Source organism: Ursus arctos, unplaced genomic scaffold (assembly GCF_023065955.2).
Source record: "Ursus arctos isolate Adak ecotype North America unplaced genomic scaffold, UrsArc2.0 scaffold_1, whole genome shotgun sequence".
Taxonomy (NCBI): Eukaryota; Metazoa; Chordata; class Mammalia; order Carnivora; family Ursidae; genus Ursus; species Ursus arctos.
In genome coordinates this window covers 75,925,276-76,033,868 of record NW_026622763.1, presented here as the reverse complement: position 1 = coordinate 76,033,868, position 108,593 = coordinate 75,925,276, and the positions used below count along the sequence as shown (strand labels likewise).

Sequence of the window (108,593 nt, the reverse complement as noted above, 5' to 3'; positions counted from 1 at the left end):
CCAGACACTCCAACTTGCCAGTACCTACCATGTTGGCTTTGCACTCACCTCACTCTGGATTACCTACCTCCTCCTGTACACCTGAATTTCGGTATCCAATTTTCATTACCATCCTGCTAAAGCTCAGCAGGGCATCTAACATGCATTTACAATTTGCTGACAGGTTCTTTTCCTACTTTGGTCCCTTGTCATAGCGATCCTAACCACAGAACATACGATCTTGGATTTTAACCTTGTCTAAGTTGCTTCTAAATACTTACCTAATTCACAGGACTTTGTGCTTGCAACACCCCGTTTTTCAGATCCTCAACTTCAGTATTCTGATTAAACACAGGAAGTATCATTGTGCCTGTTCTTTCTTCACTTACCTAATATTTAATGCTTGCTACCTGACAAGTACCGTTGGATGCTAAACATATGGGGTCAATAAGAGAAAAAGGCTGAAGCTAAAGAATCAATCATACAGGTCACTCCTGGCAAAAAGGTCTTCAGTTGTTTTACCTGCATTCAAAGACGACACTAGCTGTTAAGAGATGCTGGTGGGCTGAATTAGAGTGGTGGCACTGGAGTTGGGAGTTGAAATGGACAGAACTTGGGGCACCTGGGTGGCTCAGTTGTTAAGCGTCTGCCTTCGGCTCAGGGCGTGATCCTGACGTTATGGGATCGAGCCCCACATCAGGCTCCTCTGCTATGAGCCTGCTTCTTCCTCTCCCACTCCCCCTGCTTGTGTTCCCTCTCTCGTTGGCTCTCCTCTCTCTGTCAAATAAATAAAATCTTAAAAAAAAAAAGAAAGAAAAGAAAAGAAATGGACAGAACTTGATCCATTAGATGGGAGGGCTGAAAGGAAAGTAAGCTGAAACTTCCCAGGGAGGGTAGATGGCACTAGTATTTTATGAAGTGAAACACATATTTTTTGACTGTTTGAATGAGTCTGAAGTGTATCGGAGCCAAACAAAAAGCAAAAGCGGCCTGAAGAAAAAGATCTCTGGAGGCGCAGGCCTTTTGATGGTCTTTAAAACACCGAGGGAGAACTGAAAGGACCAGGACAAGGACTGGAGCCGTAAGCAACTGCAGCGCTTAAAGGTTATTAGCACACACCAACCAACGCAACAACAGTCATTGCTTCTCTATGTTAACAAGGAGTCTCGTGAAATTTTATTCAATTTCAAGGGTACAGACAAGCAGCAGATTTCACAGTTAACACAGAAATAATGCAGCAATGTAATTACTGGTTTGGATGGCTGTACTTGACATGGTTCTGAGTGCCAACAACTATCTGGAATATCAGCTATCCAGTTTTCTCCATTCTTCAACTGTTTGCCATGCTGGGGTCCATTACTCCTAACTAGAATGGAAATGAGGTGTATTTACAGAGAAAATATGCTTAAGATGCCAGAGAACATAGAACATCTTTTTGAAGTACTAGAGGCTTCAGTCTATAATGGGTCACTTATTTCCCTAACAGGTTAACCTCTAAGTCAACTGCTTAAGCACAGCCTTCGGCATTTCAGCTTTAAAAAATAGTTTAAACTATTTTGTCCTTAGATATTGTCAAGCAGTTACACTGACTGGAAACTCCTGAAATGGGATAGCTCAATTATATTTAATAACTTTGTCACACCCCAAATTCACTGTATACACTTAATGCATAGTTCCCAAGCCTGCACGAAACAGCCATCAATCAACATTCTAATTATGTCATAGTTTGAACAAGGTATTATTGGTCCCTCCAGATCGTCTATAAAACAAAAGACTCAGCATTTTTTTCACCAGTGTTTCCTCTATGGCGCTACAGTGGGCACCACAAGCAGCCGAGCTTTTCATTTAAATTATTTAAAATTACTAAGTTGACAGTGATTGAGTGCATTTCTAAAGTATCCTCATCCTTTTTTCAATTCATTAAGAGGTGAGACTATACTCCTAGAATAAGAAAAAATTCTTTTAAGTGCATGGAAAATAAAAAGATTGGATTTAATAAGTCAATCAGAGAAAGACAATTATATTATCTCACTCATATGTGGAATTGAAGAAAGAAAGCAGAGGATCATAGGGGAAGAGAGGGGAAAAACAAGACGAAACCAGAGAGGGAGACAAACCATTAAGAGACTCTTAACCAGAGGAAACACACTGAGGGTTGTTGAAATGGGGTAACTGGGTGATGGTCATAAAGGAGGGCATGTGATGTAACCAGCACTGGGTATTATGTAAGACTGATGAATCACTGACCTCTACGTCTGAAACCAATGCATTATGCTAATTGAATTTAAATTAAAAAAAGAGATTAAAAAAAAAGGATTGAAACTGATATGGCTGTTCACTGCCAGTTAAACAGGGAGAAAAAGTTGGGAAGGAACAGGGAGTTGGGAAGCCTTTCTAATCCACACCATGTCATGCAATTATGCATGATTCGGTTTAGACACAAAACCACTGCAATTCATTTTTAAACAAAAGCCAATTATAGATTCACTATTTGGAAGTCAAAAGTACTTATATCTTCTGAAGTCCACTTAAAATAAAGCCTACTGAAAAACTTATTAAATATATTTTAAACCTTTAGGCCTCAGTAGGCTGGTGAATAGAAACACCTTCAATCAATACTAATGGACTAATACTTCACATTAAAAAAATCATAGCAAGGCAATTTACCAGAATTCTCATATAAATGCTTAACCTATTTGACATGACACCTGTAAATAGCATCTGAGGAAAATTTTCACAAAGGTAATTCAGTAGTCCAAGTGATAATGCACACTAAAATTTTGGCATCTGTTACACTTAAAGCCAACCAGTATGTCAGTTCCCAATCTCCTGTCAAGTTTCATCAGTAAAATTTCAATACCATTATACACATGTTATGCCTAACAACTGTAATTAAACCATTCACCTAGGATTTTAATTGATTTTTATAGATTAGAAGGACCCCAAATGATTCTATTTATGATGCATTTACAATCAAGTAAGAATCTGTTAAGACCTTCAAAGCCAATGGGGAATGGTATGTCTTTTGTCTATGGTGGGCTGGGGTGTAAAGCCCAACTGTTAAGATTGGCAAAAAAAAAAAAAAAAAAAAATACTGTCTCAGGATATGGATACACATAAAGATATGTCTGCCAATGCAAATGTCTATTATTAGGTCCCCTCCCCTTTAAAAAAAACAGTCATGCATTTGCAATAGGGGTGATGTCACTGTCAAGTGGGACCAAAAACAAAAATTAAAAAAAATCATTCTCACTCTTTTTCATGTATAAAGCAGATGCATTTCCTCTCACCACCATCACTATGCTATGTCAAAATATCCTGTGACATTTTTGGTATTTGGAATTTTTCTAAGAACAGAATAGTTAGGTACCTCTAGGACAATACTCCCAGAATAATTAAGATTAAGAAACTTATGGTCAGCTCTAAACACACATTTAATTACGGCACCTAAGGAGACATCCTTAGAAACCAACACCAAGTTTGGAAAATCAACTAACACTTATCCAATCATAATTACAATTTTAACATCTAGATTAAGCATTACATATTTGAGGGCATAGATGGGCATTGGCAGCTCAGTTCCAAAATTAACACTTAAAATTCAAAATAAAAATCTACAGTCTTTAGGAAGCATTCCCTTTCTTTACACTATACTGTCACAGGTGACTTACCCATTTACTATAATACTGTAGTAAATACTACTTTGTCATTATGAAGGAAAAAAAACTATGATCAGACAAAGATCATAACGTAGTTCCGGAAGACTACACACTCTTTCACTATACACAGTATATAATAAAATAGGGTACACTTTGTACAACAGTAACATGCAATGGTTTGGCTGTAGAAATAGTAAATGTAGTTTCCGCTACATCAGAATTCTGGGTGGGTGTTTACAGTTTGGGAATCATAAGAATGAGGACAATTATTCAATGCTTACACAGTAGAGACGTCTGAATGCATAACATACAGCTACTCCTTAGGCATTAACATGGAATATATAAAAAAAAATTAAAGAAGACTGACCTATAACCTAAGTGTAAGGATGGACTTTATTTTTTAAAAAAAGTCTTTTGAGGACTACAAATTACAAAGTAAAAGCAGATCACTACGTAGAAACCTAGTGAATACATTTTGCCTGTGCATGAAAACTTTATCAAAATTATTCATTTAACAATTTCACCCCATTCACAATGGTATCAGTTATAATGTTCTTCTTAAGGTTATATATTACACGTTATTCCCTCAAGATGAACTTTTAAACACCAAATTCTTGGCTCATAGAATGGCACCTTTGAGAGGGGCAATTACCATTCAGTCTCTGGTGGCATTATTCCAAGTTAGTTTCTTTCATCGAGAAAAAAAAAAAACTGTCAAAATGTTCACTTTTAACATGAAGTCTCTCCATCAAAGTGGTCGTATTTTGTTTTCTAATGACTACATATATATATATATATATAAAATATATATATGGGTAGCAGCAAGAAAAGATAAATGGAAATTAAAAGGCAGCCATTAAAATAAATGGATCAATCATATAGAAGAGATATTTGGCTCATGGCAATTTAAAAAGATGGCAACTCGGGTATGTTAATAGCCAGATGCTTGAGCTGTGAGTATGTTAAGAGAATGAAGCTGACCCAGTATGATCAAGTGGGAATATATTACCATTGCACTTCATTCTTTACAACAAATACTCAAAGCCAAGAGGAAATGAGTTACATTTAGAGTCTCAATTAGAACACGCTGACCGCTTAACATTTAACAACTTACTGGGTTTAGTAGAGTCATTTCCTTTACTCACACTATTTTTATTTATTTTTTAAAAAGTAATCTCTACACCCAATGTGGGGCTCGAACTCATGACCCCGAAACCAAGAGTCAAATGCTTTACTGACTGAGCCAGCTAGGCGCCCCTAACTCACATTAGAGTCCTTTCCTTTTAATCGAAGTGCATGACAAATGTTAAAATACTTTAAATGACAAGATTTTTCTAACGTACATTTGAAAATGGTTGTAATGAGAAGAATATCCACCTGTTTTGCGTGGAAAGATACAAACTGAATACAAAAGTTTCTGTATGGGAAAAAGCTCAACTTTCTTCTTCCCACCACCTCTGCCACATACAGTTTCCCAAAAACTCACTCTTAAGCTTGCTCTCTATGGCTTTACTAAAGAATGAAAACCAGAGAGCAAACAATTGAGCTCAATGACATCCAGGGTTAAAAATGCAAGAAAATATCAACATGCAAGCAATGGTCCAAATACTCAAGATTCACGTTAATGAATTCAATTACTGTATATGAGATTTTCATTGCTGAGCAGGGCTTTGGGCATACCAAGTTATCACACAAATCATTGCCTTTTGAGACTTTGGATACTTTTACAGTTTAATTTGCAAACAGAATTTTTATAACAAATTATTTTAACCAAATCATATCTTGAAAACTGTTTATATAGAAAACCCAGGGAATAAAGTGAACTGTTCATTGTGGAAGGCCTTAAATTACATTATTACAGTAGAAAATACAGGAGGTAGAAGATAACTGAAAAGACTAATGCAATATTAGATTCAAATCTATAGCTCCTGTAGCTACTTAAAACATGGTTTTAGAAACTAAACCCAACATTTCCAGTAACCATAGAAATAGTTAAAATAAAATTTGCCATGAAAGCCCTTATATCATGCTTGATATAGGGAGGTAGGAAGATGTAAGAACCAGGACACATGAGACATGACATTTTATCTACAACTCCTGTTTGCTTTACTGAGGGTGCAGTTTCAAAATTCAGTCACCTTCTTCAGCTTCAGACTCAGATTCTAGAAAAGGGGAAAAAAATGCAGTCAAGCATTATATAAATATCAGAAAGCAAAAGTTCCCATTTATAATTTTGAAGCTCTTTAATTACAATTAAGTAATTTTATTAATAACCCTGTACTTATGAGGGGGATATTCAAAAGCCTTCATTTGTAAATCTAATATTTATTAAATAGTCTCAAATTTTTCAATTTCCCTCGTAAGTATGTTAGTATATTCGCCAAGTGATCAAAATACTTTAGTATTTAAAGTCAAGTTCTCCCCATGTGCCCTAAAGCAAATGACTATTTGTAGGTCTGTCACAAATGAACAAAAATCTGTACTTCAGGTACAAAATGGTTATCTCAATGAAAAAAGGTAGCACATTCTATGGCCGCATTAAAATTAGTTCTCAGGCTTTACCAAACTGCACCAAGGAAAAGACTTACCTTCTTCAGCATTTTTGAGCCACTCTACAAACTTTTTCATTTGCTCAAGGAAGACACTTTTCCCCTTTGCAACATGTGCATCTTTATACCACTTCAGAATGGGCTCTTCACTCAGGACTTCAGCTATAAAGAGAGCAATCATTATATTCGGGAGTTTTCAGGCAGAGTCAGAAGCCACCTAAAGTGCAAATGCCTGCATGGCAAAAAGAGCCTACTGAAAAGTTAAGTATAAACAATCATTGTATTCAAAACGCTCAACTGGTTTCCTCAATTTTTAAAGGAGTGCCCTCTATTAAGAAATGCTTTATCGGGGGCGCCTGGGTGGCACAGCGGTTAAGCGTCTGCCTTCGGCTCAGGGCGTGATCCCGGCGTTATGGGATCAAACCCCACATCAGGCTCCTCCGCTATGAGCCTGCTTCTTCCTCTCCCACTCCCCCTGCTTGTGTTCCCTCTCTCGATGGCTGTCTCTATCTCTGTTGAATAAATTAATAAAATCTTTAAAAAAAGAAAGAAAGAAAGAAATGCTTTATCAGCTTGTTGCCAATGTATAACCTGCAACTAGGAAAAACACTTACTAAACCAGTGATTCTCTCAACTGAAGGCATTTACACCCCTCTTCGCTGGTACATCTGACAATGTTTAGACAATGTTTAGAGACATTCTTGGTTGTTACACTGGGGAGAGATGCTACTCAACACTCTTATAATGCACAGGATTGTTACCAACTAGAGTTAAAGGCCCAAAATACCAGTAGTACCAAGGTTGGGAAACCTTGTGATAAACAATCAGGGATATCTGATGGATTACATTAATTTTTTTACATGTGAAAATGGTACTGTGGTAAATAAAAGTCCATGTACTTTACAAACCCCATACTGAAAAGTTAATTAAATAAAGGTTTCTAGGATTTGTTTATAAATAATTAGAGTGGGAGGAGGATGTAAATGGGGGTATACTTTCAAGAAACCTAACTATAAGCTCTGTAATACAGAAACCTAACTATAACCAAAGCATGGAATACTTGGGAATTCATGACCCTATTCTTTTTTAAAAACAAAAAATTCTGGGGATGGGGATATAGACCTCTGTTCTAAGTTTAGAATACAGGAACCAACAAAATCATTTATGAAAACTAGGTCACAGAAACAATACATGTGCACACGAACTACACTTACTGGGGTCAAACTGGTCTGATTTATGCAGAATTGAAGAAAACATTATTAGCAACCATAGTAAACTAAATATTACAACAGACGCTCTCCCAACAAAGTCCTTATCTTTATTAACCACTTTAGAAGTTTTGAAACAGGATCACAGAAAAGGGAATAACAACTGAAATAGAAGGTTTTATAATAAGCATTTTGAACTGGTCTTGAAGGACAAGTAAAGGTTTACATTGGGTAATGGGGTAGGGTAAAGTCAATTTGTCATGGGCCAAAGACTAGAGAGATGTGAAAAGTGTGTCTGGGGAAGAGAAACTGGTAGAGAATGGGAGGTGAAGTTTAAGGCCATGTCAAGAAGATTTTAGGTTTTCAACTTAATAAGGTTTAGAGATGTTTTGATATTAATGGACTAAAAAGCACCCAATTCAATTAGAGACAATTTTGTCCTATGATTAAAATATTTTATGGAGCTGATGTTCAGACAACTACTCACTGGAATTGTTAGTAGTCTAGGATTTTGTTGTTGTTAAGATTTTATTTGGTGGTGATGGGGGGGAGACTCCGTGCTGAGTGTAGAGCTCCACAGGGGGCTCAATCCCAGGACCTCCTGAGATCACAACCTGAGCCGAAGTTAGACACTTAACTGACTAAGCCACCGAGGCAACCCCAGGATTTTTATCACCAAATTCAAAATTTAAATTACCTTTATAAAAAAGCACCACTATTTTCTGGAAGGCTTTCATGAAATGAATGTTGTCATAGCAATACTCCTGAATCTTCAGTAACAGAGTCAGCTCAGACTGACCTTGAGTAGTAAAGGCAGCAAGTAGAGGGCTGTATTGCTTTTAAAGGGAAAGGAGAAAAAGTTTTGTCATTTATTACAATGACCCCCCATTTCAAAATTCCTAAAACATAGAACAGATCTTTTAAAATCACTGTGAATTATACTCTATTTAGTGGAAACTAAAACAAGAACCAAATAAAGCAGAAGAATCTACTAAGAACCTAAGTCAAATAAGCAATACTGCACCAGGGATTGCAGACAACTGTCAATACAATGTTAATAATTTAGAGGATAAAAAAGGAGTCCTCTTTTTTTCCAGTATTCCCTCAAAAGCAAACACCAAATTGCAGGCATACGCTATTTTTAAACGTGTATTTGTTTTTAACCTGTGAACCAAAGAAAGGTCAAGTCAGACTTTTAAAAAGATTATCAAGAGTTTATAACCACCAGGAATAGTTACTTGTCTACTCACTGGTGGTTATCCCCAGGAACCACAAGATGTGATACATCCTTTAAGTACAGTAACAGCTCACTTATCCCCACTAAAAAGCAGAATAATGTTTGCAAAGGCAAAATTCTAATACCTTCAAGTGCTTGATGGCTTGCTCTGCTACAAGCTCTTCCTTTTTGTTCCATTCCACGGTGCTCATTACGCTGGACCAGACTATTCCAATGACAACGGGTTCTGGGATGTTGTTTTTTTTCATCTCCTCCTTGACATACAAAATTATCTGCAAAAAGAATCCAAAATTAGTAAAAGAAATCTATCTTGATATGTACACTCTACACAACAAACTCAGACCTTTTACAAAAACATAAAAACAACTCTCCATGCAACTGGCAATGACCACATGTGTACCACATGTGATCAGAGAACTTCTAGAACTAGAAGGGATGGACCTCTAGTGCAACCCATAATTTAATTTACACACAGGCAAACTGGCTAGGAACGGAAGGATATGGAAACAGATGATCCATCCATTGGCTTGCACCTTACAAAATCCCCAAGTGTTATAATTTCTGGGCACTAGTAAAGCACTAAATATGAAAAAGACTGACGAAAAGCCCCAGCAGAACATTCTACAGCTATTAATTAAAACCCACTCTAGTGAAATACTTTAAAGCTTCTCAAGTGAATAAACATTTTCTTTGCCAGAAAGAAATCAATAAGATGGTTTAAACGAAAGTATCTTACATCCTTAAATGGATCACCACGGGACATCTGTTCTTGAAGTTCTTTCTGGAGTTCCTTTCGAGCTCCTATGGTTTGCTGATTCCGAACATATTCTGAAAGTTCTTTCAAGCCTGCCTCAGTAAAATACTTCGTGAAGTGTTCAACGCTTTGTTTATTGGCAGGAAAAAGTTCCTGAAAGGAGAATTTAATCTGGTTAAATGGTCTTTAATCCTACTGAGAAAAACACCTCTTTTCACAGATTAGAAATGAGAAAATTCCCTTATTACACTTTTAAGTGTTGACAAGAATGGGAAGAACGTAACAAATTACAAACCATCAGTCTGTTATCCATGCTGACTTTCCGAAGACTTGCAGCTACTGCATTGATATCTTTTTCATTTATCCATGATTTAAAGAGCTTTACAGCAAAAGCTGCTGAAACCCCTGTAGAACAAAAGAGCTTACTTAACAGAAGTTAGGTGGATTTCAACACTCTATCTCCTCATTTCAACCACACAGAATTACTCACTTTACCTCTAAACTACCTTCTGCCACTAAGCTGCTTACCATTTCACTCCAATTTCTCTCTTCTATCATTTGCTAGTTACGTATTTTTAGTTGTTAAATTGGTTTTGAAACGTGTAAAATGACGGTAATAGTACTGACACTTGACAGGGTTGTTGTGGGAAATAAGGCACATTAAATACCTAGTACTCTAGTTTAAAAAAAGTTTCTGGGGCGCTTGGATGGCTCAGTCGGTTAAGCGTCTGCCTTCGGCTCAGGTCATCATCTCAGGGTCCTGGGACAGAGCCCTGCATTGGGCTCCCTGCTTGGTGGGAAGCCTGCTTCTCCCTCTCCCACTCCCTCTGCTTGTGATCTTGCTCTCGCTGTCAAATAAATAAATAAAATCTTTAAAAAAAATAAGTTTTTTAACTGCAGAGAATTATTTAACTATGAAAATGACAATAGGGACCTTATTTTCTTTTTAGCTCAACATTTCCCCCAACTGGAATTAATTTTTCTGGGTTTCCCTGGCATTTCTCATTATGCTATAACCACATTCTGTCTGAACTTTGGATATTTGCTGTATGCCTAAAGAGAGCCAAAGGTATACATGAAATATCTAATTAATTTTATTAAATTTAAGGATAATTAAGAAAACTAAGACTATTACACAAGTCATATCTACATAAACTATATCCTAGCTTTTGTATCAGTTCAGATCTTTCATGCTCTTATTTATCCCCACCTTCAGCCAACCAAAGACAATTCTTTACTAAAGGCTGATTACCTTCTTTAACCAAATTCTCATTATAAAGGCTATTAAGGATGGATGCATTAAGTGTTCCATTAGCCAGAAGAACACCAGTCAACATAGCCAGCTTGTTCCTCTCCGACTCTGAAAAACCCTTTAAGAACAGCAGCAGCTATAAAAGTAAATAATTAAAGGTTAAGAGAGCAATTATATAAAGAAAAGCAGTAAGACAAACTATACTGATTGAAAGTGTGGGCTCTGGGGTCTAACCATCCAAATTTTTATCTCAGTTTTAATACTAGCTGAGTGATCCTGGGCAAGTTACTTAACTCTGTGCCTCAGTTTCCTCATAAGTAAACGTGGATAATAAAACCTGCCTCACAGGGTTTTTTTGAGTATTAAATGAGTTAACAGTTACAGTTAACATTACTAGATTACTAGGTCTGCCTATATATAAAATACCTAAGACTCCAACAGCAAATACGTTAAATTTTTCTCAATATGCTTAGCTCTGATCCTCTACCCCCCGCCCCCCCATCTTGAACAGACCCCATTCTGATCTTTAGCCTTTTGTCACTTGTTTGGACACAAAGCTAAGAAACAGTGTATAACAAATTAAACTAAATGGTGTACCCCCAAACCACATTGCAGGCCTACGTAAATAGCTAATCATTTCAAATCTGTGGCAGAATTAAGATACAACGTCCTCCTCTTTGACCCCCATCTTTTGTTTCCATAAAGCATACTGTTCTTCATACCTTTTTTACTTCATCTTCAAAACCTTTCTCCAGGTATTTGTAGCGCCTGATTAACTTGTTAAAAACCTATGAAGAACAATGAAGGAATTTAATAATTTCGTAACTAAAGATGCCAGATTCCTAAAAGATCTGAGTATCTCATAGTATCTTTAGAACATCAAAGTAAACCTTCCACTGGATATAAGAGTTTACAAGCTGTTTAAGCCAGCTTAGGAAGAGTCTGTCAACTCCCAAACCCTATCCCAAACCCTACAATATACTGATCTGTTAACACTTAAGCCACCCCACAATAGATTTTTATTGCCAAATGTGAAAGTAAGGACTAATTATTGCTCAAATATAAGTCATTTACCCATTTGTAGGATATTAACAGAGTAAGATCACAGAATATAGTTCTTTCCTAATGACACAGACAGCAAATCTCTAGGCTAGATACGCTTGAATTCTTTGCTTACAATAACACAAACCTAACTATGTATGAAACCTTCAAATCAAACATTGATTGGTAAGCTAATCTGCCTATAACCCATTCATCTTTAAGAAGTTATATGCAGGGGCACCTGGGTGGCTCAGTCAGTTAAGTGTCTGACTTTGGCTCAGGTCACGATCTCAGGGTCCTGGGATCGAGGCCCTGCTTGTCCCTCTGCCCATCCCCTGTTCGTACTGTCTCTCAAATAAATAAAATCTTAAAAAAAAAAAAGTTATATGCAGAATAATTCTATGATGGAAATCATGACAAGGATATGATTTTCCTTTTCAGCTTGAGGTTTTTCTTAGAAATGGATTAATTCCAAAGCGACAAGTAGGAAAATAACTAATTCAATCTTTTCTGCTTTGTCTTAACACATTTCATTATATTGCTCCAAAAAAGTATCTCTAAATCTTCAAATTCCTCCAACCTCTTAAAAGCAGACTACTCCTATGTAGATGGATAGCAGCTAACTGAAATAAATACATAAAGTCTCATTTACCTGAGCAAATGCTTGCATGGTCTCTAGGTCTTCTTGTGCTGCGAACACACAGACATCTGTACGCATCATGTCATCTGCCAGTGTACCACCTGGGGCTAAGGTATATTTAACAAAAATTTGCAGTGACCTTCATTTAAATTAGTAATTGTTTCCATCTTAGTTTCTGAAAGGATTCCCATAATAAAATAAAATGATAAAAATGCTAGAAGATGAGCTGAAAGCAAAGTCAGTATCTCAGTAGGAACATGGCTAGTTGGTTCAGTATTTGTGAATAAAGTGAAACAATTTAGCAACCCCCTTTAGCAACCCAATTGAACTCACTGCATTAAGCATTCAACAGTATCGAATCTGTCACACAAGTGGAGATGTTCTGAGTTGGTTTTGATAATGTAGAGAAACAACCTTTCAAGTTGCTAGAGAGGCTGGGCCGTAAAAACCTACAAGTTAGAGTTATCTTTTATATACATTTGTACGTATTTATGGATAAAGTGATGTCAGATATATACTTTGAAATATGGGGAGGGGGATGAAGTCAGTGAGGATATAGCCAGATTAAGACTTAACAATTACTGAAGTTGGGTAATAGACAAAAAGTTTGTTTTACTATTTTCTCTAGGGTGTCTTCAAAAATTTCCTTAGTAAAGGTTTTAAAAAGAATTTTAAAAGCAGGCTTATTGATAGTACTATAAATAGAAAATGGGTATTTCTTACTATAAACTGGTAATGCAGTGGAAGAAATACTCACTGGACTAGGCATTAGAACATATGAACGTATGTTCCTTGGTTCTACCACTGAGTAATTATCTGACTGCAGGTAAGTCACTGAAACCTCTCTAAGCCTCCACCCTGCAGGCTTACAGAGTTCTGACTCTGTCAGCCTGGCTATGAGGGTCAAGAAGTTATCACTATGAAAACATTTTGAAATATCTTAAAGAGCTATGGAAATGAAATTGCCATCATCATTTGAAGACACACAGCTAAATGGCACATTCTCTTAAGATACCCTGAGCTGCTGAGGGCAGAGGCAGAAGTGAGGGCAGTGCCATGCAAGAGAAATATAATGTGGGCTACACAATGTAATTTCGCATCGTCTAGTAACTTCATTAAAAATAAAAAGTGTAGTTTATAATATACTCTAACCCAACATATCAAAAATATTGATTTTAACATTTCAGTATTCAAAATATTATTGAGAGGTCTTACATTCTTTTTTCTGTAAGTCTTTAAAATCCAATGTGTATTTGACACTTATTGCACCTCTCAATTTAGATTAGCCACATTCCACGTGATTGATAGCCACATGTGGGTAGTGGCTAATGCACTGAAGAGTGTAGGATTAGACCTCAGGCATAGGGAAATAGTATTTCATAAGACAGAAGAGGTAAGGGTTTCTTCATTAACAGAGTGTACAAACACAAGTTGGAAAAATTATTGATCGGGGATGTAGTAAGGACACAGGTATCAGAAAGTCATCCCCAAATATTATGGTTTTGTAACAGATTTCGACTATAAAGCTAAACAGGGCAAGACAATTTGCTAAGTTACTATGATCTCGGAGGGAAAAAAATGGAAAAATCCTAAGGAGGTAAAAAGCCAAAAACAGAGCCACCCCAATTTGACAGGACTGTCAAATAGTTCATATTCTGGATTCCATACAATTTCTATACATTACTCTCCCACAAAACCCACTTACCCAGCATTCCGCCGGCCACCAGAATGTCAAAGAGTGTTTCTGCATATCGGCGGTAATCGAGTTTTGCTCCAGAAGCATCAAGAAACTTTGCTACTGCTTCCAAATCAGTACCAGTTTCAGTTAAGCCTTGAATAATACAGTCTTGAAACTGAGTAGGGTCAAACCTCTCTTTTTCATCTGGGGGGAAAACCCCACAACATTTAGTTTTAAAAGGCTTACCAAAATGCCACAAAACCATCACCTTATGAAAGTGTAAGTACTGAATAAATTAACCACATGTAGCACAATCTCATTTATTTCAACAGCTGGAAAACACAAACACAAGAAAAGACCTAAACACACACTCTGCAAATCCAAGGCATGACTGCCTAGTCAAAGAACTGTGTGGCTTTTTTCCCCACTATTTTTTCACATAAGTCTCACAAATGATGAGTTAAGTGAGCTAGTGTGTTCCTACGGCCAGGAGACAATTTCTACCCTGAATGCTCTCCTATTGCCTCTGGGTTCTTCTGAAATTTAGGACATCCTCTAAATTTCAGGTAAATTTTGTTCTCGAGTGAAATTTTGTCCAAACACTGGAACTCTTCATTCTTTTAAATGCCCGTAACACTACGTGGTTATTGTTGTTTTAAATCATTCATTTGGTACTTACAGTGCCTTACACACATAACCAGCCTCTACTGAGCTGCTATCACACACTTTACGATGGCTTTGACCTCTCTATCTAGGTTAGATGCTATCTTTTCACACAACACTAGAGTGGACAACTCCTCCCTGTTTGCCCAGGACTTTCCTGTTTTAGCACTGAAAAGCCTATGTCCTGGGAACTGTGTTCAGTCCCAGACAAATTCGGATGATTGTTCATGCTACCCAGAACCCCATCAAGAACGAGGAGGGCGTGAGTGATCTCAATCTGGACCTGGGGAAGTGACAGCTCTTTCTGATGCCAAGAACAATAAAATTACTTGATAGTACCACATACTCAAGAGGATACAGACTTTCCCCCATCACTGCTAAACTGCTCTGGTTTCCAACTTCTGCTCCACACTTGAGAAAATTTACCAAGTTAAATCTAAAAAAATCTGCAAAGACTAGAATCGAATCCTCTTCAGTCTCCCCACTACAAGAGGACGGTCTATCATCAGGGATTACAAAAGATTCTGTAATACATATCTCAAAGTGTCTGTTACCCAGGGTAGAGAAACACAGTTTATAACCAATAGCTGACCCAGTTCTATTTCCTCAAAATTTCCTGTAAAATAAGGTCAATATCTGTTTTTGAGCAATAACATTGAAAGATTTTTGGGAAAGTATTAAGCCAAATACAAAATATACCTGAGACGACATCTCATTTAACTTTGTATCACTAGTATAGTGCCTTGCTACAGAATTAAATATTCACCTAACCACCCACTAATAGACAGAAGCAGTTAATATAATTCTAGTACTTTTCTTACTAGGTCTGTGAGAAATATTTAATTTCAAGACATCACAATGTGAACTCTGTTCCATAATTAACTTCCATGCATAAAGTCTGGTTTTTCTTTCACAAACCTTCACAAAGTTTGGGAGGAATTCAAAATCACATTAGGAGCTCTCCTTTCTTAACTTTTTCCCTCAAGCATAAGTCTGCCTGAAAAAAATTTAGCTAGTGAAAATGCACTCCATACTTAAAAAAAAAAAAAGAAAGAAAAAAAAAAAGAAAAAAATGTACTTTCTCCTCACAATAAAAAGACCATTCAGTAACCTGCTTAAAGATACATATGTTGATACTAAAAGCTAAAGGCTGAGAAAAACAGTAGAAATAGTATATATCTGAAATGACAGTCAACTAGAAATTCAAGTTCCTTTCTGGTATTTTCTCTTAAAGTTTACTATTAAGCAAGTGTCTGCCAGAGAAACCAAGATATAAAAGTTATTCTCGAAGTCTGAAGAGAGATATTAAAACAAATATTTACCTCTTTTTCTGGTTTTAAAACGCTGGCCTGATAGCGTTGGCTTTTGCTGCTTTTGATTATTCATAAAAGACACCCTAAGGAAAGAAAAATAAGGCCTTAAAAATATCAGTGCCACAACATTCATTTAAAAAACAAAGCATCAAACCTTGGTCTAGTCACATATTAAGTCAAATGTAACACACACTTCAGCCTGGCAATAGACCTGGGGGAAACGAAGAATTACCTCTGCCTGAATTAAATTCAACTTCAAAAGCTGCATTTCTCCCTACAAGAAACACTTTAAAGATGTGTTTTAAATGACTTTACAGCACCATAGTGACTGGTGGCAAATCACCCATCATAAACATTTGTTTGGTTTCCTCCTCGTTCCTCTTTAAATTCCCCTACATACTCCAGTACTTCTAAGCACCACAGAGGCTAAGAGTACCACCATAGTCAGTAGGTATCCAAAACGTGTACGTCAATTTTCAGACACCGTCAAAAGGCGAATCCTTTCTACAGAGGGGCTTATGAGCGGCACCACCCTACCAGTCGTGCCTGTGACTGCAGCGGCCGCTTGCACCACTCCAACCTGCAAAATGAACTGGGGGCCGGCCTCGCCTCCTTTGCCCCATTCCCCGCAATCCAAGTCTCCTCCCCGAGCACGTGTCTCCCCCTCCACACCCTTCCTGTGCTTGCGGGCCCGAACGCGATAACCCGCCCCCAACCAGGACCCCCTTGGCCACCGCGGGGCGCCGTAGGGGCTGCTCCTGGCCCGCAGCCCCTTCCCCACTGACCCCGTCGCCGGCGGTGGCGGCCGCCGCAACGAGCGGACCACAGGCGCCGAGGCGCTTCGCGCCGGGGGCCCCTCCGCCCCGTACATCCGCCCGCCCTCCAGCGAAAGCAGCGGCGGTGGAGGCGGCCGCAGAGGTGGTGGCGGCTCCTCCGCCCCGCCCGCCAGAACCCCCCACGCGTACATCACCCAACAGAGGCCGCAGCGGCTTTGTTACCCAGGCCGGGCAGGGCGGCGGGGGGGGGGGGGGCTGCCTCGGCCACTGCCTCGGTCTCTGATGCCGAAGCGCACACCCGAGCCCCACGTTCCGGCCCGGGCCGCAACCCCTCGACCTCCCTGCTGAGGCAGCGGCGGTGGCCCTCGAATCCAGGCCCCGGATCCGGCCTGGCTTCATGCGGCGGCCTCCGCCCGGGCCCATTCAAGCCGGGCCGCACCTGACCTGCCACCCGCCCGACCACCCGCCCCGTCCGACGACGAGGGGCCACAATCTTGGCCAGGGACAAGCGGGCGTCGCGCCTCACCGAATTTAAGGCGAAGAGAAAAGAGCCAGAAATTCCCGATGTGGCGGCAACTGCGGCGGTGTCTCCTCTGCGACCGGAACTAACGCGAGGAGGAGGGAAGAGGTGTCACCCCCGCCCCGGCCGGCCTCCTATCGCGAGATTTCTTCCTCTAGCGTCCTCCCCCGCGACCCGCCCCGTCGCGGCCTTGAGCCTCCGCCTTTTCCATTCCGTGGGGTTCGGGGTGGGAAAGTAGGAAAGGAGAGGGAGGAGAGTTTTCAAGGCTTCTTTGTTTCTTTATTGGGTTCCAGGTTTTCCGGAAACTTATCCTAGACCAGCCTTTTTTCCATCTCAGCTTCATCCGGCCTCGTAGCACATGGAGGGGTTAGAAGAGCCAATACCCCGCCCCCACCCCCTCCAGTCCTGAAGAAGTTGGACACGTCCTTCCCGGAGTCCCTCCTCGTAGATGCCCCCCGTCCCCTAGGGCAGGAAGTCGAAGCCCGAGGGCAGGTTGCGCTTGGGCCTTTCTGGGGCGGTGAATGAGTTTAGCCTAGGTGGTCCTCTGGTGTCCTCTGCTCCTGCCAGGGTTGGTAGAACTCGCCCAGGCTAAGTGCGAAGCGGGGTGACTGCTTTGCGGTACTGGCGATGTGGGTCGTGCACTGCCTCTCTTTGGAGAGAGGGCGATCCAGGTGGAGGATCAGAGAAAATTCTGCCCTCCTACTGTGGCCGCTACTTCTTGGAGTGGTCTTTGTCGTTTTTTCCTGAGCGTGGTGCTTGCGGGGTCCTGGAGATCATGAGAATCCCCTGAAGGATTTTTTAAAACACAGATTACTGGATCCCACCAACACAGATTATGTAGGTCTGTTGTGGGACTCAAAAATGTGCATTTCTGACAAGTTCCAGGTGATGCTGATGATACCTGTCTAGGGACTACACTTTGAGAACCACTGAAATAGAGGATGTATCATCAGAGAGCTGGGGGACAGGGTAATGGTGTGAAAAGCACTGTGGACATTATAAAACTGAGTAGCGATGCACAACGTCTCCCAGGATCTAGCCTGGCGTTTTTATTCCGTTTGTATTAGTGGTTTGCTTCTGCATTGTTACCTATCCTACCAAAACCAAGAAGCACCAAAACCCCCCAGAATCAGGGTTTGTTCTACAGTCACCTTCCCTGGACTCTGCTGCTCTCTCTTATCAAACATTTTGGGTAAATTAGTTTGTATTAGTTGACTTTAACTATCTGATCTCTGCCCCCTACCCCTCGCAACTTTTGGAAAATTACTTTCTCAGAGTTCTTTCCCAAAATTATTGCCAAATCCAGTGATCTTTCAGTCTGCACCCCTCCTTTCCTCCTCTGAGCATTTAGGGCATTATCCATCTCCTTAAAACTTTGTTTCAGTTGTCCTGGTTACCTCCCAGATACTCCTTTCTAATTGCTGCCTTTTTGTGCTCATACCTTTTATCTTCCATCATGCTTTCTTACATGACACTCTCGTACATTCCTAGGGATTTAACTTTTCAAAGAATGTCACATTCTTCTATTGAATCATTAAATAATTGTGAGTCTAGGCTCTATGCCCTTCCAGGCTGAGAGAATAGCAGTGGGCAAGTCCTGAGGTAGGAAAAACCTGGCCTGTTGGAGGAACTGTGACTGGATCTTGGTGGGAGATGGGAGGACTGTGGAGAGCACAGGTGATTTCTTAAGTCTAACCCTTTTCCCCAAGCCCCAAAGCCCCAAAGCCCCACTATCTGGTATCTCCACTAAATGCCAAACTAAACATTCTCAGTGCTATTGATTACACTCCCCCCACCCCAAAGTTTTTCTCACCTCTGAAGTTCTGTTAAAGACACAATGTTTTACTAATAAATATAATAGCTACTCTATGTGGCAGGTGTATGTGTTATGTATTCTTCTAAGCACTTCACCTTGTTTAATCCTCAAAACTACCTTATGATCTAGAAACTATTTTTAGCCCCATTTAATAGACTGGAAGACTGAGGCATGGAGGGGTCAAGTAACTTACCCAAGGTCATAGAACTAGTACATGGAAGAGCTTGATTTGAACCCAGGCAGTCTGGCTGTACCACTATAGCCACCAAGATCTTATTTATCCATTCAACAAATAGTTATGGAGCTAAAGACCACTAGATATTCAGAGGTGACAAGTTAGACCTCTGACCTCACAAAGCTTATCTTCCATATTTGTCACATTTCTCAATTCTATCATCTTTTTCCAGTATCATCTTCATTTAGGCCTCTATTTCCCCTAACTGGGACTTTTGCAATAACTTCCTAACTGCTATCCCTTTCTCCACACTTCCAGAGTAATCTTCCCAAATGCAGCCTGAATCATTTCTCTTCACTGTTTAAATGCCTTGGTTTGTATTCCAGATCACCCAGGGATAGTTCTGACCAATGTTTCTCACCTTTACTTCCCATCACATTGGTGGTTCTTAACCTGTTATTGCCCTCCATTGTGGGGCATATAGCAAGCAATTTTTGACTAAAAGCTATGTTAAATTTAGCAAGTGATTTCGTTTTTAAAAAAGATTTATTTATTTTTTGTGGGGAGGGGCAGCTGGAAGCGGGAAAGAGAGAAAATCCTCAAGCAGACTCCCTGCTGAGCGCGGAGTCGGATGTGGTGCCTGATCCCTGGACCCTGAGATCATGACCTGAGTAGAAATCAAGAGTCGAACATTCAACCTACTAAGCCACCCAGGTGCTCCAGCAAGTGATTTTCCTTAAAAATTAAAGCAGATTGAGGATTATCTATTATAAGATCATTCTCACTTATTTCCATTCTGATATATGGCCCTGGAAGGCAGAGAGGGATGGCGCCCCTGGGAATTGTATAGCCAGGCAGCCTATTTTATCTGTGCTTTCAGGTGTGTCCATGGGAGTAGGTGCGGTGGGCTCGAAAGGGAAATGTTTGTAAACTGTATCACAGCAGAAAAGGTTCCAAACCCCTGAACTCTGTGCTTTAGTCAGACTGAGATGTCCCTCTTCTTGAGATGTCCTTCCCTCATTTTTTACTGTCAAAATCCTATTTATCGTTTCAAGCCTTATCTCAAATACTTCCTTTAAGCCATGCCTAGTCCCTGCAGCTGATGTGAACACATTCCTTTTCTGAACTTCTTTGTACTTTCTTTCTGATATGTGATCTACTTTGTATTTGCGACTGTCTTATCTTTTATCCTATACTGATATTCTTTTTTTTTTTAAATTTAAAAAAGGTTTTATTTATTTATTTGACAGAGAAAGAGCACAAGCAGGGTGAGCGGCAGGCAGAGGGAGAGGGAAAGGGAGGCTCCCCGCTGAATAGAGAACCCAACACGGGGCTTGATCCCAGGACTCCACGACCATGCCCCAAGCCAAAGGCAGCCACTTAACCCACTGAGCCATCCACGTGCCACCTATACTGAAATTCTTGATGGCGATGGCAATTTCTTACTCATTTTAGTAAAGCCTCAGTGTATGGCAAGCAACATGGTTTAGAGAGTATGGGATGAGTTTGATAAAGCTAGTACTTTCCATGGAGGAGACTTGACCATGGGGGAGAAAGAAGGGTGACAAGAAAGGTCAAGGGGCTGGTTTCTTAGAGCAATGCTGGAAGATAGCTGTTTAAAGGATAATCTCGTCCCTGGCTGTTTTTGAGATTTTACATGAGTCACTTAACCTCTCTGTAAAATGTGAGTACAGATGCTTTACGTTGACAGCTAAGACCCTTCTAACGCTCATAACTGGGGTTTCATATCTTTTCGTAGACTTGTTACTGGTATCCTTAAACGGACTAGAGTTCCCAACAATATACTGCATGCCTACCTGATAACTGCTGTACTAGTGTAAGAGTTTAAGGAGCTTAAAGTGTTAATTTTAAGTTTAAGGAGCTTAAGGTTAATGAGCTTGAGAAGAGGGATAAATCAGGCCTTTGAGGAAATGCCTCATAAGACAAGGCCTGAGCCTGCCTTAAATTGTCTTTTTTTGTTAGTGCTATGCAGGACTTTGTTATTCAGACTTTCTGAGCTCAGTTAAGAATTCTGTAATGGCTAACCTTGTAAACTCCAGCATGTAAATAATAAAGTTTTTGGTAGAATATTAGCAACATTCAAGACAATGTCTTATGATAAAAGTATTTTGGAACTTTTTTCCATCATTGCTAGGCCAGATTGTGTTCCCTGTTTTGTTTGTTTTTTTAATCTATCAATCTACCTATCCATCCATCCATCCATCCATCTATTTATATGTAGGCTCCATACCCAACATGAGGCTTGAATTCATGACCCTGAGATCAAGTTGCATGTTCTACTGACGGAGCCAACCAAGGGTCCCTGGGATTCCCTACTTTAAATGAAGATTTATTTCATGAATGAAAATATTTCAGTAACCCTAGTAGTCTTCATAACATTTGTGTAGGATTGGGATTATTTCTTTTTCAAGTATTTGATAGAATTTATCAGTGAAGCCGTATGGGTTTGGGCTTTCCTTTGTGGGAAGATTTTTAATTAATAATTTAGTTCCTTTACTTGTTAGAGATCTGTTCAGATTTCCTATTTCTTCATGAATCTGCTTTGGTAATTTGTGTCTCTCTAGGAATTTGTTATTTTGTCTAAGTTTTCTAATTTGTTGGCATACAGTTGTTCATAAAATTCTCTTATAATCCTTTTAATATCTGTAAAGTTAGTTGTGATGTCTTTTGTTTCATTCCTCATTTGATAATTTGTGTCTTCTCTTTTCTGAGTCAGTGTCGCTAATGGTTTATCAGTTTGGTTGATGTTTTCAAAGAAACAAAATCATTTGGTTTTATTGATTTTTCTCTATCTTTTGGTTTTGTTTTATATTTCGTTGATTTTCACAGAATGCCACCAACCTCCTGCTCTTACTTGAAGTTTAACAGTTTTTCATGAATAGGCACGTGTCAATTTGTTGTTGGCCTTTGTTTGATTATTCTACGGTCTTGAAATGGTAGTTTTGGACTCTCCTGCCCAGTTTTATCATTAATTTTGGAGAGAGGATTTGCTGACATCTTCATTCTGCCATTACTGCAAGCTCCCCATAGCACTTTTGGATTTAAATTTTTGACCTACTTAGATGAAAGATGCTTGATGCAACTTGTGAATTTGATAGTACTTTTAACTTTGGTGGTGGAAATAGATAAGTGTTTCTTTTTCAAGGGCAAGTAACAATAGGTTTCTCTTCCAAAAACTAGGAAGATGCCAAGGCCCTGTTTCAAAAAGCGCATTGCTTCCCTTAAAAATGATCTGGGAAAAGTATTTATACCACTATGCTTTGGATAGAAGATTGTAGAACACTTTATGAACCTGGCTTAAATACTGTATCATATATACATGTTTCCCTATATATATGCATACTCATATGTACATACGAATGCATGTATGCATATGTACTCATACGTATATATGAATGTATGTATGTATGTGTGTGTGGAAGTATTTTCATAGGCTCCACAAGATTTTTACAATGAAAAAGTGTTGAGGTGCAGTGAGCTTTCAAATAATTTCATTTTAGATGAAAATGTATTATAGTTGCTACATATCTCATACATACCATTTAAAATTTTTTAAAAAATTTAAATAATCTCTAAACCCAAGGTGGGACTTGAAATCGTGACCCCAAGATTGAGTTGCATGTTCTACTGACTGAGCTAACTGTGCACCCCTCCTATATACCATTGCTTTCACTTGCTTTATAGAAGAGTTTGAGTAGTTATTTGACCATTAATATTTACTATTACTAATATTTGTTAAAATCAAGATTATGAAAAACAAAAAATAAGCATGCTAATTACCTGAACATTTTAATAAAATTGGTTAGTAAGTTATTCTTTTAAGACACTGATTTCTCCCCTTGAAACAGACTCTATTAATTACATTTTTTGAGGCTTAGCGATTCAAGAAACCTGGCATTTAATCTCTCTCTACATAGGAATGATGGTAGGTTAGGGTGAAAACTCTTTGCTCCTGTGAAGTGTTTATTTAGAACATAGTTTGAAGTAACTTGCTAAGTAATATTTTGGATGACCATAATAGCTACATTCTAAGTTATGTAACATTCAAGGCATTTATTTAAAGGAAAACAAACAACAAGGTTAACTGTGCTGGCATGTGGTATAACTGTTAGTTACAGGATTATTTAGGAAGGACTGTTTATTGCTTATTAATTCTTATTTCTTAATATATTAAAATTCCTTTAAAGAACAAGAAATCTTGATAACCTAGATCTAAAATGCTCTGTGTTAGAAAATGATCTCAATGTATGTTGAACTGTTGCCTGGCATATTTAGATGGCCATCTTTCCTTGCTCTCTTTTTATAAACCCAAATTTCACTTTTTAGGGGCCTATGTGTGATATAAAGTTATAAAGTTTAGTTAGCCTAAAATGAGAAAGCAACTAAACGGAATAGAAATTAGTTGGTGTTTTATTATAGTTGTTGGTAGTAGTAGTCATAGCAGCAGTAGCCACACTACTCTACTTGTAGTAAGTACTACTACTCTTACTGACTGGTACGTACTACCGCTGTTCGTAGTAATAGAGTGGTCGTTGTAGACCTTACATTTAGAGAGGATGTTATTGATTACAAAATATTTTCATATGCATTTTAGTGTTCTTCACAGAAACTCTATGAGGAAGTAGGGCTGTTTTACTTTCAAAGGAAGCTAAATATAATATCATTAATGATTATTATTCTTCCAGAAGAAGGTCATGGACTGTCTATGATGGAAATCTAATGCCAATTTATCTCATAAGAAAAGTACCCTTTTACTCATCATGCATTTCCGATTCTATGCTTAAAAGGCAGTATTAAAACTGTCTTGGAGGCTTTCCTAGGTCTTTCTGGAACAAAAATAATTTTCTTTTAAAATATGGCTTCATTTTTCAGAACCCAACTAAGTGTAGGTAGCTATGGCCTCAGAGGGCTTTATACAATAAGTATTGTCCCCAGCAGAGGTTCTCAGCATTAGGCAAATTGTCATAGGAAGTGCTAATGTGAAATTCTGCAGCAATTCTCTATTAATTTGAATGTAAGTCACATTTTAAAATGCACAAATTCCATGAGCTTTTAGAACCCAGGTTAAAAGTGTTATGAAATAACATTAAGAACTTTGGTGTTTTATGATGTTTTGAGAATAACTTGCCTAGGAAGAACAATATATAAGCAATGGATTTTTTCTTTGAACAAAGCATTTGCTAAGACAGTGAGGAAGGTCTCTGCTTTTCCTTGGCAGAAGAGGTAAAAAATGAAATGTTCTAGGACCTTCACTTCTGTTTTCTTCAAGACATATCTACTAAGTACCTACTATGTGCCTGGTGTGCTATAATAGATGTTGGAAGACAATACATTGTGGTTCTTATGACCTGCACTGTCCAGTGAGGGACACAGATGATAGTGACAAGCGCAGCACCGCTGTGAACGTACAGATGGAGAGGTCTGCTCTAGATGCCACTGGAACGTGGATGAGGGAGTGGCCAAATCTGCAGGGCTGGGAAGGAAGGGGCTCCCAGAGGATTCTGAAGAGGAGATAGCTGAAGTGTGACTTGAAGGAAGAGAAGAGGTTAGTCAGATGGAGAAGTAGGGGCAAGAGGCAGCATGTGGAAAGGCCTGAGAAGTGGTGATGACTGCCAACTTCTAAGAGCAGGGAGCAGCTTGGTGTGTCTAGTGTGGAGTGTGTGTGTACATACGTCTGTGTGTGTTGGGGGAGGGGCAGCAGAGATGAAGTGAGGGTTAGTCTGAGAAGAACCTAGGTGGATATGTTGAGGAGTTTGGTCTTAATTTGTGTTGTTTTTTGTGTAGTAACTTACTTTAAAATACTTTAGAAATTTAGTATAAATGATGTGATATATTTAAGCCACCAGAAGAGGCCAGGAAGGGTTCTTCCCTAGAATCCATGGCCCAACTAACACCTTGATTCTGGATTTCTAGCCTCCAGAACTGTGAGAGAATAAATATTTAAGCCATCCAGTTTGTGGGAATTTGTGATGGCAGCTCTAGGGGAGCTATCGGCTAGCTGACAGATGGAGGGCAGAACTGGGAAGCAGGCCTTGAGATGCACAGGGACAGGGGTGCCTCCGAGGATCTGGCAGCAGGGCTTGTGGACCTGCTCTCCACAGCTGGGCCTTCCAGGCAATCTGTTCCAGTGGCCTTTTAACCTCATGTACCTTACTCAAGAGTCTCACTCTCAGGAGAGATCTGACCCAGCTTATCCTGTGCCTTTCCCAGCAGCCCTCCTGGAACACATGGAGTGGAGGATGGGAAACTTCCCAAAGGAAAAGCCCCCAAGCAGATGGAAATAACTGGTGACTACCACACAAATTACGGTACGGTCCTTTTTGGAAGAAACTCTCCTGTTGAATGCTACTCTTTTACCCAGTGAGGGTAGGTGGTTACAGATGTTGAGAAAGATTATCTGGGCAGCTATGCACAGAATGGTTTGGAATAAGACCAGTTAGACAGCTGGTGACATCATCTAACTATGAAGTAAAGGGAGTGTGGGAATGTCTGTCCTGCTACGGTGGCTATGCCAAGGAGAGAACATTCTTGTTTTTACTCAGTGATATCTTAGTATCAACTAATTCAAGGTTGTGTAGGGAGACTGAGAAAATGCCTTTATTTTCTGTCTCCAACTATTTCTAATTTTTAAACTTCTTTTCTGCATCTTATGAATCAGAAGTTATATCTTATTGCTAGATGTCTACCCAGTTATACGAGACAGAGCTAATGCTAATTTTCGCTATTCTGGGAGTGGAGCTGGGAGCAGGCTGCTTCTCCTTTCATGCGAGAAAACCCACTCAGAGAGCCCAGGTTCAGAAGGCAAGAGTACACATGCCTTCTGTGTGCCTGACACCCACGGGGGAGAACAGGAGGATCCACAGAGCCACGATGAGCGTTAAGGGTTGTATTCCTCACTGTTGCAGGCACCAGGGTGCTGCTGACTTGGGGAAAGGGATAGAATTGTCTAGATGGAGAGGGGGCTTCAGCAGATGTAACAGGGGCAGGAACCAGCTGCTTATCCTGAAACCTTAGACTTCCCCACCACCCCGACATTTGGTCACTGTGTCCCATTCATGTGTGGCACCAACCGAGAGTAACTTCAGTCTTGACGAGAGTGGCTGGGCATTCTGGGACCAGCTATTCCTGAAGGGGGAAAAAAGTAGCTAACAAAAATGGTTGCGGCGCCTGGGTGGCTCAGCTGGTTGAGTGTCTGACTCTTGATTTCGGCTCAGGTTATGATCTCAGGGTTGTGGGATGGAGCCCTGCACCATCAGGGCTCTGCACTCAGCATGGAGTCTGCTTGGGATGCTTTCTCTCTCTCTCCCCCTCTGCCTCTGCCCTTTCCCCTGCACTCTCTCACTCTCTCAAATAAATAATAAATCTTTTTTGAAAAAAGGTGGTTATATTTTGTGCTTGTATGAGAATTGGCACTGATGATATTAGAGTAGGGCCTTGCAGTATATACCTTTTTATATATTTGAACTGTGTGAATTTATTACTAATTCAAAAAATTTAGTAAGTATCCTTTAACGATGCTTAAATAGAGCCCAAAGAACTGGTTTCAAGTATGTGGTTTCAAATGTGCCTTTTTGAAAAGGTATTTGATTGATATCCCTGCCATTCAGATTTCAGTGCATCACCTCACACAAGTAATTTTTATACAGATCCCTCTATTTTTGCTGCTTTATAATTCTCAACTGCAACAAATAGAAAATAAATGCCTTAGCCCCAACAGACCAGATTTTTACAAAATATGAATTATATTTACCACTGTTTAAAATGATACAGATGATAAAACAAAAAATTTTTAAAATATTTATTTATTTAACAGAGAGAGAGAGAAAGCACAAGCAGGGGGAGTGGCAGGGGGAGGGAGAAGCAGGCTCCGGACTGAGCAGGGAGCCCAATGCAGGGCTCAATCCAAGGACCCTGGGACCATGACCTGAGCTGAAGGCAGTTACCCAGGCCCCCAAAACAAATTTCTTATATTCACATTAGATTACACAGTGAAAGATTTTATTTTTGAGAGCCAAATCTTTTTTTTTTTAATTACTTTCAACTTATTTTACCCTGGCTACTCCCACTAAGTTCCCCAGCTCTTCTGCTCACTTGTGCAAAAATCTTGTGTAACTTTTTGTCCTGCCTATGAACCTTCTGTTCTGATCTCCTTTCTCTCTGTGCTCCAGTCCCACTTCTTCCCTTAGACTCCCGTGGCCTAGTGAAGCCTCCGAAGTCAGTGGACAGGCCTGTGCACAGCCGTATCCTAGTCCCTTCAACCAGATGTGCTCACTGCCTCCAGTGACCTACAGCCTCCTGTACTGCAAGCCAGATCTTTGCCTCCTCTCACGCGTCACCCGCGCTCTGAGATCAGCCCCTCCTCCCTCGCTTACTTCTGGAGTCACTGCAGATAGTGGCTAGGTGACTTTATCATGCAAATTCTGGCTGACAGAGTGTCAGTTTACCTCCCGACTTTCTGGTCAAATAAGGCCTAATTCATATTCTGGTTTCTCCTCCTCCGACGGCCTCCAAAACTCAGATCAATGGAATTTGGCGGATCCCATACGTGTTAAACCACAATGTCGGGATGATTACAATTTAGAACTCTTTTGTTCTGTGTTACTCCCTTCAATATAGGGGAAACTGAGTGGTGAAGTATTTCTGAAACTAATAGTATATCAGATGTTTTTTATAGACAAAAAAAAATTAAAGGGTTTTATGATAATACATTGAAAATGTTTTTACATTGCCTTTTATCTCCAAATTCCAAAAGAATGTTAACCAGTTGAAGAGCTGACCTAGATGAGTAAAATACCATTCCTTTGCTGTCAAATATACGCGCAGAGACCCATAGCTAATTCACAGTAGGAACAAAACAAAAACTTGCACAACTCTTGCGGTGTTCTTACCTGTTGCCACTGAATCAAACATATCCTTGAGAAAAGTAATCACCTTTGGCTACTCAATCGAACACATCCTTGGGAAAAGTAATCACATGTTTATTTACTGAGAAGTGTTTTTCCTTCTAGGTTTGTAACTTGCACTACTAGTCCAGCTAGATTGGATGGACACAGAAAAACAATTTGCTTTTAGAGAATATTTACGTGATATCTTCAGAAACAAATCAAACTTAAATTTGGCTACTGTGGATATTGCAGTTTGTCTGGTGCCCTCTAGCCTAGAAAGTCTAAGTAAATAATTTATAAATAATGATTCATCTTTAACCTAATCAGAGACTTGAATAATGTTTCTAAAATTCATGTCTTTTTTCCACAACAGTATAAGAATATCAGTTTGGATTCACAAACCATCTTTTCACTCTTGAAAAACTGAAACACCTGGAAAAAAAAGAAAAGAGAATAATTATAGAAGTGTGCAAATCCCCCAACTTTTTCTTATAAGGAAAACAACAAGTGGTTGAAGAATTGGGTTGGTAAGGCTTTATGGATATGAATAAGTACATTTAGGTAGTTCTTATTCTTCCTTGGCCTCCATGTCTTCATTTGTAAAATAAATGAGAAGCTGGATGAGCTCAGAGATTTTCACACATTTTTAGCAGAGTTTCAAAATGTTATGGGAACACACACACATATATATGATTTTAGTGTGGTATAAAATTTAATAAAGTCAATGTTTAACACTTGCTTATAAAGCAAATACATGAGAACAATTATGCTATTTTGAAGAAAGCAAAAATCTGAAATTGCAGGTAAAGGATGACAGTTAAAGATTCAGAATGCAATTTATATCTGCATTTTAAAAAAATTGCACAGCATGGAGATAATTCTGTCACATCAGTAGCTGTCACATCAGTAGCTGTAAGTGGTAAAGTACCAAAGGAGATGTTTCGGTTTGGTTTTGATTTTTGCTTTTTAAATTTCTCTTGCACTCTGAGAATGGTCTTTATTTTGAAGTTTGTACAAAATCTTGACAACCCAGTTCATTCACTGGTGGTCTCCAATTTGTTAAAGTTTGGCACTTGGGATATCTGAGTGTGTGTGTGTGTGTGTGTGTAGCTTTCCTTGGTTGAGTACTAGTGTCAGGTAAAATGCTGTGCACTTTACAAACCTTGTTTTATACAGAGATTAGAGTGAATTTGCCATCGTATCCACATTTAATTTTAATATTTGGAAAGAGAGAGGTAGGGAGAGAGAGAATAATTAAAGAGCTAGGTAATCTGCCCTCTATATGTAGGTGTATGTTTTTTAATTACTATTTTATAATAATTTAAAATGTAATTTAAAATGTTGACTATTTTGATTTTTGTTGTTATTGTGAAAGGAGAAACAAAAATTTCATCAATTATTTAGTGTGACTTAGCAAAACTATCAACCCAAGTTCTTAAGTGACAAAGCACAATGGAATTAAACAGATCTGGTAACACACGTAGGTTGTTTTAGACATTTAATTGGAAAATTGGAGTTTGATGAAAAATTTTTTTCTCTGATTCTATGATGTAGTTCTCCTCTGCTTTCATTTTTTTTTTTTTTAAAGTTGCCCAATAAGTGTGCAGAGAAACAGTTTAATGTTCCAACAATGAAAGTGTATTTCTTCTTGTCCGCCTATTTCCCAGGCAGGTTTGGTGACTATGCTCCAAGGCCTTCACTGCTCTGTGTTTTGTGTTAAGCTGCACTACAAAATTGTAGCAGTTGAACTCAACGAGTACAACTAGGTACCTCTTTTATATAGCACTAATTGATTATAAATGTGGAAAGCAATAGATTTTAATTTTGTGCTTTGCACTCAAGATATATGTGATTCTCAAAAGAATCAGGGAACAGGATCTTTAAAATATCGTAATCTGGGGCACCTGGGTGGCTCAGTTGGTTGAGAGGGTGCCTTTGGCTCAGGTCATGATCTCAGGGTCCTGGGATTGAGCCCTGCGTTGGGCTCCTTGCTCAGTAGGGAACCTGCTTCTCCTTCTCCCTCTGCCTGCTGTTTCCCCAGCTTATGCTCTCGCTCTCTCTCTCTCTGTGTCAAATAAATATACAAAATCTTTTAAAAAAATAAAATAAAATATCTTAATCTACAACTTCCTCATTTTAAATTTTATTTTAAGATGAAAAGAAAAACTGGGACACCTGTCTGGCTTAGTCGAAGGAGCATGTGACTCTTGATCTCAGAGTTGTGAGTTGGGTGTAGAGATTACCTAAAAATAAAATCTTTAAAAAAGAAATGAAAAGAAAAATTGCTGTTTTTCTTGGGTAAAATACCCTGACTTTCCTAGTCAGCATCCAAAGCCATGCATGTTTACTGTTAAAAAATTAAAATGTTGGATAAGATTTAAAAATGAAACGAGAAGGCTCCTGGGTGGCTCAGTCAGTTAAAGGTCTGCCTTCGGCTCAGGTCATGATCCCAGGGTGCTGGGCGGCAGGGTGCCCTGCTCATCTGGGAGCCTGCTTCTCCCCCTCCCTCAGCCCCTCCCCTTGCTCCTTCTCTTTCTCTCTCTCTCTCTTGCTCACTCCCTGTCTCAAATGAATAAAGAATCTTAAAAAAAAAAAAAGAAACTAAATTTATACATTTGTGCAATCCTAAATTTCCTTAGACCACAGTTTGAAAGCTACTGGACTGGCTGATGTTTTCTCTTTCTGAGTAATTATCTTTCAGCTTAATAATCTTACCTTTTAGGAAATGACAGCAATGTTATGCTATAGGGATAGACCAAGGTCTAAATGTCTTCGGGTCATCTCTTGGGATCTAAGAAAGAAAGCAAATAAAATAATATCATAATGCCATTGCGCTATCTCACCAGAAAAACTATCTCGAATCTGCAGGCTTTGAAAAATTTTCTGATAGGAGGAGGCAGAGTTTTCCTGAGGAATGGGAAGGTACCATTCCTCTCATGACAACTCTGAAAAGACAGTGATTCTGTGTTGTGATCTCTGCTACACTTAAATGTTCTTAAGAGGGCAGTTTGATTAGTTACCTATCTTCTTCCCTTCCCAGATGTGAATTCCAAAGAGAATGATATATCTCATTTGGGGTAGAGAGAGTGTGCACAAGCAGGGGTGGGTAGGGCGGAGGGCCAGAGGGAGAAGGAGAAGCAGACTTCCCACTGAACAGGGAGTCCAAAGTGGGGCTCGATCCCAGGACCCTGAGATCAGGACCTGAGCCAAAGGCAGATGCTTAACAACTGAGCCACCCAGGCGCCTCTGATCATGATATATCTTAGGAAAATGTTTGGGGGAGGATAGTGGGAAGGGGAGAGTGATAGGCTGAGAGTTGTTTGCACTGGAGCCTACAGACTTGGTCTTCTCTGCAGTGATCTGAGAACAGCCTCATCTACACCTTTAGCCAAATGATTTGTGTGGAACAGTGCCCTTTGCTAATTAGCCCCCAGGCTCATTCTACTATCCTGGGCTACAAGCCCCAAGAATTTGACTTGTTTATCCTTCCTGTGCACCTCAATTCCTGTCCTCTGCTGGGAATTCCCCCTGCCTTAGGTCTGGCAGAAAGCAGATATTCCTCACCTCTGCTGTTGTCCTGTTTTTGTTTGAAGAGTTGACTTTTAGTTACAAAAATGTTAAAAACAAAAATAAACTTCCCATAAGTAATAGAAAGTTATGAAGATTCCAAAAAGCTTTTCTCCTAATATTTGTTTCACAGAAATACAAAAAGAAGACAAAAAAACAAACCAAAAAAAACTCAACTTCTAACCTGTTATCATTACAAATTCTGTTCTGTTTGCTCTTAGTCTGTATTGAAACGTAAATGGGGGGCTAGGTTTGCCTTTCTCAAAGGGCCTTTTCGTATTCTCTGCTTAACTGGGGCTCTGGGAGTTGCTTGGCTATCTTATTTAGAATCAGCCTGTTGCACCTGGGCTGGGCAGGACACGGACAAAGCGCCTCAGTCTAGTCTGAGGTGGGTCCAGGTCAGCTCCTCTGCTAACGGAAACGGAAGTTTTAGTCTTTCCCAAAACCTGCTTCCAATTCTTTTCACCAGACCTAGGCCCCCAGGATGCCCCTCTGCTTTGGAACACAGACCAATAGTCATTGAGGGCCTTCTTGAGTCTCACCAACTCCCTAGCTCTTGGAGTGAGGACCTAACTTTTTTTGTTGTTGTTCTCACAGGCCCCACCTCTGGGACTTAACCTGCTCTTCGTTGGCTTTGGGTGATCTTCCCTTTATCTTCTTTGCTTAGTGCCATCATCCCCTTCCTTCTCCATTCTATTTCTCCTTGTTGGTTCTCAATAATTAAGGCAGCATTCACTATGACTGTCAAGACCAATTCTGCTTTTTCATTAACCGTCAGCTTCTGAGATGTATCTGGCCCAATCTCATTGGTCTCAAAGTCTAGTGACAGTGGGTGGTTGCCATCAATGCAAGATATTTTAACATCATCATTGCACAGTAAAGGATTAAGTCAGCAGGGCTGGGTTGTCCAAACCCTGCACATTCCAAAAAAAGTTTTAGCACCAGACAAGCTCCTGAGAGGTGACTCCAAGGTCCTTGAAATGCCACCTGATAAGAGGTCTTTGTTTATCTGGGGCCTTGAGCCGTGTGATATCATTTGACCTCTGGAAGATCTGGACACTGAGTAATTAAGGTCAGATGCAGGCAACTTATGCCTCCTTGACTGATCTCTAATAAAAACTCTGGACACCAAGGCTCAGGTAAGCTTCTCTGGTTGGCAATACCTTGTATATCTTCTCATACATCATTGCTGGGAGAATTAGGTCTTGTCTATGTGACTCCACTGGGAGAGGACAACTGGAAGCTTATGCCTGGTCTGTTCTCGACCCTGCCCTATGTTCATGTTTCCTTTGCTGATGTTAACCTGTATCTTTTCACTGTGATAAACCATAACCATGAGTATACCAGCTTTTCTGAGTTCTGTGAGTCCATGTAGTGAATCATTACACCTGAAAGTGGTCTTGTGGACTTTTGACTCAATCATCTTCATTATCATCACCATCATCATCCTCATCATCAGTGTGTATTGACCACTTACTATGTGTGACAACTTTTCATGCATTATCTTATCAATCCTTACAACAACACTATAAAGTAATTAGAATTATCCTCTCCACACACATCTCCCCTCATTTTATAAATAAGGAAACTAAATGATCAGAGAAGTGATATAAATCACCAAAGGGAGAGCCAGGATTCTAAGCCACATCCTTCTGACTCCAGGGCCTGTGTCTTAACCACTAAGTACATTGGAACTCTTTCCACTGCTAAACAGCTGCTTCTTTCCTGTTCCACTTCCTGCATTGCTTGCTCCCTCTCTTCCTCTGAGGAATGCCTCCAGCTTTGCCCTGCTCCTTTTTAGGTGCCGTCCCTACCTCTCTTCTGCCCCTGCTTCTCTCACATAAAGGAGTAACCTTCCAGAGACCTAGTAGGAGAGCTCTTAGATACAAAAATACACGTTCAGTAACAGTGTCAGATAACCCCCCTCAGTAGTAAGAAAGGCCACTGCATGAAGCGTCATCCAGCACTGCAGGGAACAGATTTAGTCTCTTCACCCAGGACCAGCATGTTCACCCTGGAACCACTTTCGCAGCCTGTTAGAGTGCCAGTAAAACCTCTTCCCAGACAGCATGAGGGGCAGGGAGGAGAATGCGATGAAGACCGACAGTCTGAGGGTGTATGCACATGTGCACGTGTGTGTGTGTGTGTGTGTGTGTATGTGTTTGTGTGCATCTCACAGGAACAGAACGGTGAACAGCATTCTGAAGAAGGCACCACAGAGCCTCTGTTGCGAGTCGTCTCCTGAGTGATGCATTCATGTCTACGCTCCCGCTCACAGAACCCATGGGGCCAGGGTGTGTCTGTGCTGCTTTTAAGGTCTTGCCAAGTATCTGTGGCTTAGCTTTAAGCAGAACAGATGCAGAATGCATGTTTCTACATGTGATGGGGGTAGGTTCCAAAACTGCAAAGAAATAGAAGGCTATCTTGTAGGACTGGCAGTACCTCTCCCTCTGCTCAGAGAAACACAAGGCAGCACACAGGATGTGCGGTGGAGGACTAGTGTTTGGGGGCAAACCAGCTGACGGTAGTGGAGGCAAACAGGGCTGCTCACAGTGCAGGAAATGTTCGCGTGTCTCTCCTTCATTGGTCAGGAAGGGCTCCCTTTGCTGAACCAAACAGGTGGCACTTTTAATGCTGCCAACTCTCACTGATTCTGGGCATCTGGAAATGCAAAAGAAGCAGGAAGGGAAAATGCAGCGTGGGGGTGGCAAGGTGCTAGTGATGCAGAGGGAAGGGAGTAGGTGGGAGGAGGCCGGATTAGGGTTTGCAGAGTGAGGAAGGTAAAGGCCTTCAGACACCAGACACCCGCCACTGTTCAGAATAAAAGGACAGGGCAGGCATGGCCCTCGGCATTGGGGTCCGGTCTAGAATGAAAGGACTGTTTCCCATGAGGTTGCTCTGAAGTCCAACCTCAGCCTCACATAGGACGCACGCACTTGTTGTGGTTGCAAGTATTCCTTAGGAGTCAGCATTATAAAGCTGCCCCTTCAAAATGTGGGGTGAACTGAAACCTGCTTACATACTTGTTTCTAAGCTGAGTGTCGGCTTTTAGCTTTTGGGAGATGGAAACTGAATCTGTTCCTTGGCTTTACGTGGCTTCCCACGGTAGCAGCCCCCATACATCATGGTGTTGTAGCTACTTTAATAAATACTTCTTGCTGCTAGTGATAACAAGGTTTTTGTATTTGTCCTACTGCCAAATTCTTCAAGGCAGGATTTTTCTAATTCTTAAGGCTGTGGAGCTCTTCATATCTCTGAATCTTAAAACCTTTTTTTTTTTTTTTGGATGAAATCACTGTTTCTAAGGAAACGCTCTAACTTGAAAGTATTAATTAGGTATTTTCTGTATATCTTTAAAAGAAATTTCCTTTTTTTTTCCCTTGTGGAATTTTAAATGACTATACAAAACACATATTCGAAGAACTACACTTTTCTTTCTTCCGTCACCAAAAAGGGAATATATAGAGATGACGTTTCTGGCTGTGCCTGGCTGAGCCAGGATGCTTTGCTGCGCTCAGAGCAGAAACTACCACCAGCAACACTGTTCTGACCAGGAGTTAACCACCTAGGAAAGGGCCCATGGATAAAAACAACAAACAACAACTCTGATCAAGGTAACCAAAGCCACAGATGTCAACAATCTTTGACATAGTAAATGATTGTTCAAATAGAAGAATTTTGTGTGTGTGTGTGTGTGTGTGTCTGTGTGCTTTTTGTTGAAACTTGAAACTAATTATCTGTGAAAATGAGGCTGCTAGTCTTAAGGGTTATTTTTTTCGGCCCTTAGCAGGTCAACTTGATTTAATGTGGAAATTCTTTTTTAAACCCGTTGGGAGAGGCATGTTTTGAAGTAAGTCATTAATAGTTACGGGTATTTGGTGGAGACTTCACTTTAATATTTACAGAGTGACTTGTATTTACACAATATTTTTACACGCATTATTTTATTTAATTCCAAAGGAAAAGTATTGAGGGTTTGACCATCATTTCTGTTTAAGAAATAGATATAGGCAGGCTGTTATTTACCTTATGGTTATAAGGAGGTTATTAAAAGAGGAGGCTTTAGATTTTCCAATGCTCGTGTTCTGGTACACAGGCCTTCTGAGCCTCTCGCCTTCTTATGTGTCAGAACAAATTGTGTTTTGACAACAGAACTCAAAGGCCAAATATACTAGGAGTGTTAATATCTATTTCTCAAAAAAAGTTTATTTTTTTATTTATTTTTTTTTTTTTTGCATAGTACAGTGTTATATGCCAGGGTGAATCATTATATACACTTGACCCTTGAACAACGTGGGGGCTGGGGTACTGATCCCCTGTGAAGCTGAAAATTCCCTTATAATTTTGACTCCCCCAAAACTTAAGTACTAATAGCCTACTGTTGACTGAAATGAACGATGTTACTGATAACAGAGTTGATTAACACATATATATTATATACTGTATTCTTATTATAAAGTAAGAGATGAGAAGAGGTCATAACAAATCTCAAGGAAGAGGAGATACATTTAATGGTGCTGCACCATAATAAATCTGGGTGTAAGTGAACCCGCACAGCTCAAACCCATGTTGTTCAAGGGGCGACTGTATCTCGATTAAAATATCATGTTGTAGTTTGAGTAAATGTAAATCTCATATAGGCTCAGATTTGTTCTAAGATGCTTTAAAGAGACTGGTCTGTGTGAGGAGCCAGGCCATGAGAACTTTAGGAGGCCTGTTGTGTGAACAAATCATATTTTCCAAAGAACTGAAGATATAGACCTGGATTGCAATAGAGTTTAGTTACAAGGGAAGCTGGAATAAGGATTATTCAGGTTTCACCCTCCTGATGTGAAGATAAGTAAGCCACAAATTTTATTTTTATTTATTTATAAATTTAATTAATTAATTATTTTTTGAGAGAGAGAGAGAGCAAGTGTGGGAGGGGCAGAGAGAGAAGGAGAGGGAGAATCTGAAGCAGGCTCCACACTCAGCCTGGAGCTTGATGCAGGGCTCTATCTCACAACCCTGAGATCATGACCTGAGCCAAAATCAAGAGTTTGACGCTTAACCCATGGAGCCACCCAGGCGCCCCACACATTTTTATTTCTGCTGTCTCTATGCCAGGAAGAACAACAACTGCACCCTTTTAGTTACAAGTCTTTTCTACCAATATCAGAGACTTACAAGATAAGGCCATTTTTGAGGACTACTTGGTCCCATGCTACTTTGAATCCAATGAAACTGCCACAGGGCCTTTGCATTAACTATTCTCTGCCTGTAACATACCATACCATTCCCAGCTTTATGGTTGCTCCCTCACTTCACTCAAGCCTCAGCTCAAATATCAATGCCCTAGAGAAAATTTCTCTAATAAACCATCAAAAATAATCTAAAATAATCTCTCCATCACATTCTTGCCCCCTGTTTTTCTATTTTGCTTCACAGTATTTATCACCACCTGAAATTATAGTGTGTGTGCTTCCTTGTTTACTGTCTGGTTTCCCCAGTAGAATGTAAGCTCCATGTGGGCTGTGATTGACTGGCTAACTATGTCTTTAGTTCCCCCGCAATGTCCGGTGCATGGAAAAAATGAATGAATGATTGCATGATGAATTATCGAAGCTGGGGCCAAATCCAAGACCTCTTTGACTTTAAGAAAAGGTTAAGGCTAAGTTAGAAAAGTTTTGTCCTTTTGATGCACAGGCATAACCCAGAGTCAGCTAACACTTCCTATTCATGGTAACTGTTGTCTCTCTCCCCTGTGGCACCATAAACCACCTGAGAGCAGGGGCCTGTGAGTCTGGCTCACCTGCACACTCCCAGCACCTCAAAATATGCAAGAAGGAAAGCACTGAATTGATTTCTTGAATTTGACTGAAAATGTGAAAGGTGAGTAGGGATTAGCCTGGGAAAAGGACGAAGATGGTTCCAAGCAGGAGGCAGAGCTTGGTAGAGGCCACTGTCCTTGAGGAGGAACAGACAGAAGGCAGCAAGCGTGGAGAGAGAAGGCAGGGGAGGGTACTGTGCAGAGCTGAAGTGGGTGAGGCCATGCTGGACTTTGCAGGTCTACAGGCTTGGGAGGGCAAGTTAAAAAGTTGTATCTTTATCCTCAGAGCAATGGGAACCTTTCTACCTTGTGTACATGCTAGAGTGACATGATCATATTTGGCACATCACAAATTTCTGGCTGCACTGGGTATAGAAAGGCCAGCGAGGAGGCCGCTTTGACCCACACTAGAGAGATGGAAGGTGGACTTAGGGTCTCTAGAAAGTAAACTCCACAAAGACAGAGCCTGCTCTCTGTTTCATTCACTTCTGAATTCCCAGCCCCCAGGACAATGCCTGGCACTTGCTTTGTGGTACAATACGGATAGAGGAGTATTGCCGTGTCCTGTGACAGGAAGTAGCAGAATCTAGATTTTGTGTGTTTCTGGTCCTCTTTGTTAAACCAAGAGTCAGGACTTCCTCCTCTCTGCTTCCCTTGGGAAGCCCCACTCAAGGCTGGCTTCTGGTTATCCTTTTGCTGTTGGTGTCTGGAGGTCAGAACAGAGAAACTCTTGAATCCCTGAAGTGTTGTCTAGAATTTGAAGAACCCCTGCTCTCATCATGAAGTCACTCCCAATTATACTGTTCAAATCTTTTTTTTTTTTAAAGATTTTATTTATTTATTTGACAGAGACAGCCAGCGAGAGAGGGAACACAAGCAGGGGGAGTGGGAGAGGAAGAAGCAGGCTCCTACCGGAGGAGCTTGATGTGGGGCTCGATCCCAGAATGCTGGGATCACACCCTGAGCAGAAGTCAGACAGTTAACTGACTGAGCCACCCAGGAACCCCCAAATACCAACATTTTTATGATTATTTCTGGTTAGTGGGATTATGGCTGATTTTAACTTTCATCTTATTCTTTGCAACATTTTTCTTACTTTTCCATAATGGACATGTGCTACTTTTATGAAGATAAAAAATAATACATGTTACTAAAATGAGGCTTATAATATCAAATCTAGATAATGACATGAGGTGCTATTTAGGTGTGTTTTAGAAAATGTGAAGGGGGGGGTGCCTGGGTGGCTCAGTCATTAAGTGTCTGCCTTTGGCTCAGGGCATGATCCCGGCATTCTGGGATCGAGCCCTGCATCAGGCTCCTCCGCTGGGAGCCTGCTTCTTCCTCTCCCGCTCCCCCTGCTTGTGTTCCCTCTCTCGCTGGCTGTCTCTATCTCTGTCAAATAAATAAATAAAATCTTAAAAAAAAGAAAATGTGAAGGGGTGCCTGGGTGGCTCAGTCTGTTAGGTGTCTGCCTCCAGCTCAGGTCATGATCCCAGGGTCCTGGGATTGAGCACCGCATCAGGTTCCCTGCTCAGTGGGGAATCTGCTTCTCTCTCCCTCTGCCCCTCCCCCTGGCTCACGGTCTCTTGCTAGAGTTGCTCTTGCTCTCTTGCTCTCAAATAAATAAAATCTTTAAAAAATAAAATGTTAAAAAAAAAAAGAAAATGTGAAGTTACTTTTACATTGACCCTGAGTATTTGATTGATGGGTATACAAATTAGTAGATGATTTATATTCACAGACATATTAAATTAATCTTATAAAAAACCGTCAGACTTGGGAGAAAATATGGCCCCTTCCCATAGGCAAGGTACCTGGCAGACTGGGTCCCAAATAGTAATTGAAATCCAAGCGATTCACTTCTTACCATTGCAGGTGACAAACTGACTTTGCCAGATAACCCAACTAATTAAAAATGGCCTAAAAACCTGGAAATGAAGGAATCCATTTTCTGGGAGGCAGGCCATTTGAAGACCTATAAAGTTAAATGTGGGCAAGAAAAGAAGATTAGAACCTGCTGCTGTGTGTTTTTAGTTTTGCTAATCTGGCCCATTTTGGGAAAGGATATTTATTACTGCAAAAGACAACTGAGAACATTTTTTGAAAGGTTGGGATAGTTGGGGTAGAAATCAAGTGATTCTTTGGTTACTGTGTAACCACTGCTGTTGGGAGGGGGTGGACAGGGACCTCTAGGCCCAAGTCAGTTCAGGGAAGGGGTCCCTGCAGTAGAGGAGTGCTGGTTCTCTGACCCTGACCAACTGAGCAGGACTGACCGGAAGCAGGTGATAGTAACCCTTCTGTGGACAGTGCAGTCAGGTGAGGGGCATCCTGGGGGGCAGAGCTAATGCCGGGACATGTGGTGGGAAAGACGGTGTAGTTGGTACGACTGGAGTACAAGAAATGTTGAGTCAGATTTGGAGATGGGAAGAGGACTGGATCGTGTAAAGAAGGAAATGTGTCATGATGACACTTCCTTTTAAGCAGTATTCCCAAATCCTGGGTCACATTATTCTTTCACTCTGTGGCTGGATGTTTTGAAGAGGTCAGTTAAGTATTTAGGCTTCTTTCAATATAGATCTGAAAACAAATTTCTTTTAAGAGGTAGAGAATCAATTCTTTTCTCTCTAAGAGGCAATATAGTATACTGGAGCCAGATGATCTGGGTTTGAATTTTGACTTTGGGCAAAATTTCCTCAATAGTAAAATGAAGAAAATAATATCAGTTACCCGACAGAATTATAGTAATGACTAATGAAATAATCTTGTAAATATTTAGGACGGTGCTCAATCAGTGCTAACTAGTGTTGTTATTTATATTAGGATGCTATGAGGAACTGGGCACAGGTGCACCCAGTGACCTCACCGAGGTGGCGAATCTACAACCCTCAGTAGGTTGGGATGAGTACGTGCATGTGCATCCAGCAGATGAGTCCCCAGTCCTCCCTCGCCTGGCCTGGGAGGCATTGGCATGAGGTGGAAAAGCAGCAGCTGTTAATAAGATACTGTTATTTCTCAAGGAAAGGTAGACTGTGTACTCCGTGCTTGTATAGGGAACATGGACAGTGTATTATCAAATATAGCTACATGACACACGGATTATTGTTTGTTTTTCTTGAAGAGTAGGACACATTAGATAAGATAGAGGGAGAAATATTTATAATGGTTCAGTGAAATCATCCAGTTGTTTCATATTTAGCTACTAGTTTTTGAAGCATGATAAATCGTCCTACTTCAGGGTTGCCGAGACAATCAAATTAAATAACAGATGTAGAAATGCTTTTAAAAAATTTAAAATTGCTACATATACAAAAGGTATTTGTGTGATTTATTTTTATCCTCTTATACTTTGATTAGCTCATATTTTATAATTTGACCTTGTAATTTGATCAGATTAGGTTATGAATTTACCTTAGAAGTCTAAGAAACAAGAGATAGAAAAATCACCTTTTAGTAAAATAACCAATAATTCCATACCATCTCTGTGAACCGATCCGCACAGGCCATTCGAACCCATTCTGGCGTTGCTGGGCTCCTCACTGTGAAGTCCTCCACGGTGTCTCTTTCCCTGTGTGCTGCGGCCACAGCATCAGTGATGGCGAAGAACACAGACGAGCCCAAGAACATCCCAGACTCCCCCAGGCCCTGCAAGAAAGCACATTTGTTTTAGAATCCTCTATACTAGATTGCAAGCTGCTATATTTCAGGACCCGGCTCTTTATTCACCGTTGTATCCCTAACTCTTAGCACAGTGTCTTGCTCACAATAATTCTCAATAGTTTGTTCACTGACTTATCGACTGAATGAAGCTTAGGTACTCTTAAAAATCCCAATACCACCTGAACTTCCCGTATCTGTAATGCTGTCTAGGTTAAATCTTTATAGGAAAGGTGGGTGTACACGTCTGTGGGGTATCCTATTATTTATTTATTTATTTATTTATTTATTTAAGATTTTGTTTATTCACGAGAGACAGAGAGAGGGAGAGGGAGAGAGAGAGTGTGGGAGGGAGGCAGAGGGAGAAGCAGGCTCCCTGCAGAGCAGGGAGTCCAATGTGGGACTTGATTTCAGAATCCTGGGATCACGAACTGAGCCAAAGAAAGACGCTTAACTGACTGAGCCACACAGGCGCACTATGTGGTATCCTATTCAGAGAAGCACATTCAATGGTCAACTTCATGAGCAGAGAAAAATGCCTCGTTATGACTCCAGCATCAGGGAAGGTAGCATACTCTAGACGAGGAGTACAGACTTGGGTACGAGATGATAGGTTGCAAGCCTAGCATCTGCAAGGAACAGTTGGGAAATGTAAATGCGTGATGTGGGCAGTTGAAGGACAGCAAAGAAAAGCGGGAATTATGGAGAAGTAGAGATACCCCCTGTCCTGTCTAAAGGAGCCCCTATTCTTCAGTCCTAGCTAATTGATGTCTTCTAAGAATGTAGCCAATTACCAGATCAACCAATTTTTAAAAAGAATTTAGATATTCTTATTTTAATGTACAATTCCCTGATTTTTAAGACTTATTTATTTGAGAGATAGAGAGAGAGACAGAGGAGGAGCAGAGGGAGAGGGAGAGAGAGAATCTTAAGCAGACTCCCTGCTGAACATGGAGCCCAATGCAGGGTTCCATCCCAGGATCCTGAGATCAAGACCTGAGCCAAAGGCAGACACTTAACCAACTGAGCCACCCAGGTGCTCCTACAATTCCCTGATTTTTAAAAACACTGTGTGGGTCATAGAAACACATCTGCAGCCTATATTCAGCCAGTGGGCCCCCAGTTTGCAACCCTGAGCTAGAGACATGAAGTTTGAATCCTGGCCCTTACTCCCTCTGTTTCTCTGGGTGAGATTATGTCTCTGAGCCTCTGTTCCTTTATCAGTGAAATTCAGGCAATGATATCTACGTTACAGGGTGTTGTAAAGTTCAGAAAGTGCAAAAGCACCTAGCATAGTGCCTGGTACTCAGTAGGTCCCTGTTATTATATACATATATTATACATATATAATATATATATAGTGCCTGGTACTCATACTCAGTAGGTCCCTGTTACTATATATATATATATATATATATATATATATATATATATATATATATATACTATATATATATATATATATGTATGTATATAATATATATATTGCTCTTGGAGCCTGGTACTCATACTCAGTAGGTCCCTGTTACTATATATATATTATATACATAATATATATATGTATATAATATATATATTGCTCTTGGAGCCCTGAGAGCTGCTCTTTGAGTGACTTCCAGCCTAATGAGAATCCAAAGGGGATGCTTATTGTCCTTCCTTTCAAATTTGCACCCCTGCATCTCTCCACTCCCCAGCTCCATCAACATATGCCCAGAGAAAGTTCCTGGGCTGACAGTGGGCTCCAGTTTGGAAATGATAACATTCCAGCAGATATAGGTGAACTCATTTTCTCTTATATCAATTCATCAATCCTAGTAAGAAGTCTCCTAAAAGGCTTGAGAGAAAATTTTAACAATACATCTCAAACCTAAAGGAAGTTTCTACTCTGAGAGTGATTTTCACATAATCTGTATATAGCAATACCAATAAATGAGGACCTTTATTTTCATTTGCAACTCCACTCCTTTAGTACCAACGGTTTGTGTCTTTGCTTCCTGACACCACTGACATTTTGGGCCAGATAACTCTTTGTTGGGGGGCTGTCTTGTGCACTGAAGGCTGCTTAGCAGCATCCCTGGCCTCTCTACCCAGAGTAGGAACATCTCCTCCCTCCACAACCCCAGTGTGACAACCAGGTGTATCTCCAGACACTGCCAAATGTACCCTGGGGACCAGGTGAGAACCACGGTTCTGGATCCATTTCTGGCAATGGATGTGGACCCTGAGCCCCCAAGAGGTGAGTGATTCATCTACGATCACAGGGAGCTGGCGAGGCTAGGGTAAGAACCCAGGTCCACTGAGGCCTCAGTCCAGGATTCTTCCCATGTTGCCACTGCTTCCTAAGATCTCAGTAGTATCGTGCCTTCAATCCCATTTAATATTTTAGTCTCAAGGTTCTTCAGGGAAAATATTATTCTATCATATCAGAACTTCTCACCAAATGTTAGCGTTTCCAGTGAAAGAGGATATTAATAAAGTCCTTGGCCGAGGACGGTCATTGGGCACAGATCACTCCTCTCTGAATTCCACTTTTCTCTAGGTGATTCTTCTCCAAATTCTAACAGTCTCTTGTGATTTGGTCTTGATACAGGTTGACATTATTATTACTTTTTTCATCCACCTGCTTTCACTTACCATGCTACTTGATGGATCGCATTGCACAGCAGTTTGGGGCACTTACCTTGGATGAATAGATGGTTGGTGGGGTTTGTGAGGATGGCAACAGGGAGACATTGAACTCCTCTGGGACGTCAGCGATGGTTGGAATTTTGTACTCGTCTGGGCCTCGAGAGTACAGAACACCTTCTGGGGAATATTTCAGCTCTTCAGTGGTATAAAGGCCCATTCCCTGAATAAAGGAACCTTCAACCTGAAAGGGAAAAATGTCAAGCTCTGTGATGCTGTATGCTTTTTAGAAGTACCTAGCTGCCCCGCGGTGACTTTCAGGAAGCAGCACCCATCTCCATGGGCCAGCACTTACCTGCCCAATATCAATAGCGGGATTTAGGCTGCAACATGCATCCATGACAATGTCTGTTCTGATTTTCTGCAAAAAATGAAAATTCCCTCATCATAAAAACTTAAATTAAAAAGATTATCTTAAGGGTTATTTAAAAGTTCTCCAGTTATTCCAGAACTCCTGCTGGTTAATGAACACTGCACTGAACCTCATCAATATAAGAGGTGGTAAGAAATCTGCCAAACTCTTCAACTTTAGTGCTAGGACTGGTGATGAACCAGAAGATCTTATGTAATCATGGTTTTGACTTTTCTTAAGTGACTCCAAAGTCCATGGTATGTGAGTGCCTTTGAGTGTCACTTAGTGAATAATTGATCCTGGTTGCTTATCTGATTCTAAACCTGGATTTGTTGTTCAACTACAACTCATGAACTCAACAAGGCTTCGTGATGATTTGATGGGGGTGGTATTATTACCGTTTTACGGAGGAAATCATGTAGCCATAGTGGCATGTATGAAATTGGAGATTTGAAAGATCTTGGAACATATGAAGGGAAAATGTTGAGACTACCTTTGCTAATCTCCTTCCTTCCCCGAGAAACATCGCACTAATTTGGCTCTTATGTTCTGGCACAGGGTTCGTGCAGATGGGTTGTTAAGGAACCACAGAAAACTGTACATGACAGTGGTCTATCTTGGGAATATCTCTGGGCTTTCCTTCGGCCCCCATGTCCTGTGCTTGTTCTGACAATATCAGCATTCTCTGTTTAGCCTTACTAGCTGGGCTCCTCCTTTCTATCTAGCCCTTTGGGTTGGCAGTTCTCTTTTGACTCAAATGTTGACCTTTCAGACAACTTTCTATGGGCATTGGGACCAGCCTTCCTTTATTCTCAACAGATGGGGCAGGAGGTTGGACACACCTCCCACACAAGTGGGCCTTGAATTTATTTCCATCTTGAAAACTGGTAGATTTTGCACTAAGTGTGTTGGCCAGTGGGAAGAGATGGCTGTGCACTGATGGGACGGGCACATGCTCTGACCAGCGGCAATAGGCCTGTCATTTAATTTCTCTGATTTCCCTTTAATTCAAAGTAGTTTCGCCTCTTCAAGGAGTAAGCTATTTCATGGGCTAAAGTGACACCCAAATGACTGAACCTTAACTAGCAATAAGAAAGGCACAGGGACAACCAGATTTTAACTTTACTGGTACCATAAATTCTGGAGGATCCTCGTGAGATTTGTTTCTTTGTGGATTTATACCAAGGCCCTCAGATAGAACTTGCCAGATAAAATAAGTAAGTTCCCAATGCTGTATTGAGCATATTTATACCAGAAATTTATTTGTTGTTTATCTGAAATTCAAATTCAACCAGCCATCCTGTATTTTTATTTGCTAGTAACAAATCTGGTAATATCACCTTCAGGGTGGAAGTTCAGAAAATTAGTTGATTTCTAAAAACAGCTTTCCAGAGGTGCCTGGGGGGCTCAGTAGGTTAAGCGTCTGCCTTCAGCTCAGGTCATGATCTTGGGGTCCTGGAATCAAGCCCCCTGTCAGGCTCCCTGCCCTGCAGGGAGTCTGCTTCTCCCTCTCCTTCTGCCCCTCCTCCTGCTCATTATCTCTCTCTCTAAAATAAATAAAATCTTTTTTAGAAAGTTTAAAAACAGCTTTCCACTGAGTGTGGAGCCCAGAATGGGTTACAGGTGTGCCAGGGCACTGACACTTGGACTTCTGTGGGGTCTGGGGCAGGATTCTCAGGCTGGTCACCTGCCAACGTGAGGTCCTTGTTTGCAAAACTCTGCTGTGCAAATATTGTCATTATCTATGTGTACCATGATGTGAAAAACATTAGGAAACAGAGTTTTAAAATAATCGTATGAACAATCTGTGATCCTAATTTCATGAGTTTACTTCTTCACAATGATCTAGAGTGAAAATGGGGATATAATGTATCCTAAGGATGAACTCAAGTGGAATGTGAGGGCAACTGTTTCACAGACATTTACATTCATTTACTGTATTTTCTATCTTATCTATATAAAATTTAAGCGATGGACAAATTCACTAAGAATGGGGCGAAAAAGACATTTTGATAAGATTTCCATATCAGTATTTGCAAATTCCTTCCTATTTTACATAAATTGACCATTTCTAGTTTCAGCTAAGATGGTTCAAGATGATGTTGGGATAATCTGTATATGAAATTTAGATATGTCATTGGTCCATTCTGTAAATTTCTTAACAATTACTATACTTTGGATATTCTATATTCTTTTTTTATAACTTATTTAAATTCAATTAGTTAACATATTAACATACAGTGTATCATTAGTTTCAGATGTAGAGTTCAGTAACTCATCAGTTGCTTATAACACCCAGTGCTCATTAAATCACGTGCCCTCCTTAATACCCAGCACCCAGTTATCCCATCCCTGCACCCACCTCTCCTTAAGCAACCTTCAGTTTGTTTCCTATAGTTAAGAGTCTCTTACTGGATATACTTAATTTTATTGAAGGTTTCGGTAATCTCTCTATTCTGAGAATGACACCTGACATATATTCATGGTTTACCTTTTATGGTGGAAGTTTTAACTCTTTTTGGGGGGGGGAAGTTGTTAGCTTTTGATTAAATATGACTCCCTGCTTCCAGTAGGATGCTTGCTTAAGTAGTAAACATAAAAATTATTTTCATACCCCTCCCCCATCTATTTTGTTAGGGACAGTAGTACCCTTGGGATAATTGACTTTAGAGAAACATTACAACGTTATGTGCTCTCAAATGTTTACTCAAGACAATTTACTAAATCACCTATTCCTTCAGATTAGGTAACTTGACCTTACTTTAGGAACAGACCGTTTTTTGTTTTGTTTTGTTTTGCAAAAACTTTGGAAAGCAACTTTGTTGTCTGAAATGGAATAAAAAACAATGCGTTTTAGACTGTCACGAGCAATTTGGTTTTGACTACTTCTTTAAAAATTTTTAAAAATTAAATAAATTTTCATTGAGGTATAATTGACATTTAACATTATATTACTTTCACGTATACAACATAACGATTTGATATATGTATGTATTGCAAAATGACTATCACAATAAGTCTAGTTAACATAGTTACCACTACCACACATGGTTAAAAAAATTATTTTTCATGTGATGAGGACTTTAAAGATCTACTCTCTTAGCAACTTCCAAATATGCAATACAGTATTATTAACTATGGTCTCCATGTTGTACCGTACATCCCCTGACTTAATTATTTTATAACTGGAAATTTGTACCTTTTGACCCCCTCCACCCCTTTTATCTATGCCCTTACCCCCATCTCTGGCAACCACCAACCACTGTTAGGAGCAATTCCTTCTTGATGACTTCTTCTTAAGTGGAAATTCAGCATGAGGCTGGATCTCTAGACATTACCGAGGAACTGAAAAAATCCTGTTCTTATTATACAACTGTTGCATAATGAAATTGGGCTATTTATTGTACAACACAATTTTGTGGTTGTTGTTTTAATTTGCCGAGAAGAAAGTTATACTTGGCTTACCTTGTGAGCGCCCGTCAGGCAGTCAACTTCAACCTCTGAACAGGCTGCTCCATAGACATAGTACGGGAAAGGGTCTCCTTCTCCCTTCTCCCAGTCCATGAAAGCCTTGTAGCCCCTGATGAAAGAAAGAAAGCCCATCGGCTTGGGGTGGTGGAGTTGCAAACAATGTTGACGCATTTTAAAAGTTATTATGATAGTATTTCATTTTATTGATACTTATTTCAACTGCTTTTTAAACTCATTTAAACTACTCCTTGGATTTCTGACCTAGCTAATTACAGCAGCACTATCATTAGCCTCCATTTAAAGAGAACTCTTTGTGCCACAGTTAGGATGCCAAAAAGAGAGAGAATCCAACAGGCTGTTTTGGTCTGGACCTCCCAGTGTGTCTGTATCCATGGCTTAGGGTTTGAGTTTTAGCTCTGATAAAATCTCAACCGATTTTATCAGCATTCCCAAAGGGACCCCCTAGACTGTGCTAACTGGGGAACTGATGATAATTCAGGGATGGTAAAAAAAAAAAAAGGGGGGGGGCATGTAATTCCATGCATTAATGTACAATGGAAGATGTACCAGGCTAGAGGGCTGATTTGCTCTCTTCTTGGGTAACTGAACTCAGAAATTTAGAGCTCATTACGTACAGGGCACTGGGCTGCTCTGTTATCTTCCGCCTTCCTTCCTTCTTCATGAAAAAATTGCTTTACTGTTTTCTCTCTCTCTCCGTGTGCATGTGTGTGTTTAGTTTGGTGATTTGTTTCACTAGATGATAAAACTGATGTCACACACTTCCTGCACTGGACAACCAGTTCTTCTCTTTGCGCTTCATTCAATGAACATGAATTGACTGAGGGCCTCGCCCTGACAGAAACTGTGCAAATGAGGATCGGCGATCACCCTACGCATCTCTTCCTGCCCAGAGAGGAGCTCCAAAACAGAAAGTTTTTTTTTTTTTTAAGATTTTATTTATTTATTTGACAGAGATAGAGACAGCCAGTGAGAGAGGGAACACAAGCAGGGGGGGTGGGAGAGGAAGAAGCAGGCTCATAGCGGAGGAGCCTGACATGGGGCTCGATCCCACAATGCCGGGATCACACCCTGAGCCAAAGGCAGACGCTTAACCGCTGTGCCACCCAGGCGCCCCCCAAAACAGAAAGGTTTTATGGTAAAGGGAGGGAGATTTGTAAAACTGAGTTGGAAGTTATTTCTAATGATGGTATTTTTTACTACTCAACAATGAATATTAAATGATGATTAGATGTTCTAAGTCATATTAAAACAATAATTTTTTTTACCCAATAAGGGTATTTTTATTATTTAATATTTCTTTGGACATAGTTCAAAGGCTTACATAAAATCATATAATTTTAGACTTAGAATGGACCTCACTGATCACATAATTAAAACTTGTTTTACAAATAAGGGACCTAAGGCCCAGAGCAATTGGGTTACCTTCTATTTTCTCAGCTAAGCTCAGATATTATTGTAATTTTTACCTGAAGTATCCAGTGGCTGAAAGACTGATTCTTTGTTCGAAAGCAGCTTCTATCTGTGGAATGGGCATATTTAGTAGAATAAAATAGATACATCATCTGAGAGGTGAAAATGAAAATATTCTCTATATCAAAATTGACATCTGATCATTTTTTCTGGTGCTTTGTTGCCAATAATAGAACTCATTGTAATATTTTTTTCCTCAGCTGGTACACTAACAATTTCCTTCTGATTGGGCTGAGATGTCTGAATTAAACAAATAAAATAGATTCCTGCTGCACATCCATGATGTAGGGCCTGAGTTCACAACGTCTTTTGGGGCTTCGTTTCTCCACGTTGGAACTCTAGATAAGTGTGCATGTGTGAGATAACTGTTCTAATGATATAAGATAAAGGATGTCGTAAAGTTGGATTAGATGAGTCATTTCCTTTGAGACATGTTTAATAGCAATTAGGCCTTTTGGTTTTCCTCCTCCCCACTTAAAACAACAATTGTGTGTGTGTGGGTGTGTGGGTGTGTGTGGCTTAGGAAGGCTAAATCTTTTCCTCTTCTTATTTAAGCAGAGTGGGTAAGGCCTCTGGGTGTTCTTCATAAGCTTCTGTTCCTCCTGTCAGTAATGCTCTTCCCCGGGCTCTCTCTCACACGTACCTGGTATACAGCATGGAGCAGCTGCTTCAGCCTTTCATGATCCTGCCCTTTTGCAGAGGTCCACTCTTAGAAAAACTGTGTGTGGTGTGGCTATACACTGCCGTGATGCTCTCGGCCCTGCTTTGGAGTGTTTTCTCATTTGCCGTCACAAATAGAGGGGAACACTTACCCAGTCTTCCCATGTACCTTCTGGATTTTTCTTAATGATGGGCTCGAGGCGTTTCAGAAGGATCTGACAAGCGTTCTTGAAGGGTAAAGAAGTGAAGTCTCATTAGAGAGGTGCCCAGTGGTTGGGATTTGTGTGGGAGAATAGTAATCGATAATTGATTAGGTTGGTAAATGTTTATGGAGTGATTGATACTGATACATTCGGAACAGTTACCGCAGGTTTTTTTTTTTTAAACCTCCCTGGTTCACTTCCTATGAAAATATGGGCTCAGCTGAATTTCTGTTTTCAGGTCCCCTTTCTATTTGTGCTCTTAATTCCTTCTCTTTTTCTACATTTTTGACTTATACCTTCTTTTGTATTTTCCAGCCATTAAAATCAAAGGAACAAAACATCTTATTTTCATTCTAATTTGTGCTTTCCAGTCTGCAACAATAACATGCCAATATCCCTGTGGGTCTGAAATATTATTCAACTCTCTGTCCATCCTTCCATCTGTTTATCCATCCACCATCAAACTACTGTAATGAAGGCCTTGGTTTTGGGTGTGAAGTGATAAGATAACTAAATTTGTCTTTAGAATAATCTGCAAAGTTTCCGATCCTTAACACAGATACATAAAACTCTAGAAGATGGGTTAATGCCTAGTTTGGGTTGACAACCCCCATACACACTGAGCTATTCCTATCTTGTGTTTAAAAAATATCAGAAAATAAGTACAAAGGATAGGCATGAGTGCTGTGGTGGATTGCACTGATATAGACGCTTTAATTGAACCAGATCTACTTGGTGGGGTTCTTACTGCTTTCTCCTACTTACCTGTCTGCAGGAACTTGTTTGTGTCAGAAGAAACTTGCCCAACTCTGCATTACTCAGTACCCAGATTTCTTCTTTCTGTGTCTCCCAGGGACAGAGACTGCTTATTCACCAAACTCTGTTCTCCCCTTGTTCCATAGTAGCTGGGCCTATGGTGTACTTCTCCATATTTTCCCAGCCTCCTCTGCACTTAGACGCAGCCTGGGACTTGTTCTGCTAGTGGGTGATGAGTGGAAGTGACTTGCATCACTTTCAGGTCTGACCTCCATGCTTCTTCCCTGATGATGATGCTCAGGGCGGCCTTGAAAGCCACACGTTGAAGGTGGAGGAATTGCCCTTAAGCTCAGGGTGCTCTAATGACCGAACGGTCCCCCTGGACCGTTACGTGTGCAAGGAAGGGATTTTTGTCGTGTTTGAGCCACTGTATCCTATGTGTCTGCGTGTCACCTCAGTTTAGCCTACTCAAACTAGCACACTGTCCCGACATTTTGGTTATCCTGAGATTATGTTTAGTGCCACAGATGACTTCTCTGAAGCCAGCTGCTTGTGTCTGTATCCAGCGAAGAAAACCAGCGATATGGAAAAAGTGCTGAAGGGAAAGACAGACGACAGACAGGGGGAGCACCTGCACGGCTCTGCCGTTGACATCCGAACCAATGGAAGCCGCCGTGGCAATTGTATTAGGCACTGTGGCCGTACTTGTTTCACAGATGTGCAGAGAAGACATGGGTATGTTTAATTCACGGCTGGCCACCTATGAGAAAAATCAGTATTTTCAAGTCCAGCAAAGTCTTCTAGGAAGATTTGAGTAAATTTTTTAATTAAAAAAATACTACCATTTTTATTACATCCATGATATCCTTGAAAGCCTAAATTAATGTGTTTTTAAAAAATTAAAACCACTTTTTAGTAGAGCCTCATGCTGATTTTTAAAATGTTTTCTTGGTAATATTCCATAATGGTTCTTCCAATCAAAGTTAGTGTGTTTAGGATGTGAAGGATTTCCTTTTTTTCTGAGTTTTATTTGGTGGCAGTGGTAGGAAGAGAGAGAGTGGACTGACTGGTTCAGAAATTGGTCTTAAATCTGTTGGTATGAGCATCCAATGAATTTCAAATGACCCTGAGAGCCTGTCTTCTTTCTTGCCCTCATCCCAACTTTATCTTTCGATTCTCCCTCTTGCCTTCTATTTGTTCCCTCCTGTTTATACTCCTCTATCATTTGCTGTTCACTGTTTTCTTTTCTGTTCTTTTTCTTCCAGTTTCTCTAGCAGACACATGTGGAACGATAGATATTTAATCACAAAGAATGAAAAAGGGAGAAAGAAAGGGAGGGAGGGAAGGAAGGAAGGAAGGAAGAGAAAAAGCATTATTTTGGTTTCTGTTGTCTTTTAGTTTTGGCAAAAAGTCTTTCTCCAGATGTCTGCAGTTATGGTCTTGTTCCCAAGTGCTAATCTACAGAGTAATGCTGTTGTAAGATTAAGTTTCCCCAGAAAGAGGCCAAAAAAAAAAAAAAAAAAAAAAAGGACAATTTTGTTGGTTCTTGGAGATAAAGAGCCAAAGGGCATGTATTGGGTCTCCTCCCTGGGAAGGCCAGGTGGAGCCAGTGTGACATATGTCTGCATCTAAGTCCTTCTGGTCTCATCAGGGTCCTCTAGCTGCCTCTCGCGTTTGTTTTTCTTCCTACAATGGCTATGTTATTTTCAAGAAGAGGCATGCTTCCTCAATGGCATAGGAAAAGGGAATGCTAGTTCTCTTCTGTCAGCATCTACATCAGTCCCAGGAAAGGATCTTGGTCCTGGGCCTTCCGCCTGGACCCATCCCTGCGGCCAGTGGGTTTAAGGACCATCACTAGCCAAACCTGTCACCTGCGCCTCTATCTGTGGCCGGAGTTGGGGAAAGGAGGGAAATGGGTAGAAGGTACCAGAATTGAGGAGTCCTTTAGGCCTCTATGGAATGTAGGGGGTGTATTCCAAAGGAGCTAAGGGGCCAGAGAGTCAAAAGCTGCAGATGTGTACTAGAATAATCTAATGAATTTGTCATAGTTAAATTTTTTCAATTTAAAGGAGTATTCTTTTTTTTTTCTCTTGAGATCATTTCTTCCTACTTTGTGGATATGTATGTGTGTGTGTTAAAATATACTTTAAAAATTATAGCATGATGGCAGTTGATGACATGCTTGTCCTTACTTGTCCAAATTGTATATTAGCAACCTAATGTTGTTGTCCAAACTTTAAAAATCATGCATACTGGTCTCAAAATAGAAAAGCTGGGGAACTCCTACTCTAGGTAAAGCCTGCCTGGGGCACCTACCACAGTGCTCCAGGGGCTCATTAGTGGTGTTTTCACTAACAACCACCTCCACCCAGAAATCCTGGTCACGTTCCAGGACTATTTGTACATACGTGGGATTTCTGCTACCTCAGACATTCCATTTGATACCGAAGAAGTTTTTCAACAAAATAGTCAAGACCTTAGGATTTGATCATCTCCCCCAAAATTAGTGCCAAATGTCAGTCATGGCAACAATGTAGAGAGAGATTAATGACTTAATTATATATAGCTTACCTGCAGCATTTTGGTGTGAATACCTTGTCCCAGTTCGTTGCCTCCATGTGTGACCAATACAGAGCCATCTGTGTAGATATGAACGAGGGCAGCTGCCTAGTAAAACAACCCAGAAGGCACAGCTCAGTGCAAGTTTAGTGAGGTTAAATATAAACAAACGAGGTAGTGAAACCCCAGTCTTACAGAGTAGGGAGGGTCAGAGAGGCAAGCTTTCCAGGTGGGATTCTGAAGCTTAGATCTGTTCTGTGCAATAGTCACCTGTAAAGAACATTCCTATTTAGGAACCTGGTTTTATTTATTTTTATTTATTTATTTTAAAAAAATTTTAAAAGATTTTATTTATTTTTTATTTGAGAGAGATCATGAGCAAGTGTGAGTCGGGGGAGGGGAGAGAGAGGGAGGAGGAAAGAATCTCAAGCAGACTCCACACTGAGCATGGAGCCTGACATGGGGCTTGATCTCATGACACTGAGATCAGGACCTGAGCCGAAACGAAGAGTTGGACGCTTAACTGACTGAGCCACCCAGCTGCCCCAGGAACCTGGTTTTAATAAGAGCCCCTTTGGATACTCAGGAGTTATGAGTATTGGTTCCAACTATCACTCCCCTGCTTAAAGTCTCTGGTTGACCATTCAGCTAACTAATTAAACATTTGTTAAGTACTTGACACATGCTATGTGCCAGCCTGTGCTCAGCTCTGGATATACACAGATGAACAAGATGTGGTTCTTCCTCGACAATGTAGTAGGTCCCATGGTAATTGGGGGACAGGTTGGAAAGCAAGTCATAACACAGTATGATTTGTGAGGTCATAGTGGATATGGGTGGGCTCTAAATTCAATAACTGGTGTTCTTATACGAGGCTGTGTGAAGACACACAGCAAAGAAGGCCATGTGAAGATGGAGGCAGAGATTGGAGTGACATGGCCATAAGCCAAGGAACACCAGGAGACACCAGAAGCTGGAAGAGGCAAGAGAGGCTTCTCCTCTGGACACTTCCAAGGAGCATTACCCTGCTGATACCTTGCTTTTGAACTCCAAGCCTCCAGAACTGGGAGAGCATAAACTTGTTGTAAGCCACCCAGTTTGTGGTACTTTCTTATGGCAGCCACAGGAAATGAATACAGGGGGTGACCAGCTCTTCTGTGAGAGTCTCATGGAGGAAGGTCTCGTTCAGTTTTGTGTCCTGTAGAGAACTTGGAGAAAGTCTGAATCACATAGACACTAAATAAATGTTCGTTGAATTGGACAAATGGAAATGTGGTATTTTTCATTCCAGAAGGAGGAGGAGAAGAAGGGGGAGGAATTAGGACTTTAGTCGATTCTGTCTCAGAATGGTTTGAAGGAGCTTCGGGGTGTCCAGGCTTCTAGATGCTAATAATAGTATTTATCATCGTGGGCCTTTTGACTCCCTCTGACAGTGCTCCCCATGCGTAGTTTGGAGAGTAGGTGTTCCAGCTTTGTGAGTCATCAGCAGCCCCAAAATAACACATTTCAACTCTGAGCCTGCTGATTCTTGAGTGCATCAGTTTGGAGCTCTGTGAAGAAGCTGGAAGCCTTTCAAATAGAGCTTTAAAGTCACTGCATGATTTAAGGATTTGTAGGTGTGTGTGTGGCGAGGTGAGAAGTTGGCTCCCGTGGTTGATGGCAGAGAACAGACTGTGGTTTAGGTGAGGGGCAGCCATACAAGTGAGGGGAAGTGTTGTACATTAAAAAATAAATACATGGTCTTTGTCCCTGATTTTTGGCACAGAGGTTCAAAAATTCTTGGAATTTACTTTCTTTTGTATGCCCTTCAGATGATTCTTGGGAGAAGCCTAGACAGTTTGTAGGGGATGGGAATTGCTGCCAGAAAAACCAACCACGTGGCTAGAGGCTGCCAGCTTTCAGCCCCACCCTCTGACCTTCGGGGAGGGGAGAGGGACTAGAGATTGAGTTCAATCACCAAAGGCCAGTGATTTCATCAACTGTGCCAATGTAATGAAACCTTCATAAAACTCACAAACAACGGGGTTCAGGGAGCTCCTAGGCTGGTGACCACAGCCACAGGCTGGAGGAGAATGGCATGGAAGCCCCATTCCCCTCTCACATACCTTGCCCTATGTACCTCTTCCGTGTGGCTGCTCTTGGGTGGTATCCTTTATAACAAATTGGTCATAATAGTAAGTAAAGTGCTTTCCTGAGTTCTGTGAGTTGCTCTAGCAAATTATCACACCTAAGCGACGTGGGTAGTGGAAACCCCTGAATCTGTAGTTGCCTGGGCAGAAGTGTGAATAGCTTGGGCACCCTACTTTTGCTGGTGTCTGAAATGGAGGCAGTCTTGTGGGACGTAGTCCTTGATCTGTGGGGTCCGTGCTAACTCTGGGTAGTTAGTGTCAGAGTTGAATGGAATTGTTGCACACTCAGTTGGTGATGGAGGATTGGTGCAGAAAAAACACAACATTTGGTGTCAGAGAAAAAAAAAAACCCACACAGGCAGGTATCTAGAATGACTTACGCTCCAGCTGTTGAATTAGTCTAGGCCTGTAGGTGTAATGGTTAACCTTCCTGCACCTCTGTATAGAACAGGCATGCTGGACCTGAACAGGAGTGTGGCTCAGGAGGCCAGGGAGTCTCATCCTACTCACTGGAGGAGCCACAGCCCTGGGCAGTGTGTCTGAGATCTCCTGGGGGAGGGGTGTGGGCTGCTTTGGGTAACTACGTTGTGCTCCAGGAACCCTGCCAAGTGTTTTACATTGATTAGCTTGTTGAGTCCTCATCAATCCTAAGACAAAGGATTATTATTCTCATTTTATAATTGAGGAAGCTGAGACTCGGAGAGGTTAAATAACTTGCTTAATATTACACAGCTAGTAAGTGGGCAGGGCCAAGGATTTCTCAGGTCCACCCAACTCCAGTTGCTTAGGGTTTGGGGGCAACTGCTTTATTCCCGAAGAAGGATTTCCTCAGAGAGGGCAGCTCTTGTGGTGTGTGCATGCGTGTGGGTCTATTGGCTGCTGGTAGTTGGGTATAAGTGCGAAAATGCCTTCAATGCTATACACACAAGGGAGATCTGATGCATTTTTAGATTTAGATTTAGATCTAATGTATATAAGATTTTTCCAGTTGTGGAGTCTCTCCTTCTGGTGGACGATAATGGGGAGGCAATAACATTTCCCGGTTTTCTAAATAGCTTTCCCACATGGAACCCGTTGGGATTGCTGCGAACACTCGTCTGTACCAGTCCTGTGTTATTTAATGGACTCATCTAATTGCACCTTCCTCCTACCTTCTGGATGGGGCCTTCGAGTGACTTGCCTCTTCCTTTTGCAACCTACCTGAAAGGATTTTTGGGCCACTCACCCTGGTTTCTCCATTAGAACTGACACAGATTCCTGGGAGAGATGGCTGGAAACAGCCAGCTTGGAAGGGCAACATGCAGGGACCTCTCTGCTTAGACTTTGGATCACCGAGGAGAGCTGAGGGGTCTAGGGCACAAACTGCGAGAGGCCCACTTCCTGCCCAAGCCATAACCCCCAGGCTCAGAGGGCTCAGCAGCCCAGGCCTTGTGGGCTTTCTTTCCCTTTGGCATAAGGATGATTTGGGGTGCGGTGGGGTGGTGGTGGTGATCACGGCTGCGTCCTGGCAGCCATGCTGGCAGCAGGGTTGCTGATGCCATTTTCTGCCACTGAGATATTTTTTCTACAGCACTGTGTTGAACGAGCTTGCAGATGGGGGTTCTGCTCAGGGAGTTCTTTACATTTTTCCCAGGTGCTGGGGGAGGGGGGGGTTAAGTGCCTGGGAAATGTGATCCTCTACCAAAGTCAACGTGAGCAGACAGGGCGAGAAGCGCATCTGATCTAAGGGTTATTTACCATGTAGAAAAGCCTTACCTGGTGATAGCTTGTTGCAGCAAAGCCGACTGAGAACTTCATGGGGATGATTGCCATGCCCTTCTTCTTCCAATAATTCTTCTTGTTAAACTCTTCCACTTGCATTCTTCTGCTGTGAAAGGAAGACTTGTCCAAACACTCATTCCAACATCTTATCAGGGTCTCAGGGCTGAACGCTTGTTTGTAGATGGTTTTATCAACCGTTTTGTACATGTTTTTCTCCCTAATCTGCAATGGGTAGGAAGTTGAGTCAATAGTTACGATAAGACAGAAGCTGACTGCAAAAGAGAGACTTGAAAAGCTTCCCCAGTAAAACACAAACTTTGGTGGGAAGAAGACAGGGTGCTTCTTCTTTCTTTGAACAGCGTGTTCTTTTGCAAAAATAATGGGAGTTAGGAACGCCTGGGTGGCTCAGTCGGTTAAGTATCTGCTTTGGCTTGGGTCATGATCTCGGGGTCCTGGAATTGAGCCCCATGGCGGCTCCCTGCCCAGTCCCTCGGTCCCTCCCCACCTCTCCCCTCCCCTCCCCGCTCATGCTCTCTCTCTCTCTCAAATAAATAGATAAAATCTTTAAAAAAAATAATGGGAGTTATTTCTCATCTCTTCTTCAATGTACCAATCAGGGTTTCTCCCTCCTGAAAGTGGAGGATAGTGGTAGTAACTGCCCTGGAGGGTAGTAGGATGGAGGGGCCAAGGGAAGCAGAATCTCCTTTTTTCCTACAAGGTTCAGAGGTTGAAGAAGAGTTGGTAGATTGTGTATCAAAGCAAGGATGTATTGTCATAATTGAAGATTTATTCTGGTACAGAGGAAAGGCACTGTGGCTAGTAACAATAGCAGATCTACTGTAAGCCTTCTAATAGCCTCTGGTCAAATCTTTTTAAAAATGTGTTTGAATATGGGGTGTCATATGTCCTGGAAGCCTGTAAGACTTGACAAAGAAGGAGAACCTACTGAGATATGCTCAGGAAGTCTTCATTCTCCCCATTTCACTCTAGTAACAATAAAATAATTACCATGATCTTTAGTAACATTGGAATAATACCATCCAGTTTATGAAAACAAATGTTTCATTTGATTCTTGCAGGAACTCTGTGTGGTGAGTCATATCATCCTTGTTTCATAGATAAGGAAACCGAACCACAAGGAGGTTGCCTCTCCTTGCTGGAGCCGCTCCATTTGCCTGGATTACCTTCCTATTATCTGTCCCTATTATTCTTCAAGGTCTATCGTAAGTGTCATCTCCTCCAGAAAGTTCTTGCTGACTCTCCTCCCCCCAAGCCAAAGCGATGTCTTTCTCCTTTGTACTCATAGAACACTTTATGTGACTTCTCTTAGGATAACTATGGTCTTCCTTGTACAATGTGTAAGTGTTCTCCTGTGTGTATGAAGTACCCTGACAATCATAAGCCTGGTGGTCCTCTCTGTTGATCTTAGGAGCCAAGGGGTTCAAAGGACAATATATTAAGTGTGGCTTCTGGAGCAGGAGACTAAAGGGAAAAGAAGTGTAAAAAGTAGGCTAGGGTCTGATTGAAATGTGTGAGGGCTAGAAAGGTGTTATTAATAATTATTTCAATTGCCAGTGACTGCCTCTCTCTGGCCTGCATCCTGTCTATACTGTGCACCTTCTAGGATACTGTACAAAATAATATTTTGGGGGGGCATGTTTTGGCAGTATATCTCTCAAAAATTTCATACTGGCAATTCTACTTCTATAAATTTATCCTACAGATATATACAATAGGGCAAAAATACATCTTTATTTTGGTATATCTGTACCAAGATGCTTTTTGCAACACCATTTTAATAGCCAAAAATGGGTAACAACATAAATGTGTATCATAGTGGAGTGGCTAAATAAATTATAGTTAGGTCCCTATTACATAATATTATTCAGTTATGAAAAAGAATGAAGTAGATTATTCTAGTGACACAGGAAGAGAGCCATGACCTACTGTCAAGTAGAAAAAGTATGATATGCTTATCATGGTCCCATGCTGGTAAATAATTCTCTCTCTCTCTCTCTATATATATAATACATCAATGTTTATGTATGTGTGTATGAATATAGAGGGCTGGAACAATAAACATAAAACTATTAACAATGGTTACCCTTGACCAATAGGGATGATGGGATGAAAAAGGGGATGTTCCCTTTTTATTTTAATTCCCTCAGTGTGGTTAGAATTTTAAAAAGAGTAATTATTTTTATAAAAATTAGAAAAAAGAAAGAAACAGAAAGTTGTTTGCATATGGAGGTAGGAAGATAGTGGAAAGTCATTTCTTTCAGGTAGCACTTAATTTATCTCGAATTCTGAGCCAGGGCTAATTTGAGCGGCTCTTCTGGGGTCTCTCCTTGGGTAGCTAGTTCCCAACCTCATCTGATTCTTCACCAACTTTGGTTACGACCTTGATTACAACCTTACCTTTTCTGGCAGAAGGCCACATTTGGCTGCCACAGCTGTGATGCAAGATTCTGTTATCAGGGTTCCTTGTGGGAAGCCAAATCCGCGAAAGGCTGTGTTAGATGGTAGATTTGTCATGCATGCACGGCCCCGGAACCTGAGGTTGCGGATTTTATATGCATTTTCTAGCTTTAATATAAGAAATTCTGTTACCTAAAGTGAAAGGAGATATTAATATATATTGGACAATACTTTTTTTTTTCCCCTGTAAAAGTCAAGTACAGAGTCTAACTGCTTGTGGAACTTGGGTAAGTACTCGAAGAAACATGCTCCACGAAGACGCATCTAGAAATTCTGCATTCTACTCAGGGTGAACGCTGGTGCTGGCTTCTGATGCACATACCAGCTCAGAGTCATCCAGCATGCATCCTCCGTTGACGAAGCACTCGATGTCCAGAGCTTTGATTCGCCCGTTGTTCATGAATCCCACCTGTCACCAAGTGAAGGACATTTTATGATCTGTCTAAAATTTACAAGCCACGTTTAAGTCCCAACCCAACCCTAGGATGGAGTGGGATTGAAGGCAGACTCTGCTCCCATTTGTTTGGTGGTGTGCCACCCCTGGCCATCGCTTGCCTGACAAAGAAACCTCCCCTGAGCTGAGTTTTGCTGAGCCCTTCCTTTCAAGGCATCATTTTCTGGCTTGGCAGTCAGTATGGAATTCCAAAGTCCTTGCTTGCCTCCTGGTGTATAATTGCTACCCTCTTCTTCCTTGTTTCTTGAAGAGTCTCCTTCACTTTTTAAAAAAATATTTTTATTTATTTATTTATTTATTTATTTATTTATTTATTTATTTAAGAGAGAGAGTGTGTGCATGCACACGACTGGGGGGTGCAGAGGGAGAGGGAGAAGCAAACTCTCTACTGAGCAAGGAGCCCCACAGAGGTCTCATTGCGGGGGCCTCAATCCCCCTGAGCTGAAGTCAGATGCTTAACTGACTGAGCCACCCAGTCACCAAAAGTCTCCTTCACTTTTTACTAGTTTTCCTTCTAATTTAGTCTATAGTTTCTCCCCCTTGTGGAAAAGTCTCTGGAATTCCAGAGTGCGTGGGAATGAATCAGTGCATCTCGTCATGGGAAAGCTTGGGAAGCTGAGGCTGGGGAATGGACATGAGAACAACTGCTCTCATTTCAGGGAGCTGATGAAGTGCTTTGTGATTAAGGATGTCACAAATGTGAGCTAGTGCTGTTGTTCTTACTGGGACTCAAAGAAGCACCTTGTATTTTTCTGAAGTTGCCACTCCCCTCCCACCCACCTAGACCCGCTGGTCTGCATAGCCCAGGTTGAAAATTTCCCACTTCCTGTTGTACTTCTACCGGAAAAGGATTGGCCCTGGTCCCTTTGCCTTTTTTTTTTTTTTAAAAGATTTTATTTATTTGACAGAGATGGAGACAGCCAGTGAGAGAGGGAACACAAGCAGGGGGAGTGGGAGAGGAAGAAGCAGGCTCTCAGCAGAGGAGCCCGATGTGGGGCTCGATCCCACAACGCCGGGATCACGCCCTGAGCCGAAGGCAGATGTTTAATGACTGAGCCACCCAGACGCCCCCCTTTGCCTTTTTGAAAATGGGCACAACTATATGGCTATTATCATCTATGGAGGTGTTGGATAACAAAGCAGAGCACTTAGCATGTGCAGAAAAATCCACAAATTCAGAGTTTATGGTAATTTTGACAAATGCTAGGTTGAAGTTTACCTGTGACTTTTCATGAAGAAAGGATTGCTAAGCAAAACAGTATAATAAATAAGGTAGTAGAGAGAATTCTTAAACTGTTTATAAACTTTTTAAGAATTTCAGAAGAACCTATTTACACGTAAACATCTATTATGCTAATTTACAAATAGCTCTGAGCAAAATTTTGTTAGCTAGGTTTGAATGAAGATCTCTCTCTATATATACATACACATACACACATCTCTCTCACCACCCACATCTTACTATATTGGAGGTAAAATTATGTTTCTTTAAAAATAAAGTAAAATTTGGATTTTCCAAAGTCTATTTCCCTCATTTTAATTATATTTTACATTACTATAATACATTACTATAATTACCAAAATATTTACAGTCTAGAACCTTCTTAATAAGTACTAGTACTGAAACAGTCTCATAAATGCAATATAAATAAAGCCTGATTTATAACTCAGGCCAAATCCGAAGAACTCAACAACCACCATAACAAAACACAGTGCCATAATCCTAGAATGTGCCTCTACATTGTTCTTGGTGCGAGAAGATAATAGTAGTTGCATTAATTTCTGTGCATTTGAAGGCAAATAAAAAATTTAATGGCCAACTGTGGTCCTTTTCTCACTAATTATAAAAATTACTAATGCCAATGGAAGAAATAAAACGGTGCTGTGGTATGGCTTTAGTAATCCAGGAATATCATACTTTAGTAATCTAAGGCAATGGCATCAGGTAGACTATCTAGCCATGTGTATGCTGTAAACAGTTCCCAGATAAAACATCTCTGATACAGAAATATTACATTAGAACTATCCTAAAAACTCAGTCACAAATTTGAAAAGTACTGTTGTTGTCAACTGTATGTTAACAGTATTTTTAATGGTGTTTATGACATAGTTGCATAAAATGCAATGAGTGTGGTTTGAAACAATTTAAAATTATTTCATTAGTTAGTGGATTCTTTTTTTCCTATTTGCAAAGATCTTTTGTGACACTTTCATAACAACCTGGCAGAAACACTTGTAAAAATGATTTTGTAGTTAAAATGGTAAAATTATTTCCAAACATTTCAACTGCATAATATTTTTTCTTTTTTAAGATTTTATTTACTTATTTGGGAGAGAGAGTGAGTGAGAGAGAGAGAGCGAGAGAGCACACATGAGTGGGGGGCGGGGAGGGGGGGGTGGAGAAAGGGGCACAGGGAGAAGGAGAAGCAGACTCCCAGCTGAGCAGGGAGCCTGATGTGGGGCTTAATCCTGGGACTCCAGGATCATGACCTGAGCCGAAGGCAGACGTTTAACCGACTGAGCCACCCAGGCACCCCTGCTACAAAATATTTTTATAGTCAGGAAGTTTTGTTATAACAAGTGCTTATAGTTTATCTCATTTTTTGTCTTCGAGGAACCACTAACGAAAATCTTACTCGTTCAATAATTTTTTATCATTTGAAATTGTGTTTTTATCATTCAATTATTTCCTAACCTATACTAGATTTACTTAAAGTTCCTCATAAAATTTATGAGTATTCAAATACATAGCATTTTCATTTAATATTTTAGGTAAGATCATTGTTTTTAGAATTTAGCAAAATTGAAATAATAGAAAATGATAAAACCACTCAGATAAAATGAGGTATTTTAATAATTTCATCTTTAATACTCACTTTATATTTTCCAAATAGTGGGTGTCTTCCCCCAGTTATTAACATATCATCTTTGCGATCAAGAACAAGACGAATAGGATGACCAGTTCTAAAGAAAACAAATCTTAGTCAGATTCTTCACCCATTTCATCCACCCATCCATCCAGTCCCCTATTCATCCATCTCCCCGTCTAACATCCACCCACCCATTTATTCATCCCCTCATTTAACTATCTACCCACCCATCCATCTATCTACCTTTTTACCCATCCATCCTCCATCCATTCTCCCACCCATTTATCCAACCATTCATTTAACCATCTCTTCATCCCATAGATAGTCCCTGAGTGCATACAATGAGCTGGGCACTGATCTGAATTAACACGTGACCAAATTACTACTGTCTCTGTAGCCTATAACTCAATGGTTGGAGATCTAGCTAAAGTGATCAATGTCACATGCCAGTTAACTTGTGTTCTTTTTTTTTTTTTTTTAAGATTTTATTTATTTATTTGTCAGAGAGAGAGAAAGAGAGAGAGAGCACAAGCAGCGGGAGCAGCAGGCAGAGGGAGAAGCAGGCTCCCCACTGACCAAGGAGCCTGATGCAAAACTTGATCCCAGGGCCCTGGGATTATGACCTGAGCTGAAGGCAGACACTTAACCGACTGAGCCACCCAGGCGTCCCTAACTTGCATTCTTACGGCTTCAGATTTGATGCTTACCCAGATCCAGCCATTTTGCATATCCCTACCACTAGTGACAAAAGAGAAAGAATGGGAATAGATAAAGGCAAATTTAACAACACAACTGCAAAAACAAGGCCAAGTACTTGTCCTTAGCCTGCTGAGTTTACATCTTCATTTCTACCCATGAACGCTACTCTGTTGGCCAAGTTGAGCCCTTGGGTAGTCGGAGCTTTAGCCTTTCTGTATCTCTAGGGCAATGGTTCCGGACTCTTTGGAGTGCAAAAGAATCATCTGGTAGGTTGGTGAAAATGCAGATTCCTGAGTCTTAGCCTAGGACTCTCATTCAATACGTTAGGGAGGGGCCCTAGAATTGGCATTTTTCTCAGTGATTCTTATGCAGGTATTTTCAGGTACGTGTTGAAAACTACAATTCTGGTACAAGATTTCCTGTTTTTTTGCTCTCTTGTGTTCTTGTTTTTGTTTTTTTAATGGTGGAGACTACCTGGAGCATCAATTAAATGGAAAGTTTCTGGGTCCACCCCCTGGTGATTCTGAATTGGTGGGTCTGGGATGGGGAGGCAGGAATTTCTATGGGTCTGGGAGCGTCTTATTATGAAGAGTTTGGAAACCCTGCTCTAGGAACTACTAAATGCATGCCTGATGTGTGCTGAGGCAGGGTTGTAGCTTAAGGCACTGGTTCCCACACTTGGCTGCACAGTGGCACCACTGGGGTAATTTCAGATATAGTGATGCCTGGATCTTTATGGGGCAGCTTAGGCATTGGGATTTAAGTGCTCCCTGGATGATTCAAATGTGCAATAATGCTTGAGAGGTCTTAAAGGCACAAAGCCTGGTGGGAGTATGATGAACTGATTATCCCTTGCCGGGTACTTGGTGGGTGTGAATAGAGAGGTTCATTATGGAATGAACTGGAGATGGGATTTGGATCCTGTGATTTTCCACCTCTCATTGCTGAATGAGACACACATCTGAGTGCTTTGGAAGCTAGCTCTGAACTACACAGAATTTGTCAAAGGAAGCAGGACCTTTAAACTTTGTGGGCTGACTGGGGCTCTGACAGTACTTGTTACTACCAAGAAACAGCCATAGAAAATGAACAAGGAACAGAAAAGCCAGCAACCTGAACAGCATGAACAGCAAAGGAGCAAGCCTTCCGGCTGAGGTTAGCCCGGGAACTTTCTTTGAGGATGTCATCTGTCATTAAGCAAACATTGAATAGCCGGCCCTTCCCAGGTGCAGAGAGGCAGAGGGTGGGAGCCTTTCTTTCCTCGCTCCACCCTGTCTGCAGCTGGAGTAGGAAGGAAAAGTGGGGGAGGACCCACCCCCTTGGTGTTCCACTTGGGCAGGATACTTGTCCCACCCCTAAATGGGTCACCTTCCCTGAAACTCAAGAACAGGGCAGCCTCAGCCCTGGAGCTGTTTAACTCATAATATCACTTTTCCTTTTTATAGCAAATTAGCCTATTTGAAGTCCTATGTACATTTGAGTTCTCCAAAAACTCTAAGAGGGTAGTTATTGTATCTATAATTATAAAGAAAAAGAGACAGGAGCCTGAATTGCCCAAGGACACTCAGGTGGTTACGACAGCAGTCCGAGTGACTCTCAGTCCACTGATTTACCCTTAGCTCTGTACATTTTACAACCTCCTGTTTTCCCAACTGCACTTACTTGATAGCGCCCACAGCTGCAATAGCTCCAAATACAGCTGGTCTTCCTACTTTCCCGCCAAAACCTCCACCCACCCGTTTGACATGACAGGTGATCCTGTTGATGGGGATGTTTAAAGTAGAGGACACCGTTTTCTGTAAAAGTTAGATAAAGGAAAAGTTTTACAAGAAATGGCAAAGAAGCCTTTCGTTTTCTGAAACAACATCATAGCAATATTCATCCACACCCACTGTCAGAAAAAAAAAAAAGACCAACAAAACACTAAGATAGTCTAAATCTGTCTTGCAGAGCTCTATTGATTCATAAACATCGTTAATCTTACAGAACCGCCTTTTCAGCAGAAAAATGGTATTTTCCAGAAGGGAAACTGTCTGAGTCCCAGATTCCTGTCAAAAGCTGGAATCATAGCCAAATGCCCAGACCTGAAGTCCCAACAAGTTGAAAATCAGCAAACTCAGGAAGGCTTGCTAAAGGAGATGTCTGCAGCTAAAACCTAGGGCACTTTGCGACTGGGAAATGAAAATGTGCTATAAAGTGATGTGTTCTCTCCAAAGGTTATCTGTAATGATTATTTTAGAGAAAAATCACATACAGATATAATTCAGTGTTGTTATCCAATCATAGAGTTCATTTAAACATGTTGCAGATGAATGCACTCTTTAAATCTGAAGTGACTGTGGCTGTTCCTTTATTTTTTAATTTGATTTAATTAATTTTATTTAATTTTAATTCCAGTACTGATAATATACAATGTTATGTTAGTTTCAGGTATACAATATGGTGAGTCAACAATTCTCTACATTACTCAGTGCTCATCATGGTAAGTGTACTCTTAATCCCCTTCACCTCGACTGTTCTTTTATTTACTTGACAGGACCAGAAAAAATAAAAGGATTCTGGTATTTTAGCTGCTCCACTGGGTGTCCAGTACCTGGGCATCAAGTTTCTACAGGTAAAATGGCTGCCAACTGTGAGGCTGTGGGGATCGAAGGCCATGATGGAATTAGGAAGTTGGGAAGGTAAAGGCGATCCTGGACCTCACCTGTACGTGGGCTGGATCCTGTGTTGACACATAAATGTCCAGTTCTTTGTCCTCTGCCTTCGGAATAACAAGCACTCTTTGTGTTTCCATGTAAAAATGTTCCTGTCCTCCAACGTGGACCTCTCCTGTTAAGTGCAAGACAGGGAAATTCTTGAAAGTGTGTGCTAGTTGGAAACTACCATGTTGAGGAATTAAAAAGCAAGTAAGATGTGGACAGACCAGAGTGGATTTGTTCGGACCAAAGAACTGATGGATCAGGCATTTGTCCCGTGGCAACTGAGGGCAATCTGTTTCTGAGACTACGGTTTTGGATAACGAGTTCAAAGTGTCTGGTTCTATTCCTCTGTCCTTGACTAATCAAAGTGCTAGGGACTTTTCTTCTATATATTCTGTTGCTCCCCCCCCCCACCAAAGGTAGCACACACACATACACACTCTCACAGTCTGAAAGGAAGAGATATAAGAGAAATTTGGCAAAGTGCTGAATCTTTAGATGATGCCCTTTCTCAGGGAAAATCACACGCTCTCAATGTCTGCTTTGGAATAGAACCTGCAACGATTCTATTAAATATCCTGAGCCACTTACCTTCAACAATTTGATCGACTTTTTCAAATGCCTCCTCAACGTTTCCTTGTTCAAGTTTTTTTTCAGGGCATAGGAATGAGTTGTGCTTTATGGCATCCTACATGATAGGAAAAAACCACACAAGCCAATTTAAAAAAATTTTTCTTCCAATGGCATTTTTTTTTTCTTAATCAAAGGTCAGTAAACTCCCCAAAAATAGCCATGAAGGGAGTCATCAAGTGAGGGAGTACTAGAGTAGTGGGCTCATGGCAGAGATGAGATGGATGTCAGGAAGATGTCTTCTAGATTGCAGGGAAAATCAATAAGGAGGATTAGGGAAATGTTAAGAATTGAGATCTGGGGATGCTATGATAGCCCAGGATGATCAATACTCATTTCTCATCTTTAGTGTGTATGTCCAGGGAACAGGTGAAGGGTTTAACTGCAGTAGGGGTGAGCTTTGGCCCTCCTTCTTTATCTTCTTCCTGAAGAAAAGTACTTGTGTCAGACTTAGGTAACTCATGTACAGGAACCTCTAACTCAGGGATCTGAAGAACTGAGGCCAAGTTGATGGAGAAGACCCAAGTCCCAACATATCTCTGAGCAAGAAAGCCCAATAGATACTGTAGGAAGTTTGTTCATTTCTTTGGATATTTGGCACATCTTGTAAGAGCCTTTCTAGTCCTTTCTTCTATGTTTTCTTTCTGACAATAGCGTGAACTGACTACACATGAAGCCTTGAAGCTGTCCCATTCCGAGGCTCTGTGAATTCACGTATTAACAGCTGATCCTTGGTGAGCCTTTAGGCCCAATGTGATTTTCCATACTTCAGAATGGCACCTGCCTCCTGCATTCTTACTCTCCAATAGCCTTAGAGTTCGTCATCTATCTTGCTCATTATGATAATGATAATGAGAGCAGCCAATATTTACTGAGTACTTGCTTTGTGTCAAGCACTGCACAATACACAATGCATGTACATACATTCTCACGTTAATTCCATTATGATCTCTGTTTTCCAGATGAAGAGACTGGGCTTAGAGAGGTTAAATACCTTTCTTGAAGTCATGCCGAAAATAAGAGATAGAGGCAGTGTTCAAGCCCCGGCTTAAATTTCAGAAGCCTCTTGCCTGGTGAAGAATACTTGATTTCTTAAAGCAGCAGAAAATGGGTACCAGATAGTGGAATTTTTCATTTTCTGTTACACCAAGATCTCAATGAGTCACCCAAGTTCATGTGGAAGTAGGTTTATCGCCATACTGGAAATGCGTCATGAGATCATTTGATCTTATTGTAATATGTGCTTTATTTAGTGAGGATTGAGTGTGTGCCAGGCACCGTGCTAAGTGTTTTCCATGTATTAACTCATTTAGTCTTGTAACAGCTTAGTGAGGTAGGTATTATTATTATCTCCATTTTACAGGTGAAGAAACCATGGCACCTTAACTCACCTAAGTTAGTCAGGTGTGCAGCCAGGGTTTAAACCTTGCAGTTTGATTCCAGAATCTGTGCTTTTAGCCACTACCCTCCACTGCTGCTCATCTCTACAGTCATTGAAATGAGTGAATGGATGTATGATTGAATAAGTATTGGTATGTATGGCTATTTTGTTACCTACTTTCATTCACAAAAGGAAAAGTGTTTTATTATGGTATGTCAGTCACCATACAGTACATCATTAGTTCTTGACGTAGTGTTCCATGATTCATTGTTTGCCTATAACATCCAGTGCTCCATGCAGTACGTGCCCTCCTTAATACCCATCACTAGGCTAGCCCATTCCCCACTCCCCTCCCCTCTAAAACCCTCAGTTTGTTTTTGGGAGTCCATAGTCTCTCGTGGTTCATTCCCCCTTCTGTTTACCCCCCTTCATCCTTCCTTTCCTTCTCCTACCGATCTCCCTGCTACTCCTTATGCTCCACAAATGAGTAAAACCATATGATAATTGTCTTTCTCTACTTGATTTATTTCACTTAGCATAATCTTCTCCAGTCCCATCCATGTTGATGCAAATGTTGGGTAATCATTCTTTCTGATGGCTGAGTAATATTCCATTGTATATATGGAATCTTTATTTATTGTATATATGGAATCTTCTTTATCCACTTGTCTGTTGAAGGGCATCTTGGCTCCTTCCACAGTTTGGCTATTGTGGACATTGCTGCTATGAACATTGGGGTGCATATGGCCCTTCTCTTCACCACGTCTGTATCTTTGGGGTAAATACCCAGTAGTGCAATTGCTGGGTCATAGGGTAGCTCTATTTTTAGCTTCACAAAAGAAATTTTTAGCTGACTCTGGACAGTCCCATTCTGAGAGAACTCTAGATCTCTAACCATTCTGAGTCCCAGGATATTTCATGGTTTTTCTTCTGGGTGCCATTTGCCCCTTGAGGAAATGGGATTAGAATTGAGATTTCAAAAACTGATTAGAATCCTAGTACAACCCATGGACGGAGAGTGAGCCAAGAAAAAGGATCTGGACTTCTTGCAAAGTTGGCAAAATGGGAATTTGGAACGGAATTGATTTGGTTTAGAAAGATCAAGAAGCATGACCTTTTTAACACTTTGAATATTGAGCAAGTTGTTTGTTTTAGGCACATTTTAAAAAATGTCAAGTGGTTCACTGAGGCCTTTGAAAAAATTATATTTTCTGTCACAAGTGCACAAATAAGAAAGCTTTTCCCAACTCAATTACTCTGAACTTGCCCTTCATTGAGTTAGAACCTGCAAATCCCAGGCTATATCTGAATTTTCTATTCTAACTTCATTCTTTCTGCTTTGGAAATAGCATTTGCATTCCATCAGCTAGACCCAAAAATACAAGTGGAAATATCTATGGAATTCCATCGTGAAAGTCCCTCTGTTTTTAGTCCCTACCTTGAAAGCATGATCGTTCTAAATATCCACTCTCATCATCTTCCCCAATTTTTAGTGAACATGTAGTCACCTGGCATGAAGTCTACATTTCCCAGCTCCCCTGGCATGTACGTGTGGCATCTGACTAGGTGTTAACCAATGAGATATGGGAAGTGTCCTTAAGGGGAAGGGATAGGCCCTTCTTCATCATCTCATTCTCTCTGCTGTCTGGAATGTGGACTTAATGGCCAAAGTTTCGGCAGCCATTGTGGACCAAAGTGTGACCTGGAGTGTAGAAACCATCCATGATGCAGCAACTAGATAGAAGGAGCCCAGATTCCTGACACATAGAACCCCACATAAGCCCTGGACTGACCCCTTCTAGATTTTCTGAACGTGAGAGAGAAAGAAACTTCAGTTCTTGGTGTGTTTTCTGCCCCCCATTTCTTAGGGCCCAAGCTAATTTCAATTCATACAAATAATACCTTCCAGAGGAAGGTTTTGGTTCTGGTTTTTCCAGAACAAGTCAGTGACTAGAAAAAGTTAGAATTAGTCTTGCATTAAGAAATTTACAAAGGTGGGGGCACCTGGGTGGCTCAGTCAGTTAAGCATCTGCCTTTGGCTCAGGTCCTGATCTCAGGGTCCTGGGATCCAGCCCCACATCGGGCTCCCTGCTCAGCGGGGAGCCTGCTTCTCCCTCTCCCTCTGCCCCTCCCCCTGCTCATGCTCTCCCTCTCTCTCTCAAATGAATAAATAAAATCTTTAAAAAAAATTAAAAAAAGAAATTTATAAAGGTGCTTTTGATTCTACAACCTTACAGGAAAGAAACCAGCCAGCCTGCTTACGTTGATGGTGATGATTACTGGCTCCAGATCTTCATAAGTGATCTTTATCTTTTCAGTTGCACTCTTTGCCTGTAATTCTGTCTCTGCAACCACAGCACAGATGATGTGGCCCACGCAAAGCACCTGCGGAAAGTACATGCATGAAGCAGGTAGCAAAATATCTGTAGAAATAATCTTACTCACCAGTGGCTGGTCATAGTTATTATTGTTTAGCAATAATCATACTGGAGGTCACATTCAACTACATGTGCTTGGCTAACAAAAATTTTAATTAAAAAAATAATTTAAATAAGATAGATGATTCCATTGGCCATTTTACTTAATGAATATCAGCCCCAGAGTGGATGTGAGATTGGCTGTGACCTGAATCTGCTGTGTCCTCTGTAAAGCTTGGTTCACATGTGTCATCTTCACATATCATTTATCATTTTGGAGTTTAAGATAAGGAGTGTTTTTTGTACAATATGATTCCTGTCCCCTCTTTCTTCCCAAACTCATATATTGAAGGCCTAATCTCCAGTGTGATGATATCTGGAGACAGGGCCTTTAAAGGGGCAATTAAAGTTAAATGAGGTCATCAGGGTGGAGCTCTAATCCAATATGCCTGATGCTCCTTTAAGAAGAGGAAGCGATACCAGGGAGGCTCATCCATAGACAAAAGGTCATGTGGGGACATAGTGAGCCGATGGCCACCTGCAAAGCAAGAAGAGAGGCCTCAGGAGAAACCAAACTGGCCAACACCTTGATCTCCGGTGATCAGCCACCAGAATTGTGAGAAAATAAATTTCTGTTTTTTTAAAGTGACCCAGTCTGTGGTATTTTGTTATGGCCTCCTGCGCAGATAATATAGTTCTTAAGTAACAGCTGACCTCTTCATCTGGAGTTCAACCAAAAGAACAGTGATTCGTTTCATGGCTGAAGGAGAAACAGTCTGTGTGACTCATTGAGACGTGACGATAGCAGCTAACACTTACTGAGAGCCTTCAGGTGCCAAGCACTGTTGTAAGCATTTTATGTGCATTAACTCAGTTAACTCTCACAATAACACAGTGGGGTTGGTGCTATGATGATTCCCATTTTACAGGTAATAATACCCAAAGGCACACAGCTAGTGAGGGTGGAGCTGGAACATGAACCAAGGTAGCCTGGTTCCAAAAGCAAGTGTTCAATGAATGATTGTAGAATTGAATTAAAAGGTCAAAGATGGCAAGAGCAACTTTATCAAAAATGGCGTCTGTAAGAGTCAGTGGGGGGTGGGGGTGTGTATGTGGGGTTGTTCCAGGAAGGGAGGGAATTCAGTATAAATAACAGGGAGTAGCTGTATTTTTTTGTACTCTCCTTTTTAGATCTTTCTAGGGTATTCTATCCTGATATAGTCAGTTCCTACACTTATTCTTCAGACGATGGTAAATTGATTCAAGAGCACACAGTGGGAAAACTAGGACTTGTTTTTCTGCAATAAATATCCTTTTTACTATGTAATTTCTAAGTCTGTCTGAATAAAGATGTTAGGTGTAGAGAGAAGCTGGACTAGTTGGCACTTCTATCCCCCAATGGGCGGGGGTGGAGGGGGGTGATTGAAAACCAGCTCGAGGTGGTACGTTGGTGATTAACTGCACAAAGTCGCCTGAGAAGGCATGCTCTGTACCTCATCTACAGCCATCAACTTGTCATCCTCAGTCCCATTGGTGCCTGGAATGTCCTCAGCTGTTATCACATCAATCACCCCTGGTAGGTCAAGGGCCTCAGACAAATCAACTGATCTGAAAAAAGATAAATATTTAAGAAGAAGAAATCAGCAAACTTTGAAGGCCCCAGACCTAAGGGAAGGATAGAACATTGTTGAAAATCAAAATATATAACAGCTTAGGACCTGACCGATAAGAGCAGACCTGCCCCAGGATCCAGGAGGCTCCCTGCTGGGTCAGGGTAACACTTCAGCTACTGGAGGGGAGCTGGAGGAAGCGCCCATGTGGCTGTGGCAAGGGACCTTTTTAGGAAGCTTAGGATAGTGGGCAATTACCATTCAGAAATGCAGTATTTCAGGGTTTTATCACCAGCTGAGTATCGCCCTACTGGGAGTTACTCCTGGGAGCCATGCCTGAGGATCCAGCAGAGAGCTGAGGAATTGTGAGGTTAGAATAGAAGCAAGGAGCCCATAACTACTATTTTTATTCTCTCTTTCTTAATGGTCATTTCCAGATACCCTCCCTTCCTCCTCTTAGGGATGGTGACCTTTTCTTTATTCTTTCAATTTTAGGTTCTTTGGGTTTAGGACATGGCAGAACAGGCACATTCTTCTGTGGGAAACTGCAGGTGTGCTTTTAAAAGTTTTTTTTTTGAAAGCTTTCCATTTACTTACATGATTTTTGCATGGGCTCTGGTACTGGTCACCAAAACCATGAAAAGTTCTCTATCCACCATTGGAATGTCATCACAAAATATGGCTTCACCTGTAGCATGTTTAAGACCTGATAGGTGCATGATGGGGCGCCCAACTGGATCTTGGAGGGATTGGTGAGAATCCACACGCTGCAGAGGGAGACAAGAGTTGCCCTGGAAAACTTGAATCTCCAGAAGTGGCCTGGCCAAATACCAACACTCCTGATTCAGGATTGAGAAATCAGTCACCCTCAGGCAACAAACACTGGAGTGGGTCAGATGATAAATGTGACAATTTAATGATGTAACTAGACTGGGGAATTGTCCTGTGAGTTATGTGGCAATGCCGACCTTTTTGCAGAATTGTGAAGTAGGTGACAGGGGGCCCTAGCTTTTCCTTTTGGCATCCTCTTTTTTCAAGTCACGCCCCTGAACTGCTTTTTCCTGGAATTCAGAGGGTTTCCCTGTCCTGCTTTCTTACCTTTCTCATGACCAAACTGTTCACACGTAAAGTGATCATGATGATGAAGCCTAAAGTGATATAAATCCCAATGGTGGGGGACCAAAATCTAAGCCAAAAGCTTGAGCATCAACTTGAACAGGGCCTGGGGCAGGGTGGAGGGGAGGAGAGCAAATGGCAGTGGAGTCTATCCAGATCCAGACCAAGGTGCCTTGGCTGCCCCTGTAAGTGGCCCAAAAAACATCACTGGGAGGATAAGGCGATGGAGAAAGTGTTTACTCTGGAACTCTTCTCAGGGAAGATCTGTGTGTGTAGATGGGGTGGGGGAAGGGGCTGGGTGCTAACAGATAATAATAGATACTTTCTAAATTGTCCTTCAAGAAGGGGGGGGCAGTTCAGGTGCCGGCAGGGCTCTTGCTTTGCTGACTGGAGATCAGACATTTGCAATCAGGGCTGGAGGCTGAAACTTGCTACTGTCTTGCTCAGTCCTTCCCCCACACCTGGCTTAGGTACTCTTCAAACAAATGCCCAAAGAACATCAGTTGGAGGAGATTATCAATTGGACAGATGGTCAAACCATTCCAGGTTGGTTCAGCCTCGAGTGTGGATAGTGGTAGTCAGGCCTGATCCTAGGTCCAGTGTCTCCCTGACTTGGTCTAACAAAGGGCAATGTACCAGCAACAACTAGAAAGTCAGAACTATAAATCACAACTCTGCAGTGCTTGCTTTGTTCACACAGCTATAGCTTATCTCTTAGTTTCTAGGTTTCCATTACTTTATACTCACTGACCTGGTACCTTTGGACTCCCTGGGATCCTGTGATGGGGAAGTCTTCTAGAGCACTTAGGAATTGGTCTGAAATTTCAGGATAATGATGGCTGTCCTGAGAGACAATTCAAAACAATAAAGACGAACTGATTAGTCTATGATTAAACTGGGCTTTGAGGTGTGTTGAAAATGACTTGGCTAAAATATCCAAGAAATTGCAAGCCTGGGGTAGCTTAGAGGACCAAAATCCACAGCACCTCCCAGGATCTCCCTTTTCTTGAGGGTGTCTTGCCCTCCCTCCCTTTCCATCTAAGGAGGAACTGGACTGACTGATTTGAATCTGATCCTTGAGTCACCCTGAGGATGGAGAGGCCTTTCAGTGAGCTGGGTAAACACAAAAGAGCCCACGTCCTGTTTTTTTTTTTTCTCAGCAACACAACAATTCAGCACTAAAATTGGGAAGGCTCTCTAGGTGGCTGAAACACACCGAGTGTCTTGATTCAGAGATTAAACGCGGCAAGAATTACCCTGGTGCATGTGGTTGATGAGGGTGTACCTCTGAGTAAACGAAACTCGGACACCTTGGGTGGCGTGAAGAGTGTTGGGGTGTGGTTGGAAACAGGGGGTACAAGGTAGTCAGGGTAGGAAATAGAGAGTGAGAGAAAGAGAATGTTTTACTTTGCTTAACTTATTCCAGAAGTTTATAATCAGAAAGTCTAGAAAGAAGCCACTTAAATATTTGCATATGAATAAAGTTTAGTATTTCTTTAAAATAAAGTTTTATCTTACTTTTTATATTGAATATAAAATTTCAGAACAGGCAAACCTAATCTCTAGTGCCACGAAGCAGATCAGAAGTTGCCTGGGGGCAGGGCTGGGAGGATTGACTGCAAAGGGGCCAAAAGGTACTTTTGGGGGTGATGAAAATGCTCTATACCTTGTTTGAGGGTAGCTATGTGGGTTTGCACATTTGTTAAAACTCATTGAGCTTAAATAGGTGCATTTTATTATATGTAATTATAGTTCAGTAAAGTCGATTTGAAAAGAAAAGGAAATTGCACACTGCAGGCAGGGGTGCCGTGATGCCCTGCTGCTCAGGGCACGCAGTGAGTGTCTGAGAAATGCAGACAGCCTGGCATCCCGAGCCTCGTGTAGTAGCCCTCCAGGGGGACGGATGGCTGGGAACTGACAAGGCCTGACTCAGAACAGGTGACAGGTAATAGCCCAGGCTGCCCACAAGACAGGTCGCAAAAGGAGTGGAAAAGCTGGGAGCATTTGGCTGCAAGGAGACAGGAACACCAGAGCACTTACAGGCATAAACTTTACTAGCTTCTTCAGTTCCTGCAGAACTTCTAGGTAGAATTTGAAGAAGAAACTGACCACCAGAGTCCTCTTGAATTCCACTTTCCCCCCTGGAGCCCAGCCTGGGAGGGAGACTTCTTCCAGAAGCAGCCTGCAAGCTTCCTCCAGCATCAGCTCATTCCAGGGCCTGGTGGGGTTGGAGGCAGGGACGGGACGAGTTCAAGGGCAGTTTCAATCTCACAGCATGAGCTAGATATTGGATAGTGACCATTTAGAAAACCCCAGGTCTCCTTTTATGAGTTGGAAGGGAACTTAGAAATCGCCTAACCAAGCCCTTCAGGAAAATCCAGGTACCGAGTGGCCTGAGAGTCATGGCAGGGTGACGATGGGGCCATTTCATTGCGACATGAACCAAGCACGTTCAAGAGCCAGACCATGCTGGAACCAGGCATTAAACAAATAGGTCATTAGGTACAATTCCATAGGAACTGGACAGGCCTTTGTTGAGGGAGAAATCGAATGCCCCCGAGCAGCGACAGCAGCAATAGGTGCCCTTGGGCCCCCGGCTGGTGTGGGTCTGCTGGAGTGCCGGTGTGCGTGTGGTCCTGGGCCAGTTTCGTTGTATCCCTCACCCAAGGCGTGGCACCTTGTTAACCAAAGTCAAGTGAGGTTTCATTTATTAGCAAAATTACAGAAAGAACAAGCCGTGGTTCTACAGATAGGAGTTTCCATCTTCCCAGGGCTTTTAACAACATTGGCCAGAGCCAGATTACCACCTTTTTTTTTTTTTTTTGATGTCAAATTTCACCTTTGGGGTGCAGGGTTCGCTGCTTACCTCCCCACGAGCTGCTGGCAGGATTTCTGTGCACTGACTGTGGCGGCCCCAACCCCTCCGTAGGCGATGCTCAGGTCCTTGATGGTGTCTGTGCCTTCCTTGAGGACGACTCTCATGCCAGCGTTCACATCGGCCAAGGCATTTTGTTGGCACTGAGCCTGTCGGAAGGCTGACACAAATTCCCACTGTGGAGACAAGAACCATTTGGGGTTGTTTGACATGTCAAAGCTAAGAGCATGGTTTCTGCTTCTTGGCGCCACTAATTCATCACTTAGACTCAATCTAAGGGGACACAAAAGACACTCGGCACAAGTAGAGGACAAGTCGGGTGTGTTCCCATTCAAAATGAGAATGGCGTCCTCCCAAAGGCCCAGCCCCAGTGCCCAGGACCCTCAAGGAACGCGGACAACCGTGCACTTTTCCCGAGGCCCAGATGCCTGGATCATGTCCATGTGCTCTGCTTCCAGGAGCTCTTCCCTCTAGTCTCCCGCTGCCTCTGTTTTCGTGAGGATAGAGGAGCCCTCCCAGCACAGGTGCTTCTAAGTGCAATTTGCTTACAGTGTCAAACAGACCCACCACATTTCTCGGTTTCTAGAACGACTACGTTTCCACTTTGCAAAGGTCACAAAGGAGTTGACTAGAACTTTCTGACAGTGGACTAGGGAATCTTGTATCAGGAACAAGAGTCAGGAGGGTGATGGCTGTCCCACTGGGCTCTTTGGCACCGTGACTGTGGATGTTTTGAGATGGGGTTAATGGCGATGATCTGTGTCTCAAGTATGTTTCCATCTGTGAGGCCACTGAGGGCGCTGTTCTTGAGTCGGCCTGGTTTTCTGTCTGGGGCCTTTACACAGATGCACATTTGACTAGAACACATCTCAAAGTTTCCATTGCAAAGGAAAAATAAATGAAGGTCACCCATGGCTGAAAACATTACTTAATATAAGACTTCCTGCAATAACCAAGCTAACTCCTGGCTTTTGATCATTGCGTGTGTGTGTGTGTGTGTGTGTGTGTGTGTGTGGAATTGCCTCTCTCTGGGGAGACTGTCCTCTTGGATTCAGGTATGGTTTTGGGGAGAGACGGAACATTGAGTGAGGACAGAGGACTCACGCCATAGCCAGCTGGGTGGCCACATCAACCCCAGATATCCTGTGTTAGCAAACATCTGGAGGCCCTCTGTTCCTACGAGCTGTTGGAGTTAGCTAGAGTGGGAAGTGGGGAGGCCCAGGCCCAGCTACCACCTCTTTGTGGGTCAGGCAGAGAAGCTCATTCCATAGTGGGAGAGCTTTAATTTCTGCCTCCCAGAGTTGGTCTGTAGACACAAAGGGGTGTGGAAGCACAACCGCATGCCCTCAGTGGGCCCCACCCCACAGCTGAAACAACAACCCCAAATCCACACCCCAGAGCTGCTTGCCCGAGGGTGTGTGAGGGCTTTAGTGCTGGGCCAGCCCACAGTGGACAGGAAACAGGTTTTCAGGGCAGAGTTATTTTCCTTCCATCTGTTTTCAGATTTCTAAAGATGACTGCATCCAGTTATGAAAAGGGAAAAACAACTCTCAAAAGCAACCAGCAGAATTCTTACCTTTTGAGAGTGAGGGATGTACACAGATTCCAAAATTTCCTCTGGCTTAAGGTCTACACTTGCCAACCCAGCAAGAAAATGTTCGTTTAGAGGAATCTGCCGTGTACCTTCTGTTGAAGAAAATGACATTTCTGCACAGTTGCAACAAGGAATGCCGGAGTATTCTGTACTCTTAAATGTCAGCAGCAAAGAGGAAAAGGGCACCTTCGTCTGGCCTGAGTGAGGCAGCGGTCTGCGTGTGTGAGAGCCCAGGGTTCCCCATTCGTCTGCCCAGGGCATCCGCATGCTCTGTGTGCTGGGGCTCCTGCCACCTCCAAGGCCGGTTAGGCCTGTGCCATTGTCACACTTAGGCAGATGCTGGCTGACTAAACCTAACTCGTTCAGTGATATGATCCAGGTAAGGGCTCAGCTTCGGCAGAGACAGGGCTTACTCCCACTAGTAGCAGAGCTCAAATCATTACATTTGCTTTTTGCTCTTGCTGCTGCTGTTGGATACCTACACGCTTAAAAGGAAGCGAGCAATTCACAAAAACTCGTTTCAGCCCAACTGCTACAATTTAGTGGTCAGAGCAGTTACCTACCTGCCTTCCTCCCCCCATTATAGAAAGTGGTTTGTGGCTGCAGAACAGTGCGATGAGGAGATCAAACCACAGCCCAGAGCCTGAGGTGGGTTCTGTGCCTGACAAAAGCAGCAAGATGCTGACTGTAATGTAGGGGTGGCCCCCAAGGAGGCAGGAGCACCCCAAAGGAGCCCCTCCTGACCTTTGCTGGCCTGTCCTACGCTGGGTCCGCAAGCTCATCTACCAGCCCTGCCGGAGCTAGGCTGCGCTCGGGGTGGAGATGGCTTGGGCAAAGCTGGGAAAACAGAGACTTTAAGCCAAAGGTAACAACCGACACCCCGGCAGAAGAGCACCACTACTAGTAGTGCTAGTACTACTAGCACTACTAGTATTAGTGTAGTAGAAGGGCCAGGCTATCCTTGCTATCCTGAGGCTCCAGAGTCTTGCTGCTTCTTTCCTGGTCTTTGGGGGTCAGGCTGGGGTTGTCTTGGACCACAGGCAGGGAGGACTCAGGAAAATGGCTGACATTGCCAGGCCAGGGTGAGGCAGGCCCCATGCAAAGCTGAATAGGGACATGAGAGCTTTTCCACTGCACAAAGCCTCTCCCAACACTTCCCACCAGTTAGGGATGGGATCATATTAAGGCCCACAAACCCTTTGGGAGGGTTACATGACCTGTGATATATTCCTGGTCAGACACACCCCCAAAGGTCATGTGGGGAGCAGACTGTGATTGCTTCCCTGCACCCTAGCCCCTGGGTCCAGTAGCCCACAGGAAAAGTAAATGGCTGGCCATCCAAGTGGGGTGGACAGAAGGAGTGGGTATGTGATGGGTTGTGGGTGAGGGATGGGGAGGAGTGATCACAGGGAGAAGCAGAGGCCCCGGGGAGGCAGCCTGTTGCAGACAATGGCTCCCATCCCGTGTCTGTCTCTACGCGTGGCCTCAGCTGGGTGGCTGGATGGACTAGACAGGCTGTGTGTTAGATGTCCCGCGCAGCCTGGCACACAGTTAGTGCCCAGTAAAGGGGCGTGTCAGCATCCTTGGAGCAGCGGAGGCACAGAGGGAGATGAGCGTTTCCAGGGAGACAAGGGTAGTTTTGCATGGAATGGCCCCAAGGGAATGATGTTTTCAGCCAGCATGTAAAATTAATCATTCCCTTCCTCTTGTCCCCAGAGGGCCTGTGGTATCTACAGAGTGTCCTCCCTAGACTCGTGGCTTCACACACAGCAACTGAGAGGGGTGGGGTGAAGAGGAGTGGGGAGCAGTCCTCAGGCAGCAGAGAGCCCTCAGCTCAGTCTCTGCACACCACCCTGGCTGTCACACGGCTGTGTTGGGGTGACTGCTGTGTGTGTGGGAGGTGTGGTGCCAGCAGAAAGCACTGGCCACTCCCTCGCATCAGTGTGCCTTCCTCCAGGAGCCCGAATTCCCCATGGTGGACTTTTTTTTTTTTTTATTTTAGTTATTTGAGAGAGAGAGAGAGAGAGAGAGAGAGAGAGAGACAGCCAGCGAGAGAGGGAACACAAGCAGGGGGAGTGGGAGAGGAAGAAGCAGGCTCCCAGCAGAAGAGCCTGACGTGGGGCTGGGGCTCGATCCCAGAACTCCGGGATCACGCCCTGAGCCGAAGGCAGACGTTTAACGACTGAGCCACCCAGGCGCCCCTCTCCATGGTGGATTAAGAGCCAGAGACCTTAAAAGAAAGATAGAAAATCTTAGGTGCCATTCAGAATGTTCTGCGGTAGCTTACCTTCTGATATCAGATTGAGGGTAGCGTTGCCCACAGCCAAAATTGGATTCAGATCCGAATAGCAGTGCCGGCTTATAATATGTCCCCCTAAGGACTAAGAAGAGATAGTTAACACCTCGGTCATTCTATCCCTCAGATCCTATGCCCCACAGGCACCTGCTTAAGGTCCTCTTGCTGTGAAAGTGTCACAAGGAGTCTTGGTCTTCTTGGCAGAGGGACTCCATTCAGACTGTCTGGGAGGCCCCTCCCACCTGCTACTTTATTGGGAGAGAACTGATTGTAACTATCACTCACACAGCATTCGGTCTGTTCTACCTCTTCACACACATTGACTCACTTCGCTCAACAACCCAGGGAAATTGATACCATTATCCCCATTTTTCAGATGAAGACACTGGGGCACAGAGAAGTTATGAAACTTGAGCCCGGTCTCCCAGCTAGGAAGGGGCAGGACTGGGATTCCAACCCAAGTAGCTGGGCTCCACAGCCCATTCTGAACCACCCGCTGCTCAACCTCGGCCACAGCACAGGTGGCTGTGGTACCTGCTACAGAGCTGCTGTCCCGCATCTAACACTGCCTGCAACATGCCCAACCCAACGTGGGCGTGTGGGGGCTCTGGGCACCTACACCACTAAGAGAGAGCTGCCCTTTTCTTCTTCTGGGATCTGGTCGAGCCTACAGCATCTCAGAACTTGGGAGGGAAATGACTGGCCATCCAGGTCACTGGGCCAGTGACCACCTTAGGTTGCTGTGGTCTGGGCTGGAACATGGGTGAGGACCAGTTCTTGTTTTCACTGAGCTGAAGTTGCCTCCCTGGACTTTGCCCTATCAGTCTTACCTCTACCCTTTGTGATTATATGAAGTCAATCCCATCTGCCCTCATGAGTCTATACACATTTGAAGGCAGTGCTCACGATCCCTCTGACTGTCCCAACCCCCACTATTCCTCTTTCTGACATGGTTTCCAACCCCGCACTCTCCTGCCACCATCTCCTCGCCAGGCTGTTAGGTGTTAGTCAGGGTTCTTGACAGGAGGAATCATAGGAAGAGCTTTCTCAAAGGAAATATATCCTCCCTCGATTCTTCATAGCCCAGGGATTTCTAACACACCATTTGGGAGCATGCCTTTTTTGAAAACCTGTGTCTCTTCTCTTTCTTCTGCAGTCAAAAATAGCCAGACTTTAAAGTGTGACTCTCAGACCTAAGCATTATTCTCCAGCTGCAGTCTGAACAGTATGGAGTAGGGAATGCTACCCTCCTTAGTTTAGGTACTATACCTCTGTTAATGCAGCCTAAAACTGAATTAGGTTCTTTGATAAGACAAATAGTCTCATCATGAAATTAGCAAAACTATGGCCTCCTTTGCCCACCCACATTGCTACCTGGCTACTATGTTGAACTTGACTTAGAGGCCTCTTTTAAATATATTTTTAATAATGTTTGTTGAATATTAAGTATTTATTTATTGTGCCTGTTGTTTCTATCTGCTGAGACCTTTTTGCATACTGATTCTGCCAGTGCTTATTTCAACACTGCAGTGAGATTAAGAAACAGGTGCAGTGTGTCTCAGATTGGTCCACAGCACGTACTGCCATATTCCGGATCTGCTGGCCCGCCAGACTCCTCAGGTGCTTCAGGAGGGCTCGGTATGTCTGAGTTTTCTCCTCTGGAAGCTCGGAAACTCGCTCAGCCAAAATGTCTTTCACTTGGGCCAGACTGCAGCCAGCACCTATTGTCAGTCCTAGGAAGCAAAATGGTTTTATAGGTGACATGGGAGGAGCAACTGAATTATAATCAGGGTGCCGGGGTGGTCGTGTTCAGCTGGTGTGTTGGCTCTCTACACTGGCTGCACGGAGAACCACTGGGAACTCAAAACCTCACAGATACCTCACTCCCAGATCAATTAAGTTGGAATTTCTGGACATGGGGCTTTTTCAAAGGCTCCCCAGGTAGTTCTGTGCAGCCAGGAGGAGCCCCTGGGCTGGTCTATACTCTTCTTTAGACAAATGCAAGGAAATAGAGGCTAGAAAGTAGGAATGACAGTGACAACTAGCAGGTGGCAGACCCTACTAGAACTTTTCCCTTCCTGACTGACTGTAGTGAAACTTTGCAAAGCTGTTTGTGATTAAGGGGAATAAATCTGGTGGTATTAAAATAATGATGAAGGACTTTTAATCTCCTAGATCATTGTCTATAATCAATAATGCTTTGACTGCCGATTTGCACCTCCACAGGTAGCGTTGATGCTCAAAATCTTTGACAACCTGTTCCAAGAGGGCCGTTCAGAATGAACACAGCTCCTGGAGGAGCTTCCCCAGATATTACGTTGGGCGTTATTGGGTGTGGGGACATTCGGGGTCCCCAGGGAGTGGCCAGGGAAGTGGAAGTGATGGGAGAGCACGCAGGAGGGTTGGGGCAATGCTGTTTGCTACTTGACAAGGAAGTAATTAAAATTAAGAGGTGTTGAATGCACACTTGTGAGTATTGGCAGGCTATTAGCACCAGCTCTGGGGTTTCCCTACAATAGGGATGAAAAGGGTTCAGATCAATCTTTGAAAGTGAAGAAGTCACCCAAACCGTTGGGAGATCACTTAGTCGGCCTTTTAAAATTAATCCTTGACATCCCTGGATTTGTAGGATGAATTGCTCACGTATACAGTCTGATTTGACATCACTTCCAGGGCTGGGTTCTAACTTTAGTTAGCCTGTTTTCATCAGGTCGCAGGCTAGGCTTTGTTTTTTTCTCTTGTGGATTAATCTTTTTTTCTTTTTTTAAGATTTTTTTTCTTTTTTTAAGATTTTATTTATTTGACAGAGAGAGACACAGTGAGAGAGGGAACACGAGCAGGGGGAGTGGGAGAGGGAGAAGCAGGCTCCCCACTGAGCAGGGAGCCCGAAGCGGGGCTCGATCCCAGGACCCCAGGATCATGACCTGAGCCGAAGGCAGACGCTTAACGACTGAGCCACCCAGGCGCCCCAACTAGTGGATTAATCTTTGATGAGAATATTTTACCCTCTCACATAGCTTTATCTTTTATCAATATTAAAAATATTAACTTGGCACAGTATTTCTCCCACCCCTACCAACATACCACATAACACATAACATACACGCAGCTTCAATAATCACAGCTAACCTAATTGATTAGGGAAACCACTATCTGTTCCTTATTATCCTTATACGAAGCAAATCTTGCCTAAAGACAACTCAACTTCTTCTCTGCCCTAGAATGTCTCAACCTAGAATCCTCACCCTGTTGCTGCCCAGTGTTTCATAAAAGGCACTCTGTAACATCGGAGTCCATCCCAGACCCATTAATGATGGTTCATTGCTTCCTATCACCACAGGGTCCATTGGAGCTTGGTCTTCAACTTCTGCAAAAATCCTGGCCACACTTTTGCTTTCAGAAGCACTGGGAAGTCCAAGATTGTTTCCTGTCATGCAATTCCTCCCACCCTATTGACCCAGAGCCTTATTAGTAGGGAAGAAGTCAGAAACAAAAAGACATTGTTGTTATTATTACTATTATTATTATTTTAAGGTCAGAAGTGTCGTACAGACCAGCGTGACCATCTCTTATTTGACACAGGTTAAAGAGGGCAGTTCAGCACCAGGGGAGAGTAAAAGGCTGGCTGTCTGCTCTGCTGTATTTCCATTGCTCACATTACCCCCTGACTTTGTGCTAGGCTTCACACGGCTGTACTGAGAAAATTCTATTTACTGTATTCCTATTCATGTTTTATTTCATCCTTGGTCACAAAACCTAGCCTGTGTTCCAATAGAATTGGAAAGAGCTTCGACTTTGAGTCTCAGAATGTGAGTTTTGTTTTGACATCATGTGTTTCAGAGTGCATGGGTCTAGAGGATAAAGAGGTAGGGACTTTCTGGAGCACTTACTATACTAAAGATTTTGAGGGGAAAAGTGTACGCTGCGTCAAACATGTACGTGATTTAGATCAGCATGCAAAATTTAAACAAACATAAGCCTTCACAGAAATTTATTTCCCATGGAGGGGCCCTGGGAAGGGGGAACACACACATCTGGCTCCGATGTACCCCCCCTCCACCAGTGTTGGCATTCTTCTGGGCCTTAGGAAAAATTTAAGAATCTTGGGAAATGTTCCTGAAGGAACATTCTGCCACTAGAGGGTACTCACACTTTAATTTTAAGAAGGCCTGAGGAAGGCGTATAGCTTCCTCAGATTTCAGAATCTGGCTCTACTTTGTTTGCAGATCCAAACTGAGCAGTGCATTCCAACAACCAAGTGGGCAGGCCCCCAGGTGGGCCTGGGGGATGGGGAAAGGCTCATCAAGTAAGGAAAAGAGTTCTCAGTTGGAAATGGGAGATGTGTGGCTTGGTGGCCTGGCTACCAGCCAGTTTGGGGACCTTGGGCAAATCTACTCTTCTTTTGCATCTTGGCTTCCTCATGAGGAATTCCTAAAAATGAGGGATCTGGGTAACCCTGAGGAATCTGAATTGTGCTCTGAAGGGTCCTTTCAGGCACAGACATAAGGGGGGGGTGCTCAGTGATAGTGGGATGGTGAAAAGTCTCCCCTCTCCTTCAAACACAGCAGCTTATTTTCATTTATTTGTTCTGTTTAAGACTTTTTTTTTTTTTTTTTTTTTTTTTTTTTTGAGGACAGGGTTGGGGTGATAGAGAAGTCTGAAAACTGGGCTAAATGATAGGTGGAGTGCAGATTAGGGAATGTTTCTCCTGCCTTAACCTCCTGCTTATATTGGTTACCTCTGCTCCCAATCCACCCATTCTACCACTCCCCTTCTCTCCCTTCTGCTCTCACCAAGATTTCAAGTGAATCTAAGCACATTCCCCTTGTTTTCTGAATTATACTCAGGTGTGCTACCTGAGTCATTCCCGAGGCTGGAGCTGCGAAGCCCCAGTGCCAGGCAAAACCAGGAAGGGTCCCTTCCCTGGCAAATGGGTAGGACGATGCCGGGGAAGGGCATGCTTGCCGGTCTGCCGCACAGTCTGACTTTGGCTAATGGCGGTTCGGAGCCAGGAAGGTAGGACTCCTGGATGGCAGTGACACAGCCAAGGCGGGTCCCCTCCCCTGCCTACCATTGATGCCTACAAGCTCACAATGGCCTACAAGTCAGTCTTGACTCAGCTTTCAGTTCAGTCTATCTCCTTGCTGCCTAAGAAAGTCATCATTACTACTGCATCCCAAATTCAAGTTCCTGACCCACTCATTCATTCGTTTTTTCCCATCAATTCACTTGTCAGTCATTGAACAGAGCACTTATATGCATGTGCTTACATGCTAGGGGCTCTGGGGGATGAGGAAAGGAGTAAAATAAGGTTCTTTTTGTCACACCCCACAAGGGTTTGCTGTGCAGCCGAAGTCAAAGTCTTGCATGCTTTCTTCCTACTTTGTGGGTACCACCTTGCCTGATGCAGTAGTATTTGCATGTAGTGGGCCCTGAAGGACGTTGTAAGTGACTGGGGTGCTTGCCTGGGCAGGTCTTTGTCTCATTTTACCTCTTACCACTGTCCACATGAAATAAGTAACACTTGAGTGCCATACAATATTTCTCCTACTTTCTCCTTGCAAACATCCTCCCTCCTAGAAACTGACCATTCAACTGATGGATAATACTAGTTCTCTTGCTGTCTTCCCATCAAAATTACACTGCAAATGTTTTGTCTTTAGGTCACCATGGCATTTTACAGGCAAGAATCCTGCAGGTGACTACAAGGCCTTGAATGATGTCATCTGAATACCTCATATGCTGTGCAAAGCTTTTGATAGTAAGGTTTTATGGTGGGGATATTGTATCACATCAGAAAAATGATGAAGAGTTAGAAATAGGCCAGACAAGACAAATGTGTAAGTAGGTTCCAAGCTCCTTGGCAAGTGTAAGCTTTGTGCAGGGATTGGTTCAGTAACGTTTTACTAAGAATACCAGGAACTCACCATCACTTGTTTTGGATACCATACTGAGCTCAGAAATCCTAGCAGGAGAGAGGAGAATTGGGTAAAAATGTCCTTGAGATTTCATTGCAGGACCTGAAAAGTAAATATGTATATTTTAGAGAGATTTAGGAAAGAGAAAATGCCCTTTTTTGGCATTGAAAATTTCTCATAAAAATATTCAGATACTAATTTAAAAAAAATTTGATAATAAATGTATATAGATGTAAAAGCAGTGGCTATATACCCTGCAAAGTAAATTTATAAGGATGCTCTTCCAGTACATGTATTTACTTATTTTTACATTCATTATATGTATATAAAAATAGAAAACAGAATGGATGGGAGGTTCTTAGAAAGTGCTTACACATTGGAACCAGGATATATATAAGAATTTTCATAATAAGAAACATATAACCTATCAAAACTGAAGCAGGAAGAAATAGAAAATTTGAACAGACCAGTAACTAGCAATTTAAATCCGTAATCAAAAAACTCCCAACAGACAAACGTCTAGGACCAGAGAGGTTCACAGGTGAATTCTACCAAACAAATGTTTTTCTAGATATGTCTCCTGAGGCAAGGGAAATAAAAGCAAAAATAAACTATTGAAACTACATCAAAATAAAAAGTTTCTGCACAGCAGAGGAAACAAACAACAAAACTAAAAGGCAACCTATTGAATGGGAGAAGATATTTGTAAATGACATATCCACTAAAGGGTTGGTATCCAAAATGTGTAAAGAACTTATACAAATCAACAGCCAAAAACCAAATAATCCAATTAAAAATGGACAGAAGACATGAACAGACATTCTCCAAAGAAGACATACAGATGGCTGACAGACACATGACAAGATGCTCAACATCACTCATCATCAGGGAAATGCAAATAAAAACTACAGTGAGATATCACCTTATATCTCTCAGAATGACTAAAATCGAAAACACAAGAAACAACAGGTGTTGGTGAGGATGTGGAAAAAAAGGAACCTTTGTGCACTGTTGGTGGGGATGCAAACTGGTGCAGCCGCTGTGGAAAACAGTGTGGAGGTTCTTTAAAAAGTTAAAAATAGAACAACCCTTCGATCCAGCAATTGCACTACTGAGTACTTACCCCCCAAATACAAAAATACTAATTCAAAAGGATACATGCACCCCTATGTTTATTGCAGCCTTATCTACAATAGCCAAATTACAGAAACAGTCTAAGTGTCTATCAATAGATGAATGGATAAAGAAGATGTGGCATATAGATACGATGGAATATTACTCAGGCATAAAAAATTAACTCCTGTCATTTGCAATGACATGGATGGAGCTAGAGGGTATAATGCTAAGTGAAATAAGTCATTCAGAGAAAGATGAATACTATATAATCTCACTCACATGTGGAATTTAAGAAACAAAACAAATGTGCAACGGCAAAAAAAAAAAAAAAAAAAAAAAGGAGAGAGACAACTGATGGTTACCAGAGGGGAGGTGGGTGGGAAGATGGGTGAAATAGGTGATGGGAATTAAAGACTACATTCACCACGATGAGCACTGAGCAACATGTAGAATTGTTGAATCACAATATTGTACACCTGGAACTGATACAACACTGTATGTTGACTATACTGGAATTAAAATAAAAAAGAACAAAAAAAGAATATTCATAATAGCCAAAACTTGGAAAGCACTGCACGTCCTTTAATAGTAGAATGGATGAGCAAATTATACACAGTCACACAATGGAATCTAGCAGCTACCTGCAACACTATGAGTGTATTTCAGGTCAAGAATATTGAACGAACAAAGCAAATAGAAGAAGAGTAATACTGCGTCAGTCTATTTATGTGAAGTTCAAAAATACACTAAAGTAAATGACATCTTGCTTAAAGATGCAAATATACGTGGTAAAATTGTAAAAACAAGAGGGTGACTGACCATCGCCACATTCAGACTAATGAGTGCTTCTGAGAGGAAGGGAAGGAAGGGAATGTGGTTAGGAGGGCTCAAAGGGCTTTCAAAGTTTTTGGTAAAGTTCTCATTGTTAAACTGGGTGTAGGTGATAACTGGGTGTGCACTGTTAGCATACCCATACGTATTTTATAAACTTCTATTATATCTACTCACTATTTAACAAAAACAAAATAAAAAAAGACAAGATAAATTAAATGATAAAAAAAACTCCAATATTTTTTCTCCACATCTCAGGGGGTCATGCTACATACTCCCAGGGTATAGGTACATCCAACTTTGGAGACCATTTTATTATATTATAATACGATATTTGTATTATGCTTTTATATTATTATAATATATACAATTTATATATTATTTATATCTAAAATTATAGAAATAATTAGATCATTATATCATATGATATATATCACATATATTCCTGACCCAAATAGCATATTGTGTACTTTATATTATATATCATATGATATAATGATCTAATTATTTCTATAGTAATTTTTATAATGCACTACTATATTATAATCTTTTTATTCTAAGGGTTGAGGCTTTATCCCTAAAAAGTAGTGTTTTAGACGGAGAGCAAAGTAGGGGACGGGAGGTTGGGCTTGGCTCTGATGGTGGCGGGAGAAACGCTGTAATCACTCACCCAGTGAGGTGTTGCCCGAGATGAGAGGGGCTTCAGGATGTTTGGCTTTCAGCTCCAGGAGATCCTTGAGGGTGCCAGGGGAGATCCAAGTAACCCTCTCTCCACGAAAAATCAGGGTTTGTTTTTCTGGCTTCTCTGCCATTCTCTAAGTGCAAAGGACAAGTATGTATGCACGTGGGCACACCTGCCTCAGGATCCCAGAGGAAGGTACGTTCCTCCAGAGAGTTTGCAGGAGTCCTGGGGTCCACTTGACCGAAAAGATACTCACTATACCCACTGACTAATGCCTGTATTTCCATAATTAGATATTTACTTCTTTAACTGAAGACTTGTTAAAATAGGTAGCTCTTTGCAGGCAAGTGACAAAATAGGCTGGCACCTGTCAATGACACTTCAGTATAGATTAATTGAACACAATTCAGTAACATGGCCTTAAAAATCATAATTATACTAATACTCCTAAATTAACCTCATCAGCCTGGACTTTTCCTCTGAAATCCAAACTCTAGATCTGAATGAGACTTGATGTCTCCTCTGAGATGTCTAATAGGCATCGCAGATTTAACATATCCCAAACTGAGCTCCTCATATCCCATCTTTTCTGAAGCCCCCCAAAAGGATCCCCCACCAAAAAAAATACCCTGCTCTTCCTGAGGTCTTCCCTTTCTCTGTCAATGGCCACTCCCCCTTCCAGCTGCCCAAAGTCCCAGAGTCAGCCTGGGACCTCTCTCCCTCTCCTACACCCCACATCACATCCAGCAGCAATTCTTGTTGGCTCTCCTTCAGAATATATCCAGAATCTACTCTCCTCAGCTACATGTTGGCAGCCTGGTCCAGCACCATCATCTCTCGGGATATCACTAGCACCCTGACATGGCTTGCTGTTCCTTCCTGTGCCCCTTGGCAGGCTATTCCCATCCCAACAGCCAGAACGATCCCAGATCCCTTTACAACATTAATAGGAAACTTCCCCTCCCCTGTCCAACCTCCCTAATCATTTCTCATTTCTCGTGGGGTAAAAGTCAGCAGCCTAAGTCCTTGTGGTCTGTTTCCCAGTGGCTTTCTGACCTTGTTCATTGTGCTCCAGCCAGGCTGCACCCTGCTCTGCCCCTTGATCAGCACAAGCATTCTCCTACCCTTGGCCCCTTTGCACCTGCTGTGTGCACTGTCTAGACTGCTTTTCCCCTACTGTTGAGGCTGCTCCCTCACTTCTGGTAGGACTTTTTTCAAATGTTACTTTCTTAGAGAAATCTTCTCTGGCCAGTATTCTAGTCCCCTTCTCAGTTTTATTTTTTTCTTTCTTAGCACTTCTCACTGGCTAACACACTGTATCTCTTATCTATTATCTTGCTTATTACCTGTCTTTCCTAGCAGATGACAACTCTTTGAGGGTGGGTTTTTATGTTAGTTTTTACTCCTTGCTGTATATTTAGTACCTAGAACAGTGCCTGGCATGTTGCTGGATAATTGATATTTGTCGAATGAGTGAATAAACACATCAGAACCCCTTCAGAAATAGGTATTTTATAGAATGGGACCACTGGATGCCAGAGAGGAGAGAGAGATGCTGATAGAGGGAAGGGTAGGGCATGGGGAGGGCCCTGGAAGTGCTCCTTGCGGTCAATATACTAGTGTGGTTAGAAGACCAAGTGAGAAGCTGAGCAAAGTGGGATGGCTAGGACAGTGAACAGAGACATGCTGCAGATGACAACGATGGGAGTAATGACGAAGCCATTCAACAACGAGCCGCAGCCGAGGCTTCAGGGAGTGTGTCCACAGCATCAGCCAGGGAGGGCTTGCTGAGCTGGGTGGGGACAGGCTTCTTGATGTGATCAAATATTTCCACAGTTTGACAACTTCACAGGAAGGAAAGGGTGGTTTTATAAAACTGAGTTTATAACCAGTGACATTTAAACAAACACATAAAGCACCCAACTTATCTTACCAGGAGTTCTGGGGGAAATATAAGCTCCTGGGTAGGGTCCAAGGGCTGGAACTCGTCTTCCGCAAATAACTCTGTGCAAATCTTTACAAAGGGCAGAAGATGGCCTTGTCAGCCCAGTTGAAGCAGAAACAGCATTGTAATTCTTTACATTAATTAGGCAAAATGAACACAGTCATAATTCTCCTACTCTGTTAATATGAGAATAATAGGAAATAGTTCAAAACAAATCAAAGTTTTAAATAAGAATTTTGTTGTAAGAGAAATACTGATTTGCCCCTAATATACTAAGGAAAAGGGTACTCTCCGAAATAGTTTGAAGAGTCCCCTGCGCAACACCAAGGCAGTATATGAGAAACTATCAGAGGGGACTCATCTCCACTGTGCCCTAGTCACTGTCCTCTCACCGGTCAAGTCAGGATTCAAAATGCTAAAGGCTCTGAGAAGTCCTGAAGTTAAAAATGACTGTAGACATACATGACTATGCATAAACCACCCTCACTAAGTTTAACACCAAACATTTATGGAGTTTTACACTCTAAGTGCTTTTACATCATTATTTAATGTAATAATTAATAATTTGTTTGGTCCTCACGAAAATTATATAAAGAATGTAAACTATCAGCTCCATTTTTACCAACTAGGAAACTAAAGCACAGTGGAAAGTTACCCAAACTCTAATCTTGTCTGAAAGAGATCTGTTTTAGCTTTGGAAACACTTATTCCCAGAAAGGATTCCTGAAGAGGTACAGCAAACCGGGAGAACCACAGGAAGCAGAGCTAGAGGTCTGTGTAGCGGGGAAGAGCATGGGTGGACATCAGGGGCAGATCTGGGTTCACTCTCAGCTCTGCCACAACTTGGCTTCCTGACGCTCCCAAAGGAAAGGTACTTAACCTCTCTAAAGGTAAATGGAAATAGTGCATATTTTGAAGGGTAATTTGTGAAATGGATTGACATTTGTCCAACACTCCCCCTCTTTTTCTATTTCTCTGGGGTCTTCCCAGGTTCCAGAAGGAAAACCTGCAACTGTTCCTTGTAAAGATTCTTAGTAAGACCCCAGATTGAGGAATTACAGGCCAACATCTGAATGATCAGTTTTTGCATTAGCTAGAATTGACCTGGGGGCAATAATGTGGTGTGTCTCTAAAACCTAGGAAAAAGATAGTGTGTGAGAATGAAAATGTAAAAAAACAATACGAATCAGATCTGAGGATTGAAAGTTCCCCCAAAAAGGTGTTAGGCCAGGAATTAAAAATAGAAGATCTTAACGCAGCTTTAAGAGAAGGAGAGTCATGGGGCGGATACCTGCCATCCAGGTGGTCTACCCTGGTGGAAGAGAGGGGTCTTCCATGGTATTACCCTTAAGGTTATCTAATTGCTCTGCATCCATGTTCACCAAGCAACCTCATTATAATGGGGCTTCCTATGTGTGTTTTCCTACAGGGAAAGGACATGCAGCTTGGTGACCATTAGATCCACTTTATAATTGTGCTTCTGTGAATGAACATAAGGGCACATTCCAGTTTAAATATCATGTTCTTTCAAGTTTGGTTAAAGTGAATCAGGTGGTTCCCAGAGCCCAAATATTGCCCAGATGGACTTACTGAGGCCACCAAATCGAGGATCGGACTTGAGAATGTATTGACGCCCCTGAGGCAAACTGATACTCTGTGAAATGCTCGTGGGGGGTGCAGCCTGCCTTCTGTGGCAATAACCCTCTGTTTCACTGCCATCTTCTTCAGACCGAAATGAGGTGATGGTGGGAGGCCAAGAATGGGAACGAGGTAGGTGTGCGGGATAGAAATAGTATGGAACATTACATCAAAAACTAAGGATATACTGTTGGTGACTAACATAACATAATAAAAAACTATTATAAAAAAAAGAGTTACAGCAGGGGGATGACTGGCTTGGTGTCATCTAAGGGCAGCTCTGTTCTTTCAGATTTCCTCGTCTATAGGGAGCAGACTCTATTTTATCCTTATTCCAACTTCTCTAAGTAATTGTTTTAAGAACTTGGCAGTGGGTCCTTTTTGGAAACTAGTATCTCTCAGAGAGCAAAGCCAGAGACTACAATGTTTCCGGCTAGACTTCCCAGCTGTGGTGATCATGTCCTCACCATGTGACTTTGGACAGGCTTCCTTCCTGAGGTTGCGGTGCCCTCTCTCTGCAAAGGAGGGGACATGGTGATAGAGGACAGCTCTGCCTGAGTGGGGCAGGGCACAAAACCCCTTTCCCACCCAAGGATGGGACTCATCATAGTTGGGGCAGGTCTTTTCCTCTTGTCTGAGTGGGTTTATGTTTTCTTGTTTCATCCTTCCAGAGACTGAAGGGGAAAATCAGAGCCTGGCTTTGAATCACTGTGTTACCAGGTTCCAAATGAAAAGTGCTTTATTCGTGCATGTGCTTTAGGGATTTGAAAGTAATGCGGAGTGTGACCATCAACACTTAGAAGCAAAGTTTTAACACTGGGCCAGCATTAAGCAGTACTCTCAGGGAGAGGACGAAACAAACAGGGACTCACGTCACTTTCCCTGAGGAGTGAAGAAGAATCATTTCCTCCGGGATCCAAGCAGCATTTTCCTGTTCCTTTCTGTTGACAGCCATTTGACTCCTAGGACAGTGAAATGCCTTCAGAGGAAGAACTTTGGAATAGGTTAATGGGTGTGTGCCTCGGAAGGCTTGGTAACTTAAATGGGACTCCAGACTTTTTAAAGTCATTTTTGGTGGTTTCTGTTGGAACAGGGATAATTACAAGATCTTTCTTCTTTTGCTTTATTTCAAAAATAGAATGATTGGGGCACATGCATGGCTCAGTTGGTTAAGCATCTGCCTTTGGCTCAGGTCATGATCCTGGGATCCTGGGATCGAGTTCTGCATCAGGCTCCCTGCTCAGTGGAGAGTCTGCTTCTCCCTCTGTGTGTGTGCACTCTCTCTCTCTCCCTCAAATAAATAAATAAATAAATAAATAAATAAATAAATAAATATTTTTAAAAAATGATAATATAGACTATATGAAATATATAATATGGTGTATAATATATACAAAAATATGTAGTACAATAATCTATATAATAATAAAGAATATAAAGAAGCATAAAAGAAACTGTCATTACCCAATTCCACTGATAATATTTTTATGTATTACATATTTGTACTATATTTATAGTACAATATACTTTTTATTTTTCCTTTCTATTCATTTATTTGCCTATTATTTGCTCATTTATGTGTTTATTCATTTATATTGTGAATCTTTTCCTGTATCATTAAAATGACTTTATTTTTTTTAATTTAAATTCAATTAGCCAACATATAGTACATCTAAAATGTCTTTAAAATATAATTTTGCTGACCATATAATAGTCCATCTTCTGGCTATTCTATAATATATTCATAAGATTTGCTATTGTTATACATAGGTTTTTTTCCTACACTGTATAACTATAAATAACATAATGAACATTGCTGTTCATTACATAGATAGCTTTGTGCACGTCTCTAAATTTTTTCATAGGTGAATTCCTAGTGGTAGAATTAATTGATATGATACCTTTCAGGACAATGATGATTTATTCATTCTCTAACATATATAAGATTTAGCAACACTGAATGTTATCATTTATATAAGGAACTTTTTTTTTTTTTTAAAGATTTTATTTACTTATTTGACAGAGAGAGAGACAGCCAGTGAGAGAGGGAATACAAGCAGGGGGAGTGGGAGAGGAAGAAGCAGCCTCCCAGCAAAGGAGCCCGATGCAGGGCTCGATCCCTGGACTCTAGGATCATGCCCCGAGCCGAAGGCAGACGCTTAACAACTGAGCCACCCAGGCGCCCCATACAAGGACTTTTAAGACAAAAGAAAAGAAAAGAAAAAAATAAAGAAATATGGAGAAAAAAATCTATTCTGGAACCAGGTGTTCTAAACATTTGGGATCTGCATGGGACTGACTGGGAAGGAATGGACGATTGATGAATTTTACAGCAGGTTTCCATTTATTGGTTCTTTCATTTCCCATTTCTTTCAAATTTACCTCTTCTGTCTTCTTCCTTAAATAATTTCTCCTTAGTATCTAGTAAAATACTTTCTTTCAGATACCCCAGTTCTCTGCCCAAATGCCTCAGGCTTCCATCTTCCTAACTCTGTCCAAAAAGCAAAACCATCTGGGCCCAGTGACCGGAGCTTCCTCTCTTACTCAGAGCTCTGAGAGTGTCCATGATGGGCCATGAGTCAACTACAACAGAAACAGCCCGTCTTCTCTTGGGCTAGTAGATGTGAGCCTCAGGTATTCCCACTGGGGCCCAACTTCTTTCACCCATTAAAGTCCCTGGGGCTAGCTGGCTACAGGTGGGTCTCAGACCACATTTTTGCCTTTATCCCCAGAGTCTGTGCCTGGAAAGGTGGATAACATCCATATTCCAGGGAGAGAGAGGTTTCCTTTAACTTCCTTTATTCATATTTGACAAGTGCTTCACTTACATTGGCAATTTAATGGGTTTACAAGCTATTCATTTTGTTTCTCAGCTTAACAGCTTTGGTTCCCCTGTGTGGCAGTGGAAGTCTGGGACATGCACCTACTGGGGACCTGCCTGGCTCTGGGGAGAGGGATACACCTGCGGTCCACTTCCAGGCCTACCCCTGCCATTTGTGGAGCTAGGGCAAGAGTATAAATGGACGCTTCGGTCTTGGTCTTCTGCACCCCTCTTCCCACCCTGGCTCTGTTCTGAACTGAGGGGCCTCAAACACCTGTGTGAACATCCTGGCCTGAATGTATCAGCTCCATCCACTTTTTCCAGAAACAGCCAGTTGTTGGCTCCCCTTTAACCTAGAGGTACACACACTGGCTGTTATGATCTGCTCTAGGAAGATGGGCTCAGGAAGAGGTTGGTGTCAGGCCTGGGAATGGGGTCAAGACCATATCTGGAGCATGGTCTAGAAAAGGGTGAAGCATCCAGTAAGCAAGTCACCTTGGCTCCATGGTCTCCTGAGAATGGCTGGAGGAGGACCAGCAAGGGACCCTTCCAAATGTGGAGTTCCCCTTGCTAGGGTATAAGGCCAGTACTGCCCACATCCACACTGCCTCAACAGCATTGTCAGTAAACAGTAGCAACTAAGTGCCAGCCGGAACTTTGCTACATGCTTTGCCCATGATTTCTCATTTGATCTTCACAGCAGCCTGTGAAGCACCCCATTTTATTTTTTTATTTTATTTTATTTTTATTTTTTGAAGATTTTATTTATTTATTTGTCAGAGAGAGAGAGAGAGAGTGCAAGCAGGGGGAGCAGCAGGCAGAGGGAGAAGCAGGCTCCCTGCTGAGCAAGGAGCCCAATGTGGGGCTCCATCCCAGGACCCTGGGATCATGACCTGAGTCGAAGGCAGACACTTAACTGACTGAGCCACCCAGGCATCCATCACCCCATTTTGTGAAGGAAACTCCCTGTGCTCTTGTACTTGGGGTTGAATTTTGGATTCCACTCTGCATATTTCGTTTCGTTACCTGCTGACACTTTACCAGCCAGTCTGAATTCTTGGAACTAACCTTGCCTCCCCAGAGCAAATTCCACACCTTTACTTGTCTCCTTGGATTTGCTGGAGTCCTCCCACCTGTGCTGTCCTGAAGCCTTGCTTAACTAGCCATGGAGGATATCTGGATGCCTGGTGAGATCACGGGACTGCCCTCTGTGGTGGGATGTGGAACATCAGAGGTGGCATAGCTTTCACCCCGTCCTCATCAAGTAGCTAAAATTCTCATGAGTCAGTTAGAACCGACTCACTTACAGTCTCACTTATAGTCTGTTTAGATGATCTAAACAGTTCAACCCCTACATTCCCAGCCTTGACCAGCTGTCACTGTCATTCTTGCTCTGTAGGGTGTCCCCAGTCACCTACTCACCACACAGAAGGTCCTTCCGCTTGCGAGAATTGGCCGATACCCCGTGCAGCGGCATAGATTACCTATCAGAGAAGAAACGTGCTTATCAGTAGGCTTTATTTTTACTAGTTTCTTCCGAAAGTTAAAACAGACCTAGGTTGTTTTTTTTTTTTTTTGAGAATGTTTAAATAGCTGCCAGACTGTTCAATGCTTTTTTCCTGTTCTTAGAATATGAACCTTCCCACCATGTCAGTTCCAGTTTTATTCTCTGTCCTAAAGAAGATGGTCATCTATCTAGTGAGCTCACTTGCACTCATCTATTAGTTTATTCATTCACTCAACATGTATCTATGTAAGATACAGGGGATCCTAAAACAAGAAAATACAGGCCAGTTCTAAGGCACTATATGGTTTTCTGTAATGGGGCCAAGAGCGTAAAGGAAGCAACTGCCAGCAACTCGCAGATTACGAGAGTGTGTCTGTGCTCACCTTCAGGTCTCAATTTAAGAATTTGTATATTTAACAGGTAACTTGTTTAGACACTGTTGACACCTGAAAATGGTGTTTATTGATCCTGCAAAAGGGATATGAGTAGGTACTTCTCTGTAGTAACTTAAACCCATTGCAAAATTTAAAGCATCCTTTCAAATATGTGAAGGGCTCTGTTGTGGGTGGAACTACGTTCTCCAGAAAAGATATGTTGAGGTTCAAACACCTGGAACCTATGAATGAGACCTTATTTGGAACAGGACTTCTGCAGATATACTCAAGCTAAATTGAGGTCATACTGGATTAGAGTCCATCCTAACCCTTATAAGGACTAGTGTCCTTATAAGAAGAGGAAAATTCGGACACAGGCACACGGGGGAGAAGCCCATGAGAAGAGAGGGGCAGAGACTGGAGTGACGCATCTATAACTCAGGCAATGCCAGGACAGCTAACAGCCACCAGACGCAAAGAAGCGGCAAGGAAGAATCCTCCTCTAGAGCCTTCAGAGGGAGCACGACCCTGCTGACACCTTGGTTTCAGACTTGTAGCCTCCAGAACCGTGAAAGAATAAGTTCCTGTTGTTTTAACTGACCTAGTTGGTGGCACTCTGTTATGACAGCTCCAGTGAAGGCAGCCAAATAAGTCACTGGAGAGAGAACTGAGGTGTCAAGATGGGTATGTGACCTCTCCAGCAAGTGCTCTGCCGTTCTTACCTGCTCCTGGGTGAGCCGTAGCTACTTTAGAAACAACCAGGGGGGCCCCTGAGTGGGGCTGGGATGACCTTGTGAGTGGGGTGGAGCAGCCTGAAGCATGATTCCCGCCTGGCCTCAGGCAGGTGGTGGTTTCTTTCCATGTCAGCCCTACCTCCCAGGGCTTCCAGGAGTTGCTCCTCCGAGGGCTGCGGGTGGTTCCTAAGGAGCGTGTACATGGACATCACCATCCCAGGGGTGCAGAACCCACACTGGGTGCCGTGGCTCTTGGCAATCCTCTCCTAGAAGGACACATGAATGAACGATCACAGGCCTTTCTGCTGTCACCACCCCTCCCGAAAGTCCACATCTGGCACCTCCCTTATCATGGTGGAACCCAGTCCCTGAGCAGAGCACCCCTCCCCTGGCTCAGAGATGGCCAGCATCCCTTTTCCTATGCTGCTCTGGAGGAGGTGACTCAGAAGCCATATTCTATCATTACAATCATCTCTCAAGCTCAGATGCTCAGGTCCTTCTAACTGGGAATTAACAGTGTGTAGCTTCTATTCCCAGAGTAAGAATTCTCCGGAAATCAGTAATTATAAGGAAAGTCTGTGTAAGTTTCAAAAACAATTTTCTTGAACACCTCCACATCTTGTCCAGCTTAATTCTGACCATGGGGCCACCTCATTTTGATTAATTTGGAGACTATTTACTGTTGACCTCACTTTACTTTTTTCTTTAAATTCTTCTGTGTTGGCTCAAAAGAGTTCTACTTTCAAAGATCCAAGATTTTGGTCTGTGTCCTAGATCCTTGCTATTTAAAGTGAAGTCCATGGACCAGTGGTGTTGGTTCCACCTGGGAGCTTGCAGAAAGTGCAAAACCTCAGACCTCTGCTCCAAACCTCCTGACTCAGAATCTGTATTTTTAACAAGCTCCCAGATGATTCTTAGCACATTAAAGTTTGGGAAGCCCTGTTCTAGATTTCAGAGTGTTATCTTGCGTGATCTTCCCAGACATTCTAGTAAATTCTGCTGGGTCCTTGGCCTTTGCTGACCTTCCTGGAATTGATTCTCATGTTGTGAAACCCAGAGACCCTCTGGGCTCCTCCTGCTGGAAGAACCCACAGTACTGGTGGGTTTGGACCTATGATTCTCCAGTTCTCTATCTCCCTTCTCTGTGACAATGACAGAGGAGCCGGTGTGTTTTCTGCTAACGCATGTCACAGTTCTCTTAAAATCAGCCTCTGTGTTCCAGCTTCAAGTTAAGATTTGGAGAAATGATTGTGCTTGTGCTCTGGTATAGACAGCCTCAGTTCTAATTTTACTCCCAAGACCTCCTATGCCACAGGGAATAATCCTGAGTTTTATCTTGTGCGTCTCTGACATTTTATTCTATGAATAATATCTTGTGTACAATATTTATTCCAGCCTATAGTCACATAGACATCAATCAATGTTTTGATAATCATGCTTATCATTTGAGTAGAAAAGTAAGAAAAAAGATGATCATCTAATAAAATGTGGATTTCCAACTTTCTTTAAATCACTTAGGTATTATTACCTTGATCAATATGCATCCAAAGCTTCTACTTACCTGATTACAACCTAGAAGCTCCAGGCAGCACAGTCAACACAGTGTTGGTTAAAAAGAAAAAGTTAAGAAGTGAGAAAATTACAATGTGCTCTTACCTGCACAGGGTGAAGCCTGGTGTTGATACTTCCAACACCTTCCACAGTGGTGACAGCAGCCCCATACAGAGAGCAGATGGGCACCAGGCATGCAGTAATGGAGAAGTGTCTTCATATGAGCAACACAAAGAAAATCAAGGAGAGTAACACTGTCCTGCCTCCTGGGGAATCTGGGAACCAAGAAGGGCAGCAGAAACCTCCCCCAAGCCTATCATTCAGCCTGGGGGATGGGGAACTGGAGAGGTGACAGGGAAGGAGAATTTAGAGTCCTCTCTGCTGACTCTGTACTATCTCAAAGAATTGAGGATCCCTAGGGAGAACCTGGGCATTCTGAACCTCAGAAAAACTTTCTAAGCCCATACAGACCCACCTAGGTCTGAACTCAATGGGAATACACTCATGTCACCAGGAGTATGATTGGACCTCAACTAGTATTTATTAGGATATTGACCCCATAACAGGTAAAAGGCACACTTAAGTCTTTTATGTCTGCATTTGAGATTTTTTTTGCTTGTTAATTTTAAACTCTCTGGGTAAGGTTCATTGAACAGTGGAATGACATGTGTTCTGAGGCCATTTCTTGATTTCTTGGGCCAGTGGATTTGGGAGCAGCCCAAGTCCTGGAATCTGACCCTTAATTATAGGATGCAACCACGGCCCAGGTCCCTGCTCTGCAGGGTTGGTTCAAACCAGCAGCAGAAAAAGCATTATTTTCAGAACCAGAAAATGTGCGTTGAAGTCCTTGTTCTAGAACCTTGTGTGACCTTGAACAAGTCACTTCATCTCTTTAAGCCTCAGTATCCTCATCTGTAAAATGAATGGTTTGCCTAAATTGGGGGTTTCTTACCATGGGATACATAGACATGTCAGGTTTGGCCAGCAAACCCTGAGGTGGCAAATGAAACGATTATTCCAGACACCTTAGTAGGAGAAAGGAAAGGGCATGGGGACCAGAGGATCTAGGGGCGAAAGGTCCCAAGCCAGATTCTGCCTCTACCTTTATTGTGAATGTTATCAACACAACAAAAGAATAAGAAAAACAAGAAGGAGGGGGCGCATGGGTGGCTCAGTCATTAAGTGTCTGCCTTGGGCTCAGGGCGTGATCCGGTGTTCTGGGATCAAGCCCCACATCAGGCTCCTCTGCTAGGAGCCTGCTTCTTCCTCTCCCACTCCCCCTGCTTGTGTTCCCTCTCTTGCTGGCTGTCTCTGTCAAATAAATAAATAAAAATCCTTAAAAAAAAAAAGAAAGAAAGAAAGAAAAAAAAGAAAAACAAGAAGGAATGTGAAGCTTTAATAATCAGGGCAATGGCATAGGGAGTATCGTGTGATGAGAACAAGCTGTGCTCGTGAGGAGTGTGCAGACAGGGAGTGCGTGACCACCAAAGAGAAATGTTTCTCCTAAATCAGCATTTACTCCCTGGATGAGTGCATTGAGCCACAACGAGGATCTGGCTGTTTTCAGCCCAGAAACCTTAAAGGGGACCCAGTTTTCTGGATACTCCTTCTTTGCTTTTCAACTAGTCTCAGCCAGGGAGGCATGTGTTTATTAAATCTTATCTAGCCAGGCATTATGAATTCCCACATGGATGGGCCTTAGGAGCTCTGCAATCTCCCTGAAACTATGTGCAAAATATAATTAGTTTATGTACGTTCTGAGGAGAGAGCTCATAGCTTTTATCAGATTCTCAGAGCGGATGAAGATCTAGGGAGGGTTAGAATCACAAGATCTTAGAGACATTTAGGTCTCAGATGGGAATACAAGCATGGCAAAGAAACAAAGAGCCCGCTGGCCTCCAGCTTCTGGGTAGGCTACCTTATCTTCGCGGACAGCGGGTCACGCTTAGACACCATCACCGTGCACGCGCCGCAGCCTCCTCTTCCACAGGCGTACTTGGTTCCTGTGAGGCGTACTAGAGGGGCTGGTCAAGGAAAGGGTGCACGGCACACATGTTACCCCCCTATAGCTGCCTCCCTAGGGTGTCGCTAGTGAGGGAGGGCTTCTTTGGGGGTGGGGGTGGGGGTGAGGGGTAGGTCTGAGAAATCATTTGCCTGCCAGGTCTCAGTAAAGGCCACTCTAGATCCTATTGGTTGTGTGATACTGAACATAATAACTTTTCCCTGTCTGTTTTCTCACTTGCAAAAAGGGAAAAGTAATACCGACTTTATCTTCACAGGCTTATCATGAGCATCTTATAGGATGATGGCTATGAAAACCCTTTGAAAAGCCCTATTTCATTATAGGTATTCTGGGTTCCAATCATGTAATTGGGAGAGAAAATCTTATTTTAGCAGTTCAGTGTATTCTAGTTTTGTCCAATTGTATTGCATTTGTTTTGTTTTTTAATTATTTTATTTTTTCTTTTTAATTTTTAAAATTTAAATTCAATTAATTAACATATATTATTAGTTTCAGAGGTAGAGGTCACTGATTCATCAGTCTTATATGATACCCATTGCTCATTATTACGTCATGAGTCTTCCTTAATGTCCATCACCCAGTTACCCCAGCCCCTCACTCCCCTCCCCTCCAGCAACCCTCGGTTTGTTTCCTATGATTAAGAGTCAATGGAAAAAACATCCAGTGGAAAAAGACAGTCTCTTCAATAAATGGTGCTAGGAAAATTGGTCAGCTACATGCAAAAGAATGAAACTTGACCACTCTCACACACCATACACAAAAATAAACTCCAAATGGATGAAAGACCTCGATGTGAGACAGGAATCCATCAAAATCCTAGAGGAGAACATAGGCTGCAACCTCTTTGACATCGGCCACAGCAACTTGTTTCGTGACACATCTCCAAAGGCAAGAGAAACAAAAGATAAAATGAACGTGTGGAACTTCATCAAGATAAAAAGCTTCTGCACAGCCAAGGAAACAGTCAATAAAACTAAGAGGCAGCCCACGGAATGGGAAAAGATATTTGCAAATGACACTACAGATAAAAGATTAGTATCCAAGATCTACAAAGAACTTCTCAAACTCAATACATGGGAAACAAATAATCAAATAAAAAAATGGGCAGAAGATATGAACAGACACTTTTCCAATGAAGACATACAAATGGCTAACAGACATATGAAAAAATGTTCAAAATCATTAGCCACCAGGGAAATTCAAATCAAAACCACATTGAGATACCACCTTACGCCAGTTAGAATGGCAAAAATTGACAAGGCAGGAAACAACAAATGTTGGAGCGGATGTGGAGAAAGGGGATCCCTCTTACACTGTTGGTGGGAATGTAGGTCGGTACAGCCACTTTGGAAAACAGTGTGGAGGTCCCTTAAACAGTTAAAAATTGAGCTACCCTATGATACAGCCATTGCACCACTGGGTATTTACCCCAAAGATACAGACGTAGTGAAGAGAAGGGCCATATGCACCCCAATGTTCATAGCAGCATTGTCCACAATAGCTAAATTGTGGAAGGAGCTGAGATGCCCTTCAACAGATGACTGGATTAAGAAGATGTGGTCTATATATACAATGGAATATTACTCGGCCATCAAAAAGAATGATTTCACAACATTTGCAGCAACATGGACGGGACTGGAGGAGATAATGCTAAGCGAAATAAGTCAAGCAGAGAAAGACAATTATCATATGGTTTCACTCATTTATGGAACATAAGAAGTAGGAAGATCTGTTGGAGAAGAAAGGGAAGAAGAAAGGGGGGGCAAATAGAAGGGGCAATGAACCATTAGAGACTATGGACTCTGGGAAGCAAACTGAGGGCTTCAGAGGGGAGGGGACTGGGGGAATGGAATAGGCCGGTGATGGGCCTATTAAGGAGGGCACATATTGCATGGTGCACTGGGTGTTATACGCAAGTAATGAATCATGGAACTTTACATCAAAACCTAGGGATGTACTGTATGGTGACTAACATAATATAATAAAAAATTATTATAAAAAAAGAGTGTATGGTTTGAAAACAAGTGAGTGAGCCTTTGGCAAAAACTCCCATCCTTACTTTCAGATCTCACCTAAAGTGTCCTTCAGCTCTCACTTGGTCAAAGTTCAAGTCAAATCCAGGCTCAGACTTCACTCCCTCTCTTTAGTCCTCCTTCTTCCTAATTGTGGTCCATTTCCACCCAGTTTAGTTTGTGAGATTGGATGTAATTCATTAGACTGGTTCAGAAGATTTCAGAATCACGGATTTTTTTTTTTTAAGCCATAGGGCTTGTTCATTTAAATTAAGTTTTAACATCAGATGCTTATCAGAGAGGTATGTAAATGAGTAGAATGGGCTGCGTGTAACTGGAGAGCTTGTGCCTCATTCTAGATAGGGCGCTAGGGACAGTCCCTCTGCTCAGCAAAACAGCTGTCACGCAGCAATGACTATTTTCTCATTTCTCATGAGAAGCTGAAAAATCTTGATTTTCTAAAATACAAGATTTCCTAATTTACAAATATTGATAACTAAACATCATGTGGACTTTTAAACAAAACTTGTCCATGCGTCGACTCCATCAATTTATAATTTCTGCTATTTCTTTGTTTACTTTTTGGCTTCTCAGAGAGATACATTAGACCTACCACTTAAAATGTTTGCCATTATGAAGATCTAAATTTCAGAATATAAAATGGTTGGGAAAACCTCTCATAAGAGAACGGATGTAGGGAAAGGCAATCTTTTCCGATGACACATGCTCTTCCCGAATCTGGAGAATCTGGTTTCCCGCCAGGACAGGGTACATGCAACGCAAACCTCTATTATATAACTACCCTCTTGGGGATTTGGAGAGCCCTTCAAGGAATAATTAGTGCTGAAGTAAAGAGCTTAGCTTTTATTTCATTGCTATTAAATCCAGATATAAGAAGCTCTGGGGAAATTTCATCCTCTCCAAATAGCCCAATTAACTTAATATCCTTAAAACCACTGCCCAAAGTGAAGAGACAGCAAGGGCCAATGGAGCTGACTGGAGATGGAGAGGTTAGATTAGTTTTCATAATCATAGCAGGCTGAAGTTTTAAGGCAAACATAGACACTGCCCAGACTTTGATCAAAAGGATCCAGTTCTTTCGTAGGAAGCTCAGCAGAGTGACTTCTGGGTCCACATTCCTCTCTATCACCTGTGTTGGAAACAGAAAAGAGATTATTATGGGGATCGAATGGGTGACCCAGGGTAATGTCTGCTGTCCTGCTTGATTTAGGGACTCAGGTATAATACTTTCATTTGCCCAACTATTTTTTGCTCTGAAGGCAAACAAGTTTCCCATACATGTACAGAGCTGAAGACTTGCCAAGTAAGTGTGACAACAATGCTTTTATATGTGATTGGAGTGGGGAGTCCCCACTGGGTAAGCCCCCATGGGAGTTACATTCTTCATGTTTGCTCCACTACCTATGTGTGTGGAATATTCCAACTCAGTCTTTTGTACTCTTGGGATGTTTGAAATTGGGGAGAGACTTGGATGCTGTGTGTGTGTGTGTGTGTGTGTGTGTGTGTGTGTGTACAATGAAGGATCCTGGAGGGAAGACGTCTAGATAGGAAGAGTTTCTAATCTGGCACCTCTGAGACACCTCCAGTTGGGAACACATGTGATTACATCACGGACCTCAAGAGTTGGTGGCAAAAATGGGAGGTGGGGAGAGTTGGTGTCATCTTGAAGGGGTCCCTGAGTGTGCTAGTCCCCGCATGGCAGAGTGGCTAATGTTGAGATTTGTTGTCCCAGCCCACGGACCCAGGGTGTCCCTCTCCTTGAAAAGTGGGGGATTATCACTCAGAAGCCTGGAGGGATCTTCTTTGGTGCTTCTTTCCCACTTGCTTATTTTGGGATATTTCCTTTGACTTTATCTTAGAGTGTCCTGTAAACACCTCCAGCCATTCTGTGGCATCAGAGGAAAGGAAGACACAGTGGGCTATTCATGTTAGGGTCTTCCTTTCTCCCTAGAAGAAAAACATGAATTTGTGTAGGCCCCCCAAAAAGTTTTGGGCTCATGATTCAGAAGGGATTAGGAACAGAAAATAGACAAAGGAGGCTCCAAAGCCTAGGCCAGTGAAACAAGTGAATTAGGGTTCAGCTCATGAATGAAGGTTTGGAAAAATGTATGGTGGCTGCTGGCTGTGGAGACTGGTTACAGGAGAGAGAGTTACATGGGACATGATGAAAACTCTATATACTATCTCCTTTCTTGGGGTGGTAGGGTGGACATGGCCAAATCCCAGTTAGGCTTGTGGGATTGTAGTGTGAAGGGCCTTGGAGGAGGTGGCAAGACTGAAGTGAAGCCACATGCTTTGGGAACTACAGAATGGTTCCCCTGAGAGATAGAGGCTCATGAGCAGAGCAGACCTGCCTGGCACAGGGCACTGAGGGTCAACCAGCAGCCTGTGTGGATGGATGGTGAGCTATGACAGGGGGATGCTAGAGGAGAGCGACAATGTGTGCCCATTCTTCTTGTCATATAGGTTCCCCTAAAACGTAGTTGCAACCTGGGAAAGAGGGGATTGAAAATTGACTGCAATTACATTTCAACTAATTCTGATTAATGAAGCCTCAACAGAAAAATTAAGTTGATAAATACAAAAATAAAGAAAGTTCTATTTCTTGTCCTCCTGAGCTTGAGGATCAAGATATGTTACTAGATACAGTGCTTCCAGGATATCAGGCCCAGTGCTAAGTGCTTTATAAGGACTTTGCAGATTCCTAATCGAAAGAAGCATCTCACTTTTAATCATTTTAGGAAGTAGATTCTAGAGACGGGTACTCTGAGGCTCAGGGAGGTGAAGTAACTTGCATAAAGTTATACAGTAAATGGCAGAGCTGGAATGGAACCAGACTGCCTGATGCCAAAGCAAGTGTGATTAACCCCAATGCTTACCACCTCCCCATATTCTCAGAAGCTAAGCCTTGGCTGAGTGGACAAGAGGCCAAATTGGTATGGGTTCCTAGTCCCTGGCTTTTTGTCCCTGACTGGACAAGAACTGCCCTCAAGCTAGTAGTTTCCTGCTGTTTCTGCAAGCCACAGTAGTATCATCCAACACTTACCTTTCTCCCATTCACAAAGAAAACCAAGTCATCCGATTTCGGTGGGCAAGGCATTGCACCTGTAAATAAATTTTGCCTTACAACTCTAGGTGTGGATGTTCTTTGGCACCAGTCAGAGAAATGAATATCTAGTGCCAAGCAGCTGAAATCCCTCCCGGTGCAGAAGTAGGCAGCTTAGAGTTCCAGAGAGCAGGGCAAGGGGTGGAGACTTCCCTGCTTTGTGGCCTTTTAAGTCTAGGGCACCTGTGTGGCCCAGCCTCTTCCTCTGCTTCCCACCAATCCTAGCTTCAAAGCTTGCTCCACGCACCACCCACTCTTCTTGTTTTCTTGTGAGTTGGAGGGCTTTAGTGTGAAAACCATAAACAACCACCTAAACTTAAACCCACTCTGCACACTGTCTCAGTCCCAGGAATATATTCTGGACAGATTTCATTCTTCTCAAAGAGAGCTAGAAGTAGGCTTTCTGAGACCTCCTACTTTTCCCAACTTTTTTCTTACTCTAGCTGCAGAAGCTTCCGTATAAGAAATCATATGGGTAAGTGCACTCTGTGCCCTAAAGTGGAGGTGTGGGGTGCCACAATCACCCAGCCCCTCTCTACCCTCCCTACTTCCTCCCCATTGCTCCACTGGGAAAGAATGATATAGTCAAGGCAATCACTTTGCAGGTGAATAAAATGAGGCCCAGATATGTGAAATCAGTAGCTCAGGGTCACACAGAAAGTTAAGTGGCAAAGCAGGAACCCAAACCAAGATCTCTTGGCTTAAAACATCTTAAGTGTATAGATAGATTCCTTAATAAAAAGAAAAATACAATGTTTGATCTTTCTGAACCTCTCCAGTTAGATATGAGGAGATAAAATCAAGCAGTTCTTGTTCTTTCAGCTAAAGTAATGCCTAGGACTTGGCCTCACGTATGAGTAAAGCAGGTAGCTGCTCAACTGGACTGGTTTCAAGAGAGGAAGCAAGACCTCTGCTCCCTAACACTTCCTTCACAAGTGCATGCAGCCTTGGCACACCACTTTTAGTCAACCCTTTGTCTTAAGCTGACCTCACCTTGTGACAGGGCCTCAGGCCAGAGATGGCAAAGACCTAGCATCTTCCCGACTTGGCTGAGGATGATCCTCTTTCCCACTTGGTCCACATGTGGCTTCAGAATCCTGAAGAGCTAGTCCAGAAACACTCCTAATCAGATGGAGTTAGTAGCTTCCAACTTTCTTTACAATTCTAATGCTGAGGTTCCAGGCACCTTCCTATACTTGTGGAGACAAGTGTTTACACACGTGTTTGGGTGTGTATGCAGGTGTTTCAGATGTGTTAAAAAGTTGCTGAATAAACCCACAACAGGGTCCTGAGAGGAGATGCTGGAGATCATGCTGTGAATCAGGTATGACCTTTAGGTCAGTGTTTTTGATCATGTCACTCCTGCTAAAAATACCCTCAATAGCTCTCCGAGGCCTGGGACATAAAGTCTTAACTCCTTAGCCCAGGGTGCAAAGCCCTCCATAGTTTCAGGCCTTAGACTCTTTTGCTTTTCAAAAAAAATCTCATGTTGGGGCGCCTGGGTGGCACAGCGGTTAAGCGTCTGCCTTCGGCTCAGGGCGTGATCCCGGCGTTATGGGATCGAGCCCCACATCAGGCTCCTCTGCTATGAGCCTGCTTCTTCCTCTCCCACTCCCCCTGCTTGTGTTCCCTCTCTCGCTGGCTGTCTCTATCTCTGTCAAATAAATAAATAAAATCTTTAAAAAAAAAATCTCATGCTCCAGCCAAATTACTCTCCTCACTGACATTCTTCTGCTTAAATATGACATTGCTCTACTCAAAACCTTCCAATGGCCTCCCAGAGCACTTAGCAAAACCCCATATGATTTCTAAGGAGGCCCCATGGGACTAGCCCTGCCTACCTCTCCAACCGCATCTTCAACCACTTCCTCCCTTGTTTGTAATCCCTCTTATCTTGGTCTTCCCCTGCTTCTTGAACATGTGGAATTCATT

General features: G+C 42.1%; 2 protein-coding genes and 1 long non-coding RNA gene across 6 annotated transcripts; 1 reads left to right on the top strand and 2 right to left on the bottom strand.

Annotated features, from left to right (window-relative positions):
• Nucleotides 1-5,351: 5,351 nt before the first annotated feature.
• BZW1 (basic leucine zipper and W2 domains 1) lies at nucleotides 5,352-17,396 on the bottom strand. 3 transcript variants are annotated; one of them, XM_026492218.4, is made up of 12 exons: nucleotides 17,276-17,396; nucleotides 15,983-16,056; nucleotides 14,025-14,201; nucleotides 12,332-12,426; nucleotides 11,361-11,426; nucleotides 10,639-10,774; nucleotides 9,682-9,791; nucleotides 9,369-9,539; nucleotides 8,758-8,904; nucleotides 8,093-8,231; nucleotides 6,227-6,349; nucleotides 5,352-5,800 (listed from the first exon to the last, which is right to left on the bottom strand). In XM_026492218.4, the coding sequence occupies exons 2-12, from the start codon at nucleotides 16,044-16,046 to the stop codon at nucleotides 5,769-5,771; spliced, it is 1,260 nt and encodes a 419-aa protein (XP_026348003.1). In that variant the 5' UTR covers nucleotides 16,047-16,056; nucleotides 17,276-17,396; the 3' UTR covers nucleotides 5,352-5,768. The 3 variants fall into 3 exon arrangements, with proteins under 3 accessions (XP_026348003.1, XP_026348002.2, XP_026348004.1); XM_026492217.4 differs by lacking the exon at nucleotides 17,276-17,396 and adding an exon at nucleotides 16,511-16,616; XM_026492219.3 differs by lacking the exons at nucleotides 15,983-16,056; nucleotides 17,276-17,396 and having other exon boundaries at nucleotides 12,421-12,426; nucleotides 14,025-14,102.
• LOC130541983 (uncharacterized) lies at nucleotides 16,824-27,970 on the top strand. The gene is made up of 3 exons (XR_008956164.1): nucleotides 16,824-17,377; nucleotides 25,492-25,589; nucleotides 27,450-27,970. It is a non-coding gene; the product is annotated as an uncharacterized LOC130541983 (long non-coding RNA).
• Nucleotides 27,971-28,238: 268 nt separating this feature from the next.
• LOC113250605 (aldehyde oxidase 2) lies at nucleotides 28,239-106,791 on the bottom strand. 2 transcript variants are annotated; one of them, XM_057303837.1, is made up of 37 exons: nucleotides 106,602-106,791; nucleotides 104,627-104,684; nucleotides 101,418-101,514; nucleotides 99,605-99,713; nucleotides 98,088-98,214; nucleotides 96,756-96,817; nucleotides 93,385-93,474; nucleotides 90,863-90,943; nucleotides 88,918-89,062; nucleotides 86,310-86,402; nucleotides 81,964-82,115; nucleotides 80,374-80,467; nucleotides 78,069-78,178; nucleotides 76,484-76,668; nucleotides 75,658-75,835; nucleotides 74,369-74,461; nucleotides 73,099-73,268; nucleotides 72,385-72,499; nucleotides 70,737-70,859; nucleotides 67,055-67,151; nucleotides 66,469-66,593; nucleotides 65,427-65,560; nucleotides 63,072-63,159; nucleotides 60,064-60,150; nucleotides 59,682-59,873; nucleotides 57,258-57,485; nucleotides 53,386-53,481; nucleotides 51,446-51,574; nucleotides 50,008-50,082; nucleotides 49,192-49,244; nucleotides 47,699-47,813; nucleotides 44,177-44,242; nucleotides 43,877-44,065; nucleotides 41,017-41,184; nucleotides 39,471-39,517; nucleotides 30,882-30,957; nucleotides 28,239-28,598 (listed from the first exon to the last, which is right to left on the bottom strand). In XM_057303837.1, exons 1-36 carry the CDS (start codon nucleotides 106,653-106,655, stop codon nucleotides 30,909-30,911), a joined length of 4,074 nt encoding a protein of 1,357 aa, XP_057159820.1. In that variant the 5' UTR covers nucleotides 106,656-106,791; the 3' UTR covers nucleotides 28,239-28,598; nucleotides 30,882-30,908. The 2 variants fall into 2 exon arrangements, with proteins under 2 accessions (XP_057159820.1, XP_026348006.2); XM_026492221.4 differs by lacking the exon at nucleotides 39,471-39,517.
• Nucleotides 106,792-108,593: the final 1,802 nt, after the last annotated feature.

Excerpts from the sequence above, each read along its gene's own strand:
- LOC113250605 (XM_057303837.1), bottom strand. The coding sequence starts at position 106,655 with ATGCCTTGCCCACCGAAATCGGATGACTTGGTTTTCTTTGTGAATGGG. Across the intron at positions 67,152-70,736 it reads CAGTAATCATCACCATCAAC|GATGCCATAAAGCACAACTC; the intron begins GTAAGCAGGCTG and ends CCTATCATGTAG. Across the intron at positions 50,083-51,445 it reads TCAACGGCAGAGCCGTGCAG|AACGCTTGTCAGATCCTTCT; the intron begins GTGCTCCCCCTG and ends TTACCCTTCAAG.
- BZW1 (XM_026492217.4), bottom strand. The coding sequence starts at position 16,596 with ATGGGGCAAAGGAGGCGAGGCCGGCCCCCAGTTCATTTTGCAGGTTGG. Across the intron at positions 14,202-15,982 it reads TTTTAAAACCAGAAAAAGAG|ATGAAAAAGAGAGGTTTGAC; the intron begins GTAAATATTTGT and ends TTTTCCCCCCAG. Across the intron at positions 9,540-9,681 it reads GCATGGATAACAGACTGATG|GAACTTTTTCCTGCCAATAA; the intron begins GTTTGTAATTTG and ends TTCTCCTTTCAG.